General features: G+C 41.5%; 7 protein-coding genes across 8 annotated transcripts; 4 read left to right on the top strand and 3 right to left on the bottom strand.

Moving 5' to 3' along the window:
* The first annotated feature begins 32,938 nt into the window (after window positions 1–32,938).
* On the top strand, window positions 32,939–42,145 carry hspa14 (heat shock protein 14). Its single transcript, XM_010878474.4, has 13 exons — window positions 32,939–33,049; window positions 33,327–33,407; window positions 33,940–34,022; window positions 35,725–35,773; window positions 36,486–36,588; window positions 36,691–36,886; window positions 37,466–37,627; window positions 37,702–37,857; window positions 37,972–38,074; window positions 39,862–40,074; window positions 41,070–41,231; window positions 41,828–41,898; window positions 41,978–42,145. The coding sequence occupies exons 1-13, from the start codon at window positions 32,993–32,995 to the stop codon at window positions 42,054–42,056; spliced, it is 1,515 nt and encodes a 504-aa protein (XP_010876776.2). The 5' UTR covers window positions 32,939–32,992; the 3' UTR covers window positions 42,057–42,145.
* A 2,134-nt stretch (window positions 42,146–44,279) lies between these two features.
* Window positions 44,280–53,107, bottom strand: dclre1c (DNA cross-link repair 1C, PSO2 homolog (S. cerevisiae)). The gene is made up of 14 exons (XM_013137318.4): window positions 52,917–53,107; window positions 52,714–52,765; window positions 52,497–52,581; window positions 52,318–52,377; window positions 51,995–52,050; window positions 51,763–51,864; window positions 50,492–50,564; window positions 48,932–49,072; window positions 48,735–48,836; window positions 48,502–48,638; window positions 47,071–47,125; window positions 46,871–46,959; window positions 46,006–46,097; window positions 44,280–45,894 (listed from the first exon to the last, which is right to left on the bottom strand). Exons 1-14 carry the CDS (start codon window positions 53,023–53,025, stop codon window positions 45,014–45,016), a joined length of 2,034 nt encoding a protein of 677 aa, XP_012992772.2. The 5' UTR covers window positions 53,026–53,107; the 3' UTR covers window positions 44,280–45,013.
* Window positions 53,108–53,130: 23 nt separating this feature from the next.
* Window positions 53,131–54,737, top strand: meig1 (meiosis/spermiogenesis associated 1). Its single transcript, XM_010878469.5, has 3 exons — window positions 53,131–53,446; window positions 53,966–54,151; window positions 54,246–54,737. Exons 2-3 carry the CDS (start codon window positions 53,999–54,001, stop codon window positions 54,372–54,374), a joined length of 282 nt encoding a protein of 93 aa, XP_010876771.1. The 5' UTR covers window positions 53,131–53,446; window positions 53,966–53,998; the 3' UTR covers window positions 54,375–54,737.
* A 2,918-nt stretch (window positions 54,738–57,655) lies between these two features.
* Window positions 57,656–67,038, top strand: tmem243b (transmembrane protein 243, mitochondrial b). Its single transcript, XM_010878470.5, has 5 exons — window positions 57,656–57,755; window positions 59,288–59,468; window positions 59,693–59,743; window positions 60,091–60,195; window positions 64,350–67,038. Exons 2-5 carry the CDS (start codon window positions 59,376–59,378, stop codon window positions 64,476–64,478), a joined length of 378 nt encoding a protein of 125 aa, XP_010876772.1. The 5' UTR covers window positions 57,656–57,755; window positions 59,288–59,375; the 3' UTR covers window positions 64,479–67,038.
* Window positions 67,039–68,725: 1,687 nt separating this feature from the next.
* dmtf1 (cyclin D binding myb-like transcription factor 1) lies at window positions 68,726–88,574 on the bottom strand. The gene is made up of 16 exons (XM_013137325.3): window positions 88,482–88,574; window positions 85,455–85,561; window positions 84,752–84,850; window positions 84,552–84,637; window positions 84,352–84,451; window positions 84,075–84,151; window positions 83,698–83,855; window positions 83,106–83,138; window positions 82,878–82,987; window positions 80,696–80,924; window positions 80,384–80,535; window positions 77,543–77,716; window positions 77,315–77,388; window positions 69,750–69,908; window positions 69,304–69,592; window positions 68,726–69,200 (listed from the first exon to the last, which is right to left on the bottom strand). The coding sequence occupies exons 2-16, from the start codon at window positions 85,558–85,560 to the stop codon at window positions 69,166–69,168; spliced, it is 1,881 nt and encodes a 626-aa protein (XP_012992779.1). The 5' UTR covers window position 85,561; window positions 88,482–88,574; the 3' UTR covers window positions 68,726–69,165.
* A 3,893-nt stretch (window positions 88,575–92,467) lies between these two features.
* cwf19l1 (CWF19 like cell cycle control factor 1) lies at window positions 92,468–118,689 on the top strand. 2 transcript variants are annotated; one of them, XM_013137324.4, is made up of 14 exons: window positions 92,468–92,603; window positions 92,878–92,962; window positions 93,068–93,152; window positions 99,835–99,936; window positions 101,116–101,330; window positions 102,036–102,151; window positions 103,743–103,827; window positions 104,689–104,823; window positions 107,564–107,726; window positions 113,713–113,792; window positions 113,911–114,120; window positions 114,308–114,427; window positions 115,902–115,999; window positions 118,363–118,689. In XM_013137324.4, the coding sequence occupies exons 1-14, from the start codon at window positions 92,581–92,583 to the stop codon at window positions 118,505–118,507; spliced, it is 1,662 nt and encodes a 553-aa protein (XP_012992778.2). In that variant the 5' UTR covers window positions 92,468–92,580; the 3' UTR covers window positions 118,508–118,689. The 2 variants fall into 2 exon arrangements, with proteins under 2 accessions (XP_012992778.2, XP_019908907.2); XM_020053348.3 differs by having other exon boundaries at window positions 92,484–92,603; window positions 107,567–107,726.
* Window positions 118,690–120,020: 1,331 nt separating this feature from the next.
* cd9b (CD9 molecule b) lies at window positions 120,021–143,352 on the bottom strand. The gene is made up of 8 exons (XM_010878466.3): window positions 143,161–143,352; window positions 128,077–128,179; window positions 124,649–124,746; window positions 124,487–124,561; window positions 124,240–124,341; window positions 123,687–123,776; window positions 123,330–123,413; window positions 120,021–120,533 (listed from the first exon to the last, which is right to left on the bottom strand). The coding sequence occupies exons 1-8, from the start codon at window positions 143,227–143,229 to the stop codon at window positions 120,468–120,470; spliced, it is 687 nt and encodes a 228-aa protein (XP_010876768.1). The 5' UTR covers window positions 143,230–143,352; the 3' UTR covers window positions 120,021–120,467.
* Between the last annotated feature and the right edge of the window lie 241 nt (window positions 143,353–143,593).

Genomic DNA, 143,593 nt, shown 5'->3' with positions numbered 1-143,593 from the left:
TTTCCCAAAATCTGTTCTGGCCGTTGGCACAAAATAACATCAATTTTTTACAGATAAATGAACATAAATATAAGGGCAATAAACCCAATAAGGCTTTGTAAACAAAGGAATACCAGTGGCTAAGACTATGGGATGCTAGGGACGACCATCCAACTCCAGCATATGAAGTGCAATGGTGTGTAAGTGCTTGACATTTTAAGATAAATCTCAATGCTCCATGATAAAGGGTGTCAATAGATCTCAAACACTGAACAGAGGCTTTCATATATAAAATATTACCATAGTCCAGTATAGGCATACAGGTTCCTGAAATATGTTTTTTTCTGGCTTTAAAAGAGAAACAAGCCTTGTTCCTAAAATAAAATCCCAACTTCAACTTAAGTTGAAGTATATGCAGTTTGAAGGACAAGTCATCATCAATTAAAATTCCAATATATTTATATGAAGTTACTGTCTCAATCACATTACCCTGGTAGGTAATACATGGAAGATTTCAAGGTTTCTATTTTGTTTTAGAGAAAAACATTGTTTTAGAGAACAACATTCCTATCAATGTGGTTTTGTCCACGTTGAGAACAAGCTTCAATTGATACAAGGTATGTTGAACACAGGGGCGTAGGTTTCATTATATGTGAGTGGGACATGTCCCCCCCCACTTTTTGAAAATGGCATTTTGTCCCCCTCCACTTTTTATTAACACAACTCTTATTATGAGAAAAGCTCAAACCCTTTAAAACATTGCAGTGCCACTATGGGAAGCAATTGCGTAATTTGAATCAGACTGGCTTTAGGACCACAGGCAGGCACTTTCCTTTGAGGTAGTTGCTGGTCTGGTTACGGTAATGTAGAGGCTACCATTGCTACTACCAACTGTGATCTCTGGCGCATGAAAGTTTGGTAACCTAGCTGACATTAGCTAACATTACCTCTAGATAATTACCTACCGTAACATGAATGAAGTAGATATTTAGTTTATCAGACAATTTTTCTTAACAACCATGTATGGTGTAGTTAAGCTAAAGTTATATATAAATGATAGTTGGAAAATATACATTAGTTGCTAGCTACCGTTTTGTTCGCTAGCTAGCAAACATTACACTAGGTTTACCTCACTCACAGCTAGCACCGATGACATCAGCCGAGAAAAGACTGAAGTTAGACAAAGTGAGTGCTTCAGCTAGCTAGCTAGCTAGTTTAATAGTTGATCTCTTGAAAAGTTGGCTAACGTTATATGTAGTTCCCTACACAGGGAGCTGCATTTGACATTTCAACCTAATGTGGGTCTTATAGATCAAACATTGCCTTTAGTTTCTGTAGGGGTGAATGTAGATCAAGCTGTTCATGTCATTCTGTACTGAATTTTAGCTGGATCAGATGGTGACCATGACAAGGTCTCTTTCACAGCAAGATTAGACTGCCAGGGAGAAAAGGTCAGCCGTGGAGCTGAGGTGAAATGTTGTCTTTAAAGGTGAATAACTTAGATACAATTTTATGTTATAATGTGTAGCCCATATCTTGAACGTTCATATTTATTATCAGAACCAGAATGATCTTGAGTCGACCAGTGTAGTCATGGAAGAGAGTTCTGGTGGGGGTGAGGTTGTACAGTAGCTACTGGCAAAATGTACATATACAGCTCTGGAAAAAATTAAGAGACCACTGTGTAATGAACACCAGGACCAGGGGTTTGAGGTTCATTGGCAAAGGCACAAAAGGATGAGGCACGAAGAAAACGATAGAGGCAGGCAGGCAGGGTAATCCGGTGATCAGTCCGAGAAGGTGACGGTACAGGTAAGGACAGGCAGGCAGGATAGTCTACGAAGCAGGCAGGCAGGATAGTCCACGAACCAGGCAGGCAGGATAGTCCACGAAGCAGGCAGGCAGGATAATCCACAAGGCAGGCAGGCAGGATAGTCCACAAGGCAGGCAGGCAGGATAGTCCACGGGGCAGGCAGGATAGTCTATGAGGCAGGCAGGATAGTCTATAAGGCAGGCAGGTAGGTCAAGAGTCAGGCAGGCAGGATAGTCCACGGGGCAGGCAGGATAGTCTATAAGGCAGGCAGGTAGGTCAAGAGTCAGGCAGGCAGGATAATCCACGGGGCAGGCAGGATAGTCTATAAGGCAGGCAGGTAGGTCAAGAGTCAGGCAGGCAGGATAGTCCACGGGGCAGGCAGGATAGTCTATAAGGCAGGCAGGTAGGTCGAGAGTCAGGCAGGCAGGATAGTCCACGGGGCAGGCAGGATAGTCTATAAGTGTTTGTAATATGAGCTGAAACTGAAGGAGCAAGTAGGAGAATAGGAAACCCTGTTTAAGCAGTTGCCGGGGAGAGAAAGATTTAGTATGTCTGTTTTGTGAGAAACAGGACACAGGTTAGAGACACACACACACATAGTCTGACAGGCCAGACAGAAACCAGGAGGAGACAAGAAGATGTTTGCGTTTATCCTTATAAGGAAGAGAATTGGAACTGGACCAATAGCACACTTGTTCTGTGAATTTAACGACTCTATCTTTTGGGCGTAGTAGAAGTATAAAATGATCTGTTGAATGTTGATCCTTAGACATTGTGCGGCGACACGTGTCTCCAGAAGCTTCTGTAATAAATGGACATATAATACGGTAATTGCCCTGACTCCCGGTGTTTTATTCTCCTTTCCAACAAACCAACTCGGGGAAGTGTTAGACTTCAACATCAGGCAGGCAGGATAGTCCACGGGGCAGGCAGGATAGTCTATAAGGCAGGCAGGCAGGTCAAGAGGCAGGCTTCTATACATGGAGACAGACAGGGACAGGACAAGGGGAGGAGAAGACAACAGGCTGGGAATCAACAATTAGCTAGAGAGTGATACGAAGGCTTGGCAGGTCCACTACGAACAATACCTCACACCTGAGTGGTGGTAGAGAACTGGCTAAAACAGAGAGAGACAATGGAGAGCAGGTGTTCAGTATTCTGGTGATTGGGATCTGGATTGTGAGCTGTGTTCAGGTACACTGCAGTGTGAGTGCGTAGTGGTGGCTGGTAGAGAGCGCAAGAGGGAGGAGCTGGAGCAGGAACGATGCGAGGACCTTACGCACCTTTTTCTTTCCTTTCCAAAAAAGTTGAAAAGGAAAGTTTTGAGTGAGGAACAGTTCAAATTAATTGATCTCTTAATTTTTTCCAGAGCTGTATATACATGTGCTGGTCATAAAATCTGAATATCGTCAAAAAGTTGATTTATTTCAGTAATTCCATTCAAAAGGTGAAACTTGTACACATTCATTCCACACAGACTGATATATTTCAAGTGTTTATTTCTTTTCATTTTGATGATTATAACTGACAACTAATGAAAACCCCAAATTCAGTATCTCAGAAAATTTGAATATTATGAAAAGGTTCAATATTGAAGACACCTGGTGCCACACTCTAATCAGTTAATTAACCCAAAACACTTGCAAAGGCCTTTACATGGTCTCTCAGTCTAGTTCTGTAGGCAACACAATCATGGGGAAGACTGCTGACTTGACAGCTGTCCAAAAGACGACCATTGACACCTTGCACAAGGAGGGCAAGACACAAAAGGTCATTGCTAAAGAGGCTGGCTGTTCACAGAGCTCTGTGTCCAAGCACATTAATAGAGGCAAAGGGAAGGAAAAGATGTGGTAGAAAAAAGTATACAAGCAATAGGGATAACCGCACCCTGGAGAGGATTGTGAAACAAAACCCATTCAAAAATGTGGGGGAGATTCACAAAGAGTGGACTGCAGCTGGAGTCAGTGCTTCAAGAACCACCACGCACAGACGTATGCAAGACATGGGTTTCAGCTGTCGCATTCCTTGTGTCAAGCCACTCTTGAACAAGACACAGCGTCAGAAGCGTCTCGCCTGGGCTAAAGACAAAAAGGACTGGACTGCTGCTGAGTGGTCCAAAGTTATGTTCTCTGATGAAAGTACATTTTGCATTTCCTTTGGAAATCAAGGTCCCAGAGTCTGGAGGAAGAGAGGAGAGGCACAGAATCCACGTTGCTTGAAGTCCAGTGTAAGGTTTCCACAGTCAGTGATGGTTTGGGATGCCATGTCATCTGCTGGTGTTGGTCCACTGTGTTTTCTGAGGTCCAAGGTCAATTAGAACACTTCATGCTTCCTGCTGCTGACCAACTTTATGGAGATGCAGATTTCATTTTCCAACAGGACTTGGCACCTGCACACAGTGCCAAAGCTACCAGTACCTGGTTTAAGGACCATGGTATCCCTGTTCTTAATTGCCCAGCAAACTCGCCTGACCTTAACCCTATAGAAAATCTATGGGGTATTATGAAGAGGAAGATGCGATACGCCAGACCCAACAATGCAGAAGAGCTGAAGGCCACTATCAGAGCAACCTAGCAGAGCTCTCATAACACCTTGAGCAGTGCCACAGACTGATCAACTCCATGCCACGCCGCATTGCTGCAGTAATTCAGGCAAAAGGAGCCCCACCTAAGTATTGAGTGCTGTACATGCTCATACTTTTCATGTTCATACTTTTCAGTTGGCCAACATTTCCAAAAAGAATTTTTTTGTATTGGTCTTAAGTAATATTCATATTTTCTGAGATACTGAATTTGGGATTTTCATTAGTTGTCAGTTATAATCATCACAATTAAAAGAAATAATCCTTTGGAACATATCAGTCTGTGTGTAATGAATGAATATAATATACAAGTTTCACTTTTTGAATGGAATTACTGAAATAAATCAACTTTTTGATGATATTCTAATTTTATGACCAGCACCTGTATATCAGCCACACTCATAAAAAACAGTTGTCTGTAATAGTTCTTCACTAAGAGCACATATCATAGACAATATGTTAACTAAGTAATATTAAATGATATTGCTGAAGGCTGCATTTTTTGCAGCATATCATATGGCCAAAAGTATCTGGACACCCGACTATCACACCTATTTGAGCTTGTTGGCCATCCCATTGCAAAACTATGGGCATTTGCAAAAACACATTTGTCCCCACTGGTGTAGCTAACGTGGGTATGGCTACACCAGGGCCTGCAGTGGGTGGGTGGCCTGTGCTTGACCTCTATAAAAAAAAAATTTAAATCTATTTTCTGTTGTGTGTTTCCATGTGGTTAGACACACAATTGTGCTTATATACCCCTTTCATCCTGGCCTGGCGTCACCATGCTATGCCAGTGTTTGTCCCCCTCACATTTGAAATCAAACCTCCAGTTTGTAAATGTTGAAAAGCTTTCTCTAAGGTCAAAGCCCAACAATAAATAACAGTGTCATCTGCATAAAAATTTAGTTCGGAATTTTTTACATTTTTATCTAGATCATTTATATAAATAGTGAACAAGAGAGGACCCAGTACAGAGCCCTGGGGTACACCATTTAGAATAAACAATTAATCAGATGCAAGCCCATTAAATTGCGTGCACTGAGTTCAATTTGGTAAATAGTTGGCGAACCGTGAAACAGCATGCAGAGAAAGACCTATGCTTGATAGACTTAGTGTGATCTACTTTATCAAATGCCTTTGAGAGATCGATAAAAGATGAGACACAATGTTGTTTCTTATCCAGAGTAGTAGTGATGTCATTTAAGACCTTCGTGGCTGCTGTAACTGTGCTATGCTTTTTCTTTACATTCCAGAGTAAGATTGAACAAATGTGTCAATTGTTCTGCTTTAAAATCAGCTGCCAACTTCAAAAAGCAGGGATAAAGATGATCATCAGGACCTGCAAGTGTATTTAAATCTAGGGATTTCAGGGATTTATGGATTTCCTGGACTGAGAATGGCTGAAAACTGAAAATCTGACCAGATGTCACAGGTTCCTCAGTACAAGGTCGATCAGAAACAGTAATGGAATCAAACAATTTACCAGATGATACAAAATGTTCATTAAAACAATTTAGCATTTGGGTTTTGTCATACACAGTAATCGAGTCCTTCATAATGCATGATGGCAGTTCATTAGCATGGCTATTAGCAGAAATCGACTTAATAGTTTTCCAAAACTTCTTAGGGACATTTAGGTTTTCAGTAGTTACTGATAAAAAATACTCTGATTTGGCCTTCCTGAGCAGCGAAGAACGTTTATTTTGCAGCTGCCTAAATAAAAGCCAGTCAGCATCAGAACCTGAGTTCCTTGCCTTGGCCCATACTAGATTGCGCATATGAATAATAGAAGAAAGCTTGGGGAAAAACCATGGATTATCACGCCCTTTAACTCTAAATTGGCAGAATGGTGTATGTTTACTTATAATTGGAGTTAAACCGTTGTGAAAGTACTTCCAAGCAGCATGAATAAGTTAAATCCTTCTCCGGTCAAAATGAAACATTAACCCATGTTAAAATATGACATAAGTAAGAATAAATAGTTTAAAAGCTGCATAAATAAGTTGGAAGGTAAAAGTGATTCATTTAATGTAAGTTAATTCATCAGAGTTAATTAAAATGTTTACAACAAAAATGTTATGTTTAAGATTAAAATAACATTTATGTCGCTGCCCCTTTAAGGGACTAGTGACGCTAGACGCAGCAGTAGAGACCTGAGGGAGAGAGCGGGAGGAAAATCGGAGAGCGAGCGTTGGCTAATAAGCAGGGAAAAGAGTAGATTTTGCAGTTGAAAAACATAACTTACCTGATCGGGAATTGGAATTTATTTTGGTGTTGAAGCTCGGTCGGAACGAGGATTGGTCTGCAGCGTGCACGTGCATGTACATAGACGGGATTCAAGATGGCAGCCAGGCCCAGACCTTCAATTCATCTTCTCCATCGCACCAGTGAGGAAATCTCCTGCGTATGTTGACTCGCTGCCAGAGTGGTAGGACTGTCAGGAATTGTTTTTTAACTGAACTGGGAACGGATTTAATTATTATTTTTGGACTGAAGCGAACTGAAACCTTTCATTGAACTGAATAATTGAACTCACATTTGGACTTGAACTTGAATTTAAGGTGTTATATCATATTTTTGAATGTGATCCGAAATGATTGTGGTCCACTTTGATTTGATTGCGTAATTGAAGGTATTCTTTTACTTTTAAAGGAAAGGAAAAAAGGAGTTAACTCAGGAAGAAAAATAGGAATTCTAAATTAGGTGCAACCTGGGAAAAAGAGACTGGTCTAACTTAGATTAGTTTGACTAAAATAACTTTGAAACAAAAAGAGTGAAATACCCTTTCATTTATTATATTTACCTCAGTATTAAGAACCTGCAGGGTATTTTTGTTTTGTGTGTTTTGTGTTCAGTAAATTGCCGGCCTTTTGAATTTAAAGCAACGGTCTCTGGTGTAATTACTTTATGCTCCCCACAAATTAGAACCTAGAACTGGTCCAGTTCCAGTAAGTGGTGCGATACCGGTGCTACAAAATCACAAAAAAGGCCTGCTCAGTAAAATATTTACAATTTCTTTAAGAAATTAAACACGGTTTTGTTTTCGGGACCTTGGGATTTCTAACAGCTACAATTGCACAATGGTCATTCAAATCATTATAATATAGATTTTTCTGGACATTTAGGATTTGGGCGAGTGTGTGTGTGTTACGCACACCTCCCAGAAGAGAGAGCGCAACACCCCGCTACACGTGAAGCCCCTATGGAATGGTGAGAAGGAGACAGGGGGTTGTGGGTGCGAGTTCGGATGACAAAGGCAGAGCATTTATTTCTCATAATGGTAAAAGAGGGAAAAGGGGTTGGACGGAACCAAAGCAAAGAAAGTAAAAATAAACCCAAACCCCTAACCCTACCTTACCTGCTAAACAAGGAACTAACCTAGCTAGCACCTCTTGCACCAGTGCTCTGACCAAAATACAGGGGGTGGTCTGCCCAGGTCTTACCTAGTGTTTTTAGAAAGAGTAAAGCTACGGGTGGTGTATGCCCCAGGGCCTTTAGTCTAAAGCACAATGGCTTTCCCCTTCCCCCTTCCAACTCACAGACTGCAACACAGACTAAACACCTGCGTGAAGTTGGCCCCCCCACCAACGCAAAACGTCGTCAAACTATGCTTGTTCGTTTGTGCTCCGTTTGTGCTGGTTTGTGCTGTAAAAAGTTTTGTTTGTGCTGCTTCCGTTTTTTAGATATTAACATAATATTTTTAGGTCAATCTGAGGTCAACCAGCCCCCCCACATTCTCCAAATTCACCCAAAATAGTCTTGATCGTTTGTGCTCCGTTTGTGCTGGTTTGTGCTGTAAAAAGTTTCGTTTGTGCTGCTTCGGTATTTTAGATATTACAATAATATTTTTTGGTCAATCTGAGGTCAACCAGCCCCCCCACATTCTTCAAATTCATCCAAAATAGTCTTGATCGTTTGTGCTACGTTTGTGCTGGTTTGTGCCGGTAAAAGTTTTGTTTGTGCTGCTTTGGGTTTTAAAATATTAGACATTGAATTATAGACGATGACGTCACCAGCCCCCCCACATTCTCCAAATTCACCCAAAATAATCTTGTTTGTTTGTGCTTCGTTTGTGCTGGTTTGTGCCGGTAAAAATTTTGTTTGTGCCGCGTTGGGTTTTAAAATATCAGAAATGTAATCAAATTAATATTTAGGCCTATAGGCTACAAACAAGGCTCACTGAATAAAATAGATAAATCAATGGTCACAAGATCAAAAATAGTCAGACAGCTCTGTATTTTGGTTTGTAGTTAGTCAGTAGCCTATTGCCTATGAGCATTTTATTTCGGTTTTGTCTATTCAATCTCTAAAATGTTAGATGCTAATAAAGATGATTTAATAGAACATCATGCAATTTCTTATCAGGTTTTTTGTAGTCCTGTAGTGTTTAATAAAACGTAATGTTTTTCTTTTATTAGGCCTATGTCACTCTTATCTTCTGCTACTCTATGAGCAAAATGGATTTGTGCGCGTGTGCCATCAAGTCGTAGTTTAAATGTAACTTCAGCATTTTTGGGCAAGAAAACAGCTAAACTGTCCTCGAGGTGAGCACACTTTAAAAGTAGAATTGACGAAGACGTTCTGTCATCACATAATTTGGTCAATAAACAATTATCCTCACTTCAGTGTCTTGTGATTGTTTTTTATTTTTATGAGTCTCATCTGCTACACTCCACTCCCACCGCAAGTGACACTTCCATTCAAGAATGCTCTTGTATAAAAATTTGTAGAGTTAGTGGAGAAAAGGTCGATATAAATCAAACTACAAAAGTCGTTACTAATCCAAATTTCTGAACAATGTAAGTATACATTGTTTTAAAACTGTCTGTTACAATACTAGTAGCTGCAAGAATATTGTACAACATTCAAGAGAGCTAACCTTGTTATTGAACAGAAACCTCAATAATAACACTTCTATTACTAATAGGGGTGAACATTACCATATTGGTCCTAATGTAAGATATATTATCCATCTACATTATCCTTACTATATTATATGATCATTATATTCAGACCAATACAGTAATATATTAAAACAAATTTATGCTGTACATGATATTTTTTGGAATCAGAATAATTTAGGGTAATTATGTTTTGCTTATGCAAGATGCCCAAGAAACCAGCAGTCAACAGGGATTCCATTTTCACAGTCCTGTGTTCATCAAAAGAGGCACAAACCAGCACAAACGAAGCACAAACGAACGAGATTATTTTGGGTGAATTTGGAGAATGTGGGGGGGCTGGTGACGTCATCGTCTATAATTCAATGTCGAATATTTTAAAACTCAAAGCAGCACAAACGAAACTTTTACCGGCACAAACCAGCACAAACGAAGCACAAGCGATCAAGACTATTTTGGGTGAATTTGGAGAATGTGGGGGGGCTGGTTGACCTCAGATTGACCTAAAAATATTATTGTAATATCTAAAATACCGAAGCAGCACAAACGAAACTTTTTACAGCACAAACCAGCACAAACGGAGCACAAACGAACGAGCATAGTTTGACGACGTTTTGCGTTGGTGGGAGGGCCAACTTCACGCAGGTAGACTAAACCACAGAAGAGCAGCAGCAAGGGAGAGGGAGATTTCCGAACTCTGTGGCTTATATGCAGGCTGAACCAGCTGCAACCACTGACGAGCAGATGGAAATCAGCTCTCCAATTAGCCCGATATCCAACCAATCAGCTGCAATCAGGAAGCCAATTAGCCTGCAACCACCTCACAGAGAAACAAGGCACAAACACACATACGAACACAGAGCAACAGAAAGCTCTGGGGACGTAACACGCCCACCCTAAAAGATTCAAACCCTAAGTTTGCAACCATAGCAAACATGCACAACTCCTACACACAGTGAAGACGCGCCAACATATCAGCAACCACATTTTTAGAACCTTCCACATAATTAATAAATTGTACCCTTGTACAATCAGAGCCCACCGCATGAGGCTACGGTTCTGGTTGTAAATCTGTTTGAGGAATGTTAACCGGTTATGTGGTCTGTGAAGACCATAACAGGTACGGCACTGGAGCAAACATAGAACTTCAAAAAACTGCAATAACGCTAGCGTCTCCTGTTCAATGGTAGAGTACCTTGACTGGCCTATCAATTCCTTCTTCGTCTTCCTGCAAGAGGACTGCACCCGCCCCTACCATGCTAGCATCCACCTCCAACTTAAAAGGTTAGTCGAAATTAGGTGCAGCAAGCACTGGGGCACTACAATGGAGCACTTTAGCTGACTCGAAGGCCAAGTCACATTCTGAGGACCATGTATACGGCGAGCCGTAGGAGCAGGAAAAGTAGCAAAAGTAACAAAAAGCAGCGTTTGGAGGCCTTCTCCAAACGCTGAAACACCATCTTCAACATAGAGAGATGGTCAGACCAAGTAGGCAAATGGACTACTACGTTACCGAATGGGAGCTGTGTTCCCCACATCCACGTCATGTTCCAGGTCAGGAGTGTGACTGGGAACGTCTTGAAACACAGTAAGAAAGCAGTTTATCAAGGCAACAAGATCAGTCGTTTGATCTTCGTTCAAATGTCCCATTATGGAGGGTAATGTCTTTAACATTTCTGTATTACTGAGGTGTTTACCCTGCTGCAATTTATGGCACCAACCCATCTTCATTCTCCTCCTCTAGGACTGGGCCAGGCTGCAGCAACACCGCAGCCATGCTGGAGACGGCGGGCTGGAACGGCAGGCTGAAGAAGCTATTGTAGGAATCACGCGTATGATATGGCTTCAACATGTAAACATGGCATACACGGGAGGAGCATCTGTGATCTGGTGTTCTTATAACATAATTGGTGTCACTAAGTTTCTGGTCCACAAGAAATGTTCCTGAAATGCGATTCTGGGTTGAAGAGAGACTCCTGAGCTAGCACGCATGCGGTGTGCAGTCTCTCCAGCATCTGACTGATATAGTCTGGCACATTCTTGGAGGCGCTACTGGGAGTAGGAGGCAGCCCATGCTCCTTCAATATTTTCAGTGGACCTCATGGCGTGTCCAAACACAAGGTCAGCAGGGCTAAACCCTAAAGACTCCTGTACTACTTCCCTTATAGCAAATAAGACAAATGGCACTCCTTCATCCCAATTGGTACTGGCCTCCATGCAGTACTTTCTAAGCATTGCTTTGAGTGTTTGGTGCCAGCGTTATAGAGCTCCCTGACTCTCGGGATGGTATGGGCTGGAGCCCTGGTGAGCAATAGATAAAAGAAATGGGCACGGTAGAGAACAATTTGGACATGAAGTTGGTTCCCTGGTCAGTTTGGAGCACTTTAGGAAGTCTGAAAGTGGAGAATAATTTTATCAGAGCCTTTACCACAGTTTTAGCCGTAATGGTACGGAGAGGGAAAGCCTGTGGGTAACGGGTAGTGCTGCAAATGATAGTGAGTAGGTATTGATTACCTGACCTGGTTTTCAGCAGTGGACCCACGCAATCAATGATTACTCGCTCAAACGGTTCTCCTGCCACCGGGATCAGATGAAGTGGCGCACGAAGAACGGGCTGATTCACTTTATCTGTGAGCTGGCACACATGACACGTTTTACAGAACTTCACAATGTCAGATTTTAATCCTGGCCAGAAGAAATTTCGGAGGACCCTGTTTCCATTACCCCTAAATGTCCAGACCATGCAGGATCATGAGCTTGTGACAGAACCTGCTGTTGCAATGGTGTAGGAACAAAGACTTGCCGGACTGCACTCCAGTCTTAACAGCGTTATGCGCTGCCCATTTACGCATCAAAACCCCTGCAACTATGAAGTAGGCGGTCTCCCTAAGCTTGGCCTCCTCGGGACACCGCTGACTCAAACATTTACGTCTTCTTTTTGCCACTTGATCAACTTCCCCAGGGGTGACTGACAGGAAAACATCTGGGGCGCAACTTTTTCTGAGTCTGTACAGGAGTAGACACCATAGACTTCGTAGAAGGAACGTTCTGTTTCGGGTCCTCTACCTTAACTTGCTCAAATATGGAACCAGCCGAATCCACCATGTCACCCAGCTGGCGGGACTGGGCTCGCATTAACACACAAGCAGGAAATAATTTGATCCAATCTTTTCCCCATTTATCATCTATACTTTCGGGTCTTGAGCTGTCTACCACCTCCAACACGAGTCACGGGACCACCAGCGATATCATAACAGTGTGTTTATCAACTCGGTAAAATTCATAGAGTTACAATACATTTTAAAATCATCTGACACCGGCTTTAGCCAACACCAGTTAAGATCACAGACAAAAATAATTTCTCCATAGTGAAGTTTAGACATGAGGTGCATGAGAGAAGTGAATGCATGCCCAGCTGCAGAGGGGGGGGGGGGGTCTATAACAGCCAATGACAGTTAATGAGAAACTATTGGAAATCTCAAAATGCAAGGCCAGAAATTCCAATTATTTACAAATAGTTTGGAACATTCCAACTTTTACCTGGAATTTACGCTACGTTAATATGGACCTACCATGTTAACTTGAGACAAATACGGACCTACCCTGTTAACTTGAGACAAATATGGACCTACCCTGTTAACTTGAGACAAATATGGACCTACCCTGTTAACAGCCCACCAGTTGGAGACTGAGAACTTCTATAGACTTTAGAACTGGAACTTCAGTACGCCATGCTTATCATTCTCGCAAGTACTCACAAGTTATTAAACTTTAGATTATTTTTTAGATAGTCAGCATTCAATCTTGAGATGTTTTTACACATACAATTCTGATGACGCACACCTACAGATTTTCTATCAATCACAATAGCTAGCTAGTCAGTAACATTTTTTGTTTTTAAGGTAATGTGTCAGGTCACTTGTAAACAGGGCCACTGATTCAAGTTTGCTACTGTGGCTATATACAGTAGCTAGCTACCGTAGCTACCTATAGTACTGTAGCTACACGTTTATGACAAAAGTTATGTAGGTAGTGACAGGTTTATGTTAGCTTTGAGCAAAATTATTGCAGTAGTGATTTCACACTTAAAATAGCCAGACAGCATAGATTATCGAAAAAATACTCTATACAATTTGAAATTGAGAAGCAATATATGATGTTTTGATGTTATTATTATTTTATATTACATTGGCAGTTATGTGTCTATATTAATTTCTATGGTGGTTTCATTTAGTATGCTGTGACCTAGGTAAATGAGAAATTAACAGACCATATGGTCCTCTGTTTATCTGTTGAAGAGATCTTAACTTGACCAGAGAATGACCTGGCATTTGTTCTGTGTTCAATGTGTGAGTAATATGAGTAGAGGGCGTGGCCAGTGAAGAAGCTACAAAGACCCCTGTCGTACCTAGATTATTTGATTACTCGGAGTGCGGTCATACTAGGTGATCTGTCATACCTAGATTCTTTGTTTACTCTGAGTGCGGTCATACTAGGTGATCTGTCGTACTTAGATTCTTTGATTACTCGGAGTGCGGTCATACTAGATGATCTGTGGTACCTAGATTATTTAATTACTCGGAGTGCGGTCATACTAGGTGATCTGTGGTACCTAGATTATTTAATTACTCGGAGTGCGGTCATACTAGGTGATCTGTGGTACCTAGATTCTTTGATTACTCAGAGTGCGGTCATACTAGGTGGACATTTATTGATTATCCCATGCGCATGTAAAAACCTTAATAGAACTTTGGACTCGACCGATGACATTTTATTTTACAATACACAATACTATTAATCATGTGATTGTAACTAGTGAACTATTAATGGCATCTTTATTTAGTTGAGGCCTTAGTTATTCTGAAAAAAATCGTGATGTTTGTGAATTTCAACTGTTATTTTAGTGTCATGTGTTTTTAGAATATATTTATTAGAGTCTCCATGGACAACTCAGATGTGTTCATATTCTGTAGACTCTAAATGAGTTACTACAGTTATTAACTAGTTTATTATACACAAACATGATAGATGATAAAAATTGGTATGGCCTTTTAAGAGTTTTGATTTAGGATGGTATAAACATGTGAAACAAAGTTGTTTGGTGTCTAGCTTATACTGAGATAATGTTGGTAAGCTAATACTATTAATGTAAATTTAATATTCCTAGTCAGTAACATTACAGAATGTTTAGTTGGGATAGCCATAACACAGGAAACAATTTGTTTAATTTCTGCCTGAAGTGATTCTATAGATATTGTTAGTGGGTTGAGTATTGTTTTAGCAAATGACAAAACGGAAGTATGAGTTTTAGCCAGCCAAGTTTTAGCCAGCTGGTCTGCGGGGCTGCAGCTTGTTGCTATTGCACACATTTGCAGATCCCTGCCACGGCAGACGTGTAGTAAAAACGTGTAAAAAGACAGTGAATTGAGAGACCCATCTGAGTTGTAACTGGCTCATTTAAAGATGTGTCTATCATATAAGTGCATATATTCTTGGACCCGGTATGTATGTATGTATGTATATTCTTGGACCCATACAGGACCCATATATTCTTGGACTCGTACAGGAATGTATGGACAGAATGTATGGGGTAATGAACACCACATGTCCAACCATTGACCTTTGTGCAGTTTCTAAGGAAGGAAAGAAAATGGCACGTATTTGCAAAGCATTACTCTGTGTTGTCCTCTAACAAAAGTATAGAACTAAAATATACCTATATTATCAGGAAAAGACATGCTTTCTCACAATACACTTGCACTTTTCAATACAGATCTTGAGATGTTTTTACACATACAATTCTGATTACGCACACACAGAATCTGAATACACGTTTGCAGATTCTTGCACACATTCACAAAGCTCGGTACGCATTTAGAGATTATTTTTACAAATTCGCACACACAGATTGAGATACAGTTACTAACCCTAACTCTCAACTCACCTTTTTAAATAGTTTTGCTACAATAATGGCCCCATAATATGTACACCTCCCTGAAGTTCAGCTCTGGCAGGGATGGGGTGCTGTATACGGGTCACAAGTACCTAAGACTTGCAGATTTTTTGCATACGTTTGTTTATCATGTTTTGTGAGCTGATCTAAACACTCATGGGTAGAACATTTGACCGGCTTGTACACTAGCTCCATTGAATTCCCAGTGTTAGCTGCCATGTTTCAACAATGTTTTACCCACCAGCCTATCCAAGCAACCACATGACTGAAAACAAACTGAAAAAAATAAATTGCTTAAGTATCCCAAAAAACATAAAAAATTCAATTGTAATGATAATTCTCCCTAGCAGCCTAATAACCATTTAATAGCAATCAGATTTCTGGGGAAATACATTTACATCTTGAGTTATACAGAGTTTAGAAGTAAATAGCTAATAAGAGATGTGTTGTTTTGAATGAGTAGGCACTTAGACATGTGATCTATACTCCATAGATGTAACTTCACACATTTATTTTATTTTTTTAGATTTTATTACAGAAACAGTTTTATTCTCTTTGACAGCACACCATGGGAATGTTCCTATTGCATGGCTGCGCAGGTGTTCCTAACCCCGGGCCTCCAGCAGTAGGTCAATGTAGGCCCCTGTCACCAGGCTGTCCTCCCTGACACCGAGCTCCTTCATCAGGCTGCGAGCTATCACCTCCCCCTCCTCCAAACTCTGGCCCTCCTTCATAACCACCTGCACATGCATGGAGGGTGTATATACACACACACACACACACACACACACACACCCAGACAAACACACCCAAAAAAAAACAAAAAACAAATGAAAATGCCCCAGTCAAAGCCGAGTTCCTCAAAGCCATACCAACTACCTCTAGTCCCTCTAACCCTAATCAACTACCTCTAGTCCCTCTAACCCTAATCAACTACCTCTAGTCCCTCTAACCCTAATCAACTACCTCTAGTCCCTCTAACCCTAATCAACTACCTCTAGTCCCTCTAACCCTAATCAACTACCTCTAGTCCCTCTAACCCTAATCAACTACCTCTAGTCCCTCTAACCCTAATCAACTACCTCTAGTCCCTCTAACCCTAATCAACTACCTCTAGTCCCTCTAACCCTAATCAACTACCTCTAGTCGCTCTAAACAATACCACCTACCTCTAGTCGCTCTAAACAATACCACCTACCTCTAGTCGCTCTAAACAATACCACCTACCTCTAGTCGCTCTAAACAATACCACCTACCTCTAGTCGCTCTAAACAATACCACCTACCTCTAGTCGCTCTAAACAATACCACCTACCTCTAGTCGCTCTAAACAATACCACCTACCTCTAGTTCCATGAGGTGCCCCAGGCCCTCCACTGTGTCCAGGTGAATTCTCGTCTGACCAACCAGGAACAACCTTCGCTCCTTCTTCACCTCGCCCTTTACACCTAGAGCATCAGCCAGTACTGCCTAACACACACACACACACACACACACACACTAACTAACCAGCCAACAGTCCTCTGCCAGAGCTCCAGACTAAACATTGTCACAGACTAAAACATTTTCTCTCTACCTCCCAGGGACATGGTTGTGTTAAGTAGGAACATATAAGAGCCATGGATAGAAAGGTTAGAAGATTAAGGTGAACCCATTTAATAGGGCACTTACAAAGAATTTCATCGAAATCAGATGTTTTGGTTGTAGTTAAAGTGGAATACATCCATTCTGGACCACATTTTCACAGTTTGTTGCAAATGTCATACTTTTGGGGTTGTAGCAGCCAATAATGTAATAACTACCGTTAATGTAATAACTGCCAGTAACGTAATACATTTTCCATTCTTAATGATTTAAAAGTCAATAATGTAATAACTTACCAATGATGTAATAACATTTCTGAACCAATAACGTAATCACCTTTTGCCCATAATGTATTAAGTTATTATTTTATTGGCTGGCTATTACATTATTGGCTGGGTTTATAAAAAATATAAAAATTGTAATAATGCGAGCCGATCATGTAATATATACTTTTTTCACTGTGTGTTTAAGTTCTATTTATTTAGTGTCAGACTTGGTCAGGTTTTTGAGCTGCTATTTGAAAGAAGCAACAGTAAGGGTAAATGTTATGGAAGTTTGACACATAATATCTTAATCTTAAACACATTGTGATAGAAGTATATTATTACATTATCTGTCACGCCCTGTCGCCTGTCCATTCTCATCAGCCTCACTCCCAGGTGCTCCCGGTTCTCTTGATAACCCACTGTGTATTTAACCCAGGTCCTCGGTTTGTTCTGTGCCAGTTCATCTTGTGTTTCTATGCCAAAGTGTTCCTGTGTCTTCTCCCCTAGTGTTTCCTAGCCTGTCCTACTCACCTTCACATGTCCTGATCTCCTGCCCCGACTACGTTCTAGCCTGCCGTCTGCCAGCCGATCCACCGAGACAACGGTTACCAACCTCCTGCCACTCCCCGACCAAGAGCCTGCTGTTCATCTGCACTACGTTACTCCTGCACTACGTTACTCCTGCACTACGTTACCGAAACTTGCCCGTCTCCGACCTTCTCTAGTCTATCCCTGATTAAACCCGTTGCTCCGAGACAAAATCTTGTCCGTATCTGCTTTTGGGTCCAGCCCCTGGGTTGTTACATTATCGGCTCCAGTTATTACAATTTTTATATTTTTATTAACACAGCCAATAATGTAGGATCTTACTACTTTGGCAAAAAGTGATTGTGTTATTGGTTCAGAAATGTTATTACATTATTGGTAAGTTATTACATTATTTACTTTTATTAGATTAATAATGGAAAATGTATTACGTTACTGGCAGTCATTACATAACTGGCAATTATTACATTATTAGCTGCTACAGGGGGTTTAGTATAAAAATGAGGTACTTGCTGCAAATTTGTTTAATTTACATTGCAATTTTGATGTAGGGGCACCAAAAGGGAATACTGTGTCACTCAGTGGAGGGGACCATAAACAATGAAAATATATAATGTATATTTGATTGTGTCCTCTATTTGTTATGACTTTATTACAATATGTTGTTAAGATAAAGATTTTAAATTCAAGATTTCTTTACAAAAGTATTACCACCAAAAATGACCATCACTGTAGGGTTCACAAACATTCAAGCATAACCTAATGTTGATTGTGTTTTATTATGCATCAATCAATCAGTGTTTTTTTATTAAGCCCTTTTTTACATCATTATACAGGTGCTGGTCATAAAATTAGAATATCATCAAAAAGTTTATTTATTTCAGTAATTCCATTCAAAAAGTGAAACTTGCATATTATATTCATTCATTACACACAGACTGATATATTTCAAATGTTTATTTATTTTAATTGTGATGATTATAACTGACAACTAATGAAAATCCCAAATTCAGTATCTCAGAAAATGTGAATATAACTTTTTTTGTTTTGTTTTGTTGGCCAACTGAAAAGTATGAACATGAAAAGTATGAGCATGTACAGCACTCAATACTTAGGTGGGGCTCCTTTTGCCTGAATTACTGCAGCAATGCGGCGTGGCATGGAGTTGATCAGTCTGTGGCACTGCTCAAGGTGTTATGAGAGCCCAGGTTGCTCTGATAGTGGCCTTCAGTTCTTCTGCATTGTTGGGTCTGGCGTATCGCATCTTCCTCTTCACAATACCCCATAGATTTTCTATAGGGTTAAGGTCAGGCGAGTTTGCTGGCCAATTAAGAACAGGGATACCATGGTCCTTAAACCAGGTACTGGTAGCTTTGGCACTGTGTGCAGGTGCCAAGTCCTGTTGGAAAATGAAATCTGCATCTCCATAAAGTTGGTCAGCAGCAGGAAGCATGAAGTGTTCTAATTGACCTTGGACCTCAGAAAACACAGTGGACCAACACCAGCAGATGACATGGCATCCCAAACCATCACTGACTGTGGAAACTTTACACTGGACTTCAAGCAACGTGGATTCTGTGCCTCTCCTCTCTTCCTCCAGACTCTGGGACCTTGATTTCCAAAGGAAATGCAAAATGTACTTTCATCAGAGAACATAACTTTGGACCACTCAGCAGCAGTCCAGTCCTTTTTGTCTTTAGCCCAGGCGAGACGCTTCTGACGCTGTGTCTTGTTCAAGAGTGGCTTGACACAAGGAATGCGACAGCTGAAACCCATGTCTTGCATACGTCTGTGCGTGGTGGTTCTTGAAGCACTGACTCCAGCTGCAGTCCACTCTTTGTGAATCTCCCCCACATTTTTGAATGGGTTTTGTTTCACAATCCTCTCCAGGGTGCGGTTATCCCTATTGCTTGTATACTTTTTTCTACCACATCTTTTCCTTCCCTTTGCCTCTATTAATGTGCTTGGACACAGAGCTCTGTGAACAGCCAGCCTCTTTAGCAATGACCTTTTGTGTCTTGCCCTCCTTGTGCAAGGTGTCAATGGTCGTCTTTTGGACAGCTGTCAAGTCAGCTGTCTTCCCCATGATTGTGTTGCCTACAGAACTAGACTGAGAGACCATGTAAAGGCCTTTGCAGGTGTTTTGGGTTAATTAACTGATTAGAGTGTGGCACCAGGTGTCTTCAATATTGAACCTTTTCATAATATTCAAATTTTCTGAGATACTGAATTTGGGGTTTTCATTAGTTGTCAGTTATAATCATCAAAATGAAAAGAAATAAACACTTGAAATATATCAGTCTGTGTGGAATGAATGTATACAAGTTTCACCTTTTGAATGGAATTACTGAAATAAATCTACTTTTTAATGATATTCGAATTTTATGACCAGCACCTGTATACAGATACACAGCCAGAAACCACGAAGAGTTAGCAACAACATAGTTGATGCAAAGTGGCTAGAACAAATGTAATATTAATATAATATTGGATCCAAAGAAGATTTAAGGATTAGTATTTTAATCAGTGCTGTGTAGATATATAGAGTAGTGTTGTAATAACCACTCTTTATGTTAAGATATAGAGAAGTGTTTTAGTAACTACTTACTCTGAGTCCCTCTGGGTCTTGTGTATTGGAGATGGAGTACTTGGACAACTTGGGTCCACCACAGTCTGGCCTTTCGTAGAAAATCAGCTGACCATTTCCATCCTACAGGACCAATTACACTTTAGTCTAACACATTGTGTGTGTGTGTATAAACTGATGAGCCATAACATTATGACCACCTACCTAATATGCTGTTGGTGCTTCAAGACCCCTGAAGGTGCCCTGTGGTATCTGGCACCAAGACCCCTGAAGGTGCCCTGTGGTATCTGGCACCAAGACCCCTGAAGGTGCCCTGTGGTATCTGGCACCAAGACCCCTGAAGGTGCCCTGTGGTATCTGGCACCAAGACGTTAGAAGCAGATCCTTTAGGTCCTGTAAGTTGTGAGGTGGAGCTGCTGTGAATCGGACTTGTTGGTCCAGCACATCCCACAGATCAATCAAATTGAGATCTGGGGAATTTGGGGGACGGGAACACCTTGAACCATTCATCACAAATCATTCCCAAACAATGTGTGCAGTGTGGCAGGGCATATTTTCCTACTGAAAGAGGCCACTGCAGTCAGGGAATACCATTGCACCTGGTCTGCAACTATGTTAAGGTAGGTGGTACGTGTCCAATTGACATCCACATGAATGCCCGGACCAGGGTTTGCCAGCAGAACATTGTCTAGAGCATCACACTCCCTCCACCGGCTTGTCATTTCCCACAGTGCTTTCTGGTGCCATCACCTCCCCAGGTACACAGCCGTCCACGTGATGCAAAAGAAAGTGGGACTCATCAGACCAGGAGACTTTCTTTCACTGCTCCAAGTTTCAGTTCCACACAGTTGTCTGGCCATAACAGTTTGGCCCTTGTCTTTACTCCAGCCCACTTTTCATCCCACAAGTTCATTTGAAGAGCTGATTGTTTGCTTACCATCTACCCAGACCCTGACATGCCCTTGTTAGGAGATCAAAGTTATTCGCTTCACATTTGAGTGGTCATAATGTTTTGGCTCATCTGTGTGTGTGTGTGTGTGTGTGTGTTTGAACACACACACACACACACACACACACACACAGTAGATGTATGATATGTATTCTGTGCATAAAATATATACATACAGTACCAGTCAAAGGTTTTGACACACCTACTGATTCAAGAGTATTTCTTTATTTGTAATGTAGTGAGGATTCCAAACAATGAAATAACACATTTGGAAATAAAAAGTAAACCAAACAGTTTTAGAAAGATCAGAATACATTTTATATTGTAGATTTTGCAAAGTAGCCACCCATTGCCTTGATGACAGCTTTGCACATTCTTTGCATTCTTTTTGCTACTTTGAAGAATCTAAAAAGTAAATGTATTTTGATTTGGTAAAAGCTGTTTTGGTTATTACATTATTCAATGTGTAATTTCTTAGTTTTTAAATCTTCATTATTATTCTACAATGTGGAAAATAGTAAAAATAATGAAAAAGGTATTACGCAGTTATAAAAATTGATTAAACTTGGCAGTTAATGTTTTGCGCATAAAAACACTATTTAACATTAGAATACAAATGACCATTAGTACATTAAAACGTTTTTAAAAAATGAATTTTGTTATCCTAAAGGTAATTGATGTATTGTGAAATGGCTAAAAGGAATGTCAAGAAATGTGAAACAGAACAGCACAATCATAAAACAAAAAAAAAGTTACTGACCCCCTGTTCAAAAGTCTGCATCCCCTTAGTTCTTAATACTGTGTATTGCCCCCTTTAGCATCAATGACAGCATGCAGTCTTTTATCATAGTTGTCTATTAGGCCCCGAATTCTTGCAGGTGGTATAGCTGCCAATTCGACTTGGCAAAATGCCTCAAGGTCATGCAAAGTCTTTGGTCGTCTTGCATGAACCGCATGTTAGAGATCTCCCCAGAGTGGCTCGATGATATAAGGTCAGGAGTCTGTGATGGCCACTCCAGAACCTTCACCTTTTTCTGCTGTAACCACTGGGGGGTCAACTTGACCTTGTGCTTAGGGTCATTGTCGTGCTGAAAAGTCCAAGAGCGTCCCATGCGCAGCTTTCATGCAGAAGAATTCAAATTGTCTGCCAATATTTTCTGATAACATGCTGCATTCATCTTGCCATGAATTTTCACAAGATTCCCCTTGCCTTTAGAGCTCACACACCCCCAAAACATCAGTGAGTCACCAACATGCTTCACAGTGGGGATGGTATTTTGTTAACTATAGGCCTTTTTGACACCTCTCCAAACATAGTGCTTATGATTGTGACCATAAAACTCTATTTTGGTCTCGTCACTCCAAATTAGTGTGCCAGAAAATGTGAGGTAGGTCAAGGTGTTGTCGGTCATATTGTAACCAGGCTTTTTTGTGGCATTGGCACAGTAAAGGCTTCTTTCTGGCAACTTGACCAAGCAGCTCATTTCTGTTCAAGTATTGTCGTATTGTGCTCCTTGAAACAACCACACTGTCTTTTTCCAGAGCAGCCTGTATTTCTCCTGAGGTTACCTGAGGGTTTTCCTTTGTATCCCGAACAATTCTTCTGGCAGTTTTGGCTGAAATATTTCTTGGTCTACCTGACCTTGGCTTGGGATCAAGAGATCCCTGAGTTTTCCACTTCTTAATAAGTGATTGAACAGTACTGACTGGCATTTGCAAGGCTTTGGATATCTTTTTATATACTTTTCCATATTTACAAAGTTCCATTACCTTGTTAGGCAAGTCTTTTGGCTGTTCTTTTCTGCTCCCCATGGCTCAATATCTAGCCTGCTCAGAGCATCCACATGAGAGCTAATAAACTCATTGACTATAATTGCAATTTAAAAAGCCACAGGTGTGGGAAATTAACCTTTAATTGCAATATTCACCTGTGTGTGTCACCTTGTGTTTCTGTAATAAGGCCAAACAGGGTTAGCTATCCCTAAGGGTATGTAAACTTTTGCTAAGGGCCAGTTGGGTGATTTCTGTTTTCATTATGATTTAAAAAGACCAAACAACTATGTGATAATACATGGTTTCATATGATCACTATCCTTAAATAAAAGACAGTTTTTTGCATGAGCAGTTATATTTTCAAAATCAATGCCATAATTTCACAATTTCTGCCAGGGTATGCAAACTCACAAGCACAACTGTATCTCAAAAGAAATAAAGCCGTTATTGCAGTTTTCAAGGTGGTTCTACCAAATATTCGTGTGGAAGTTAAATACTTATGCAAGTAACATTTTCTTTCTTACAAATATTTTCCAACATGAAAGCAATGTCACCTTACTATAATTGATAAGTGTCAAGAGTTTTAAAATAAATTATGAAACAAAAGGAAATGGAATATTAACAAAAAAGGCTATGAAGAAATGTTATTGTTGTTTATCAGCTTGATCTTAATTTTTTTTTTAAATCTAACCTTTAATTGGGTTAAAATGTTTTAGAGAAAAATACATTTGTAATAATAATAATAATAATAATAAATGACTTGTGTGGCACAATCATTGAAAAATCTTATAAACACAATCAAATTGAAACATTTTTTAAATGAATCTGTCTTGGGGAACTCTTGAGTGGTCATCCATGACATCCCCAGGGTATAAATACAAGGGTTATTATCTAGTTTAACTCAACGGTTAGATTCATATTATTCTAGAGAGAAAGAAGTAGGAAGCAACTGGACCATTGTTTCACAGCCTTTTCTGTTAATATTACCCGACGGTGCCAATAGTTCTGAAGGGCACCGTATGTCTCTGTGTGTACCATCAGATTGCGTAGTTTAAGCCGTCCAACGCTGCAGTTGAAAAAGGTATCCTGCTGGTGGATCACTGTACCCTCTGATTGACTTAGTTGGCTGACTCTGTCTGCCAGCTGTGATGCGTTGCTCACCTTTGCCTTGATCTCCACATTAAATGGCATGTCTGCATATAGGATAGATTTTATAAAGCTTATGTAAGGGATAGCTGTGACATAGATTTCTATATTACAGAACACTGTTAGAGTTACTTACTCCAAAATTACTGTTGCCCTAGATAAAGATAAGCGACAAAATATATCGAGTATACCCATTTCCTATCAACAGCATTTTGTAAATTGACCGTACAACTGGCCCCTTACGGAATACCGTATTCTGCATGAAACTGGCCCATTACTGAATTCAGTGTCCTTTATACAACTGGCCCCTTACTGAATAATGTGTCCGATATACAACTGGCCACTTACAGATAATCGCAATTATTTGTGCAACAATCGTCAACTAAAATATCATAATTCTTACAGCCCTAGGTATAGTGGTGCATTAGTGGACATGGGTGACTTGCACATCTGTGAAGGCACCATTAATGCTAAACAATATATACAGGTTTTGGAACAACATGTGCTGCCATCCAGACAATGTATTTTTCAAGGAAGGCCTTGCTTATTTCAGCAAGACAATGTCAAACCACATTCTGCATGTATTTCCACAGCACGACTCAGTAGTAAAAGACCTGTCACCCATTGAAAACAATAAGGTGCATTATGAAACAAAAAATACAACAAAGGAGACCTGGAACTGTTGAGCAGCTGCAGTCATATATCAATCAAGAATGGAAAAACATTTAACTTTCAAAACTACAGCAATTGGTCTGCTCATGTCCTTATGATATGGCTGAAGCTCTAACCTCTGACAAATTCTATTGTAATGACCTCAAAGCCAACACAACAACGAAATATTTAAATATATAAAACTGGACACAATATAAACATAAAACAATCCATTAATTTATCTTAACACTATAATGTTAGAAGCATGATAGCTGTACTTTGTCGGCCCTTAACCATTTGTTTTCTGTTGAGCAGTAGTCAGTGTGAACGTGACAATCACTAATTTGGACAAGGTGCTAATTTGTCTTGTGTCTGGGCATAATCCAAGCACTTACATGTGCCCAAGCCTTTATTTATTATAAAGACAGTGAATTGTAGCCAACTTAAAAGAATATGATGGTTTTAAAGGGGCACTGTAGAATCTTGCCTCTAAAAAAAAATAACGACTTATCTCTTACTCATCTTCCCTTAGCGAACTGTACTCGAGATGTATTATCTAATCCAGAGTGATTTATGTTGCAAAGGATAGTGCTGCATTGTGCAGTGAGTATAACAAGATTACAAGTCACTGCAAACTGATAGACGGACCGGCAAGAAAGTTTAAATGGAGAATATCTCTGGCACTCAGATAAAAATGCCTATGGTTACAATTATGGAATTCCACAGTGTAATTCTTTGACATGCGGGCTTTTATTTTGAAAAAGTTCCCTCATTACCATACGAAGGTGACGTCGTCGTTAGTGCCCCAGGCAGTTTTTGTTAGGTTTGCGTTGTACTTAGCATAAATGTCATCAGGCACATACATCTTTAGAGTTACAAAAGTATAGAGAAAGCAAGATCTATGTCTGCACCATAGTTATAGCATTCGGCATGTTACACAATTGGTCATGTCATGTGGGCACTACAGTACACCATCAACATTGTCCATTTTAAAGCATAACTGTAAAACGGTTTCGTGTCTACTGACTTTTATCAACGCAGCCACGTTCACCATGTGCTGAGCTTGCTAGCACTGTCCGCAGGCGAAGCATTACCGGCTATCTCAAACATACGTTGTAAAACATAATCATAATGATTCATATACTTAATCCTGCTCCTTGCCGAGTTTCAAAAATGACAATATCCACTTAGACATTGGCATACATAGGGATGAGAAATTATAATATGCCATAACTCTTTGTGCTACTATTTAATAAGGTGCGTTCGGTATTCCAAGGAGTGAATGATAGTAGCACTAAATCATCGCTATCTCAGTGAAATATAAACACTATGGTAATACATTTCAACGAACTACTGCACGAAAACCTACCTTAACTGGTTTACTTGATTCTATTAAAATGGACGTGTAAAACAAATAATCGACAGTTAGTTATAACTCGATATCCCAACCATTGGTCACGTTTTCTAGTAACGCGTTTCTTTCATTGTCGAGCTTCGTTTTGACTCTTAACCTGTCCTGAACTTGTACTGTTGAAAGAAGGAAAGACCACTTCAAATAAGAAACAACAACACTTCATCAGCGTCTTGTGAGCAACATTAAAGAAACACTTCCGGGTCACGAAAATCTGGAATTTTCCAAAATAAAAGAGACCAACGAATTACTTAAAAACTGAGACAAATTGAGTTTATTAATTGTTTGAGAACATGTACCTCTCAAAACATTGACAGTTCAAATATGATAATATTTAAGACTAATTTCGATAAAAAGTGGGTGTTAAACACGTTCCAAGGGTAACATTCAGACAATGCCAATGACAGAATAGGGAATACATATTGCCTCATAGCTCATAAACTATTCAATATTCCACAGAGAAAGCAATGTAGGAAATGTCCAGGAGAATGTGTAGAGTAAGACAAACCTGTCTAATCATGTGGAACAGTGTGCTACATCAAGCAACACAATATTTCCACACCCTCTTTTTCCACAATGTAACTTAATGGATATTAAATACATATTGCCCTGTACAGAAAAAACTATTCTATACGCCGCAGTGAATGTATTGTAGGAAATGTTCAGGAAAGTGGATAGAGTAATTATATGCAAAAAAATCAAGGGGCACTGAGTATTTGCAATTGTTGCTGGTGTTTTACTCCACCCATTTGTAAATGTGAAAATATATTTTGTAAATGAAAACATTATCTGCAAAAATAAGTTTTACAAATATAAATACAATTTGTGAAAATTTAAAAACATATTTTGCAAATAAAACACTGTTGCTTAACATTTACAAATCTACTGAATTTAATTTACTGAATTTAATTTACGGATCAAAATTGTATATTTACAAATTTTTGAGACATTTTCCTTCAGTCCACAAAGGTGGTTTCAGAGGGCTCGCTTGGTGGGATTTATTGAAAATCAGGACTGGATCCTGGTAGATTGAAGTCTATAGGTAGCTATGACACGTTTTTCTTGAAATGTGAGTATAACGCATATTTTGTATAACAATATTTTCAGGATGATGCTGTCGTGTTGGCCCCTTCAAACCAGGACCTTCAGCATGCACTGGGACGGTTTGCAGCCGAGTGTGAAGCAGTGGGGATGAGAATCAGTACCTCCTAATCCGAGGCCATGGTCCTCAATCGGAAAAGGGTGGCTTGCCCACTTCAGGTTGGTGGAGAGTGCCTGCCTCAAGTGGAGGAGTTTAAGTATCTAGGGGTCTTGTTCACGAGTGAGGGAAGGATGGAACGGGAGATTGACAGACGGATCGGTGCAGCTTCTGCAGTAATGCGGTCGATGTATTGGTCTGTCGTGGTGAAGAAAGAGCTGAGCCGCAAGGCAAAGCTCTCAATTTACCGGTCAATCTAAGTTCCTACTCTCACCTATGGTCATGAGCTTTGGGTCATGACCGAAAGGACAAGATCCCGGATACAGGCGGCCGAAATAAGCTTTCTCCACAGGGTGGCTGGGCGATCTCTTAGAGATAGGGTGAAAAGCTTGGTCACCCGGGAGGAGCTCAGAGTAGAGCCGCTGCTCCTCCACATCGAGAGGGGTCAGCTGAGGTGGCTTGGGCATCTGTTTCGGACGCCTCCTGAACGCCTTCCTGGGAAGGTGTTCAGGGCCTGTCCCACCGGGAGGAGATCCCGGGGAAGACCTAGGACACGCTGGAGGGACTATGTCTTCCGGCTGGCCTGGGAATGCCTCGGTGTCCCCCCGGAAGAGCTGGAGGAAGTGTCTAGGGAGAGGGAAGTCTAGGCATCTCTGCTTAGACTGCTGCCCCCGTGACCCGGCCCCGGATAAGCGGAAGAAGATGGGTATGGGTATATTTTCAGCAAATGACTGCATCACCAATGGGTAATACAACGCTGAGAGTGTTTTCGACTTAAGGCAACTAACTTAAGCACAGTTAGTTATGTCAGCCTACATCTGTTTGGCTAGCTAGCCAGCTAGTAGGCTACTGTTGCTTAACTGAAGTAATGAAGCCAGGTATCTAACCCCACCACGCGACAGACTAGATAACGGTATGTTGTTGACTTGCACAGGTGCATTCTTTTCATTTAGTATGAGTCTTTAACTTTATTTTGTTATATAAGGAAAACTGTATGCATGTGTTAGTCCTCAGAATGTAAGTACAGAGTGATAGTACACCAACATGATGGTTCACCTACATCTTTAGTTTGTTAGAAGTGTATGTACTTTTTATTCGGCAAGTATTGGTCGCCACTTGTCAACCTTTCATTACACATCCAATCAGAGATATAATTATTTATACTGCACAACACTCAGTGCACTTCTGGCTTTCACAGGTTATTTGAGAAGGGTTCCCAAGATGCTTTAACTTTAAAACAAACTGGAATATTTGATTTTTTTATCAGGAGTAACCTCTATAATATAATGTGTTTGTATTTGTCTTTGTTTCCCTCCTATTGTAGCTTGTGTCATTGTACCCTCACAATGTCCTTCAATTTCTATCACAGCACTAAATCAAAAAAAAATAGGTGAACACTCTTCAGTTCCTTTGCAGTATTTTTAGAATGACATTCCCCAATATTCAAAGTGTTAAATTTACTAAATGCATGAACTATACTGTACTGATCTTTGCTGACAGTACCTGAATCTCAGTGTTCTTACCATTGATTCTATACTGTTACTTAATTGCACAAAAAAGATTCATCAATCACATTACCCTGCTTCTCTGTCCTTCTTTTTTCAACAACGTGTTTTAACGACCATCCTCTTTGCCACCACTACCAAATTATGGACCGTCTTTAAACTCCTAAAATAATCTCCAAGTCATCAGGAACTAAAGATTCTTTCTCAAAGAGGAGACCATAACATAAAATACACTGTATAGTTATTAATATTGCTTTTATTATTGTAATTATATTTCTTTGTTATGAATCATGTCTTTGTTTGACATCACTTTGTCAGTATGAGTGTACAAAATACTCTATTTAATCCCCATGAATTCAAATTAGTAATTACATATTGGAGTATCCTTGTATTAAAAAATATAAACTTTGCTTTGAGAATGCCTGATGTCATCTTCCATTCTTGCATGAACTGCACGTTTGAGATCTCCCCTGAGTGGCTAGATGATATTAAGGTCAGGAGACTGTGATGGCCACTCCAGAACCTTCACCTTTTTCGACACTAATTACAATTTAAAAAGCCACAGGTGTGGGAAATGACCCTTTAATTGCCATTTTAACCTGTGTGTCACATTTTCTGTCTGTAACAAGGTCAAACATAAAAGGGTTTTTGTTTTGATCAGGGCCATTTGGATGATTTCTGTTCATCATTATGATTTAAAAAGCATCCAAACAACTATGTGATAATAAATGGCTTCACATTATCACTATCCTTAAATAAAAGAACATTTTATTTGCATGATCAATCATATTTTCAAAATCAATGCCAAAATTGCACAATTCAACCAGGGTATACAAACTTATGAGCACAATTGTATAACCACTAACACTAGCTAGATGTGCAAGACTCATACTGAATGAACCAAATGCAGCTGTGCAAGTCAACAACATATCATGCTGTGGGGTAAGATTAGAGTTGCCACCTTCCATGTGGAAAAATAAGGGACACCTTGTGTGGGACACCTTGTGTGGGACACCTTGTGTGGGACACCTTGCCAGTGGCCCCAAATCCGGGGGACACAAATGAAGCAGGTTCTGGGGGTCCTCCCCAATGTGAGAGTGTCAGATGCTTCAATTCCGGCATTCTGGTGAATTTCTATGCACCAAATTGTATGCATTTCTATTCATCATTTATATGAGTAAATAAGAGTAAAGAACAGTTGCATCAATTATATTAAGGATTAAAACATCAGATCATAGACATGGGCAAGATGTTTGGTCTTTCAAAATAAACTATTTGGAAGATTTGGAAGAAGCAAGAACCCACCCTCCAGGAAGGATGATGTAGCCTAGTTTTGTCCGTAGCTGCTCCCATGCTCTGGAATAGTCTCCCATCCCACATTAAGTCCCATTCCACCTTTGCAATTTTAAATCAAATTTAAATACACACATTTTTTCTCTTGCTTTTAGTTCAGTCTGATGTTGTCCCTTGGTTTTTGTCAAGTCCACTCTACTTATTTTTAACATCCTCTTACTGTGTTTTAATCTGTTGTTGGTTTTATTCGGTTTCTTTTGACTTCTTATTAATTTGATTTCACATCATTTTAGTTGTCTTAAGTGTTTTCCATTTTAGTCTTGCCCTATATGTATTATATGTACTGTTGTATTCTATTATGTATAGTTGCCTTTTATGTATTATTCCCTTAATCATGTATACAGACCCGGTGGCACAGGGGCATTGCCTCCCAGCAAGAATTCTTTGCCCCCCAAAAATAGTTTGGGTAATGCTTCCCAATACGGTACTTCACTAATAACTGTTGGGAATGTAGGCTAGCTGTCTTGCCTTCATCTGCAAATGCGGTCGGATCGAAGGTCTGCTTTAAGCTACAAATAATGTGTAACTACTGCAGTTACTAAAGCTTTCAAATGTGATTGACAGCTCTTTATTTTGCTATTATATAGCCTCAGCAAGCAATGCATGCAAAGACTATTTGCTTTCCGTCCTTCGTGCTTTAGCTACTATTCTATGTTGATAAGTAGGACAAATGTGCCCGTCCATGGCAATCAAAAGCCCGTCCAGAACGTTTGTTCTAGCGCCTGCACGTACCTACTCGACTGTAAAGCACTTTGGGTCAACTCCTGTTGTTTTTTAATGTGCTATATAAATAAAAGTGACTTGACTTAAATTTCTCTCACACAAACACACACAGCTCGTGCGTGCGGAGGGTCGTATCTTCTTCTTACAGAATTGTCAACTTGTGTATCAGGGAGAACCGCACTGCTGTTACCGTGCGTGTGAGTCTCCGTAACCAGGGCAACAATGACGCTCATTCTGATTAAATACTGTTGTACTTTTTCATGAAACTCTTTTGGTTTTATAAGTTTTCGTGGCAATCTAAGCTTAACGTAGGGTGTGCATGAAAAGAATCGCCCCCCGTATTGATTCTGTAAGGGACAGTGCATTTTATTTTTCAATACGGGACGATCCTGTATTATACGGGACGGGTGGCAACCCTAGGTTAGATAACTTCATTACTTTAGTAGCCTACTAGCTGGCTAGTTAGCCAACCAGATATAGGCTGACATAACTGTGCTTAAGTTAGTTTCCTTGAATTTTTAAAACACGCTCGGCGTTGTATTACCCATTGGTGATGCAGTCAAATATTGTTACACAAATGACTGCATTTGTGTAACGTGTCCTAGCTACTTATAGACTCCAATATACCAGGCTCCAGTCCGGATATTCCATACGTCCCCACCAAGCGTGCCCTCTGACTGAAACGAAGCAAACGAGAACTTGTCGACCTAAGGAAAATGTGTCTAAAAAATTTGTAAATATAAAATTCTGATCCGTAAATAAAATTAAGATTTGTAAATGTTAAGCAACAGTTGTAAATATTTTACAGATTTGTGTTTTATTTGCGAAATATGTTTTTACATAATCACAAATTGTATTTATATTTGTGAAACATGTTTACATATTAGCAGACAATGTTTTTATTTACAAAATATTATTTTCACATTTACAAATCCTATTTTAATTTGTGAGTTGTGATGAATATGCGCACGGATTTTTTAATATATATTTACGAATATTGAGGCACATCTAACTACATATGCACGCACAGAGAGCTCCGATTGCAATGCTGCTAGTCCTAGACGTTGAATCAATTCAACCGGAATTTCGAATAATGGGCGTCCAGATTGTAATATCTTTGGCAGTTTGAGTTTCATCTGCAGTAGAAAGCATTTTCCTCACCAAGACATCCAGTGCAGACATGTTGATGCCTATGCGCCAATGAAGTCGATTCACCAATCACAAAACAGTATTCCAATTTCGATGGATGAAAGTGACCGGTATATTTCATGGTGTATATAATTATTTAACTCCCTAAAATTCATCAATTTATAGAAACAGTGCATGGCTGGGATAAGATTATGAGAAGGGTCTCATGACAATATGAATGCTGACATTCATATCTGTATGAGAGAAATAGGCAAATCGTTAAATGACCATTATTTCTCAGCAGGGTTTTGGGTGCAGTACAGCATATATCTTAGCAGGTGGCTTGATGAGATGGTGCCCGCCTGCCAGGTGGAACCATTTTGTACAAGAAAATATTCGAAATATTAACTTAAAATATGAACTGCACATGTTTTCTGGACATTTATGTTTGTGTACAGACATAAATCTAACATATGGTCCCTTTAAGTGCAGATCTGCCTTCACTATGTTTGAAATGTTAAAAAATCTCAACTACCATGGCAGCTGGTTGGGGTCAACGTTATTTTATTTTCTCTCACCTTTTAGCTGCACATAAAGTATTTTTATATGAATGCATGTACTTGCATGCATCCTTATGCAATTGCTACGCCTATATTGCTACGTTATATCAGGCTTGAGCAGCTCTCGTCAGGGAGTGGGTGGCAGAGACATTATTAACCGGTACAACCAACAAAAGAACTGCACTACCCAACAGTACCAACTACTATCTAACAAAAAGGAAGGGTATTTTGTTTGGTTGTAGACATCGTCTCAGATTGGCTAGATGTCAAGTCAGTATCTTCAGGAGCTGCTTGGGTTGGTTGAAATGAAAATGAACTTTAACCTTTCTGTTTCCACAGCTGTTCAGCACGGTTCAGCATCCGCTTTAAAATTTCCAAGAAGCATGGCTGCGATTGGTGTGCATTTCGGATACACATGTGCTTGTGTCGCTATTTTCAAGGTATTGCGTTGTATGGACTTTCTTTAGTACTTGTTATTTAGTTACCGAATGTCAGAGATCCAGCGGCCAAACATGCTTGCCATTGTTATTTGCCTAGCTACGTTTAACCTAGTAAGCTAGCTGTCTAACCTTATCATACGATTCATTTGTCTGCCATCTTTCTAACTTTAAAAGTTAGCTTAAAAGTAGGAATTTGTATGACTTGAAGTATTTTTTTAACCTGTTAGGATTTCCAATTTGGAAGTTTTTTGACTGCAGTATATATAATGTGGTATAGGATGGCCGAGCGGAGGTGGTCGCCAATGACGCCGGAGACCGAGTGACTCCTGCCGTGGTGGCGTATAGGGATACTGAGCAGGTATGCTACAGCTAGTATTATTACATCTTCAACAAGTATCCCAAGAAGCATGAACTATTGGTTAACTAAACTTTTAGAAGTGGTGGTTCCCTAAGTGTTACACTTGGGAATTCTTTATATTTAAAGGGCCAAATGTACGATTTTTACTGTACTACTAGCAGAAATTAAAGCCGCACAGTAGATGATATAGTTAACGTTCCCTAATTAAACTATCTTGCCCGTCAGTCAATTAGTTTGCATTGACATGTACTCTACTCATTCTCGCTGTTAACACTCGCAGTATTATTCCTCTCAACCTAAACCACCCTGGATTAGCTAATACTACCCCCCATCCAAAACCACCCTGGACTAGCTAATACTACCCCCCCCCCCACCACCCACCCAAAACCACCCTGGACTAGCTAATACTACCCCCCCACCCACCCAAAACCACCTTGGACTAGCTAATACTACAGGATTCCACAGTGACCCTTTAGGTGGATCTCAGTTTTCTCTCTCTCCTCATCCCCTTTGTTCCCTTTTGGTTCTGCAGATTGTGGGCATTGCAGCCAAGCATGGGCGTGTTCGTAATGCTGCCAACACTGTGGTTAAAGTGAAACAGGTACTGGGGAGGAGGTGAGTCAGTCCTGCCTCTGTGTGTCGAGCCATTTTACATGAGAAATATAACTTTAACATAACGTACAAGATATTTGAAGTTACATTAGCATGTGTGGCAGAAAAGTCAAGAGAAAGTTGTGGTGTGGGATTGAGGGACGTGTGTGTAGCATCATGGAAACAAGCTCTTTTACTTGTTTTACATACAAATGAGTGTCAGTGTCATTTTGAGGGCAGATATATCATCAAGTTTGCAGATGATTCCATCGTTGTGTCCCTGCTCAGAAATTATGAAACTGACTACGGTCCGGTGGTTGATGGTGGAAACACCCCTTCTTGGGCAAGTCTAAAACAAATTTATAATTGATTTTAGGAAGAATTCATCCCGCTGGTATTTATGGCCAGGATGTTGATGTTGAAGTATCTGGGAACAATAATTGATAAGTTAAACTTTGAACCAAATATGGATGTTGTGCAAAGGCCAATCAGAGTGTGTATTTTTATCGGAAGCTTAGATGTTTTAATGTCAACACCACTTTTCAGAATGTTTTATTGAGTCAATTTTAACATTCTCTTACTTTCTGGTTTGGGTTTTGTCCATGAAAAATAGAAATTGGTTGGAGGGAATTGTTAGCTTACCTCTCCCAACTGTATAAAGTCAGAGTTACAAAGAAAGCCCAGTCAATCTTACTGACCTTAGTCACACCTTGTTCAGAGAGTTCAGGTTGCTTCCATCTGGTCACAAATAAAACCTACTAAGATGCAGGACCAACAGATTTAAGAATTATTTTATCCCTGCAGCTATTGGGCTTCTGAATTACACAAAGTAATTGTTTTATCACTGCTGCTATTGGGCTTCTGAATTACACAAAGTAATTGTTTTTTGTGTGTGTATTGTTGCGTGGTGTTGGGGGAGTTAATTGTGTTGATAGTTGAATGTGCAACAAATTGCCCCTCAGGGATAATAAAGACTGCTAACTAACTAGGGAGCCTATATTAGTTGTTTTTGGATAGTTGATGCCTAATATCAATAGGCTAATTGCCTACACACCAATTACCCTGGTAATAATTATATTACATGTCTGATGTGGACAAGGAACTAATGTAAATAGGGCTACAACTAACAACTATTCTGTATGAAACTAATGTAAATCGGTACATCCGTGTAGGAAACTAATGTAAATAGGGCTACAACGAACAACTATTCTGGTACTTGATGAATATGTTGATTACTACACGGATTAACAAGAGAGAAAATATGTCAATCCCAGAAAAAAATCAAGTGTTATTTAAAATAAAGTTTTCAGTGTTTTTCATATCATTTTACAATGCCTTAACTAAATCAAATGTAGGCAGTAGTTATAAAACAAATAAAAACAGGTTACCATTGTGTAATTTTCAAGACTCTTGGAAAAGCATTCCAGGGTATAATGAAGCTGGTTGAGAGACTTTTTTGACTGATACTGTAAATGTTAATGGAAATTGTAATGCATTTAAATGCCTCAACGTTTCTTGTGGAGAAATATAGGACTCTAAATGTGACACTAATGGGTTAATTAATCAGTTCTCATTGGTCCCATACTTTTTAACGTTTTTGTTCGTAAACAACTTCCCTCCCTTTTTTGCTGTGTCTTGTGTAGACCCAACTAATCGATAAAGATGTTCCAGTCCTAAATGTAAAATGTTTTACATCCCTTTAACACCTTTCTCTTGTGGTTGGCAGCTTCAAGGATCCTGAGGTGCAGAAACATAAAGCTGAGAGTAAATGTCCTGTAAGTATATTGACTTTGGAGTTCCACCTATTCCAGTAACTACAATGACCAGAGTACCCCCATTACAGTGACTAATAGGAACCAGAATGCCCCCTATTACAGGCAAGGTAAGTTTATTTATTCCAGAATTCCGGCCATATAGAGCAGCTGCCGGACATATGTCTTAAATAGCCATATAATAGCCTACATTAAAACAGCAATAAAAAACACAAACTCTATGATACAAACAAATGTTTTTTATTTAAATTAGTCATGAGAATGAACTCTTCACAATCTTTGCGAACTGAGCATATAGGTTACACCTAGGGCTGCCAGATTGCAGTTAATTTTATAGACAATTTATTTTGCAAAATATTTAGATTGCAAAATTGTCGGCCTATTTGATCCATCCTTTCACCAGTATACTGACCCAGTTGATTCCATCTATCGGCCTATTTGATCCGTCCCTTCACCAGTACACTGACCCAGTTGACCAAGCATTTCATTGCCATAACTTATTGCAAATGACAAAAACCTTTTGAACTTGAAGTAAACAATGATTGCTAGCAACTGCTTTTCTCTGCCTAACGAGTCATGTGATAAATGTGACATATGCAGTTAACAGATGAAATATTCAGTGACCAGAGAGTGTGATCCTCTGTGTTGTTAATCTGTGTGTTCCTCTGTGTTGTTAATCTGTTTGTCATTTGTGTGTGTCGTTTCTGTGTGTCAGCTAATAAACAAAGGGGAGCAGCCTTTCTACGAGATGACTGGAGAGACCAGCAGACATGTGGCTCCTCAGGACATTGCCAGACTCATTTTACACAAGATGAAAGGTTAGCGCACACACACACACACACAGCCCTGTTATGGATGGATGAAAAGTTACAGGCACACACCTTTTGTTGAGGTGTCTTTATTTGCTGTTGTTTCCATAGAGACTGCTCAGTCAGCCCTAGGTGCTGTTGTCACCGAGGCCGTCATCACGGTCCCCTTTGAGTTTGCACATGCTCAAAAGGTGGCTCTTCGAGAGGCTGCAGAGGCGGCCGGTTTCCGGGTTTTGAGGTTGATCCACGAGCCGGCTGCTGCTCTTCTGGCGTATGGCATTGGACAGGACTGTCCCTCTGGAAAGAGGTAAAGAGTGGGTGGACTGAGGGCGGCCGGGTTGATGGGTATGCGGGCGACCCTCAGTCGCCTGTTAGGGGGCTCCTGAGGGCTGACAAACTTCACTCCACAGCAGTGTCTCAAAGTGTCAATCGCAGTGACCAACCACCTCCCCCTTAAACAACCAATAGACGATTTGCAATTACATCTCAGTAGGAAACCTCTCTAAAGGTGCTCCATGAAGAGAGGGGAAACTAAAAACATATATATTGTATCCATCGTGCCAATGGCGAGTGAGCGCTAGCGAGACAGAGAAGCAAATTTGAAGAGGCATCGCTGTCTTCTAAATCTGCTATGTGGGAACATTTTAGATTCAGAGTTCAATATGAAGAAGACTGTACTTTGTTTACAGTCTTTCCATTGTTGTCTACTCGAGTAGAAACACTTCTAACATGATGTTATTCATACAAATGACTGTTGCACGTACCAAACCGTGGGCACGATGTTCTGCTGCATCCCTAGTCTTTATGCAGCATTTCCAACTCGTGTGTGTGTGTGTGTGTGTGTGTGTGTGTGTGTGTGTGTGTGTTTGCTCGCTTCGGTGTATAGCCATGTTCTGGTTTACAAGCTAGGTGGTACATCCCTGAGTGTGACGGTGCTCCAGGTGAATGGTGGAATGTTCCGGGTTCTAAATACACACACAGACCACAGCATCGGAGGAGAGAGCTTCACAGCCGCTCTGGCTCAACACCTGGCGGCAGAGTTTAAACGGTAAAACCACAGTGGCACTGGGGGTTGGGGTTAGATGAAAAATCACTTGTAACATATTGCTATTGTTTGTGTAGGTCGTTTAAGCAGGATGTGAGTGGTAATGCGAGGGCGATGCTGAAGCTGATGAACGGTGCAGATATGGCCAAACATTCTCTCTCCACGCTCGGCTCAGCTAACTGCTTTGTTGACTCGCTACATGACGGCATGGACTTTGACTGCAATGTCTCCAGGTAAATCAACTACCCATAATTGCCTGTACCCTCCACTATTTATAATCACCTGTTCACTCACTTCCACTACTCATAATCCCCTGTTCACAGTAAAATTATTTGTTCTATCCTCAGGGCTCGTTTTGAACTGCTTTGCTCTTCTTTATTCAACAAGAGCGTTCAACCAATCAAAATCCTGCTGGAGATGACTGGCCTCACTACCAGTGACATCAACCAGGTATTGCTGACCAATGATCCTGCTAAATATGGGTGAATTGGCACTCCAACCAATGCAATCTTTGGCAAAATAAGCTTAATCGTTTGTGCTGCTATAATTTTTTATTCACTCAGCCCCTGAACATGCTCCAAATTCACTTAAAACCTGCTCAATAATGGGGAATTTTCCCCTTTTAAAAAGTTACATTTTTGTGTTAATGGATGTTCGATAATACACTAATTCAATTTCAGAAGTTAAAGTATTTTTGGTTAATTCATGTAGTCATCAGTTTCCACATATACGGATAGATATACACACACACAGCTACAGATTAAATGTTGGGTCGTCTAGAGACACATTACTGTGCATGAACACTTAAGAGGCACCATGTTAATGAGCATAAAATTAATACATACATATAACAATATACAGCACATAATATACAAATATAGTTAAATTGATACACAAAAGTAGCCAACACTAATGTGCAATTAAATACAGAGATATACACTTGAAACTGTTGGTCAAAAAATGGAAACCCATTGATAAAACATTCTTACAATTTAGGTAATAAGATTATTAAAAATGTATGACAAAATCAATACATTGAAAAACATAGCATGTGTATTTATGACATAACATGGATCTTATGGCTGTTTTTCTGCAGGAAAATATTCACAACAGCATAAGTTAAAACATTTACCTTGGAGATTGTTACATTCCACAAATCCTGTGAGCCTCGCTGTGTCCGTTGATACTTGGAAAGGCACAATGGCTATGTAGCAATAAAGTGAATGCAACAATTTTATTAAGATGAAATATAAAATATTATATTGGGGGGGCTGAGTAACCTCAGAATGACCTATAAAATATTTTTTTATATCCCCAAAATGTCAGCAGTACAGAATTTTAACAGCACAAACAAGTGAGCTTATTTTGCTGATGTGTTGGGTGGGGGGCCAAGTTCACGCAGGTCACTGCTAAATATGGCTGGACGGTATACTAGGTCCTGTCCCAATGTCTGCACTTGCGCCCTTGTGCCCCTCAATTGCGCGTTCTTACTAAGCGATGCAAGACAGTAGGGTGTCCCAATTCTGTAGTGTTGTTCTCCAGGGGTGATCATCAGCGCCTCCTTGCGCACTGAATGCACCCCTTCCGCAAGTGTGCATCAGACCTGACTTTGCTATAGGCTATTACCCAGAATCCCTGTGGTGTCATGACGTTTCAAACCGCTAACCAATGGGGAAGCAAAACGGTTGTTTTGGTGCAGGTAGGACCACCAGGAGGAGTGGCGACTGTGGCAATGAGCAATGGAGAAGAAATCTGTACCAAATATTATAGCTAATAATATACTGGTGGTGAGTTCTGATAGGTTCTAGAAAGAGTACAGCGAACACCTACAGCCAGCGCCATGTTTTGGTCTCCTGAGCCCAACCGAAGTGACGTGTACAGAACTGTCCCAATTCTACTCTTAACAGTTTCGGTCCCTTGCGCACTTACGCCTCTAAGTACAATTTTACCAAGTGTGAACTTCGCGGAAGACCTTAGGACTTAGTGCGGATATTGGGACAGGACCCTAGTAACATCAACCAGGTATTGCTAACCTATGACCCTGCTAAAGATGGCTGGTCTACTAGTGACATCATCCAGGTTTTGCTGACCTATGACCCGGCTAAAAATGGCTGGATGGTCTACTAGTGACATTAGCCGGGCACAACAGAATGCCATGCTTAGCCAGTCCCCAACTTAATGTGTTAGGAGGCTCTTCTAAGGTTTTGTCTGCAGGGTTCTAACTGTGTGTGTTCTAGGTTGTTCTATGTGGGGGTTCTGCAAGGATTCCTCGATTACAGCAGATGATCAAAGATCTGTTTGCTGATGTAGAGCTGCTCAGCTCTGCTCCTCCAGATGAGGTCATTGCTGTTGGCGCAGCAATGGAGGCGGGGCTTCTAGTCGGCCGTGAGATTAACCCCTCCCCTGAGTCTGTTACTGTGGAAGCTTGTGCTTCGGACATTTTACTCAGGGTAAGAAACTACACCTGCCTCAGCCTAAACGTCCACGTCATGATAAAGAAAATAAAACTTGACCTCTCAATTAAAATCTTTAATCTTCCAGTCATTCATAGAACCCATTGCCCTTTATAATTGTGACGTCTGGAGTCCACATACCAACCAAAACTTAATTACATGGGATAAACTCCATATTGAGAATATGAAGGCAGAATTCTGCAAAAAGTATTCTCAAAATTCTAAGCAAAAAATAATTGAGACTATACTCACTAATCCTCAAAATCCAAAAGAGCTTTTAGAGGAACATAGTCGAGCCCAACCAAATTATGAAAAGACAAACTGGTAACAATTTGACACATTAGAAGGAATCAAACATAAAACAAAGCTAATTGGACCGCTACCTTGTCAGACAAGGTATCAGACCCAAATTGAGAGAACCTTCACTATGTCCAGACTCAGTGAACATGGCCTTGATAATGAAGGTCACCATAGGCAGACCTGGTTATCCAGAAGCCAATGTGCAAAAACAAAATGAGGTGGAAACCGAGCTGCACTTCCTGACCTCGTGCCTAATGTATGAACACATTAGAGACATAATGCCTTCAGGTCATAGACTCGCAAGGAATCACATCAAATACTGAAACTCTGTTGAAATACCTGAATGTCCAATCACAGCTGAAAGATTTATGACCTGCTGCCCTGAGACAATCGGTGGAGCACAAACAAGACTGTGAACCTAATCCATATCTCTTTATTTTCCTTTCTCACATTTAAATATTTGCAAATACTTACACCATTGTAAAAGTGCCTTTGTCTTTTTAAAACTTGTTTAATGTTTACTTAGAATTTGCTTGTTCTTTTTCTGTATCTTTTTCTTTCCCCCACTAGGTTTGGCAAATGTTTCCCATGCCAATATAGCCCTTAAAATTGAGAACACGCAAGCAGACACGTGCAGAGAGACAGCTGAGTAATACGGCATCTTCTAATTAGCTTATCTGTGTGAATGATAGGAGGTGGATGAATCCGGGGCTGTGGTGTTCTCTGTGCTCCTCCCCTCGGGTACACCCCTTCCTGCTCGGCGACATCACATCCTGTCTGGTCCTGGTCACCTGCCCTCACTCTGTTTGGAGCTTTACCACAAGTCCACCCAACAGCCGGAGAGACTGGCTAAGGTACAACTGTTACATCTGATTACTCATTACAAAGAAAGCTAGACATTAATTTTGAATGTCTTGGTTTGTTTACAACCTGGATATGTACCAGTGAAAAAGTGTAATTCAAGTACACTGCTTTTATTTATTTTTCTTGGGAATGCAGGGTAATCTTATGCTAAACTGCCTTTTTAGATTAGCCTATATTAAGTACACTACCAGCTACTTTGTTTTTGTCTTACTCAATTGGAGACACTAAGCAATGGAGCCGTCTGACTTCATCCTGTCCACCAGGGGCAGCACATCATTCAGTTAGCAGTTCTGTATTCTGTATTCCCGGGCAGCTGCCTGTGCAGCATGTGGATAGTATTTGCTAGATACAATGTTATAAGCCCACTTATTGGTTAGATATTACCCCACAACAGGGAGTTAGATTCTTACAAGAACACCAAACCTTGCTAACCCTTCACATATTTCAATACGAATCAGGTGATGGTTAGCTTACCCTAGGCCTACATTTAATGTTTTTAGGCTATTCAAACTCTGGCTTGCGCTTGGCTGGCTAGCTCTTGGCTGTTTCCAATTTTGTGTTTGTTAAAACCCTGACTTATCTGCAGATTGTTCTGAAAGACTTGGAGACTAAAGAGGATGGCAACCATGACATTGACGCCGTGGTAACGATGAAAAGGTAAAACACCCAACAAACGGGCCACTGCGCTGGTTTCAGCCATCTGTATCTTCATTTAAACTGTGATTTTTTTTTTCAGGGATGGGTCTCTGCACATTAACTGTGTGGAACAGAGCAGTGGGAGGAATGAAGCTGTCAGCATTCCAGCAGCCTCCTGATCTCACAGCCCAAATACACCATCTGTTCCACCAGTACATTTTCACCTCTAATTTTTTTGTTGAATTATAAATAAAAACACTGAGCTTAATCTTGTTTCCTTGTGTATTATCTACAGTAAAAGGTGTCATTTTGTCAAACAAAAAAAATGTTTAAACAAGGGAGGACCTACATCTGGTCCAAGTGTACAGTGCTATGGAACATGTCCAGGTTGGCCAGCGCTGCATAGATAAATCCATATTCCAAAAGAGGGGGTTTTCTACGTTAATGTATGCCAAATCGTACTGAACCAAAATATTAACATAACATGCAACAATTAGACTGAGTAAACAGCCAGCACCATTGAAACTGGGATTTATGAAGAGACTTTTAGTGTGCCAATTGCTATCAAAGGTGAGCGTTTTCCCACTCTTGAATGAGGCTGAACTATTTACTGATCTAGACCCTGATGTGCACAGCATTCGGATGAGCTTCCCTATATGATTTGTGCCCTTATGCACTTTCGTTTCAGTCCCTATATGGTTTGTGCCCTTATGCACTTTCGTTTCAGTCCCTATATGATTTGTGCCCTTATGCACTTTCGTTTCAGTCCCTATATGATCTGTGCCCTTATGCACTTTCGTTTCAGTCCCTATATGGTTTGTGCCCTTATGCACTTTCGTTTCAGTCCCTATATGGTTTGTGCCCTTATGCACTTTCGTTTCAGTCCCTATATGGTTTGTGCCCTTATGCACTTTCGTTTCAGTCCCTATATGGTTTGTGCCCTTATGCACTTTCGTTTCAGCGGTAGTCTAAGTGGTTGGTCTCAAATGGTCCTGCAGGTGAAAGGTCCTAAACTGGCATGACGTGTGGTTGGGAGGCTGGTTGGCATGACGTGTGGTCTGTGGTTGGGAGGCTGGTTGGCATGACGTGTGGTCTGTGGTTGGGAGGCTGGTTGGCATGACGTGTGGTCTGTGGTTGGGAGCAGTGTAGGAATTTCACGATGGCCACACAATTGTTTTTCATCCATCTTTTTAAAAAGCGCAAAATCAGTTTATTTTAATTGCACGGAAAGCATTTCACAACCACCTACACAATCCCGGGATTGATCAGTCCCCATCAATAGGTGTGTGTGATTTACATTAAGTTGGAAAATCTGACATTTTTCTTCACCTCTCACGGAAGCCACGTGTTGCCCAACTAGCCACTCGCTCACCATGCTTCCCTTCATTGAAATGAATTGAGCCATCGCCCCCATCGTGAATAGCGTGAATGTACCGTTAATGTCAAATGTTACCAACAAACTGGTGATCTACTTGAGCACGTTGGGGTTGTGCAACCTGGTCTCATGCGAATATGTAAACAATTTTACATATATCCATGGCACATGATTTCATATGTTAGGTTACTTTAGGTTATATTACAACGCGGTATTTTAATGTAAAATACATTACGAATTAGCAAAAACATAACATTACAAATGCTATTCCAACATATCATGTTAGGAACGCTACTAAATCATATCATACATTAAGAATTTGCACAATACTTCCAAGCCGTGTTTCAACCCGGCGACATTCAGGTCTGCAGGTGGGGGTCCTGCCCACTGCTCCAAACAGGGATTATGGATTCAGAGGGACGAGTAATGGCCTAACCAAGGTCACTACAAAATGTTATGGTTAGGTTAACATTAGGTATCCCAGCACTGGGTTTAGTGTAAATGTGGTTCAGGATTAAAAAGAAAATCACCTGCAACATACTGACCTTGCTACTTGCTGCCTGTATCAGCAAGTTACTTTTTGAAGCAGTGAATAATGCACCCATCTGCAGAGCTGATGAAACATGGTCTGACACCTGCAATCGTTTTTTTTCTGGATTATTACTCCATTATTTCACGTAACGTAATATCTTATGAATTCGTCTGTCAAATAGTTACGTAAAATAGTCTACGCATTACCGAGACCAGGTTGCATTCACAAAATTACTGATGAATTAACCTATTAGTGTCCAATTTGGTCAGTTCTACATTTCTTCACAAGATGTTGATGCATTTAAATGCATTAGAATTTCAATTGACATTATCAGTCAAAAGTCTCTCAACCAGCTTCATGATACTCTGGAATGCTTCTCCAACAGTCTTTAATATTATGATCTTGTTTTAATTAAGGCATTGTCAAAGGATAAGAAAAATACTTCTGGAATTTATGTATTTTGCGATTGATTAATCAAAGTAACCGACAGATTAATCAATTACCAAAATATTTTTTTATTGCAGCCCTGCACTTATCCATATCCAGTAACAGTAGTGAGCCCACATTTTCCTGACTCGTCGGAATCAAATCCACAACCACACTCAGAAGCACCTGAATACATTTACGCAAAGCCAGAAAACATTTAGGCACTGCCAGAACTGAAATTGGTCTGAAAGTATTAGTAGTAGTAAACTGGTGTAAAAGAGCTATATTGATGTTTTGGATGTATGGACAGAATACTCAACCCCTGGGGTTAGTCCTGCTGTAGGGTTGAGGATGGTGATGTCAACCCCTGGGGTTAGTCCTGCTGTAAGGTTGAGGATGGAGATGTCAACCCCTGGGGTTAGTCCTGCTGTAGGGTTGAGGATGGTGATGTCAACCCCTGGGGTTAGTCCTGCTGTAAGGTTGAGGATGGAGATGTCAACCCCTGGGGTTAGTCCTGCTGTAGGGTTGAGGATGGAGATGTCAACCCCTGGGGTTAGTCCTGCTGTAGGGTTGAGGATGGAGATGTCAACCCCTGGGGTTAGTCCTGCTGTAGGGTTGAGGATGGTGATGTCAACCCCTGGGGTTAGTCCTGCTGTAGGGTTGAGGATGGAGATGTCAACCCCTGGGGTTAGTCCTGCTGTAGGGTTGAGGATGGTGATGTCAACCCCTGGGGTTAGTCCTGCAGGATTGTTTCTCTAGATTATTGTCCAGCAAGGGTGGTCCTGTAGATTTGATCCATAGAGTTAGTCCTTTATGATTGATCCTATAGGGTTATTCCTGACTAGCACTTGCTCTCCAGCCGCCAGACTCCTGTACAGAACCAACAGGTCGTCTGGTCCGGGTGGGTGTGAGTCTGGTGTAGACGGAACCTCAAAATCTGAAGACATTTGTGACTCAGACAGATTAACTGGTTCTGTTTGAGGAGTGTGACTAGCACTCTCCTTCCATCCGGTCTCTATAGTTGCATCTCCCTGACAGATGTCTTCTGATTGGATTAGCATGGTGTCAGCTTGGTTCAGGCCCAGTCCAGCTGAGATGGGAATGGAGGGAACTGGAAACTGAGTGGATTCTTTTTCATTTTCATCCTCATGAGCAAATAGTTCAGGGGTCTGAGAGCCAGTGAGTGCAATGTGGGAGGGGCTTGTGTGAGAGCAGGTGGGTGGTTGGCTATTCTGGCTGTCTGTCAGAGAACAGCGCTGTTCTTGGCTATTCTGGCTGTCTGTCAGAGAACAGCGCTGTTCTTGGCTATTCTGGCTGTCTGTCAGAGAACAGCGCTGTTCTTGGCTATTCTGGCTGTCTGTCAGAATTTCTGTAGTGAAAAACTCCTCCCAACAAGGGGAGGAGACTGAATCTGACCCCTCCATTCCTTCTCTCTTCTTTTCCACTCTTTCCCCTTCCTCCTCTTCCTTTCCCAAGTCACTGTCCTCCTCATCTTCTTCATCTTCCTCATCATTAGACTCTGTACAGTCTAAATAGTCTGCCGTGCTGATCGGTGTGAGGGGTAGATGTACCAAATCCACAGGGGGGTGAGGGAGATTTGTGAGGGGGATCTCTTGTATCATCAGCCTCTTCCTGACAGGAGCCAGGTCTGCCTGCTCAAACAGACCATCTGAACTGTCCATATCTAAAAGACAAACACAAATAACAATTAATATAGGGATGAGGACGTTCAAATTGTTACACTGGATGGCATAGAACAGAGAAATGTGTTTGGGTGTGTGTGTAAGAATCTCACCTTGGGGGGGTTGGTCCTGACTGATGCGTTTCAGAGTTCCCAGAGGTCTATAGATCACAGCCGAAGAAATCCTTCTACACATGGGCTTCAACCTGGACACACACAAACGGCTAACGACAACACCGTCCATACAGCGACGGCTAACGACAACACCGTCCATACAGCGACTACACACAGTTGTATAAACTATTCACGGTATATCAACAGAGCACGTTGTCAGCTTCATTTAAATGTAGTAAGCATACTCATCCTTATTTTTAATTGATCTTTTGGCTCTGTTTTAAAATATATTGTTTCCATTTTTAATCCACAAAGGTATAAGACCATTGCGCTTATTTTGAATATTTGGTCATTTTCGTGGTGTCAAATCTGTCTTGTACAAATGAAGATTTTATTTAGAAAGTGACACATTGAAGATTTGTCATCATAGTCAATTATTTTTTTAATAAGATTAATTGATAGATTGATCTTATACGATGCCGATGATTAAGGAAGAGCTTGAAAATTTGCAATCCTATTCTATACAGTGACAACCAACCCCAACATTGTCCTTACAGTAACAACTAATTAGAACACTGTATATACATTAAAACTCAGATTCACTGCAGTGTATATACAGTAAAAACCTATTAATTATAATCACTGTATATTACGTAAAACCCATTCATTAAAATTACTGTAAATAGGCATGCACCAAGATCCCTTTTTCATTGTCAATTCTGAGTACTGAACTTCAAGTTGCTAATGAGTCAATACTGAAATTTTCACTTAAATATTTAACTTCTGCATGTGAATTACACCAGCACCCTGGACAAGAGGGTCTGCTAAATGACTGAAATGGAAACATTTAGTGTTGTTGTCTCACAGCTCTGTGACATCAGCATGGGTTCGACCAATAGGGATGACACTAGGGTAGATGTTGATTGGCTGCAGATACGATAAGAAGTCTCTGATCTGGAAATGGGAAGAAGAGCATAGTATCATGCTTACACACACATTTTCATGTGTATTACATTACACACATTACACCTCAGAGTAGGGAGAGTGGAGGGAATAGTGTCTGACCTCTGAGTAGGAAGAGTGGAAGGAAAAGCAGGCTCTGTAGGAACTGGCACCTGTCCTGTAAATAACAGTTTGTGAGTATGTGAGTGTAAGTGGATGTATGTGATGTATGTGGTGGTGATGTACCTTCAGGACACGCTCAAACCCTACATCCCTCCCTTCAGGACACGCTCACACTCTACATCCCTCCCTTCAGGACACGCTCAAACCCTACATCCCTCCCTTCAGGACACGCTAACACCCTACATCCCTCCCTTCAGGACACGCTAACACCCTACATCCCTCCCTTCAGGACACGCTAACACCCTACATCCCTCCCTTCAGGACACGCTCAAACCCTACATCCCTCCCTTCAGGACACGCTCAAACCCTACATCCCTCCCTTCAGGACACGCTAACACCCTACATCCCTCCCTTCAGGACACGCTAACACCCTACATCCCTCCCTTCAGGACACGCTAACACCCTACATCCCTCCCTTCAGGACACGCTCAAACCCTACATCCCTCCCTTCAGGACACGCTCAAACCCTACATCCCTCCCTTCAGGACACGTTCACACCCTACATCCCTTCCTTCAGGACACGCTCATACCCTACATCCCTTCCTTCAGGACACGCTCACACCCTACATCCCTCCCTTCAGGACACGCTCAAACCCTACATCCCTTCCTTCAGGACACGCTTACACCCTACATCCCTCCCACCTCTGGGCTCTTGGCCGTCCTGCTGACCCAAACCCTTTGGTGCAGTTTACGATCCACACAGTCAAAACTCGTTTGCCGATATCTTGAATGCATGCGGTGAGGTTGCTCACGCCTGTCTGACAGTCTGTCTGGCTGTGTCTGGGTGTGTCTGGGTACACGTGTCTAGAAAACTGAAGAAACTTACTGTATATCACTGTTAGTCAATGCAGAATATTAACTACTATAGTAACGTACTGTATGTCAGCATGAGAAGGCTACATGCATGTCATGTGAAAAATGCGGGGAAGGAACATTTTGCCCAAATGTAATTATTTCGCTCAAAATGAACAATTTCTCTAACATGTATTTCAGTCAGAATCCAGTAAGAAACTAGTTCATAACGGTCATTGCAACTTCAACACCTCACCTGCTCCAGTCATTGCAGCTGAGAGCAGGAGACAGAATGCCAGTCAAACCAACACACGCCTTGAAGAGCAGGAAGGGCCCATCTAGCAAACATGATGTTCTGCTCAAAGTGACCAATTTCAGCAACACAATCAAGTGAGATACTAGTTGATCACTGATAGAAACATCAACATTATACCTGCTCTGATGGATGCACAATAGTCACAGATGGCACACAGGCAAACACTGATGTTTGTGTCTGTGTGTGTGGTGCAATGATGTGATATGGCGTTATGTAATGCAAAGGTATATCTGATGATTTGATGATGTTCTGCGTGTTTGTACCTGACAATGACATTAGTCTTCTGTGTCCTCTCCCCAAACCAGATGGTGGAGGGCTTGATGCTGATGATCTTCAGAGGGGTTCCATCTGACGCCCACATACCACAGGGCAAACGGGTGCCACGCATGAACTCCTCATCCTACAAACACGCAACACACACATTAACTGTATAAAGGCTTTGGTCTGTAATGGGTGGCTTATGGCTTCGGTAAGTGTTTGTGTACAGACGCGTTACCTTTGGGTGACGGCAGGCGTGGATCTGAGTGGCTCGCTCTGTAGTTACATGACTAAGAATCTCTGGCATCTTCTTGAACATGTCTAGACTATTGACATGTATCTAAAACACAGACACACCATGTGACAACGAATCTCCGGCATCTGGAATTTTTTTACATAAATCTAGAACAGACACGAGTCATTGTGTGTTGTTACCTGCGTGTGAAACTCCTCCCCAAGGTTAGTGAAGAGGTATTCATAGCCATAAGCTGCTTTACAGTTGAGCCAAACAACATGATAGGCACTTTTACTGAGCCAGTCCTGGACCAGACCCCTGATACCAGACAAACACGCCTCCTACAAACACACACACACACACACACACACACACACACACACACACACACACACACACACACACACACACCTTTACTTAAGATGACACAAAATGTTGTCCCTATTCAAATTCTTATCTTCCATTGCCCTTATCCACAAAAATATATTGTAACTATAAATCTAACATCTAAGCAGGATATAGCTTTCTTTGTCAGAGGGGACCTGCAAAGGGTAGCCTTGTGTTTGCAGCATGTGATGATCAACCAAAAGGTTGCTAAATGAAATCCCTGAACCGGCAAGGGGTCTCTCTGAGCTAGTAGGAAAATCACCTGTGTTGTGTCCCAGAGCAAGACAGTTATTCCTAATGCCCCAAGCTCATTGCTGAAAATGAGAATGTATTCTTATGAAGAAATATTATGGATTAATCCCATTGAGATTCCGCAGGTAATCTCAGGAAGATACATCTTTTCATTATACAAGTGTGTCTGAACAGGCAACGTTTTTTGTTGCACTCCAGGTTTTGTAGTCCGGTGGTGGTTTTGGCTCGTGCTCTGGGGGTCTTCGGATGCTGAGGGATGTGGATGGTGCTAAGTTGTTCTATTGTTACACATGATAAAACTGCTGTGTGCTACAGACTGCTCGAGAAGTACTCTTGTAACATATATTACATCCTCCAATCTTCCTCAATATGTGGCTTGAAGTGTGGCCATTGAGGAGGGCTGGTTAACCAATGACGGGTAAGATCCTGTGGTATCAGGACAACCTAAGTCACAATCCACAACATACATATCTGAGGTACATGTGTACGTGACCCAGAAACAGGATCTGTGCTGAACAAAGAGCACAATAACTAGACCACGAACATGTGGTGCTTTCCAGGTCCAGGGTGGTTGTCAAGTGTCACTCTGACAAATGCACTGGATTCCCAACTGCACACATTGTTACAGTCTCACTGGAGCCTGGTGCACCAATCCACGTGCCGATTGTTTTTGTGGTTTTCTTGGAGCGTGGACCCTCACATCTACCAGATAGAAAAGCAAGGGACGACACACCACCTACATAGTATTGTGTTTGTCTCTCTGTATTTTGTGTCTTTCTAGTGTGACTTTGTGTGATTGTGTGAAATGATGCATTCAAAAAGAAAAAGAAAAAGGGGGGGGGGTTGAGCCCCCTCCTGTACTCCCTCTACACCCACGACTGCATTCCTGGACACAGTTCCAACAACTGCCAAGTTTACAGACGACACCATGGTGATAGGCCTGCTTAGTGACAACGAAGAGTCAGCCTACAGGGAAGAGGTCATGCACCTGGTGCCATGGTGCGCTGACAACAACCAGGCCCTCAACGCGAAGAAAACCAAGGAGCTCAGTGATGAATTACAGGAAGTGGATGTGTTTATAATGTGTAAATACGTTGTGTCTCAGAAACAGACATACTCACTCTGCTGGGTATCTGGTAGTAGCGAGGGTCGTAGAAGGTGGAGTCCAGATAAACACTCCGTATGTCTTTTACTCTGATCACAACACATATTTAATTAAACACAAACATGGGTATTAAAGTGTAAGTTTCCAAAAAAGGAATGCCAGTGTGTTTCAGTGATGTTTTTTTTTGCAAAATACAAAATAAAATGTTCAAACTTCACCTCCCTGATAAGGTCATAGAGGTTTGTTGATCTGCAGTGAGAGGAAACTTGATCCACAATTAAACCAGCACATAGTGTATTTAGTTTTAGATTTTAACTTTAAATGGCATATTAAATGCTTGTTGAAATTGGTGAGCCAACAGATAAACCCAGAACATGCAACACACAGAACGCTCTGGAACTGCCTCTGCAACCTCATGCTGCATGGTAACGCTGCGCTCCACTATATATGAATGAACATCTGTTGTTATTGGCAATGAGCCAATTGGTGCATTTGCATTTGCATTGTACGTGTGACCACCTAAAGAAGGGCTGGAACAGAGATCCTCTGAACACAGGTTCACTATCACAGACCAATGTCATTAACATTGCCCCACTTTAGTCCTAAATAAAAAAAAAAGAACTGCTTCAACATCTCAGAGCTAGTGATGTAACCGATTGTGACAGAACAACTTACTGACTCTGCATTTCAAACCAGTTACATACTTATGCAATGATTATATACAGGAAAAAAATACCAATGCTATTTGCCTTACTCCATCACTAACATTTTCATCTTGTCATTTGTCTTATTCATTACTAATGGAATTAATACTCGCTGATAACAATTAAATTGTTCTCTTTTTGCTTATCTTTTTCAAGGTTTAGAATACACATAGCTGTGTCTACCTGCTCCCAGAGTGGAGGAGGTCTAAGCATCTGTGTCTACCTGCTCCCAGAGTGGAGGAGGTCTAAGCATCTGTGTCTACCTGCTCCCAGAGTGGAGGAGGTCTAAGCATCTGTGTCTACCTGCTCCCAGAGTGGAGGAGGTCTAAGCATCTGTGTCTACCTGCTCCCAGAGTGGAGGAGGTCTACGCATCTGTGTCTACCTGCTCCCAGAGTGGAGGAGGTCTAAGCATCTGTGTCTACCTGCTCCCAGAGTGGAGGAGGTCTAAGCATCTGTGTCTACCTGCTCCCAGAGTGGAGGAGGTCTAAGCATCTGTGTCTACCTGCTCCCAGAGTGGAGGAGGTCTAAGCATCTGTGTCTACCTGCTCCCAGAGTGGAGGAGGTCTAAGCATCTGTGTCTACCTGCTCCCAGAGTGGAGGAGGTCTATGCGAGAGGCGTCTCCCTCTGCCAGTCTGAAGTCTCCTGTGTACAACACTGTCCCCTGGGCTCCCTCTACCAAGAACCTGCATACAACACACACAGGTCAAATGCCCCCAAAAATAACAAATGTCCTTATTTTACTAGCCTAGGGGAGATTGTTGGTCCTCCCATGTATACTACTAAAACAGTGACATACAAACACATAATACTCACATGACCGAGCCTGGACAGTGACCTGCAGGAAGTAGACTCACCACAACCTCTTCCTTCTGGGGATAATCACACACAAAGGGTTATCAAAAAGGTGGTAATTTAGCAAATTGAGTAAGCAAACCTTATGGCCCTGAAATGGTGCCCGTGATTAACTTGAAGCCTCATCTTTTAAAATTAGAAATACCACTCCTGAAGCATCTATTAATGAGATGTGCCTCTACTGAAACATAAGCCTCCTAAGTTAACGAGACGTGCCTCTCCTGAAGCCTCCTAAGTTAACGAGACGTGTCTCTCCTGAAGCCTCCTAAGTTAATGAGATTTACCTCTCCAGAAGCCTCATCAATTAATGAGATTTGAGTGGGACTCTCCAGTTCCAAAGCAACCTAGACAAACAAGGATATCAAATCATACTTGAGTAAAACAAACTTGTAGCTTACCTATCTGTCCAAAATGAACATTCTGTATTCATAGACAGCCAAAAAAAAAATAGCTAGCTACTTACTATATGATCTTCCCAGAAGCCATATTTCGGATTGCTCAGCAACAGTTCCTTTGTTACAAATGAACAGTAAAGTTTGACTGTCAAACTGGAACAAGTGAACATAAACACTAACGTTAGACCCTAAGCACCAGTAAGCCAAGCTTGTAGATGTACAAGATTCAGCTTTAAAAGTTTAATATGCCTCTGACACAATCCAAATAAAATGTTGTAATATCACCTAAATTTCAATTTTCTTTTCAACAGAGGCCCCTTCAGTCCCTTCATGTGATCTGTAGATAATAACAAATCATAGATAAGTAAAGATACTAGGAAAACTAGACAGCAACAGTAATGTAAACAGTCCACTGTGTAACTGTTAATTCAATAGCAAGCTATCAAACTGTCGGTTTAGCAATCTACTTTTTGACTCTCAATTTCTACCTTTATGGCAGTGAGATAAAAAATATGCCCTTGCATGCAGATTCTCTCTGTCAAAACGGTCCAACGATATGTTGGGATACTCCTTCATACGACCTGCGAACGAACTCATTTTGATTCAAGATAGCAAGCTAGGAAGATTGGTAGCTAGCTAAGGGAACAATATTTTCATACCTCCCACCCATTTCACGTCGACGTCGAGACAGGACCTTGCTATCATTTCGTTTGCCCGGTAGATTTGAATAGCTGTGCCACCTAGTGGATAGGAGTCAAAACAGACTCTGCACTGAAGAAGTCTATCTGATTTAATCTGCTCAAAGATATTTCATAACTAAAAGTTATTTGAGAAAACAACATCTTGTTAGCTAGCTTGCTTTCCGCCAAGTTACAATGTACGAACATGTACATTAACCGTAACACAACAAAAGAAACGAAAAACGAAAAGCGTTGGGTTGCTAGGCAACTAAACTCAAGATGCGACTGTACCTCGACAACAACACTTGGGTCCGGACTTTTGGTCTTGTCCGACTCCTGTAAGTACTGTGCAAAATGTGGTATTAACTACTAAGGAAAATATTCATAGTTAGATAGCAAAAGTTACATTCAGACTATTCATTACTGTGTCCTTCATATTATACAGGTACCCAAGCTACGTTCTAGAACACTTTCGTTAATGCTAACATTGCTCTTTTCTACTTTGGCAAGTTAGTTAGCTATAATAATTTAACGTTGAAACTGAAATTCGTTTAAGAAACGGGTTGGAATAAGTACAGTAGATTCTGTTTAATATAATTGTTATTAGCCTCGGATAACAAGCAGGACATCCTATGCAGCATCTACCCTCTTTATCTCCAAGGCCAGGATGACAGAGATATAGAAAAGCATTTATACCCATAGCAATCCATATCTACTTAATTTATCTTTGAGGCTCCTCATCTGTATAAAACCTACTACACACTTGAAATAGTAATTTTTAATTAGTGTCTATGACTGAAATGTGGGAATTGATAAACATGTACTTGTCTAACTGAGCCCACTATTTACTCCTGTAGTAGGTCAGCTGTGGGCATCCTCTCAGCAGCACAATGTCTTGTGCAGCATACTTAGATGGAAATGCAAGACCAAAGTCCATTAGCAGAGCCAAACAATGGACTGACGAGGTGGAGAACTTGTACAGATTCCAACAGGCTGGCTACAGAGATGAACTGGAATACAAACAAGTAAAGCAAGTTGACTTGGTAAACAAGTAAATTAATCCTTATCATTAAAGCATTTCCATTGACAGTTGGTTAATTACAAGATAATGTGTCACTTGATTTCCCTTTGTCTTAGATTGACAGGTGGCCTGAAACTGGGTTTGTGAAGAAGCTTCAGCGTCGAGACAACACATTCTATTATTACAATAGAAAAAGAGAATGTGAAGACAAAGAACTACATAAAGTGAAGGTCTATGTATACTAAGTTGTTTCCTGTCTTCACATTTCCATTTTAAATATTTTTTTTCAAAGAATATGTCAGTAGGATGGAAGGAAGGAAGGCAGTACCTTCACAGAAGTGGCATTTGTATGGACCAATTGACTGAATAAAGGCTGTGAGGCTGAAGCTGTCTGGTGTGTGTAAACCTGTGAAGGCAGGTGTGTGAGACTGTGAAGGCAGGTTTGTGAGATTGTGAAGGCAGGTGTGTGAGAATGTTTGTATTATGAGCCCATGTTTAATGTTTCATTGTGGTTCTAGATTAAGTATTTCACTGTGCAGGAGGAGATTAAAAAGGGCTATTAAACCCTAATCATGTGATGTTAGCAAGAGGACTGGGATTACCTTAACTCTGACCCCCGGACTGGCTTATTCACATAGCAAAACATCAATTTACACTGAGCTGCTGAGCAGATTCTGCTGAATAAAATTTTAACATTTTTATGGCAGGTAGTGGATACAAAAAAACAAAGTGTGTTATATCTCCATTTGAGCTGTCAAGTATTCGTTCTGATGAATACACTTACAAGTCTAAAATGTTCATGATATACTAAGATAAGTGTCAATCTAAAAACGTTTTGGATTAATTTACAAGTTCTTCTCAACAACTACATTTAAACAAAAACACGGTCACGTGAGAGACCTCAAAGGTCATTTTAAAATGTCATGCCCATAGAAGTACCTTTTGCTCAGCAGTTGTTTACACTTCACATTTTCCCAATACATCTTCTATTCTGTACAACTGTTTCTACAGTCCCAGCCAGTCACTATTTTTTTTTTCTTCAAATAACGCGCTACTCAATTTCCCTCAATGCAACCAAACATTTGCGTAGAATTTATTTGCAAGTGGCAACAAAAGGATGCAAAGACGGCAGCACCAGCACCTCCTGCTAAAGTTAATGATACATCTAGCAAAACCACGCAACCAGCTCCCATTCAAATCAATATGTATCGCCGACTAGCGATTTGTGTCGCCGAATGCTGAGCTGCGCGATTCATTATTATCCTCGCCAATCAATCAACGGGGTTGTTATGCTTTGCTGGAATCTTTTGCCTATTGGACAACCAAAGTTCAATCCCAAATCATCCTCTGTTGGACAACCAAGTTGTTCGCAAATGAACATCTAAATACATGTTCTGTTTCTTAACGCGATTATTCTGAAACATTTCAAAACAAATTTAGTAATAATTTGAATATAGAATCAAAGGTCTTATCTTAAAGTAACTAAGTAATTTAACGCCTAACTCTAACTAACACTCACTAGTGTTGTGGAACTAACTGAACCTTGTGCATTACAGACATGGACATATACTGTATGTTCTGTTAAACCCAAATAATCCTACAAAAGATCCTCTAGCTTGAACACTGGTGTTAATTACAGCTGCAGCTGTGGGATATTTGTGATTATGTTGTTGTCTCGAGCCCTTTGATGAAAGACATGATCAGCGAGGTAATTGTTTTTGCAATCACATTTTACAGTAATTTAAAACACTGGCCATTGTGTGAAAGCCTACTCTTCAACTCAATTCTAATGTCATTGTAGATTGAACACGTTATAATTCATTTGGAAATAGCATTGGTACTGGTATTTGTCAGTAAAAGTCTTACTCTGACAATCCACTGTCAGATTTTATATCACAGTATTAATTTAATGGCAAATATTTATTTGCTGGCGTTTAAGTCGGCGTACAAACAAACGTAACCTTTAATCGTTTGTGGCGTTCCCTTTTCTTTGTGGTTGACCGGATCAGAGCCAATGCAATGGATCAGATTCATCATTAGCGTCATGCTGGCAACATTAGAGATTCCGTAGCAACAATAAGACTTCCGGTTTTCGGATTTTGCCTTCAAAATAGAAGTCCGCGGTAAAACGTGATTTTAATAATATTAAATGTATCTATTTTGACACTTTGCTTAGTGTATATTGTAAAAATGTACTCTAGGAAATGTTCAGGAGACTCTATAGAATAATTATATGCAAAGAAATCAAGGGGCACTATGTATTTGCAATTGTTGCTGGCATTTTACTCCACCCATCCTAGATCCTATTGGCCACAATGCAACTCAATGGATATGAAATACATATTGGCCTATAAAAAAAAAACTATTCTACACGCCGCGGTGAATGTATTGTAGGAAATGTTCAGGAGACTCTATAGAATAATTATATGCAAAGAAATCAAGGGGCACTATGTATTTGCAATTGTTGCTGGCATTTTACTCCACCCATCCTAGATCCTATTGGCCACAATGCAACTCAATGGATATGAAATACATATTGGCCTATAAAAAAAAAACTATTCTACACGCCGCGGTGAATGTATTGTAGGAAATGTTCAGGAGACTCTATAGAATGATTATCTGCAAAGAAATCAAGGGTCACTCTGTATTTGCAATTGTTGCTGGCATTTTACTCCAGCAACATAGTTTTTTTTTTATAGGCCAATATGTATTTCATATCCATTGAGTTGCATTGTGGCCAATGGAATGGGTGGAGTAAAACACCAGCAACAATTGCAAATACAGAGTGCCCCTTGATTTCTTTGCATATAATCATTCTATAGAGTCTCCTGAACATTTCCTACAACACATTCACCGCGGTGTGTAGAATAGTTTTTTTTTATAGGCCAATATGTATTTCATATCCATTGAGTTGCATTGTGGCCAATGGAATGGGTGGAGTAAAACACCAGCAACAATTGCAAATACAGAGTGCCCCTTGATTTCTTTGCATATAATCATTCTATAGAGTCTCCTGAACATTTCCTACAATACATTCACCACGGCGTGTAGAATAGTTTTTTTTTTATAGGCCAATATGTATTTCATATCCATTGAGTTGCATTGTGGAAAAAGAGGGTGTGGAAATATTGTGTTGCTAGATGTAGGACACTTTTCCCCATGATTAGACAGGTTTGTCTTACTCTACACATTCTCCTGGACATTTCCTACACTGCTTTCTCTGTGGAATATTCAATAGTTTATTAGTTATGAGGCAATATGTATTCCATATTCTGTCATTGGCATTGTCTGAATTTTACCCTTGGAACGTGTTTTAACACCCACTAACACCCACTTTTTATCGAAATTACTCTTAAATATGATCATATTTGAATTGTTGTCAATGTTTTGAGAGGTACATGTTCTCAAACAATTAATAAACTCAATTTATCTCCGTTTTTAAGTAATTCGTTGGTCTCTTTTATTTTGAAAAATTCCAGATTTTCGTGACCCTGAAGTGTTTCTTTAATGTTGCTCACAAGACGCAGATAGATTCATCTTGCTACTGAAAGTTTAGCGACCACTGCCTAAGAGAGAAGTAGTTAGATACTCTATGTTGATCTGAATAGATCCTTATGCTTTGACGCGTGAGTACAATGAAACCAAATACAAGCTAGCTTCAAGCTTTCATTTTTTTTAAAGTATGTGGATTATTGCTTCTGTTTTAGCTCTATTTTAACCTACAGTAGCTACCTAGCCTCTTCGTTAGCGGACATGCTAACAAGTTAATGTTAGATAACAGAATGTTTGCTAGCTAGCAATAGCCTAATCGTCTTGCGTAAAGCTCTTACTGTTTGCTGTGTGTGATGAGTGTACAAAATTATTTAAGCTAATATCTGCCCTGTTTGCGGCCCAGACAGTCAATTGTAGTTAGCACGTTTAAAGACTACTGGCTACGCTAGTTGTAAGTATACTCGCTAGGAAGTGTAAAGACGACCGAGCCATTTAGTTAGCCAGTTTGGGTCTCCTAACGTACGGTAGTGTACTGTAGCCATTATAATTGCAACTTAATGTGTACTTTTTATTTCTTCGCAAAGTATTTATTTTGTTGATTAGATTTTGATTATTTTCGGCTAATATGTAATAGCTAGCTGGTATAAGACAAGTCTGCAACAGTTCTGGATCTAGGTTATTCCATAACTAGCTGACGTTAATGTCCAACATTATTCATGCAATTCCAGTTCAGATAACTAGAAAGGTCATTTTGAGTCCGGCTGTTTGATAATAGAGTTATTGCTCTTGTTTTTAGTGGTACTGTGTTCACATGATCTCATGCATCAGATGTTATGTTTACATGTTTTCAAGGACCACCATTGGATCACAAGGCCAGGCTGGAATGTAGCCCCAGGCCAGAATGTGTTTGCAAGTCTCATGTTATAATTGAGCTCTTGTTCCTTTGGGGTTTGAGCTGAAAGCTGGTTCAGGACTTTGACTCAGAAGCTGTGTTGCAACAGGAAACACTCCGCTTGTCACCCAGAATGTTATTTTGCTCTGTGCAGTAGCATACACCCAAATCAGAAAGGGTTTAGTAATGGCAAGTAAACAGCTAATGGTTTAATTTGGGCAATGACACAGCTATGGGTTTAGTTAGGGCAGTGACATACAGCAGTAGTTTAGTTAGGGCACTGACAAACAGCCAGTGGCTGGGCAGGGCACTGACAAACAGCCAGTGGCTGGGCAGGGCACTGGCAAACAGCCAGTGGCAGGGCAGGGCACTGGCAAACAGCCAGTGGCTGGGCAGGGCACTGGCAAACAGCCAGTGGCTGGGCAGGGCACTGGCAAACAGCCAGTGGCTGGGCAGGGCACTGGCAAACAGCCAGTGGCTGGGCAGGGCACTGGCAAACAGCCAGTGGCTGGGCAGGGCACTGGCAAACAGCCAGTGGCTGGGCAGGGCACTGGCAAACAGCCAGTGGCTGGGCAGGGCACTGGCAAACAGCCAGTGGCTGGGCAGGGCACTGGCAAACAGCCAGTGGCTGGGCAGGGCACTGGCAAACAGCCAGTGGCTGGGCAGGGCACTGACTCCCAGCTAGGGTTGAGTTAGGAACAGGCTGGTTGTTGAGGAACAGGATGGTTGTTTTTGGAGGCTTACTAACAGGCTGTTCACTAACCTATCCTTCAGGCCAAGGATCTGGTTGGCTGGTCTTGCTTCCTTTGGAGGCGCTAGCATGCAGTTCTGCCGTCTGTCCATGAGGTGGAGCAGCTGAGCCATGGATGACTTCACTGCTAATGACTTCACCACCAGAACATATGGCACCAGTGGCCTTGACAACAGACCTCTCTTTGGAGAAACCTCTGCACGGGTACGCCTGTGTGTGTGTGCATGTCTCATGTAATCTCCTTTCTTCCTGACAGGAAAGATGTGTATGTCTCATGTATTCTCCTTTCTTCCTGGCAGGACAGTTGTGCATGTCTCACGTAATTGGCTTTCTTCCTGACAGGACAGATGTGTATGTCTCATGTAATCTCCTTTCTTCCTGACAGGACAGATGTGTATGTCTCATGTAATCTCCTTTCTTCCTGACAGGACAGAGCCATTAACCTTCTGGTTGGAGGACTGACATCCCTGCTAGTTGTGGTAAGTACAGTAGTCATGACAACTATACAGGGGTGTTACTCAACTAGCTGTGAAAGTAAACTTGTATGGTCCAGTAAAAATAATATAAAAACATAATATCACTTCCTCGTTTGACCATCAGATGGGAACCTTTTGAACAGTGAAGTCTGGACTCTGTTGGTCTCAAATGTGTTATGACTTTTTTCATGTCCAAATGGTGGACATTAAAACAGAAACCTGCACAGCTAAGTAATCTGTAGAAAAAAAGAGGTGTCTTTATTCATTAGGAGGGTAGGTTGCCCTGTATCATTAAATTAAATCTACCTTTAACGTGGTTGGCTAACCCCTGTTTGGGTTGTGTTGTCTAGGTAACAGTGATCAGTTCATTCCTGTTTCCATCGTTGCCTCCCTGGCCACTGAACATATTCTTTGCTTTCTGTATCCTGATGACTTGCGGTTCAGTCATGGTGCTGGTAAGGAGTGTTTGCAAACACACACACACACACACATATGTACAACCTCGTTTCCAAAATGTTGGGACACCTGTGTAAAACGTAAAGAAATACAGAATGCAATGATGTGCAAATAATTCAAACCCTGTATTCAATAGAAAATAGTACAAAGACAACATATCAAATGTTGAAACTGAAATATTAATGTTTTTTGAAAAATATATGCCCACTTTGAGTTTGATGCCAGCAACACATTTAAAAAAAAGCTGTGACCGAGGCAAAAAAAAAACTGGAAAAGTTGTGTAAAGCTAAAAAACAACCTGGTGGAACATCTCACAACTAATTTAGTTAATTGGCAAGAGGTCAGTAACATGAATGATCAGTGTTTCCCCTACATTTTTCCCCAGCAGTGGGAGTGGGGTAACGGGCCTACACGTCAGCATTAATGACACAAAAGGCTCGATGCGTGAAATGCTAAAACTTCCTCCCTGTACACCAGTCTCGCTTGCTGGTCAACTTTATCTTCTTAACTTTATTTAACAATACTTATAACAACCTACGTACTCCCCCTCAATTAATTGTTCTCTAAAACTGTTCATGTATCGCCTCCCATACTACTAATGAAAGCCATTAGCTACTAACAAGGCAATATGAATTCCATGTACTGTATAGTATGTTGCATTGGGGGTAAAAGAGGGAGTAGAAAATATAGTTTTGCTGGATGTAGCACACAGTGACCTGTGATTTTGCATTATATTTGTCACTTTACCTACTTAGTATTTGGTATAATACATTCACTGTGGCACTGAATAGTTTTCCGCAAAATGTATCCCTTGCACATTACCAGCTAATGAGCACAAGCAAATTAACAACAATAATAACATCAAAATAGGCTTTATTTATATTAGATACAGTTAGGTCTGGAAATATTTAGACACTGACACAATTTTCATAATTTTAGCTCTCTATGCCACCACGATGGATTTGAAATGAAACATCTGAGATGCAAATGAAATGCAGACTTTCAGCTTTAATTCAAGGGGTTGATCAAAAATATTGTATGAAACATTTAGGAATTGCAACCATTTTCATAAATAGTCCCCTTATTCCAGGGGCGTATATGTATGGAGTAAAATTGAGCTCAAATGTATTGACTGTAAGAAAATAAACTTTACTGAAATATTTTTTGAAAATATAAATACAAGGGAGGTTAACAAAAATATTTTATGGTATGATAAAACTAAATTCAGTTGTATGAAAAAAAAGATTCAAATGTGGTAATAGTTTATGCTTATGTTGATACTTGGAACATGTGAAGAAAGTCATATTTCATAAAAATGTTTTTCTATGGCAGCGCATCACAGTTTAGCAGCGGCAGGCTTTATTACAATAAGAGGGAAACACTGAATGGGTATCGAGCAAAGTCTTTTATTTGTCAAGTGCACCAAATAACGTGTCATTCTGAACAATGAAATTGTGACATGGCTCAAGACATCTACGTAGTAATTAAGAAATATGTAAAGCAAAAATGACAAAATTATACATAACAGTAGTGACAAGAAGCAATTTCAAATAATGTAGAAATGGGAATATGGTCAGTATGAATAGAAATCTTAAATATTACAAGTGCTGTAGCGCCTATAAATGGATCCATTAAAATGTTCATGAATGTACATAGAAAGTGACCAGAGCATCTTCATGTGATCAGTAGGTCAGTGTTGCTGGTTGAGGAGCCTTATGGTCTTGGGGTAAAAACTGTTTGTGAGTCTGGAAGCGTGTGTCCTGATGCTCCGGTAACATCTACGGCAGCAGTGTGAAATGACCATAGCCTGGGTGGCTGAGATCTTTTCTGATGTTCCGTGCTTCCCTAATGTTTGAAAATCACAAATCATAACTGTAATTGCAACATTTCTCAAAGAAATCGTGATTCAATATTTTATCCTAGTACCTAATATAATTGAAAGATTCAGAGAATCTGGAGAAATATCTGTATGCAAGGGGCAAGGCCGAAAACCAATATTGGATGGCCGTGATCTTCAGACCCTCTGGCGGCACTGCATTGAAAACAGACAATTCTGTAGTGGACATCCCTGCATGGGCTCAGGAACACTTCTGAAAACCATTGTCTGTGAACACAGTACATCCCTGCATCCACAAATGCAAGTTAAACTCTACCATGCAAAGAAGAAACCAATAAAAAAAGAGACCACTACACCTTTCCAAAAAAAAGTTGAAAAGGAAGGTTTTGAGTGAGGAACATAAGCGTTCAATTTAACTTTTTTGGAAAGGAAAGAAAAAGGTGCAGGGGTCTCTTAATTTTTTCCGGAGCTGTATATGCTAGATCCAAAACCGCCACCACCTTTTCTGGGCCCAAGCTCATTTAAGACGGACTGAGGCGAAGTGGAAAACTGTCCTGTGGTCTGACAAATAAAAATGTGAATTTATGTTTGGGAATCATTGACGCCGTATCCCCCAGGTTAATGTGGAGAGGGACAATCCAGCTTGTTATAAGCACACAGTGTAAAAGCTAGCATCTGTGATGGTATGGGGGTGCATTAGGGCCCATGGCATGGGTGACTTGCACATCTGTAAAGGCACCATTAATGCTGAACAATATATACAGGTTTTGGAGCAACATATGCTGCAATCCGGACTTCTTTTTCAGGGAATTTATTTCAACAAGACAATGCCAAACCACATTCTGCATGTATTACAACAGCATGGCACCGTAGTAAAATAATCTTCAGTCCATACCTGTCATCCATTGAAACATTTGGCGCATTATGAAACTAAAATTACGACAAAGGAGACCCTGTACTGTTGAGCAGCTGAAATATTATATCCAGCAAGAATGGGAAAACATTTCACTATTAAAACTACAGCAGTTGGTCTCCTCAATTCCCAAATTCTTACAGAGTATTGTTTAAAGAACAGGTGATGCAACACAGTGGTAAAGATTAGATTAGACTTCGTCATTGAGCAGTACTAGTACAGTACAACGAAATGCAGTAAGCATCTAACCAGAAGTACAATTAGAGTTCAGAAAATGTACAAGTATTTACGAGTATGTGTTTATTACAAGTGGAATGTGTAGATGTGCAATGACAGCGAATGCAGTACAAATGGCAATACTAAATGTGCAATTACGGCAAATAGAGGAGGCCAGAAAATTTACTAGTACAGTGTATGTTACAGGTGGAAAATAGTTGTGTGGGTACAAATGGCATTCTAGATGTGCAAATGAAGGAGTACTGTAGTAGGGTAGCATGAGCAACCATGATGCAGAGATAGCAGCACTAACGTCTTTGAGGTAGACGTGTGTGTAACAATTGTAAAAATGCAAGTACAATGGCAATTCTAAATGTGCAAAGAGGCAAATTTAAGTTGTATGTGCAGCTGAAATGCAGGGATGGCAGCAGTGAGGTTCCTGAGGTAGACATGTACCTGTTACCACTGAAAACTTCCATTATCAGGCACAGCAAGGCAGTGTCAGAGTAGTACAAAGGAGTAGTGCAACAAGGTCCCAGAGAGGCAGGGTGGGTAGGGTAAGTGATGGGTCACAGAGTTCAGCAGGGTTACTGTAGATGGGAAGAAACTGTTCCTGAGCCTACTTGTGTGGAAACAAAGAGACCTGTTTCGCCTGCTTTATGATGGCAAACCGTTTTTGGACTGGATGTGAAGGGTCTCTGATGATCCCGCGTACCCTGTGCAGACACCGTTTGCGCTGGAGGTCTGTGATGGCAGGGAGCTGGGCACCAGTGATGTTTTCACCACCTTTTGCAGGGCCATCCGGTTGGCTATGGAGCAGCTGCTAAACCAGACTGTGCAGTTTGTCAGAATGCTCTTGATTGTGCAGCGGTAAAAGTTCACAAGGATCTTCGATGACATGGGGCCTTTCTTCAGCCTCCACAAAAAGTACAGTGCACCATGCGGCACGTGCACCAACGTTTTTGAAACATGTTGCTGGCTTCAAATTCAAAATGGGCATGTATTTTTCCAAAACCAACACCATTTTCTCTGTTGCAAAATTTCTTTGTACTATTTCCAATTAAATATAGGGATTAAGGATTTGCACATCATTGCATTCTATTTTTAATTACATTTTATGCAGCGTCCCAACTTTATTGGAAAGGGGCTTGTATATTTGCACCTGTAAAGTCTCATCGTCCCCACAGATCGCCTGGTACCGGCAGGGGGACTTGGACCCAAAGTTCAGGAAGTTGATCTACTACATGCTGGCTTCCATCATACTGCTGTGTCTATGTGCCAACCTTTACTTCCACCGTGTGGACAGTGGGACGTGACACTAGGCATGTCTGACCCACTCTTACCCTGGCCAAAGCTAGACTGGAGGAACCAGGTGGAGTAGTGGGACCAGACAGCAGTAGCCTGGTAGTCGAGGATCTTAACCTGCTGAATGGAACCTCAAGGAGATCTGTAGACCGTCCTCTGCCTGGTACAGACACATGCACTGTCCTGCAGGGAGATCTGTAGACCATCCTCTGCCTGGTACAGACACATGCACTGTCCTGCAGGGAGATCTGTAGACCGTCCTCTGCCTGGTACAGACACATGCACTCTCCTGCAGGGAAATCTGTAGACCGTCCTCTGCCTGGTACAGACACATGCACTATCCTGGAGGGAAATCTGTAGACCGTCCTCTGCCTGGTACAGACACATGCACTATCCTGGAGGGAGATCTGTAGACTGTCCTCTGCCTGGTACAGACACATGCACTATCCTGGAGGGAGATCTGTAGACTGTCCTCTGCCTGGTACAGACACATGCACTTACTTGCAGGGAGAGTGGTGGTTATGATGCAAATATATGGAAATATATGCCTCAACAGTGACATGACAAAAAAACATTTTGAGGGAATTAAGTACTCTAAAGTTAATAGAAGGCATCCAACTAATGTCGAAGTGGCGTTGTGCTGTCGTGAGCATGTGTCTAGTTATGTACTGAGATTATGGAGTGTTCAGAGTTCTGTTTTCTTTTTCCCTGCAACATGTAGACTTTAAGGTTGTTTCTTCAGTGAAAAATCATGTCAACTGATTTAGTGGCCACCCTGAAACTGACTACAGTACTTCCCCCACGTGCAATGTGGACGGCTGTATTGTTCCAGTAAGCAGAAAGGAAGGACACTTCAATCCTGAGGAGACTATCACTGACCCCCATGTTGTTACCACCAATATCATTAAATACTGTCAATGTCATTTGTCCTGCTGGATGCTATCCTACTTGAAGTATTAATGCAGGTGTTGTCGGTCAAAATCTAGTTCCATAACATGGTAATACAGCTGCATTACTAACAGCCATGTGCACCTCCAGTAGACAGGCTAACAGCCATGTGCACCTCCTGTAGACAGGCTAACAGCCATGTGCACCTCCAGTAGACAGGCTAACAACCAAGTACACCTCCAGTAGACAGGCTAACAGCCATGTGCACCTCCAGTAGACAGGCTAACAGCCATGTGCACCTCCAGTAGACAGGCTAACAACCAAGTACACCTCCAGTAGACATGCTAACAGCCATGTGCACCTCCAGTAGACATGCTAACAGCCATGTGCACCTCCAGTAGACATGCTAACAGCCATGTGCACCTCCAGTAGACATGCTAACAGCCATGTGCACCTCCAGTAGACATGCTAACAGCCATGTGCACCTCCAGTAGACATGCTAACAGCCATGTGCACCTCCAGTAGACATGCTAACAGCCATGTGCACCTCCTATAGACAGGTTAACAACCAAGTGCACCTCCTATAGACAGGTTAACAACCAAGTGCACAGATTTACAGACAACTGCAGCCCCAATAAACATATACTAACAGCGTTTCCCACTTGGTCCTAATGGAGTTGAGCTCAATTAGAGAAAAACAAATTACTAATTCATTTTGTAAATTGAATTGGCCTCATATCACAAACTATATCATTTGAATTTAAGTGGAAGTGGAATTTATTTGCTGCAATTCAAATAAATTCCTCTCTGTCACAGATAATGAACATTTCATTGAATGACAGGTGACACTTCCAGATACATAAATATCGCTTTAACAAGGAAACTGTTAACTTACTAATTTAATCATAGGGCTTAGAGATTTTACTATATTACCAAGATACAGTTGTAATTTATTAGCCTTTTTTTAAGGCTCTCATTTTGAGGGTTAAAGCTATGCATTCTGGGAAATGTAGTATTTGCCCCCCAAATTAAACACCAACTTTTATAACATTTACAACTTTGTTTTATTTGCTCATTCATTTTGAGTTGATCCTGGAAAACAATTGTTAACAGTGTTTGTATATAACAAAATATTTAATGGACAATATGTTAATGTGTATACTACACAGGTGGAGAGTGTCATTGACTTTAACTGAATGGATTCTATTTCCTCATTCAAATTCTAATTGCAGTACTAAATCCTGTTTACGATTGGATTTTCAATTGAAGAAATCTGTGAATTAATAAGGCATTCTCAATTAAAGAAGTGATCCCAGTCCTGTGTCATGGTCCCATCAGCACTACACTGTTAATTAAGAAAAAATCCCAAAGGTTTGGGAGTTAACGATTATCCCAGACACTGAGTTAACAATTTGTTATAGAATGCAGTGACATTGGAATGCATGTGGACTCTTATGTAGTTTTATGCAAAACACAGGCTAGCCACAAGAGACCAAACATCTGGAACATTCCACAAAAAATACAACCTTTTCCAGATTAGTGACTCTCCCCACCAAAAATAATTACTGTTTCTATTTCATCAATCAACGGCTCTGCACAAATATGACCTGACGATTGTTCAGACCATGTGTTGCTTTTTTAATATTTTATGTAATAAACAACTATATCCTGTCTTTTGTCATACACTTTTGTCCTAAGCTTGTTTTATACTTGCTGCCAAAGTTTTACATTTGTCATTTAGAAATACTGAATAACTTAGAATCAATGTATTAATCTAAGATAGATGGGACAACCATGCAACACAGTGGTAAATAAACCTGCCAATGTGGATATAAGCAAAGTTAGTCCTAGTTCGGCTGTGCTGTGAGTAGAAGTGATGGGGGGATTTTAAGAGCAGCTATTTATGAGACACTGCCAGCTTTGTTGAGAGAATTGGCCAGTACTCTGTTCCTGCATATTAAACGTACATTAACCGCTTACACGATCCGGCAAAAATTACAAGCCGTAGTTAAAGACAACATGTTTGGTTTTCACATTCTTTAGAAAGGTTTCAAAACTTTTGAAAATTGGCACGTACTCAGTCTAAGTTTCGGGGGGTCCAGGTTCTACAATTGGGCTGGACAGAAGAGATTTACTGTGCTGATCACCCAGAAGAGGGGGGCCTTCTTTTCACCAGACATAGTGCTTGGCATTCAGTCCTAACAGTTTGGTTATGGTGTCCTCAAGAGTTTTTTCCTTTGGTAGTCCAGAAGTCTAGGCCTGTGCGCCTCTGGTGCACATATACTATTGCAGAGTGGGTTTGATATCCACCTCTTGGTCTTTAAGCAAAAACTCTTCCCTCTATCTAAAATATTATAAAAGGGCCTTTTCCAGTTATAACGGTGAAATGATCTGCTGAGGGCAGTCTGAGTACCAACCATTACTGACAGGAATCAATGTACAAGCAGCTAGATACGCAAACGGTAAGAAAAACAAAGGAATACCAAACACTTATTTGTTTGTGTTCAATCCCTAGTCCAGGAATTAGCAATATCATTACAGTGGGCTTTGCTAGTGCTGGCTTTTCAAACTGTCTGGGGCCACAATAAAAATGATATGTTTGCCAAAGGCAGAGGACCAGGTCACTGGAGACCAGATGCCCTAGTTATGAAGCGCCCAGCTTATCTCCCTTTCAGAATCAGCTCCGGCCTCCAGCCTCCAAGGCTCCAGTTTGAAGCCGGCCAAAACAAACTATATACTCCAATGTGAGCTCAATGTCAGCAAACCAAGGGAGACTTTCACAGAGCAGTCATTTTGTTTAATAACACTCCGTGAATTAAGATCCATTTCATACAAAGCCATTTGTGTCATTGTGTCTACAATATGTATGTCTTTTTAGGAGATTTCATGATATCTGACGCCAACTTCACAATTTTACAGTTAAATAGTGTACAGTGGGGAGAACAAGTATTTGATACACTGCCGTAATTTTTATCATAGGTAAACTTCAACTGTGAGAGACGGAATCAAAAAAAAGAATCCAGAAAATCACATTCTATGATTTTTAAATAATTATTTTGCATTTTATTGAATGACATAAGTATTTGATCACCTACCAACCAGTAAGAATTCTGTCTCTCACAGACATGTTAGTATTAACTGCACCTGTTTGAACTAGTTACCTTCCGTCCAGCCACTCTACCATAAAGGCCTAATTGATGATTATGGAAGATTTATACATTTTCTGCATCCAGACATTATTTATCCATTTACTTTTTTTGGTTAATATTTGTAACTAATCTCTGGAACAGTTAAGTAATTCCAACCATATCAGAGCACAACAAGTTATTGTCCACAACTGTCTAAAAGTTAGGAAGAGAGAGACGGCAGAAACTTTCTCACTTTTTATTTCACAATAAATAAACTAAATGTCAGTAGCCAGCTACAACAGAAACTATACAGCTGCATTTACAGTACTGGGCTTGTGACCAATAAACACATGTTCATGTCAGATCTTTTTCAGAGGTGATCTGATTGGACAACAGACTGACTGATGCAAATAGGTCAGACTTGGTCTGTTTGTCTATACACAGCTTTTCTTAGGCCAGGTAGCACAGCCAGAACTACAGATATGTCTTCAGAAATGACTTCTGTCACACAGACACAGACATCCGTCACGGTCGGACCACACTCCACAGGGGGTTAAGATGATATCTCAGTCACCTTGGACCAAAGAGCTTTTAAAGTAGAGGGGCGCATTAGCTAGTTGAGCCAATCATAAATAATGACCACTCCTCTGTTTGATTGGCTTAATCTGTGATGCCATCAATCTCAATCCGAGCCTTCCTGGTTCTCTAGAATCGGATCTACAGGACATAAGAGAGGATGATAGAGAACATAAAAGAGAGAGTGAGATAAAGATATGTAGTGAGAGTTAGAGAAATACAGTGTATGAATGTGTGTGTGTACCTGTCAGTGTGCTACTGATGTTTGTAGATGAAACAATAAGCACTGCCCCCTCCACTGTTCCAGAATCCACCTGTTCTTTGTGGCAGGGAGAGCCCAGCACTTTGGTAGTGATTCTGTCTGTCATTTGTTCCTGAGTCTTGATGGCTCCACCTTCTGAACTAATCAGAAAATGTTCTGGCTCTTCCCCCTGCGTCTCCACAACCAGCTGGGATTGGCCAAGAGGCTCTGAAGAGGCGTGATCAGAGGTGACTGTCTGAATGATGACGTCACTCGAACAGAGATCCTCCGTCTGACATACAAACACAAAAAATGCAATTCGTACTTCCTTTTTTCAAGTCAATTTGCTCATTTTGCAGTAACTTAAATGGTCTTCTTGCCATTTAATAATTGTTTTTTATGCAATTTTATTTCCAGATAGAATGACTAAATGACTAACAGACACTTACTGAGAGGCTGTGGAGGATGATGTGTTCTGGAGAAGAGGGGGAGGAGCTAGCGGTCAGTGTAACAGTGGGATTGGTTGTGAGGCCAAGCGGCAAGTTCTGATTAGCTGCTGTCTGCAAAAAGTACGTCCCTGGAGTCCCAGTAGGCTGCAGATGGAAAGACTACACACACAGGTTATTGTATTGGCAACAGTCGTGAAAAATACATACAATTTGCTGAGCGATAAAAACATACTTATTAGCATTATCCATTATTTATTAATGATGTAGCCATCATTTCTACAGGTTAGTATATGGGTTGACAGGAAGCCTAACAATTAGGAGCATCTGACCATTAACTAAAGGTTGCTAGGGTTACAGTTACAGAAGAAATGTGTAAAATAGGAAAAATAATTGATTGCATCAGTATTGACCCCGTTTGCTATGACACCTTAATGAGCTGTGGCACAACAAACTTTCTTTAGAAATCACAAAATTAATTGAATAATTACAGTCCAATCTGTGTAAAACGAAGGTATTTCACATAACTTTAGATTAAATACAGCTGTTCCTGAGGGTCCCACAGTTGGTTAGTAACATTTCTAAAAACTACATTATGAGGACGAAGGAACATTCTAAGCAAATATGAAATAAGGTTCTTCAAAGGCACCAATCAGGAGTATGATATAAGAACATGTCCAGGGCATTGAATATTACCCAGAGCACATTCAAGCCCATTGTTAAGATATGGAGAGAATATGGGACCACTGTGAATCAATCTAGAACATGCAATCATCAAAGTTTTCCAGAAGGCATCTAGGAGACTGGGGCCAAGTGGAAGACAATTATTTGATCTGAGGAGCCTGTGGTCCTTAACACCTAACTAGGGTTGGTTATCATTCATCAATTACGATTCTGCTGATCAAATCCTGGTTCTGATTCCAGTATTTTTGGATGAGAATAAATGTAACATATTTCAAGAAGTAAAATTTGTCAAACTTTTATTCTTTGCACATTTAGGCTATAATCAGTCAACTGTCAATGGTGACAGGATTCTTTTTCCCTTCATTTATAAAAAATAAATAAAATATGATCAATATATGAAAAACAAAAACAATTTCAAAGCAAAACCTCTGTCAGCTCATCTGAGAATGTAGAGAGAACGGAGAGAATGAAGCCGAGGGATACATGACATTGTCTAGCTCAGTTACTGTGTTACTGTGATAGTAACATTAACTAGTTTTAAAGAAAGAAATTACAAGAAAACTGTCTAGATTACATTTATTTTCCCACTGACCAGTTGGTGAGTTATATATATAATACAATAATAATTATGATATATATGATAGTAAACTGCTGGAGCTGCTGTCCCCGCGGCCCGATACCGGATAAGCGGATGAAGATGAGAGAGAGATGATAGCTTGTTGTCCATGTACGTTAGTATTGTAAAGTGTGCTGGCCACCAATCAGTACCCTTCACGTTGGCTAACTCGCTGTGGTTGCTATTGATGTCTGAGTGACAATAAGTTGATGAGCTAAATTTGAGGATTATTATTCGAATATAACTAATATTAACCCTAAAAATAATAAGGAATGCAATTCGAATGGGATTATATAGGAAGATTGACAACCCTACTGTGTTTGGTGTACCTGAGCTTGAGCTACTGTTAGCTGTATCTGGGACGTTATTGGCTGTAACTGGGAGACACATCGAACACCATGCATTCCTTCAAATTCACGCCGTGTTGAAGTAAATGCTTCATCACATTGCAAGTGCTTCCTCCCTTACAGTCTTACATTTTGATGTGTCATAAAAAAAATATGAGAAGCTAAGCCAAACTTGCGAGCGTTTACTGTGGTCAGCTATGGTAAAGGATATAAACAGAAGTGTCTTCTCAGTTCCCACATGCTTGATTTGTTGACGTACTTCCAGAAATTACGTGACATTAGGTCCGCCGTCCGCGTAGCAGGTGATGGCAAATAAGTGGAACTTTTATGGATTGTAAAATGCGCAACTGAAATGCAAGTAGAATCGAAATGAACGTGTCTTTTCTAATCCATGGTTCCAAAACTTGGAACCGGTTCTTCACACCCAACCCTACACCTAACAAGGACAAATATGGTGCTCCGGTGGACGTCATGGAAACACTTAAAGGTCCCATGACATGCTACTTTTTGTAGGCTTTAATATAGGCCATAGTGGTCCCTAGTACTGTATCTGAAATCTTTTTTCAAAAATTCAGCCTTGCTGCAGAATTATAGCCACTACAATACAGTCACAGAATGAGCTTCCTTCAAACGGCCCGTATTGGTGTCTGTGACTTTAAATTTTAATGAGGATGAAAAAGGCGGGGCAAGGTGGTGGGTGGGCGTGGCCTTTACTATCTTGCGGCAAAGGTAACGTGCATGTTTACCGGTATGTCTGGATCATATTGCAATGGCACGAAGACACATTGAAGCATTTCAGTTTGACCCAGAATCCGATCCAGATGGAGAAGCAACGGATGAAGAAGGATGTTTCCGAATGGTTAGTTAAAAATATTATGTCTATATGATACTTTGTTAGGATGTCTGATTATCATGTAAGTTAAAGCTAAAGCTAATCTGCTTTTGCCTTTTCATGTTTCTCTGATATGTGATGATTTTAAAGCTGTGTTAGCATCTATATCAGTAAATATTCTAGTTTAGAGAAGAGGGTTTTTTTTAAATGTAAAAATTCTCCCTTCATATCATGAAGTCACGTTACACAAGATATATAAAGCCTATATATTTATGTGCGCGCAGGAGTAAATCATTTTGTTGTGTAACATTATGTACATAGTCGTCGGTGAAATGTTTGCCACAGACATGCAAAACTTTGGGAAGCTGTGTCTGCGCTTTTCCGGAGAAAATGAAATCATTCCACTGGTTCTTCTGTGGCATGTACGAAGGAAGTAAAAAAAGGCTTCGTTGCTCATCTCTACATCCTATTACTGAGCAATTATTGTGTTTCCTTCGCTCAAAAGCCATGATGCCCCTCCTCGTCGCGTAGACAAATTGAAGTCGCGCTCACACACATGTGTGCCTCACACCTGGCTCTATTTAAATTCTTTCTCTGGGCGGGCAAAGCAGAAAAAGGGAAGTTACCATGGGAGTTAACAATTTCTCCTTGCGACGTCACAAAGAGACGGGTCCAGATCAGCCTGTTTGATTCTCTGTTTTCTCCAAGTCAGAGAAAGATAGAAAATGCTCAATTTACACCGAATGGAATTTTTTGAAAATTTGGGACCATATATAGGCTAGGTGAACTCATATTAATGTTAAAAAACTTCACAAAATGAAAATTTCATGTCAGGGGACCTTTAAAACAACAGGCAGCAGCGTTGCAGCTTACTGATGATCAAAGGATACAGGAGGCATCTGAGCTCCATGTGGAGTATCATGGTCAATCACCTGAATACTAATGTACAGGAGATGTTGAAGTAAAAAAAAATTTGTTTTTTTATTTCTCATGGGGAATTGTGTACATTGACGGCATAAAACACATATTTAATCAATCACACATTATGTCTACAACACAACAAATTGTGGAAAAAATAAAGATGACTTAATACTTTTAGAAGCCACTGCATACAATCTAAGCACTAAACTTAGAGGTAATAATTATGCAGTGCATTTGGATGTGTGAAAGTGCAGCAATAACAGGTGTTCCAAGCTTGTAGCATGATACCTTGTAGTAATGAATACATGAACTACTTTGATGAAAAGATCATCACCATTAGAAAACAAATAACTGACTCCTCCTTAAATAGTTATGGTCCTCAAAATCTCAGTTGTCCTAAAAATGTCCTGAACCTCCCTGACCAGGTGTCAATGAGGACACTTGAATTTTGTGATACCATATCGCTCAACACATTTACTAAATTTGTAATGAGTTCTAAACCCACAAACTGTCAGCTAGACCCGATTCCAACAAAATTAGGAGCTTTTTCCTGTGCTAGGTCAGCCAATTTTGAACATAATAAATTGCTCCCTTTCCTCCAGATGTGTACCAAACTCACAAAAAATAGCGGAAATTAAGCTTCTTCTAAAAAAATCTAATCTGGATCCCAACATATTAAACAATTATAGGCCAATATCGACCCTCCCATTCCTCTCAAAAATCTTTGAAAAATGTGTTTCCCAACAACTGAATGCCTTCCTAAAGACAAAAAACATTTATGAAATACTCCAGTCCGGTTTCAGATCCCATCATAGTACTGAGACTGCACTCGTGAAGGTAACAAATGACCTTCTAATGGCCTCAGACAAAGGTTCCGCATCCGTCCTGTTGCTTCTTGACCTTAGTGCTGCTTTTGACACTATTGATCACTCCCTTCTCTTAGAGAGACTGGAAACCCATATTGGGCTATGTGGACATGTTCTAGCCTGGTTTAAATCTTATTTATCTGAAAGATATCAGTTTGTTAGTGTGGATGGCATATCCTCTGACAAGTCAAAGGTATGCTTTGGTGTTCCTCAAGGCTCGGTTCCGGGCCCATTATTGTTCTCACTATATATGCTCCCTCTGGGCGATGTAATCCGAAATCACAATGTTAACTTTCACTGTTATGCTGATGACACACAGTTATATTTCAATGAAGCATGGAGAAGCCCCTAAATTAGCTACTTTGGAAGCATGCGTTTCAGATATTAGGAAGTGGATGACAGAGAATTTCTTGCTCTTAAACTCAAGGAAAACAGAAATGCTCATTTTAGGACCCAAAAAACAAAGAGCGTTGTTAGCAGATCTCACTGTGAACCTCGACGGCTGTATGGTCGTATCCCAAAAAACTGTAAAAAACCTTGGCGTTACCCTTGACCCTGACCTCTCCTTTGAAAAACATAAAATATGTCTCAAGAGTTGCTTATTTTCATCTTCGAAACATTGCAAAAATTTGAAACTTTCTATCCAAAACTGATGCAGAAAAATGTATCCATGCTTTCGTTACTTCTAGACTAGATTACTGCAATGCTCTTCTCTCTGGTTATCCAGACAAATTAATAAATAAACTTAAATTAGTGCTGCACACGGCTGCTAGAATCCGAACTAGAACAAATTTTTTTTAACACATTACTCCTGTCCTAGCGTCCTTATACTGGCTGCCTGTTAGGTTTAGGGCTGATTTTAAGGTTTTACTTTTAACCTATAAATCAATACATGGACTTGCTCCTATTTACCTTGATGAAATGATCCAGCCATACATACCTACACGTAACCTACAATCGCAAGATGCAGGCCTTTTAATTGTACCTAGAATTTCTAAACAAACAGCTGGCGGCAGGGCCTTTTCTCATAGAGCTCCACTACTGTGGAATGATCTGCCAAATAAGGTTAGAAATGCAAACTCAGTGCAAACTTTCAAGTGTCTACTCATCTCATCTCTACAGCACGGTTTGTAATTAGGTGTAGCCTGGCCCGGGGGCGTGAAGGGGCCTCCCCCGGGTAGGGCCACAGTGTTGCCGGACCCCCTGTCTCAGTTCCAAGGTGTTACGCTGCTGTATTATTGTGCTGGGGGATATGAGGAATGCACTTTCTAACTTTTCTCAGTCTCCTCCAGTTTTAAATTTTAGGAGATGAGGTCCTGGTCTACACCTGCGGAGTACCTGGTTTGGGGGGCCCGTTGCTGTCCCTGTCCTTGTCCACCTGGTCATACTTTTGACCTAGTCTATAATCAAATAGACTCTGGATTTAGCCCAGAGAAATGTATTTATTATTCTAATTGGACTCTACATATCTCACCCAGCACAGCCAGAAGAGGACTGGTCACCCCTCTGAGCCTGGGTCCTCTCTAGGTTTCTTCCTAAAATTCGGCCTTCTTAGGGAGTTTTTCCTAGCCACTGAAATCCAACACTACTGTTGTTTGCTCCTTGGGGTTTAAGGCCGGGCGTCTCTGTAAAGCACTTTGTGACAACTGCTGTTGTAAAAATGGCTTTATAAATACATTTGATTGATTGATACCCAATAAGAATCAAGGCTATAATTGTTTCCAAAGATGCTTCAACAAAGTACATTTTTTTAATACATTTGCAAACATTTATAAAGACCTGTTATTGTTTGGTTATTATGAGATATTGTGTGTTGACTGATGAGGAAAAAACGATTTAATTTCAGAATAAGGCTGTAACATAACGCAATGTAGAAAACGTTAGTCTGAATATTTTTTACAGTCATGACCAAAGGTTTTGAGACTGACACAAATATACATTTTCACAAAGTCTGCTGCATCAGTGTCAAAGGCTTTTATTGACAATTACATGAAGTTTATGCAAAAAGTCAATATTTGCAGTGTTGACCCTTCTTTTTCAAGACTTCTGCCATCCGCCCTGGCATGCTGTCAATTAACTTCTGGGCCACATCCTGACTGATGGCAGCCCATTTTTGCATAATCAATGCTTGGAGTTTGTCAGAATTTGTGGGTCTTTGTTTGTCAACCCGCCTCTTGAAGATTGACCACAAGTTCTTAATGGGATTAAGGTCTGGGGAGTTTCCTGGCGATGTTCTGTTTCCCTTAGTTATCACTTTTGCCTTATGGCTGTTTCAAAACTTTTGGCCACGACTGTATGTAATACTGTCTATGATTATTTGTAAACTCAGAAGAAAACTTTTGTTATAATGTATTTGATATTAGTAGTAAACTTAAGATTATATTATAAAAACAAATACAAAATAATATGCAATCTGAATTTTCCCTGGGTAGACAAAAACTTGCAAGGCCTTCAAGATTTGGACAGGAAGCACCTGCCAACCAACTAGATTAGAGCAGTATTTTGGAATGATAGTAGAATCGACAAATTACAATTTCACTGACAATTTGACTTGCAATAATGGAACTGTTTCGGAGGAAGCAAATGACACATTATGCCCTCTAGAGGGCCGGGAAATGTGTCACTATCTGAGAGCGAATGGTTGGAATTTGCCTTATTTGAGTAAGCTTTTTGAGTCAGTGACTTTTGAAGCTGCTCCAGCAGGTTTTCGCAAAAATTATGTTGGTAAATATTTTTAACACCTGATTAAATTTCAAGATGTTTCAAATCATTATCATCTGGTAACTGTCATTTTTTTTTCTTGCAGCTTGCTTGCTTTTAGCTGTCTATGTAAATAATAGTATGTGACCATGCAAAACTGACAATGTTGCATTCAAACTAGTTTTTTGGACTTAAAATGGGTTAATCATCAATAGTAGTACACTTCCTAAACCCGTCCTCCAATTTGGATGTGAATATCTTTAAAGTTGAGAGACTGCACTTTAACCCCATATTCATTATTTAACTGTAACTTGAAGATATTTTGGTAAAGAGAAAAAATAAAACTTGTGTCAGTGTCCAATTATTTCCAGACCTAACTGTATATATTACACTGTATTACTAGTAAACTCACTGGTAATATTAAAATGACCCGTTGTACTGAGTTATTAATAAACTCACAGGTAATATTAAAATTATATGTTAAACTGTATTCTTAGTAAACCTACAGGTATGATCTGGAAGGTGTGCAGTGCATTCTTAGTAAACTGACAGGTATGATCTGGAATGTGTGCAGTGCTGCAGTGTATAATTAGCAAACTCACAGGTATGATCTGGAAGGTGTGCAGTGCTGCAGTGTTCAGGGTGATGGTGTCTGTGTCGGTGGTACCACCGCTATCTGAGGCAGACAGAGAGGGGAATCAGTACCCACACATACACCCAGACAAATAGACACACACACACAGAGAAACAAATATACATGCATAGACAGCCAACCATAAAGAGAGACACAGGCAGGCAGGCAGAGACACGATCAAAGACCTGTGACTGACCCAGTTGTGTGAGTTGCAAGGGGATCTGCAGTGCTGTGACAGGGTTGGGGGCAGAGCTACATTCCTCCAATCGCGTGACTCGGATTTGGAGGGAGGGGGAGGAGCTACCTGTCCCGGTGCCCACCCCTAATGGAATCTGAGTCTCCATGAGCTCCTGGAGACCCTTCAGTAACACTACACACACACACACACACACACACAAGATTATTAGCAACAACACAATTACTTTGTTTAATGACTTTACACAAGTATTATAGCTAATGTAAAGTGTCGAAGGTGAAGGGTTAATGTACGAGTACTGGTTGAATGAGATTAGTTACAACCCCATTTCCAAAACAGTTGGAACACTTTCATCCCTGTATTTAATTGAACATATAACAAAGATAACATAAATGTTGAAACTGAGAAATGTTATTGATTTTGGAAAAATACATGCCCATTTTGAATTTGATGCCAGCAACACATTTCAAAATTTGGTACAGGGGCATGTTTACCAGTGTGTTGCATTACCTCTTTTTTTACCAATACTCTGTTTTTTAATATGTTTTTCCATTCTTGCTTGATATAGGATTTCAGCTGATCAACAGTTAAAGGTAATTTCATAATGCGCCAAATGTTTTCAATGGGTGATAGGTCTGGACTGCGGACCCTTTTACTACAGAGCCATACTGTTGTAATACATGCAGAATGTTGTTTGGCATTGTCTTGCTGAAATAAGCAATGCCTTCCCTGAAAAAGATAGTGCCTTCACAGTTGTGCAAGTCACCCATGCCATGTGCACTAATGCACCACCATACCATCACAAATGCTGGCTTTTGAACTGTGCGCTGATAAGAAGCTGGATGGTACCTCTCCTCTTTAGACTGGAGGACGTGGTACTCATGATTCCCAAAAATATTTTTAGATTTTGATTCATCAGACCACAGGACAGTTCTCCACTCCGACTCAGTCCATCTTTAATGAGCTCAGGCCCAGAGAAAGCAGCAGCATTTCTGGATCCTGTTTATACATGGTATCTTCTTTGCATAGTAGAGTTTTAACTTGCATTTTGGATGCAGCGACAAACTGTGTTCACAGACAATGGTTTTCAGAAGTGTTCCTGAGCCCATGCAGTGATTTCCACTACAGAATCGTGTCTGTTTTTAATACAGTGCTGTCTGAGGGCCCCGAATGTCACAGTCATCCAATATTGGTTTTCAGCCTTGTCCCTTGCCTACAGATTTCTACGGTTTCAGTGAATCTTCTAAAGATGATGTACAATAGATGATAAGATCCCCAAACTCTTTGCAATTTTACATTAAGAAAAAATATTCTTAAATTGTTACACTATTTGCCCATGTAGTCTTTCACAGAGTAGTGAACCCCTCCCCATCTTTACTTCTGACAGTCTCATCCTCTCTGGGATGCTCTTTTTATACCCAATCATGTTACTGACCTGTTGCCAATTAACCTAATTTGTTGCAGGATGGTTTTTTTTGTATTACACAAATTTTCCAGTCTTTTGTTGATCCAGTCCCAGTTTTTTAAAATGTGTTACGGTCATCAAATTCATAGTGGGCAAATATTTTTAAAGAAACAACATTTCTCTGTTTCAATATTTGATATGTTGTCTTTGTACTATTTTCTATAGAGTTTGAATGATTTGCACATTATTACATTCAGTTTTTTTTGCGTTTTACATAGCGTGCTAACGTTTGTATTATACTGTAGATAATGTAAAGTGTTAAAAGTGTGGGGTTAATGTACTATTAGAGCTGTCACGATTATGACATTTTAGTTGACGATTAATTGTCACACAAATAATTGCAATTAATGATTTTGTCTATATTGTTCATTTTATGCCACTAGCATAGTGTATTATAGTGTAGGTTTAACAGTACACATGGTGGTCCAGAGATGGTTCTTCAGATTTGTAGTGTTCCCGCTTTTTACCGCCACCTTTCTAACCCTAACCCTAAACCTAACCCAATATCAATACAATTTTCCTGTGCATCGTAACTTCTCACCTCTCACTCTGCTACACATTATTATAGGCTAGTTATTTGAAATAGCTCAATCTAAAACTATTATGTAGGCCTTTCTAATGTAGCAAGACATGTTTCAATGCTAAGTTGTTTAATTCAGTTTAACATGTACAAAACGATTCAATGTATTTTCAAATGTAGGCCTAAATATGCAATGGGACAACAGATATTTCTATTAATGCATTTTAATGCGCATTATCTAATTAGAAACTTACATATTTTACAAATGCTAGTGTTTAAATTTTAATTACATGCACCTATAACTTACCGCAGAGCTGTCAAACGCTCTACTGATACCCTGGGCTAGACATCCTAACTGAAATGGACATAACGGTATTTGTTGAGACATTTCTAACATTGGCATAAAACTTCATTATTTAGAAACATATGATTCTGGCATCTAAATATTGTGCAAAAATATTGTTGTCATAAAAATAATTGCGATCTGGCTTAAATAATCATAAGGGCAGCCCTATGTACTAGTACTGGTTAGCTCTTATACTGTAGATAATGTAAAGTGTTAAAGGTTTAGGGTAAATGTACAAATACTGGTTCTGTATTAAACTGTAGATAATGTAAAGTGTTAAAGGTATGGGGTTAATGTACGAGTACTAGTTAGTTGTTATACTGTAGATAATGTCAAGTGGTAAAGGTTTGGGGTTACTGTATGAGTACTGGTTAGGTATTATTTTGCAGCTAATGTCAACTGTTAAGGGTGTGGGGTTCCTGTAAGGGTACTGATTAGGTATTACAGATGACAAGTTTAGAGGTGGGGGTTAAAATGTACAAGGCATGACTTGTGGGTTAGAGGTCATACCTTGGAATGGCAGCTCCTTGTGATTGGCAACTTGTCTCTTGATGGCCCACCACTTAGATCGGAGCCACTGAGGAGAGCGGACGCTGCTCCACCCCCCTGCCAGCTCCTCCCACTTCAACTCATTCTCATCCTCCACATCCAGCTCCACTATCCTGATCCCAAACAACATAGATGTGTTATATTTCAATAATATAATGGCACAGACACACACAAACGACATAGATAATGTATTACATTGCAATAAAGTTGTGACACACACCCAAACAACATAGGTAATGTCTTATATTCCCCCACCCCGCCCCCGCTCCATACCTGTTTACTAAGTTGAGGTCATCGTCCTTAGTCCATTCTGTTCCTCCACTTTGCTTCCAGTTCAGGTAATTGAGCCATTTAGAGCGACACTGTTTCTCAGACCGCGTTCCCACCAGGTCAGCCACCGCCGCCCAGGACACACCCCCTGTCACTGCACGACCAGGACACACCCCCGCCAGTGCATACACACTGTCTGACAGGCGCTTCTCCTCCTCCTCACTCCACTTCCCTACATATACACACATACACACTGTCTGACAGGCGCTTCTCCTCCTCCTCACTCCACTTCCCTACATATACACACATACACACTGTCTGACAGGCGCTTCTCCTCCTCCTCACTCCACTTCCCTACATATACACACATACACACTGTCTGACAGGCGCTTCTCCTCCTCCTCACTCCACTTCCCTACATATACACACATACACACTGTCTGACAGGCGCTTCTCCTCCTCCTCACTCCACTTCCCTACATATACACACATACACACTGTCTGACAGGCGCTTCTCCTCCTCCTCACTCCACTTCCCTACATATACACACATACACACTGTCTGACAGGCGCTTCTCCTCCTCCTCACTCCACTTCCCTACATATACACACATACACACTGTCTGACAGGCGCTTCTCCTCCTCCTCACTCCACTTCCCTACATATACACACATACACACTGTCTGACAGGCGCTTCTCCTCCTCCTCACTCCACTTCCCTACATATACACATATACACACTGTCTGACAGAACACACTCCTCCTCCACTTCCCTACATATACACACACACATACATACATACATACATACATACAGTCTGACAGAGCACACTCCTCCTCCGCTTCCCTACATACACTCACTTAAAGGATTATTAGGAACATCATACTAATACTGTGTTTGACCCCCTTTCGCCTTCAGAACTGCCTTAATTCTACGTGGCATTGATTCAACAAGGTGCTGAAAGCATTCTTTAGAAATGTTGGCCCATATTGATAGGATAGCATCTTGCAGTTGATGGAGATTTGTGGGATGCACATCCAGGGCACGAAGCTCCCGTTCCACCACATCCCAAAGATGCTCTATTGGGTTGAGATCTGGTGACTGTGGGGGCCATTTCAGTACAGTGAACTCATTGTCATGTTCAAGAAACCAATTTGAAATGATTCGAGCTTTGTGACATGGGGCATTATCCTGCTGGAAGTAGCCATCAGAGGATGGTACATGGTAGTCATAAAGAGATGGACATGGTCAGAAACAATGCTCAGGTAGGCCGTGGCATTTAAACGATGTTCAATTGGCACTAAGGGGCCTAAAGTGTGCCAAGAAAACATCCCCCACACCATTACACCACCACCAGCAGCCTGCACAGTGGTAACAAGGCATGATGGATCCATGTTCTCATTCTGTTTACACCAAATTCTGACTCTACCATCTGAATGTCTCAACAGAAATCAAGACTCATCAGACCAGGTAACATTCTTCCAGTCTTCAACTGTCCAATTTTGGTGAGCAAATTGTAGCCTCTTTTTCCTATTTGTAGTGGAGATGAGTGGTACCCGGTGGGGTCTTCTGCTGTTGTAGCCCATCCACCTCAAGATTGTGCGTGTTGTGGCTTCACAAATGCTTTGCTGCATACCTCGGTTGTAACAAATGGTTATTTCAGTCAAAGTTGCTCTTCTATCAGCTTGAATCAGTTGGCCCATTCTCCTCTGACTTCTAGCATCAACAAGGCATTTTCGCCCACAGGACTGCCGCATATTGGATGTTTTTCCCTATTCACACCATTCTTTGTAAACCCTAGAAATGGTTGTGCGTGAAAATCCCAGTAACTGAGCAGATTGTGAAATACTCAGACCGGCCCGTCTGGCACCAACAACCCCGCCACACTCAAAATTGCTTAAATCACCTTTCTTTCCCATTTTGACATTCAGTTTGGAGTTCAGGAGATTGTCTTGACCAGGACCACACCCCTAAATGCATTGAAGCAACTGCCATGTGATTGGTTGATTAGATAATTGCATTAATGAGAAATTGAACAGGTGTTCCTAATAATCCTTTAGGTGAGTGTATACACACATACATACTGTCTGACAGAACACACTTCTCCTCCATTTCCCTACATATAAACACATAACTCACCCTAACCCTAAACTCGCTGATAAGGGGGTATATGAGTATCTGACCTGTGTTGCAAGTGTCCTTCATGAGTCGGCATCGGTCTTTAACAGATGAAGCACTGCGGCCCAGAGCCGCTCCTATAGTAGCCCAGTCATTACCATGCTTTTGCCTCAGCCTACACACACACACACACACACACACACACACACACACACACACACAGCAGCATATATTGAGTGTAAACAAACATTTTAGGAGGAGAAAGTGAAACCAGGAAGTGAAGTCATACTCACTCTTTCAGTTTGTCGATTTCCACAGGAGTGTACCTGCAAAATAACAGCAGATCCACACAACACTAAACACCACCGAAGACGAACACACCTTACACTAAATACACACTAAACACACACACATCAGCACAAATCTCTTATCTATTCCATCACACATTGGGTTGTTATTAGTATTTATGTATAACTAGTGTTGTCTTGTATTCATGTCATTGCCAAAGTCATTATTGTAAATGAGAATTGGTTCTCAAATCAACTAACCTGGTTAAATAAATGTATAATAAAAAAAACACTACACATCAGCACAACATACACTTAGAATGAACAACAAACACACAGACAGACAGACAAACAGACAGACACAGACAGAGAGACACACAGACCAACACAGACAGAGAGACACACAGACCGACACAGACACACACACAGACAGAGAGACACACAGACCGACACAGACAGACATACAAACAGACAGACAGACATACAAACAGACAGACAGACACACACACACAGACAGACAGACAGAGAGACACACAGACAGAGACACACACACAGACAGACAGACAGACTCCATGTGTGTGTGTGACCGTGTACTGACTTTCCCACATGGTTGCGGTTGTCATACATGCGAAGGACTCGTCGGTAGACAGCGAAGAGCGGCCTGTTGAGACCCCAGGCCACACTGCGATAGAAGTCCTTACGCTCCTCCTTCGACATCTCAAAGATAATCTCAGCAGGGTCCTCCATCCCCCGACCCTGCGCACAGACACACACGGACAGACACACACGCACACACACATTTTAAGTTAATTTTAGGTTCACTCACTTGAGGTTAAGGTCCGGTTTATGATTCAAGTTAAGATTAGCCTTTTGGGTTGGTATATAGGGGAAACTGTGACTCATGCTTCTGGTCCCCACAAAGAATGAAAAACACATGCATGTGACTGTGTGTGTTTGAGTGTATGTGTGCTGTACCTTTACATACTGTTGGATGTTGCTCATCAGGAGGTCGATCTCCTCTTTTGACCACATGCCCTGTTTCCACTTATGGCCTGTACACACACCACCAATCACACCCGTTAGCATTATGACCAATCACACCCGTTAGCATTATGACCAATCACACCCGTTAGCATTATGACCAATCACACCCGTTAGCATTATGACCAATCACAGCCTTCATTAGCTTTGTCTAGTGTCGGGTTCACAGTGCAAACCAAACACCTGAACAGTTGGTTATGAATGTGTTAACCTTTGTTAACCAGCGTGTCTTTGTCCTCCTTGGTGGTGAACCAGGCCTGGCTGACAGGAGACATCTCTTCACTGTTCTGAGTGTCCTCCCTCTGCAGCAGCTACAGTAACATACGTCACATGAACACATCAGAGAAATATGGGAAGGGGACAGGTTTGGCCACACCCATAGAAGAGTAGTGGGAGGGGTTAGCAGGGTACCTGTATCTGGGCCACACCCCCTTCCGTGATGTCACTGTCAGATGTGGCAGTCATGGTCACCTCAAAGCTTTCATCTCTCTCGGACACTACATGACATCACACTTCGTCAGGCAACCCACAACACTCAGGGTAGAGTTTGTTCAACTAACTGGGGACGGTTGTGTTTTCAACTAGATGTGGACAATGTGTGTGTAACTCACTGGGAAGGGTGATCACTGAGAACTGAGGAGTAGAGTCTGTCCCTGTCTGTACCTCACTGGTCAGGCACAGTCTCTTCTGGATTGGCTCAGAGTCTTCATCTACGCAAACACACAGTGATCTGAACACGTTATACATACCCAACATCAAATGTCCTGTGTGTATTTGGATTATACTTTAACAGTGTGTTACCACATTGAGGACAGTATGTGTTACCACGTTGAGGACAGTGTGTGTTGTGAAGTTGAGGACAGTGTGCGTTACTGCGTCAAGGACAGTGTGCGTTACCGCGTCGAGGACAGTGTGCGTTACCGCGTCGAAGGACAGTGTGTTAGCGCGTCGAGGACAGTGTGCGTTAGCGCGTCGAGGACAGTGTGCGTTAGCGCGTCGAGGACAGTGTGCGTTAGCGCGTCGAGGAAAGTGTGCGTTAGCGCGTCGATGGACTGTGTGTTAGCGCGTCGATGGACTGTGTTAGCGCGTCGATGGACTGTGTTAGCGCGTCGATGGACTGTGTTAGCGCGTCGAGGGACTGTGTTAGCGCGTCGAGGGACTGTGTTAGCGCGTCGAGGACTGTGTTACCATGCTGAGGACAGTGTGTTAGCACGTCGAGGACTGTGTTGCCACGCTGAGGACAGTGTGTTAGCACGCCGAGGACTGTGTTACCATGCTGAGGACAGTGTGTTAGCACGTCGAGGACTGTGTTACCATGCTGAGGACAGTGTAGTATGATGCTGCCATCGCTGTCCTGGGAGAGTGTTACAGAGCTAACAGACTCCAGAGTCACCGTCTCCTCGTCCTCCCTCGTGCTCATACTGAAAAACAAGCACAAAATACAGCTTCACTGACAGCATGTATTTATTTTAAATGCATCAATATCAAACATAGATGGCATTACACCAAACATGTAGGACACAAGCATATAGGAAACAGGACAAAAGGTTATAAGACACAAAGGACAGGAATGCCAGGAATACCAAACAGGACAAGAGGCTGAGTGGTCAAGACCATTGGGCCAGTATACAAAAGGTTGATGGTCCTAATCCCCAAGACAACAATGTCAAAACCCTGAACAAAGCAATTAAATGGTATTGTTTCCAGGTCAGGGCCAACCCTCCCATTAGGCAAGATAATGCAGCTGCCTATGGCAGCACTTGAATTTGAAGCAGCAAAATACGTATCACGGTACGTATTGCAGTTGGAGGGTCACGGTACGTATTGCAGTTGGAGGGTCACGGTACGTATTGCAGTTGGAGGGTCACGGTACGTATTGCAGTTGGAGGGTCACGGTACGTATTGCAGTTGGAGGGTCACGGTGCATATTGCAATTGGAGGGTCACGATAGGTATCGCAGTTGGAGGGTCACGGTACTGTATGTATTGCATGGTTCAGTACGTATTGCAGTTGGAGCGTCACAGTTCGGTACGTATTGCAGTTGGGGGTTTACGGTACATATTGCAGTTGGAGGGTCACGGTATGTATCGCGGTTGGAGGGTCACGTACATATTGCAGTTGGAGGGACACGATATGTATCGCAGTTGGAGGTTCACGGTACGTATTGCAGTTGGAGGGTCACGGTACTGTATGTATTGCATGGTTCAGTACGTATTGCAGTTGGAGCGTCACAGTTTGGTACATATTGCAGTTGGGGGGGTCACGATACATATTGCAGTTGGGGGGGGTCACGATACATATTGCAGTTGGGGGGGTCACGATACATATTGCAGTTGGGGGGGTCACGATACATATTGCAGTTGGGGGGGTCACGATACATATCACAGTTAGAGGGTCACGGTTCGGTACACATTGCAGTTCGAGGGTTAAGCTACGTATTGCAGTTAAAGGGTCGCTGTTCAGTATATATTGCAGTTTGGGGTCACAGTATATATTGCAGTTTGGAGGGTCATGGTACAGTACGTATTGAAATTGGAGGGTCACGGAACATATTGCAGTTGGAGGGTTACGGTACATATCGCAAAAAGAGCGTCATGGTTCAGTATGTATTGCTGTTGGAGGGTCACGGTACAGTACGTATTGCAGTTGGAGGGTCACGGTACGTATTGCAGTTGGAGGGTCACGGTACGTATTGCAGTTGGAGGGTCACGGTACATATTGCAATTGGGGGGGTCACGATACATATTGCAATTGGGGGGGTCACGATACATATTGCAGTTGCAGGCTCACGGTATATATTGCAGTTGGAGGGTCACAGTACTGTATGTATTGCATGGTTCAGTACGTATTGCAGTTGGAGGGTCACGGTACAGAATGTATTGCAGTTGGAGGGTCAGGGTACAGTATGTATTGCAGTTGGAGGGTCACGGTACAGTAGGTTTTGCAGTTGGAGGGTCATGGTACAGTAGGTATTGCAGTTGCAGGGTCATGATATGTATTACAGTTGGAGTGTCAAGGTCCGTATTGCAGATCTCAAAATCAATAGAGAAGGTTGTGTCAACCAAACTGCACAATTGATGGTGGATTTATTCAATTCAAATTTATTTTGAAATCATGTTATTGCAGAACCCCCTTGAAGGATTGCAATTTACATGACAAACATAAGAGCAAGTATTTTTCAGTATATTTTTCAAGTATAGGCTGTTGGTGAATGTTGGTGTTGTTTGTAACAAATTCTGCTAACTTTGATCATTCGATTATAAGATAAAACGAGGTGTTGAGGAACTCGGTAGAGAATAGATAGAGATTTAAGCTAACTAGTTGGTTTTGTTTTGAGTAAGTCTAAGCCTAGAGGAACTTCACAAATGTTTAAACGACTACCATTTTATGCAACACCTGAAGATGTAGCATGCGTTTCCCAAAACAAAGAAAATGTTTGCTAAGTACAGTAATTAGAAAATATGTCGATACTAACAGAATACAAATAACTGATCAGTGATTTCAAATCATATCTTAAAGTTAGTTAGCTATTCCACAAAATAACTGGCGTCCAGCCCCAAAAACTGTATACCATTTAAATTGAATTAGAACACATTGTCATTTACAGAAATTATCTTCGACCATCAAGGTTAACGGTCTTCAGGAACAGATAAAAAGATGGTTCGCCATGCCAGCTCAGAGATTTATTAAGCTTTTTTTCGAAGTGTGAATTAAATAACGCTTTTTCAAGGGATCTGCGTCAATCAGTGAGTGAAAGGCATTTTCAAACGTCATTTCAGTGTTGGGAAACAGCCTATAGAAATATGATTTTCGGAAACCAGGTTCTGTCATACTTAACATTTCACTCAATGCCACTACAACAAACCAAGAAGGCCCCCAACTATAGCAGTAGCAGGAGATTGCTACACCTTTTCTTTGGTGCTAGTCTGCTAGCTAATGCACTCTGGCTTAACACTATATAACTAGTTATTTAGGTTTATTTCAATCCAGGTACTCAGACTATGTCAAAGTCAATACAGAAGCTTTGCAACTACTAAACAATTATTGCGTGCTATGCTACTATGAGGTCGGAAACGCGGTGTTAAAATACGTTCGTTAACTTCTCCCATATCTTGTCAAGCTAACTAGCACGCCAGCTTACTGCTAATCGAAAGAAGACGAAAAGTCTTCGACGCCATATTAGTTCTGAAAAATGCAGCTTGTGTGTATACGCAGTATGGTACATATTTCAGTGCTGCATTCTGTGTTGTGCTTGTTCTGTAGTCTGCAATGAGCTCTGTCATTTTATCACATCGAGCCCCAAACAGAAACTGAATTTTAGGGTTTGATTTTGTTACTTACTTCCTGTTTTTGGTCCGGGCACTTCGGAGAGACCAGGATGGAGGCAAATGCCAGGATGGAGAACAACAGTAGCAGGGGTATATTCATTCCAAACTAAACGTTTTTGTTGGGAAATGTTTGAGTTGCTAATGGTTTTATTTAACAGTTTTTATTGGACAAACTGTGGTAGGTCCCGCCCCCTTTTGTCTTGTTTGACTAAACGGAGCGCAACCTACCTACATCTGTCCAATAGAAACGTATTTTGATAAAACGATTTGCAACTTCAACATATTGTTTAGGGGAAATGAATACACCCCATTACCCCTTTTGGGGAGAAGAATTATTGTAGACAGGTTTAGTTTTTATGATCTCTGTAGACCTTCTCTTCGCAGTCCCTAATGTGGTTTTAGCTGTTTTAATTCTTTTCAAATCTATATCATGTTATTATTAATGGGAGTACTGAGATGGTCTGTGTGGTCAGATCTATTGTAGCTCTGTGCCTCCCTGCTATTCTGGACTTCGGGACTGTGAAGACCTCTACAGAGTACACAAGAAAACTAGATCTGTCACATAGCGAGCTTGGTCAAACCAGAACTTAAGATAACGTTGTTTTTTCAGCTACAGATATTATTGTGTTTGGCAACAAAAATAACATATTAGTAAAGAGCTGGATTCTCGGGCCCTAAAAACCAGGGACCAAGTGCATAATCTTGGTGTTCCGATAGATCTCACGTTCAACAGTCACATCAAAGCGGTCACCAAAACAGCATTCTTTCATCTTAAAATATAGTCAGAATCAAGGGCTTTGTGTCCCAAAAAGACCAAGAGAAGCACATCAACGCTTTTGTCTCTAGTAGGGTTGATTTCTGTAATGGCCTCTTAACTGGACTCCCTAAAAAGACTGTAAAACAGCTGCAGCTTATTCAGAATGCTGCTGCTAGAACCAGGACCAAGAGAACAGTGCACATCACTCTGGTTCTTAAATCTTTGCGCTGGCTTCCAGTCAGTTACAAAACAGATTTTAAAGTGGTGCTTTTAGTCCAAAAATCACTGAATGGTTTAGGCCCCAAATACATTTCTGATATGTTTGAAGAGTATAAACCGAACAGGGCTCTTAGATCCATGAACACAGGCCAGCTAGTAGAGCCCAGAGTCCAAACTAAACATGGAGAAGCTGCGTTTAGCACTTATGCTGTACAAAACTGGAATAAACTACCTGAAGATCTTAGACGTGCCCCAAACATATCAATTTTTAAGTCCAGGTTAAAAACACTTATCTTTTCACGCGCCTATGACTGAGCGCTTAAACATAACCACACTGTTAGCCTTGCAGCTTTACAGCTTCCTCATGGAATCTACAATGGAATCTACCAGTTGTTCTTATTTTATTTTAATTCTATTTCTATTTTCTTATTCAATGTTATATTATTATGATGTTTTATTGTTTTTATTTATATTTAGATTTTTCTATGTTTTACCAATCGTTAAAAGATTTTTCTACCATGCAAGTTCTGGTGCTATCAGAGGAATAACTTCTGTGTAAATGTAACAATTTGCTGATTTTGGATAATGAAAGTTATTGTGTAGCATTGTGTAGCACACTGAATTGCTTCAATGTATGAATTGTGTTAAATAAATAAACTTGCTTGCTTGTTTGCAGGAAGTATAGCTTTGTTCAGAAACTATAGAAACCAATGCTTTGGACCAAACCTGCTACCTGCTAGGTTAAGTGGATCTTATCCTGTCCAAATGAATAAACACAGATTTCATCCACTAGTCAGATTCTATCCTGTCACCATGGCCTTCCCTTTGTAAAAAAGCCAGTTAAAGACTGAGTCTGCATTGTGCGCCGAGCATTGCAACGGGAACAAATTATTGGACCACAAATAGATCCTTTAGGGCATTCAGAATTATTTATTTTTTAACATAATTTTTCTTTAAACTAGTTATTAATTTCATACATGATTAATGGAGGGTTAAACTCATACAGGTCCAATGTAAGCCAGTGTGAATTTGTTATGGAGTAAAGTGATTCAATACTCCTCTGCTGCTGCCAACGCCGTATTGGATGCCTGGCAGAAAATAACTGAGTGTAAATGAATGTCTTGTAGAATGTATGTGATTTACTGATGAGTTATTGTAGGCCTGCACACATATGGGAGATTATTAATACAAATATTTGTCAAGCCTACAACCTAAATTTTAGTAGCCTACAGTATCAAATTTCAAATAAAATTATATTTATTTTTATAAAGCCCTTTTAACATCAGCAGTTGTTACAAACTGCTTTTACAGACACCCAGCATAAAACCCCAAAGAGCAAGCAACAACAGTTAATACTGCATTAACAACACTTAACAGTACGACACAATTATAACTGCACAGTGGCCCGTTGCATAGCCAATACAGGAGGGGTGTTTTATTCAGTTCATAATGTGATAACAAGCATATTCTACAGATGAAACCCAATTTTAGCAAAAAGATCCTGGCAGAAGATGAAAACTAAATATAAGATCATACAAATTATTTTGTATGTATTATTATTATTGTATTCTTTTATTGTTGTAGACTGTAACTGTGATTCTTTGCTCCAAACTACAAAATATTGTGGCCTATCTTTTAACTTCTTGTGCTGGACATGATGCACATCCCATTCTTGAACTGTTTTGCTGACTTACAGTGGATATAAAGTCTACACACCCCTAACCCAGGTTCTTGTGATGTAAAAGAATGAGACAAAAATAAATCATGTCAGAACTTTGGAACTGTTCATAATTCCCTCCACCCTGACTAAGGCCCCGGTTCCAGCTGAAGAAAAACAGCCCCAAAGCATGATGCTGCCACCACCATGCTTCACTGTGGGTATGGTGTTCTTTGGGTGATGTGCATGGTTTCATCAGACCATAACACATTTGCTTTTGGGGAATTTGATGTTTGTTTTTGCACACTTCAGCTGGGCTTGGATGTTTTTCTTTGTAAGATAAGACTTCCGTCTTGCCACCCTACCCAATAGCCCATTCATATGAAGAATACGGGAGATTGTTGTCACATGTAGCACACAGCCAGTACTTGCTAGAAATTCCTGCAGTTCCTTTAATGTTGCTGTAGGCCTCTTGGAAGCCTCCCTGACCAGTCTTCTTGTCATCTTTTCATCCATTTCTTTTTATAAACGAAGGGCATATCTAATCCATATACCATTTCCAGTGTTTATGGGGAAACCAAACTGGGGGGACACATATTTTTTTACTATTTTAATGATGTGTTTCTAATCATTATGCTTTTCCTTTCAGAAAAACATATTACTTGCATTCGATTACAATTCAAAATGTTGTAATACCAATTTAAGCACATTGCAATACAGTTTAATTATGGCTTTTATTTTGAAAGATAAATCTCAGTTAATGCTGCCAGTTTAATATCCTGCTGCTAGGAGAACGGTAATCAGGCAGGCTACCATATAAACAGAAAAACATCCAAGGAAAGAGTACGGATGCAGACAGTTTAAATGAATGGAGAAGGGTCCACCAGTAGTCGATTAGCCTACTTCACAAGCCCATTATCAGAAATTGAGGCAATTACAGTGATGAAAATGGTTGTGTCGCACTAACTTGCAACTAGGACACGTTCAAGCATCTCACTCGTGCGATAGTAAACAAACGGCGGATTATTATAAATATATTTGTCAAACGATGTAATTGTTAAAGTATTGTTTACTACTTTAACAATTATAGTAATAATATAATAATCACCTGCACATTTCTTTTAGATTTTGTAGTGGAACAACAAACCAAAAGTATAATAACCTAAAAGATAATCTATTCTAGGTCCATCGCAATAATCATCCGACTAGAACAATTTCCGATATCTAATACATTTGTTTAACTTTCTCCAACATATGAGAGATTGAGTATGTATACCAGTCACGTATATTGTTAATTAAATGGAAAATACGAATGTTCGTTTATGTACTAATCTCTTGAATTGTTTATGATTCTTTTTAATTATAACTGATCGTCGACGAAGGGGGAGAATATTGTCGATGCACACGTCTCCAGTTAACTAGCCACCCAAGACTGAGCTAACTAGGTAGCAAACAAACTTGTTTTGAACATCAGACGTAATGGGGGAACAACCGTTAAGGATGTAAGTTACTCTCATTATAAATTCAAGTTCATTCTAGTAATTTATCTTACCCTGGTTTTCAGTAAACGATACCCTAATAAGAAAGTTAGCCATCCAGAGAGTTCGTTTTCTCGTAAAAGAGACTAAGCATTACGGTATAGTACTGTTTGCGCGAGGCTAACTAGTAGAGATGCATGGTCAGTTTAGCGGTCCATGTTCTTGCCTACATTTTCTTTTTCAATACATTCTGAACATAACAAGCTATATTTCCCAAACTCTGTGTAATATATTTTAGCCTCGCATGTGGTGACGTAGAAGGAAGAATAAACGCCGTGTTTAATCGCGTGCGCACTATCCAAAAGAAGAGCGGGCAGTTTGATGTGAGTTGTTGTCCTTACCACGTGTGTGTACATACATACACCTACATAAACATATACATATATCTACAGAGTAGGTACATATTATTATTTTATTTTTTTATGCAGTTGCTGCTTTGTGTTGGAGATTTCTTTGGCTCGTCTCCAGAGGCTCAAGTTGAATGGCAAGAGTACAAGTCTGGCGCAAAGAAAGGTATACTTACAACAACACATTCTTAACCAATTTAAACACCTCCCTCAAATGGTTAGTTAAGCACCTTAGATTAAACTTTATTGTCATTGAACAAGTACAGTACAACAAAACGCAGTTAGCATCTAACCAGAAGTGCAAACTTCAGAGAGAAGCGGTATATACGCATGTGAAGCCGATCCTGACTTGACTGTGGTAACCGGACCAGGTCTAATTCATATTCCATCGGCTGTGTATAGGGTAACCCTAACCCTACACCATTGGTTAAACGCTTATCTAACCTAGTTAAACACCTTCCTATTTTAATATATTGGCTCGTGTCACTTCAATGCAACCACTGTACTGCTTGGGAAACAGTTGAGTATGATTAACAAGAAAGAAAATGAGTTCAAGTTAAAAAGGTTTATTTGTCATTTGCAATAAAAAGTTATGACATTGAAATGCTTGGTTTTCCTACTTCCGACAGTGTAGTTAAAAGTTAAAAAGTAACAGTAATTATAATTTAGAAAAATAACTATATACAAAAACACATCAATAATAATAACTATACAACCATAGTGCAATGTAAAAGTGACGGGTGTGCATGGTGTAAGTGGAAGATGTGCATGATATAAAGTGACAGGTGTGCATGGTGTAAGTGGAAGATGTTCCTGATATAAAGTGACAGGTGTGCATGGTGTAAGTGGAAGATGTGCCTGATATAAAGTGACAGGTGTGCATGGTGTAAGTGGAAGATGTGCATGATATAAAGTGACAGGTGTGCATGGTGTAAGTGGAAGATGTGCATGATATAAAGTGACAGGTGTGCATGGTGTAAGTGGAAGATGTGCATGATATAAAGTGACAGGTGTGCATGGTGTAAGTGGAAGATGTGCATGATATAAAGTGACAGGTGTGCATGGTGTAAGTGGAAGATGTGCATGATATAAAGTGATAGGTGTGCATGGGACTATGGAAGGGAAGAGGTGTTCCCGAGTTGAGCAGCCTCACAGCCTGTGGAAAGAAGCTGTCCTGTAGCCTGTTTGTTTTGGACGGTATACTCCTGTACCTTCTGCCTGACGGCAGCTTGGTAAACAGTCCCTGGCATGGGTGGCTGGAATCTGTAATGATCCGTTTGCTCCTCCTCCTACACCTCTCTGTCTAGAGATCTTGCAGGGATGGCAGGTCAGACCTTGTGATGATCTCTGCTGTTTTAATCACCCTCTGAAGTGATTTGCGGTTGAGGGCGGTGCAGCTGCCATACCAGGCGGTGACACAGCTGGTCAGGTTACTCTCGATAGTGCATCTGTTGAAGTTGGTGAGTATCCTGGAATCCATGCCAAATCTCCTTAATCGGCGTAGGAAGAAGAGCAGTTTTCTGGCCTACTTCACCAAGATGTTAGAGTGATGAGACCAGGTCAAGTCATCGCTGATGTTGACCCTGAGGAACCTGATGTTGTGAACTCTCTCTACTGCAGACCCATTGATGTGTATGGGGGCATGGTCTCCCTGCCGCTGCTTCCTGTGATCAACAATCATCTCCTTCGTTTTGCTGATATTGAGCTGGAGGTTGTTATCCTGACACCACAAAGTCATTAACCTTACTTTGTCTCAATGGGCTGACTCCTCGTTGTCAGAGATCAGACCTATGATGGTGGTGTCGTCAGCAAACTTAACGATGTGTTGGAGACGTGAGTTGCCAGGCAGTCGTGGGTGAAGAGAGAGTACAGGAGCCGGCTCAACACACAGCCCTGGGGGGGGAACCAGTATGAGGCAAGCCTAGTGGGACTGGGCCGGGTGTAGAAGTGATTGTGGTGAATAACAGGGATTTTCCTGCATATAAATCTCAAAGGCGGCTTCCTTCCCAAAATCTTGCACAGCCTCTGTGTGTCGGCATGGTAAAACATAGGTTTGCCCTCATATGCTAAATAGCCTACCAGTGATACACTGCAGCGAATGTGACCATAGGAGGATACATTTTTCATATTGGAAGTGTTGCCAGATGGGTAGGCTTCCCCCGCAATTGGGCTATTTTTAATGGGCTTGGGTGAGTCAATTTAGGTTGTAAAATAGAGCATTTGCGTGGATTTCCTGGTTTACTGTCAGTGATCTGGCAATCTTGCATAGCGGTCCTGACGTCATGGAGATGGGTAACGTCAAGTGGAACCTAGTTTTCTTTTACACCCAAGCATGTCAAAATATTTAAATAAAACTTAAGAACGCCTTAACTACATCCAATCCGAATAACATTTGGTAAAATGTTCTGATGACGACTAGTAGAATCACATATTCTTTTCAAGAATTCACCAGACAGACAAAGATGACTGGTGGGACGATTAGATTAAGGTATGTAGGCTACTGTCCCCAACAACATTTTCTATGCAATATACATGTGCAAAATACATAGGTAAAAAAATATACAAATAACATATTTGAGTCACTAACATTATAAATATATGAATGTGAAGAGGCTGGATGAGTGCAAGCGGCATAGCCAAGTAGCATACAGCTGAAGGAATTCAAGAAAGGGGGAAAATTATGTGGCGTCAAGGCAAGGATGGAGGAAAAAACGCAACAAGGATGTAATATATGGGCCTACAGCTCTGATGCATTTTAAATGCAAGTCAAATTAACAAGAACATAGCATAACAACAAAAATAGACACCAATAATATTGACTGTGATTAATTATAAAGCTTGATTGATAATTTTCTATGTGATTCCTAGATCCTCTTATAAACAGTTTCGATGCTCAATGGCAAAATGTTTTGGGGTGGCTCAGACATAATGATGAGGGAATGATATGCTCTGTGTTTGAGGGCTTAGGAAAATAGCCAAGCAGAAACTATAGTCCTGGATAAGCAGAGGAGAACAAAAAAAAACACGGATAAAATCCTACAAATGTAAAAAAAGATCAAATATGTAACTATGTTAATATATAACTTATTTCTTTGTTGCTATTGTGTTAGGGGAGACATTAGAGTGTGCATTAGCTGCTCAGGTGGACATTGACAACAGGGCAGATTTAACACTTTTTAATAGTTTTCTTTTTAAAAGTGGCCAAATATTATATAAAGTATATCACAGAGGGGTATCCGGTAGAGCACGGTCTAGCTGGGTTGGGGTACCACCTTTTACACATTTTCAGCCAGGAAAAACCCTGAATAAGGGATGTAGTTTGAAGAGCAGCTATTTCTGGGCCAGTGCCAGCTTTGTTGTGGGAAGTAGCCATTACTCTTACTGTGCTAATCAGAAACCATAATAGTGTATGGAATTTCATTTGCATATCAAAAATACACATTTAACATGGTAAATTAAAAACCGATTATATGCTTTCATTATATTTCATTGCATTCACTGTAATCTGCTCTTCCTGAGTGAGACAGAAGTGTTTCAAAACACACAGTATTTCAAGCGATTCATGATGTTAGACATGACGGTTGCAGTTCATCCATCACAAAAAGAACATAAACTGCACTCGGCCCAGCAAAAAGAGAGCCGCAATAGCATAGACTCAGCTGGCAGTGAACTCAGTGTGTGTAGTTCAGGAAGACACTGGTCAACATGACCAGCTTTCAGGACACTTCTCTGTGCGGCTATTAGATTTTGCATGGCACATTTTCCAAACGGCATGGCTCTTATCAAACTGTTTAGTGCCTTTTGTATGCCGTGGGACTTGGTCTAATTATTGGTGGTAAAGTGTTACTAGTCAGCTAGCTAGGTTTTCTAATGCTCGTGGTGCTCTGTACACTTTTTTCCTGTGTCAATTTACGTTTTTACTTTGGAGTGGAAGAGTCAATCAATCAATCAAATTTATTTATAATGCCCTTTTTACAACAGCAGTTTTCACAAAGCGCTTTACAGAGACACCCGACCTTAAACCCCAAGGAGCAAACAACAGTATTGTTGGATTTCAGTGGCTAGGAAAAACTTCCTAAGAAGGCTGAATTTTAGGAAGAAACTTGGACCCAGGCTCAGAGGGGTGACCAGTCCTCTTCTGGCTGTGCCGGGTGAGATATGTAGAGTCCAATTAGAATAATAAATACATTTCTCTGGGCTAAATCCAGAGTCTATTTGATTCTAGACTAGTCCCCCTGGTCATACTTTTGACCAAGGACAGGGACAGCAATGGGCCCCCCAAACCAGGTACTCTGCAGGTGTGGACCAGGACCTCATCTCCTCCTAAAATGTAAAACTGGAGGAGACTGAGAAAAGTTAGAAGTGCATTCCTCATATCCCCCAGCACAATAATATAGCAGCGTAACACCTTGGAACTGAGATGGGGGGGTCCGGCGACACTGTGGCCCTACCCGGGGGAGGCCCCGGACAGGGCCCAACAGGCAGGAAATCAAGGCATCAACCAAAGGGACACCCACCAACCGCAACCCCCCTGAATGAGGGCCGAGTATTGCTAGCGGCGTACAGCCCAATTGCACAAGTGCGCAACAGAGAGAAAACAACAAGCCAGTGACTCTTCCCTCGAAAGGCATTAGAGGGAGGGCATCCCAGTGGCGACAAGAGCCCACCTGGCAAGACCGCAAGGGTGGACAGTATCAAGCCTACTGGTCACCTTCACACCCCCGGGCCAGGCTGCACCTAATTATAAACCGTGCTGGAGAGATGAGTTTTTAGTAGACACTTGAAAGTTTGGACTGAGTTTGCATTTCTAACCTTTATTGGCAGATCATTCCACAGTAGTGGAGCTCCATGTATTGATTTATAGGTTAAAAGTAAAACCTTAAGATCAGCCCTAACCCTAACAGGCAGCCAGTGTAAGGACGCTAGTACTTAGCAATTTGTGTTCAAATTTTTTTGTTCTAGTTCGGATTCTAGCAGCCGTGTGCAGCACTAATTTAGGTTTATTTATTAATTTGTCTGGATAACCAGAGAGAAGAGCATTGCAGTAATCTAGTCTAGAAGTAACGAAAGCATGGATACATTTTTCTGCATCAGTTTTTGATAGAAAGTTTCTAATTTTTGCAATGTTTCGAAGATGAAAATAAGCAACTCTTGAGACATATTTTATATGTTCTTCAAAGGAGAGGTCAGGGTCAAGGGTAACGCCAAGGTTTTTTACAGATTTTTGGGACACGACCATGCAGCCGTCGAGGTTCACAGTGAGATCTGCTAACAACGCTCTTTGTTTCTTGGGTCCTAAAACGAGCATTTCTGTTTTCCTTGAGTTTAAGATCAAAAAGAGTCAAACGGCTGAAGACACAACACTCCTATCTAGCGGTCAGGGGTTAAACAGAATTAAGAAAATCAACAATTAATAAAAGATCGATACAGAGTTTGGTGCTATCCCTGCATTGCAGTTGCCCATGCAGCTTGCACATAGAATTTGCCTTCATTGCACATTTAGAATCGCCACTGTACTTGCATTTTTAGTTGTTTCATACACGTCTACCTCAGGAACCAAATTCTTGCTATCTCTGCATCCTGGTTGCACATGCTACCCTACTCCTTCAATTTGCCTTGATTGCACATCTAGAATGCCATTTAGAATTGCCATTTGTACCCGCACAACTATTTTCCACTTGTAACATACACTATATTTGTACATTTTCTGGCCTCCTTTATTTGCCTTAATTGCACATTTAGTATTACCATTTGTACTGCATTTGCCTTCATTGCATATCAATACATTCCACTTGTTACATAGATATATTTAATACTAGTAAATTAACTGTATTTCCTTGTACTGTACACTCACCTAAAGGATTATTAGGAACACCTGTTCAATTTCTCATTAATGCAATTAACTAATCAACCCCTTAGTGCCAATTGGGCATGGTTTAAATGCCACGGCCTACCTGAGCATTGTTTCTGACCATGTCCATCCCTTTATGACCACCATGTACCCATCCTCTGATGGCTACTTCCAGCAGGATAATGCACCATGTCACAAAGCTCGAATCATTTCAAATGGGTTTCTTGAACATGACAATGAGTTCACTGCACTGAAATGGCCCCCACAGTCACCAGATCTCAACCCAATAGAGCATCTTTGGGATGTGATGGAACGGGAGCTTCGTGCCCTGGATGTGCATCCCACAAATCTCTATCAACTGCAAGATGCTATCCTATCAATATGGGCCAACATTTCTAAAGAATGCTTTCAGCACCTTGTTGAATCAATGCCACGTAGAATTAAGGCAGTTCTGAAGGCGAAAGGGGGTCAAACACAGTATTAGTATGGTGTTCCTAATAATCCTTTAGGTGAATGTATTTGTACTGTTCAATGACAATAAAGTTGAATCTAATCTAAATTGAAGTGTTTTGTCCCTGGCCGATACCTGGTCTCCTGTGTTGGTAAACTGCATCTCTAACCAGTACGCTATTTAACAATGTTAGTCGGTCACTCACGTTTGCTGTTCTTGGGCGACCCCGCTTACAACTTAACAGTTCTTTTTTTTTTCATGGAAACTTGGAAAAATCAAGATAATAAAAATACATGACTCACATAATTTTTATACCATCAAGAAAATATTGCGTTAAAGACTACCTTACCTGTAGTGAGCAGTTAGGGCCATATGTCGTCACAGAAGAAACTAATGGAGCATAGGGGGTTTATCTCATTCATAATGCTAAATCAAAGACAAAAATAAATTATTGGCTTTTTCTTTAACTACTACTTTTACCTAGAAGAGAATCTACCTAATTTCATAGTGGTGTTTAATGTGAGGAATTCCTGTGTGTTGTGGCAGCTCCCATCCACACCTACATCCTGGGGGCTGCCAGCCAAGAGACTCTCCGTTTTTTCCCCAGTGCTGATGGCTGTGAGCTGGCTGACAACATCACCTACCTGGGTAAGACTGACCAATTAAAAACAGAATGTACTGTGCAAAATCTAATTCTAATATTTATTTGAAAATAGTACAATACATGCTCATTTTGAATTTGATGCCAGCAACCCGTTTCAAAAGAGTTGGGAGAGGGGCGTGTTTACCACCGAGTTGCATCACCGCCTCTTAACAATACGTTTGGGAACTGCAGCCCTGGTGGGGTGTTTCCCGGTCTGCAGGGGTCAGTACCTATCAAACGTGGTCCAAGGAAGGAAAAGCAGTGAACCGGTGACAGGGTCATGGATGGCCAAGGCTCATTGATGCACGTGGGGAGTGAAGGCTGACCCGTGTGGTCCGATCCAACAGACGAGCTACTGTAACTCCGATTGAGATAGAGTTAATGCTGGTACTGAAAGAAAGGTGTCAGAACACACAGTGCATCGCAGTTTGTTGCATATGGGGCTGTGTAGCCACAGACCCGTCAGGGGGCCCATGCTGACCCCTGTTCTGCCGAAAGCACCTATAATGGGCACGTTGGCATCAGAACTGGACCATGGACCAATGGAAGAAGGTGGCCTGGTCTGATGAATCACGTTTCCTTTTACATCATGTGGATGGCTGGGTGCGTGTGCATCACTTACCTGGAGAACACATGGCACCAGGATGCACTATGGGAAGGAGGCAAGCCGGTGGAGGCATTGTGATACTTTGGGCAATGTTCTGCTGGGAAACCTTGGGTCCTGCTATTCATGTGGATGTTACTTTGACACATACCACCTACCTAAGCATTGTTGCAGACCATGTGCACCCTTTCATGGCAACGGTATTCCCTGATGGCATTGGCCTCTTTCAGCAGGATAATGCGCCCTGCCACAGAGCAAAAATGGTTCAGGAATGGTTTGAGGAACATGAGTTTTGTGTTAATTTGGCCTACAAATTCCCCAAACGTTTGGGAACTGAGGAGAGCGGTTGCTGTTGTTTAGAAAGTGAGATGTTGTCCTGTTATTGCTGGATACGGGATCTCAGCTGCTCAACAGTTCAGGGTGTCCTTTGACATGTTTTTCGTTTCATAATGTGCCAAATGTTTTCAACGGATGAGCATCCCAACTTTTTTGGAAACAGGGTTGTATGTTTTTGTCTCATGGTGCCTCCTACCTGTCTTAATCAAAATATTCTAGCCCATAACAACTGTGTGTGTGTCAGGTCGTCGTGGTGTGTTTACAGGGGCATCAGGCTTGCAGATCGCATATGTCAGTGGCCGTGAGGGACACCAGGACCCCGCGCCAGCACACTGTTTCTCCCCTAAAGACCTGACACAGCTGGTGGAGCCGCTGCATAGCAACAACAAGTTCAGAGGAGTCGACATCCTGCTGACATCAGAGTGGCCCCGCGGAGTCTGGCAGTACGCCAACAGCCCTGTAGGAACCTTTGAATACCCTTTATGTAACCAAACTACCCTCACCCCACTACCATCTAACTACTGTCACCAGACCCTCCCCAACCTACCCTGACCAGACACCCCCAACTACCTTCACCACACCCCACTACCATAGAACTACCCTCACCAGACCCCCCCAAACTACCCTGACCAGACACCCCAAACTACCCTGACCAGACACCCCCAAATACCTTCACCACACCCCACTACCATAGAACTACCCTCACCAGACCCCCCCAAACTACCCTGACCAGACACCCCAAACTACCCTGACCAGACACCCCCAACTACCCTCACCACACCCCACTACCATAGAACTACTGTCACCAAACCCCCCCCCAAACTACCCTCACCAGACACCCCAAACTACCCTCACCAGACACCCCAAACTACCCTCACCAGACACCCCAAACTACCCTCACCACACCCCACTACCACAGAACTACCGTCAGCACACCCCCACAAACTACCCTCACCAGGCACCCCAAACTACCATGACCAAACACCCCCAACTACCCTCACCACACCCCCCTACCATCTAACTACCGTCACCAGACCCCACTACCATCTAACTACCGTCACCAGACCTCCCCAAACTACCCTGACCAGACTTTGACTACTTTGACCAGTCAAACATGTTGTGTTGACCTCACTGAACAATCTGGTTTGTTTTTAACTTTCTCAGGAAGTCAACACTAAGTTCTGTGGTACAAACTCCATCGCCCACCTGGCTAACAAGCTGAAACCGCGTTACCACTTTGCTGCTATAGAGGGTGTGTACTATGAGAGGCTGCCCTACAGGTATCCAACACATTCTTTTTCTCTGGGTCTCTAACTCACTATCCTTGTGGGAAGTATTCCCTTTCAATATTTTTGTCTTTCATTTACATTAAGTAGTTCTTTCTTAAACCTAAAATATATATATATTCCTCATGGGGACTGGCAATCTGTTAAGTTGTCTTTGTTTTACTTAGGTTTTTAGAGAGAATTTTCAACTACAACTTTGCACAGCAGGCCTACTCTAGTTTAACTACAACATGTCTACTCTACTTTAACTACAACATGTCTACTCTAGTTTAACTGTGGACAACAGGTCCTATTGTAGTTAAACTAGGGACACCAGGCTAACCCTTACCTTAATACCTGACCCTAAACCAAACCCTAAACTAACCAGAATTCTTAACCTCTAAGCCAGATATTGACTTTTTCCTAGTGAGTGCTGGAATTTAAACACACACCCCACCACACCAACCAGTGTATGTGTAGATATTCCCACTCCATTTTTTCATTGTACCCCTAATCAGGGACTTGGCCTTCTGTTCTGCGACATCATTTGTTGCTCCACCAGGTGTCCCCGGTCTGAATAAGTTCCTGATTAAGGTGTTGCGATGAAAACAAGGAGTGGAACTGGCTTGGAGGGACAGATTTGAAAACCACGGCTGTAGACCAGTGCTTCTTAATCCTGATCCTCAGTACCCAAAGGGGTGCATGATTTTGTTTTTGCCTTAGCACTCACACACCTGATAAAAATGAAAGACTTGGTGACAGGTTGATTACGTCAATCAGGTGTGTGAGTGGTAGGGCAACATCTGAATCAGGTGTGTGAGTGGTAGGGCAACATTTGAATCAGGTGTGTGAGTGGTAGGGCAACATTTGAATCAGGTGTGTGAGTGGTAGGGCAACATTTGAATCAGGTGTGTGAGTGGTAGGGCAACATTTGAATCAGGTGTGTGAGTGGTAGGGCAACATCTGAATCAGGTCTGTGAGTGGTAGGGCAACATTTGAATCAGGTCTGTGAGTGGTAGGGCAACATTTGAATCAGGTCTGTGAATGGTAGGGCAACATTTGAATCAGGTCTGTGAGTGGTAGGGCAACATCTGAATCAGGTCTGTGAGTGGTAGGGTAACATCTGAATCAGGTCTGTGAGTGGTAGGGTAACATTTGAATCAGGTCTGTGAGTGGTAGGGCAACATTTGAATCAGGTCTGTGAGTGGTAGGGCAACATTTGAATCAGGTCTGTGAATGGTAGGGCAACATTTGAATCAGGTCTGTGAGTGGTAGGGCAACATCTGAATCAGGTCTGTGAGTGGTAGGGTAACATCTGAATCAGGTCTGTGAGTGGTAGGGTAACATTTGAATCAGGTCTGTGAGTGGTAGGGCAACATTTGAATCCGGTCTGTGAGTGGTAGGGCAACATTTGAATCAGGTGTGTGAGTGGTAGGGCAACATTTGAATCAGGTGTGTGAGTGGTAGGATAACATTTGAATCAGGTGTGTGAGTGGTAGGATAACATTTGAATCAGGTGTGTGAGTGGTAGGATAACATTTGAATCAGGTCTGTGAGTGGTAGGGTGGCAGTCATGGTAGACTAACCATTGTTCAACTGTGTGTAGGAACCATGTGGTTCTTCAGGAGAACACACAGCATGTCAGTAGATTCATCGCCCTGGCAACCGTCAACAACTCAGAGAAAAGAAAGGTGAGATGGACTACTCTGGTCACATGATCACTGTGTACCAACGCCTACACTGGTCACATGATCACTGTGCGCCAACCCCTACACTGGTCACATGATCACCGTGTGCCAACGCCTACACTGGTCACATGATCACTTTGTGTACCAACACCTAGTGATGGCCATACGAGACTTCATTACGGTTCTTCTAGCAGCAGGATATTATGCTAGTAGCACTGGCTCAGATTTTCTTTTTCAAAGTAGAAGCCACGATTGAAATGTATTAGGGAATATAGTTGGCAATCTAGTCTGTATATTTTATTTTTAATGTCCATTCCAATATTGTTTTTTTCCAATATTGTAAATATTTTTTACAGACTATATTATTAACTATATTTCTGTATACCTTTCAGTGATGGCTTTTATTGTGATAAAGAAAATCTGAGTGCTGCCAGCATAATATCCTGCTTCTAAAATAACGCTACTGAAGCCTTGTATGGCCATCACTATCTACACTGGTCACATGATCACTGTGTGTACCTACACCTCCTCTGGTCACATGATCACTGTGTGTACCTACACCTCCTCTGGTCACATGATCACTGTGTGTACCTACACCTCCTCTGGTCACATGATCACTGTGTGTACCTACACCTCCTCTGGTCACATGATCACTGTGTGTACCTACACCTCCTCTGGTCGCAATTGCCTCATTCAAATGTCTGAGCTCTTCTAAAAACACACTCTTAAAAAATTATTAACTGTTTTAGAAGTGACCTCACACTGTCTCAGACATATCTGCAACAACAATTCAACCCTGTCCCAGTGGATAGGGGTTAAAGGTCACAGGAGTGTTCAATATTGTAACTATGTGTTTATCTGTAGTACCTGTATGCCTTTAACATCGTCCCGATGAAGAGTATGGAAATATCAGAGTTGATCAAACAGCCTCAGGATGTCACTGAAAACCCATACCGGAGGATGGCCCGGGAAAAGCCTGGGCCTGGCCCACCTGACCCGGTATGTACGCACGCACGCATGCACGCACACAATATTAATTTGAGAGACAATCTCAAATTAATATTAGGGACAACCAGCCATCCTAGTCATAGTCAGTACATGTAATAATTAGTGGGACAGCTAAGAGACAGAGGTGGTAGCTCCTCTTGCTGCTTTGTAGCATCATCATGGTGTTTTAGTGAATGAGAGCTTTAGCTTGAAGCCAGCAGAATTCTGGAGGGTAAACAATCCTTACATTACAGACACATGGGGGACCTGAGGACAAGGGGGACATGGGTGACTTGAGGACTCTGGTGACATGGGAGACCTGAGGACTCTGGTGACATGGGAGAACTGAGGACTCGGGTGACATGAGGACACGGGGGACACAGGGGAGACCTGAGGACACGGGGGGCGGGGGAGACCTGAGGACACGGGAGAACTTGGAAAGTGAACACCAGAAAGCCACAGCCTAAGTTGCAGGTGTCTTTATAAACCTGCTAAAAAAAAAGGAAAGGTTCACCACTTTTCCTTCCTTGGACCACTTTTGATAGGTACTGACCTCTGCAGATTGGGAACACCACACAAGTGCTGCTGTTTTGGGGATGCTCTGACCCAGTCATCTAGCCATCACAATTTGGCCCTGGTCAAAGTCACTCAGATCCTTATGCCTGTCCATTTTTCCTGCTTCTAACACATCAGCTTTGAGGACCTAATGTTCACTTACTGCTTAATATATCTCACCCACTGACAGGTGCCATGATAACAAGATTATCACTGTTATTCACTTCACCTGTCAGTGGTCATAATGGTATGGCTCGGAGTATATACCACTGTAAAATTATCCTTTGGCAGGAGGTCAGGAAGTGCAGCTCCGTTTCCACCTCATTTTGTGCTGCACATAGACTGGCTTCTGGGCAACCAGGTCTGCCTAGGGTGACCTTTCCAGGACAGTCCTTGATTGGTTCAGATCTTATCTAGATGGGCGGAGTTACTTTGTCACCATTGGTAATCATGAATCTGATAGGGTGGCTATGACATGTGGAGTTCCACAGGGATCAGTTCTCGGACCGCTTCTGTTCAATCTCTATATGCTACCTCTGGGCCAAATTCTACAGAACAACAACATTAACTACCACAGCTATGCCGATGATACTCAAATATATATGGCTCTTGAACCATGTGACAACAGCTCAATAGACTCACTGTGTCACTGTATAGAGCACATAAATACCTGGATGAACAAAAATTGTCTATAATTAAACCAAGATAAAACTGAGATTATTGTGTTTGGCAACAAAAATAAAAGAACAAGTATTAGTAAAGAGCTGGATTCTCTGGCCCTTAAAACCAGGGATCAAGTGCATAATCTTGGTGTTTTGATTGACTCATACCTCACATTTAACAGTCATATCAAAGCGGTCACCAAAACAGCATTCTATCATCTAAAAAGTATAGCCAGAATCAAAGGCTTGTCCCAAAAAGACCAAGCGAAGCTCATCCATGCTTTTATCTCTAGTAGAGTTGACTGCTGTAATGGCCTCTTAACTGGACTCCCCAAAAAGACTGTAAAACAGCTGCAACTCATTCAGAATGCTGCTGCTAGAATGTTAACCAGGACCAAGAGAACAGAGCACATCACTCTGGTTCTTAAATCTTTGCATTGGCTTCCAGTCAGTAACAGAATAGATTTTAAAGTGGTGCTTTTAGTTTATAAATTTCTGAATGGTTTAGGACCCGAATACATTTCTGATATGTTTGCAGAATATAAACCGAGCAGGACTATTAGATCCATGAACACAGGTCAGCTAGTAGAGCCCAGAGTCCAAACTAATCATGGAGAAGCTGCGTTTAGCACTTATGCTGTACAAAACTGGAATAAACTACCTGAAGATCTTAGACGTGCCCCAAACATATCCATTTTTAAGTCCAGGTTAAAAACACAGGCTGTAAAGCCTTGCAGCTTTACAGCTTCCTCATGGAATCTACTACGGAATCTACCAGTTATGTTTTTAAACTTAACCTCACTGTTTAGCCTTATAGATTCCCACTTTTAATCTTTATATGTTTTCTTATTGTATTTTTTAAATTATGATATTCATTTGCTTTCATGTTTTCATTTGAGTATTTGTTTTTGTTATTGTTTTCATATTTTTTTCTTTGTAAAGCGCATTGAATTGCTTCAATGTATGAATTGTGCTATATAAATAAACTTGCCTGCTTGCTTTCTATATCAAGGCCATGTTCACTGAGTCTGGACATAGTGAAGGTTTTCTAAATTTGGGTCTGATACACTTGTCAGACATTCACTTTGTACTCCGTTTAGGGCAAGGTAGCGGTCCAATTAGCTTTTTTGCAAAAAAAACTTCTTTCTTCAGTGTATCAAATAGTTATTGGATTTCTCATTTGGTTGGGTCTGACTGTGCTGCTCTTCTGGGGCTCTGTGGGGTCAGTTTGTGTTTGTCAACAGAACCTGATAACCTGCTGAAATAACTTTCTGTAGGTTCACCTCTCTGTAGATAGAGTTCATAACAAAACATTTATCTTGTTCTTTCTCTTAGTGGTTTGTTCTTTCTCTTAGTGGTTTGTTCTTTCTCTTAGTGGTTTGTTCTTTCTCTTAGTGGTTTGTTCTTTCTCTTAGTGGTTTGTTCTTTCTCTTAGTGGTTTGTTCTTTCTCTTAGTGGTTTGTTCTTTCTCTTAGTGGTTTGTTCTTTCTCTTAGTGGTTTGTTCTTTCTCTTAGTGGTTTGTTCTTTCTTTAAGGAGACGGCATCGCAGTTCTTCTTTGACCTCGGCAGTAAGCAGCATGGAGGGGGGTGTGGCCAAGGAGGGCGTGGCAGGAAGAGGCCCTCAGATGGAGAATTTGACAGGCAGCGTCAAGGACAACCTTGGGATTCAGAAAAGCCCAAACAACCCCGCAGGCCCGGTAAATATTTCTCTGTGTCCCTCTGTCTCTATGTCTCTCTCTCCCTTCTGTCTCTCTCTCCCTTCTGTCTCTCTCTCCCTTCTGTCTCTCTCTCCCTTCTGTCTCTCTCTCCCTTCTGTCTCTCTCTCCCTTCTGTCTCTCTCTCCCTTCTGTCTCTCTCTCCCTTCTGTCTCTCTCTCCCTTCTGTCTCTGTGTCTGTCTCTCCCCCTCTGTCTGTCTCTCTCCCTCTGTCTGTCGCGCATGCTGGGAGGTTGGGGTTTGAGTTTTGGAGGTGGCTGTGTGGTGAGAGGGCCTAGTTTCTTTTTTAAGGTTGTTTTTGTATGATTTTTTTCCAATTTGTAAGGTGCCTTAAAATGTTGCTTCATACCAGATTAGCAGGTAGCTCTTGGAGGGGAAGGGGGAAGTTTGATTGGGTTTTGACGGTATGGCAGCCGCAATGGTTTGAGGCGATGTCGCTTAGGCACGGTTTCAGGTGTGTACCGGTGGATGGAGTTAGAGTTGAGGAGGTGTTGCTGGCCGTTGGCAAACAGGGAGGTGCTGAACATATTCACTCTGCGTCCAGAATGAACAAAGCAGTTGTTGTGTTTATGAAGAAAGCAGCCTTGGTAGGTACGCTGATTGCTAGTGGGCTTTTTGTTAGAAATGAATTGTTGTTTGTTTTGCCTCTTTCTACACCTTCGACTAGGGTTGTTGTGGCGAATTTGCCGTCGTTCATTACGGATGAGCAGATCCGAAAGGAGCTGGTTCGGTTTGGTAAAGTGGCTAGCGGTTTTCACGTCCTGTCGGCGGGGTTTCGGGCAGAATCAGTGAAGCATGTTGTCTCGTTTCGTAGGCAGGTGTTTGTTTCTTAACAATGCGGATCAGCGGCTCAATGTCTCTTTTAAGATCCGTCACGGGGATGGCGTGTACGCAGGCTTTGCTAGTACAGACAGTCTGCGTTGTTTTGAATGTGGTGATCTGGGGCATAAGAAGTTTGCGTGTCCACACAGGACTCAAGGACTGGGAGAGCAGCCGCCCGTGGCAGAGTGTCCAACCGGTAGGTAGGGAGGGGGTTCTCCCTGTTGTGGCTGGTTGTAGCTCCGCGGTAGGTAGGGAGGGGGATCTCCCTGTTGTGGCTGGTTGTAGCTCCGCGGTAGGTAGGGAGGGGGTTCTGCCTGTTGTGGCTGGTTGTAGCTCCGGTTTGGGACAGCAGGCCGGGAGGGGTCGTGGTGCCCAGGAGAGTGTGGCTGGGTTGAGTGATGGTGTGCAGCCCACGGTGTTAGTTGGTGTTGTTGATGATACAGAGGTTGTGGTATCGGTGGATAGTGCGGTTGCAGTGGAGAAGGTTGTGGTGGGAGATTCTCCTGTGAGGACTGTTGGGAATGAAGGGAGTGGTGTGGTGGTGGACGCTGTGTTAGTGGAGGGTGTGAGTGAGGGGGGCCTTCACAAGCCAGTTGGTGGTGTTGTGGAGCGGATCGCTCCAAGGAGGAAAAAGGTTGTGAAGAAAGGTGTGGTGGAGTAGGTGTTGGCGTCCCTGGGTATTTCACCTGACATTGGGGAGCAGGGCCTGGGTAAGAAAAGGGTGCAGGTCAGTACAGTGTTGGGTCAGGGAGAAGAGGAGGTAGGGGAATCTGGTGAAGGGGAGTGTGAGGAGATGTCCTTCTCTGACTGCTCTCTGAGTTCAGTGCTACCAGCCAGTCAGGTTGCAGCCCTACTTAAACGGTAAGGGAGCTGTCTGAGTTTATGACTGATACTAAGGGTAAGAAGAAGGTAGTTCTGGAGTCCCATTTTCCTGACTCTGTGAGATTTGTGAGGTCAGTGCAAAAGGCTATGAGGACTGAGGGCCTGGGTGTCCTCTCACCTAAGAAACGTTTCCGGTTGAAGAAATGGATCACTGCGATGCGTAAGGGCTTGCCTTCTGATACAGCTTAAATGGCTTGGTTTCTTCCAACATGTTGGTGTTTTGGTTCTCACTACTGGGGTTTGTATTTGCTCCTTTTCCTCTCTTTTTTCATGGAGGCTCTGCGGGTTGGCTCTCTTAATATAAATGGCGCCAGAGACCAGGGAACGAGGGGTCTGTTGTGGGAGTATGTCAACCATAAACATATAGATGTCCTGTTTTTACAGGAGACCCACTCTGATGTTGTAAATGAGGTGGATTGGGGGCTCTGGTGGAAGGGGGCACAGGTGCTGAGCCATGGTACCAACAGTAGTGCAGGGGGGCTGAGCCATGGTACCAACAGTAGTGCAGGGGGGCTGAGCCATGGTACCAACAGTAGTGCAGGGGGGCTGAGCCATGGTACCAACAGTAGTGCAGGGGGGCTGAGCCATGGTACCAACAGTAGTGCAGGGGTGGCAGTATTGTTCTCCTTTGGTCTGGGCGTCAATATTACATCGTCAAAGGAATTGTGTGGCGGCAGGTTGTTGGTTGTTAAGGCAGAGATTGAGAATGTGTTGTTTGTTTTTATAAATGTGTATGCACCCAGTACAGGGCGGGAGCGGGGAGTCTTTTTTGGGTGCTTACGCAAAGAGCTGGCACTGATAGAACAGGCTGAGGTGCTGGTTTTAGGGGGGGATTGGAACAGCACTATTGATTTTACCAGGGAACAGAATGATGAGGAGACACATCCAGTCTCTGCAGGGGTGCTGAATGATGTATTGATTCAGTATGACTTGGTGGATGTTTGGAGAACTCTCCATCCAACCATCAGACAGTATACCTGGGTGAAGGTAATTGTTGGGAGGGTTAAGTGCCTCTCGCCTGGATCGTATTTATATGTTCAGGCACCAGAGCAATAGGCTGGTGTCGGCCTCCATTCTCCCAGTTGGGTTTTTTGCTCTAGTTTTCTTACATTTTGGGGGAGTTGGGTGCAGCGGAAGGATGATTCTCTTAGTCTGTGGTGGGATGTTGGGAAGGCACAGATTCAGCTTTTTTGTCAACAATTTACAGCTTTTTCCTCAGCTGAATCTAGGAGAGTGTTGGGGAAGCTTGAACAGAACCTAAGTGAGGCGGAGGCTGAGTTGCTTGGGCAAAACGGTGGGGGGCTGGTTCCAAACCTGCCTGAATTGCGTAGGGATCTGGGTGCTTTTTTTTCAGCTGAAAGCAAAGGGGGCACTTGTAAGAGCCAAGTTTTCTATGTTGAATGAGATGGATGCTCCCAGCTCCTTTTTTGGCTTGGAAAAACAGAGTGGAGAAAGGAAGCGTATGAACTGTTTACTTATGGCTGATGGTCAGGTGTCTTCTGTTGTGGGGGAGATGCAGGAGCGAGCTGTGGAGTTTTATTCTGATTTATTTAGGGCTGAAATGTGTGATCCTGCATGTTCCCAAGAATTGCTTCCGGACCTTCCCACACTGTCACAGTCACAGAGGAGTGACATGGATGTTCCTCTGACATTGGGTGAACTGGAATGACATGGATGTTCCTCTGACATTGGGTGAACTGGAGGCCGCTGTCACCCAGATGAACTCCGACCGTGCTCCAGGACTGGATGGATTGCCACTTGAATTTTATAAGACATTCTGGGGCCTCATTGGTGGAGATTTATGTTGTGTTTTACATGAGTGTGTCAGGGTTGGGGAGTTGCCATTGAGCTGCCGTTGGGCAGTTTTGACTCTCCTCCCAAAGGAAGGGGACTTGAGCCTTGCTTTGTGGGGACTATAAGATCCTTGCTAAGGTCCTCACCAATCGGCTTAAATCCCTACTGGACTCTATTGTACATGTGGACCAAACTTACTTTGTGCCAGGTCGCACTATCACAGACAATCTGTTTTTGATCAGGGATGTGTTGGATTTGTCAGGTCTTCGAAGGTGGCCTTTGGACTGGTTTGACAGGGTGGATCACATATATTTTATTTAGGGGGTTGTCTGCTTTTGGGTGTGGGGAGCGTTTTTTGTCCTGGGTTAAAATGTTGTATGCTGGGGCTTCTTGTCTGGTGAAGGTGGGAGGGGGGCTCAGTAGGCCAGTCCAGGTGGGGAGGGGCATACGTCAGGGTTGTCCTCTATCTGGGCAGTTATACACTCTTGCTATTGTGGCCTTTTTGGGTCTGTTATGCAGGAGACTGCAGGGAGTGGCCTTGCCAGGTATGGGGTTGAGGGCAGGTTTGGTGATGTCTGCCTGCGCTGATGATGTCTCAGTCCTGTTGAAGGATGACCAGGATGTCCTGGCATTGGACTAATGTTTAAGGGTGTATGAGGGGGCATCATCTGCCAGGTTGAACTGGGGTAAGAGTGGAGCATTGCTGTGTGGGGCATGGGGGGACAGGGTACCTCCTGGGATTCCTGGGGGGTTGAACTGGGGTAAGAGTGGAGCATTGCTGTGTGGGGCATGGGGGGACAGGGTACCTCCTGGGCTTCCTGGGGGGTTGAACTGGGGTAAGAGTGGAGCTTTGCTGTGTGGGGCATGGGGGGACAGGGTACCTCCTGGGCTTCCTGGGGGGTTGGAATGAGGTAAGGAAGGGCTTAGATTTTTGGGGTGTATTTGGGATCAGAGTGTTGGGTCACAAAGAACTGGCAGGGGGGGTCTCAGGCGGTGGTGTCTAGGCTGACGAGGTGGAGGTGGCTCCTCTCCCAGGTGTCATACCGAGGACGGGTGCTGATCATCAACCTGGTGGCGTCCTCCCTGTTCTTAACCCCCCTGCCGGGCAGCTGCGGACTTACAGCGTCGCTGGTGGACTTCTTCTGGTCTGGACATCATTGGCTGTTTTGTTTTTACCAGTCCGGGAGGGCGGTCAGGGCCTGGTGGACCTTGAGAGCAGGGTGGCACCCTTTCGACTTAAAGCAGCACAGAGACTGTTGTATCAAACAGGTGTCAGTTGGAGGGGACCGGCTTGTGCTCTGTTGAGGAGGGCCTGGATCAGCTCTTCCTCATGAGACTGCAGGGGCTGAAGCTGTCTGGGGTCTCAGACTTGTATTATACAGTTCTGAAGGCCTGGGGATTGCTGAAGTTCGTGCGTGAGGACGGAGTGATACCTGGACCTTGGGTGTGGAAGGAACCCACTACCACTACAGGTGATGGCAGAGAAAGGGGACTGGCAGGGGGGTCAGGGGGACATATTGTCTTTTAGTTCTCCTGAACTGGGTGATTTTGCAGAGGTGGGGAGCAAGGGTTTGTACTCCCTCTGTGTGAAGGTCAGGCACATTAGGGAGTTGGAGGGTGTTAGGGGCCACCAATGGCAGGGGGTTCTGGGCTCTGATGGCCTGGCTGGGTATAGGTGGAGGGTGCTCTACAAACTCCCAGCTCCCAAACGGTCTGGTGACCTCCAGTGGAGGGTTTTACATGGGGCCCTGGCCACCAATAGCTGGTTGACTCCAGTTGACCCTGGGCTTGGGGAAGGCTGTCCTTTTTGTATGATGGCTGAGACTGTCCAACATGTCTTCTCTGTATGTGCTAAATTGATGCAGTTGATGTCATTGTTGGAATCTGTTTATGAGGTTGGGGGAGTTGTTTTGTTTAGAGATGTTTGTGATGGGACCTCGGTATTCAAGGGAGGAGAAGAGGAAATGTGTTTTGTTGAATTTTTGGTTTGCCCAAGCTAAATTGTCTGTTTGGTTGACAAGGAGGAACCGGGTCATGGGGTTAGGGGTTACTGACCCGGTGTTATTTAGGGGGATGGTCTCTGCACGCCTTAGGGTCGAGTTAGAATTTTACAAACTTGTAGACAGTGTTGAACTATTTGAGGAGGTTTGGGGACTTGGGGGGGCTGTTTGTGTGGTTGGACAAGGGGGCTTTGAGGTCCAATTGTGATTGGGGTTTGATGTATGTATTTGTGTGTGGTGTAAGATGAATTTGTGGGAGGTGTAGCAGCACACCAAGTGTTTTTATGGGGGTTGGGTTGTGTGTGTGCTGGGAGTGGGTGGGCATTTCTTAATGTAATGTAATGTAGTCTTATTAAAGAAGGATCAAAAATCTCTGCGTCTCCCTCTTTCTCTCTGTGTGTCTGTCTGTCTGTCTGTGTGTGTGTCTGTCACACTCTCACCCTGTCTCTCCTTCTCTCTGATTGGTCCAGCTCAGCCCAGCGGTCCGTGTTGGTTCTGTCTGGCCAGTCCTCAGGTTGAGAAACACCTGGTCATCAGCATTGGCACACATGTGAGTTTAGACACGTTGTTTAAAGACAGCCTTTTACTGGGGGGCTATTCTACATTTAATAGTATGAAGGCATCCATGTTTATATTGGGGTTTACAGACCTCTGATGTCTTTCCTCAGTGCTACATGGCCTTAGCCAAGGGCAGTCTGACCCCCCAGCATGTCCTGGTTCTACCTATTGGTCACTACCAGTCTGTGGTTGAGCTCAGTTCTGATGTGGTTGAAGAACTGGACAGATACAAGAAGGCTGTCAGAACCTTCTATAAGAGTAAAGGACAGCGCTGTGTTCTGTTTGAGAGGAATTACCGCAGCCAACATCTACAGCTACAGGTAGTCACACACACACAGATGTACATGCAAACACGCAGATACACACATGTAGTCTCCAGAAGGTAAGTAAAAGAAGGCTGTGGTAACGTACACAGATACACACAAACATACACCAGTGTTCCTGTTTAAAAATGTGGCGTTTCCACAGTGCTCTGAATGTCCAATCACCTCAATGTGTTCTTCTCAGGTGGTCCCGGTACCAGAGAACAAGTGTACATCTGAAGACATTAAAGAAGCCTTCATGGTTCATGCCCAGGAACAGAACATGGAGCTGATGGAGATCCCACAACACACCGACCTGAAACAGGTAGGCGCACACTCACACACTCTCACACGCACTGCTAGTTGAGCAAAATGCTAACCCTACCCTACATCATAGTAACATAACCAATGCTGTTAACTCCCTGGGCCGTTCTTGATGATGCTACATCAACACACAGAGACATGACTAATACTTTATCGCTTTGTTTAGTGAAAGACGTGTTTTTATCACAGTGTCACCTGCCAAAAGGCAGCTTTGAGGCCTGATGCTCTGGATAGGCAGGTATTCCTATTCCCATCAAGAAACTTGTGAAGTGCTCTTCTGCAGTAGTCACAAGGTGTAGTGTACTGAGAAATGTTCATAATTTTTGTATAGTTTTTCCGGACTGCATACTTGGAGCCAACCAAGAAGAGCGAGTGTCTCTTATTGAGTGACTGACGGACTGACTACCCCTTGTTAAATAGCGTAGTGGTTAGAGACACGGACTGCCATGCAGGGGACCGGTATTCAAGCCTCTCCGCAGTCAAAGCAAATTATGCATTAAGATTTGTTCAGGATAGTCAAAAACTATGCTGACTGCAACCTTCAGTAGCTACGTTATAGTAAGCCTTAAATAAAACTGTTTATGGTAATATTGCCACAATTGCATCCATGCATGCTTTTTGGGGTAATAGGCTATAGATAACAACCCCTTGGGCAGTTAAAGAGGGGGTTTTCCACAATGATCTTTTCAATTGATGAAAAAGTCAGTTATGTTCACATATTGATAGTTATTGTATCAATGTCATTCATGAATGAAAGATCTTCAGTCTCGCTAGAACTTGCTCAATTCTTATGACTATTCCAAGTAGTAAGTTAGTAGATATTAGTGAGCCTAATACTGGCTGGTAAAACGGCCAGTTGCAAAAGCCATATTTCATCAATGCTATTTGTGGTTGAAATAAACTTAATAAGAAGCATGGTGTCTAGCGCAATATTCCACATTGGTGTGATGTTAATGCATGACAAAATGATCTAATGTCGAGACGCTATACCGACTCTTGGCACACACAGGTTAGTGTCGTAGTGGTTAAAGACACAACATCTCACATTGGAGACCCCGGTTTGAATCCAGCGAGGGCAACAACTTTCATCCCTTCTTATGGCGGGTTGACCGAACTAGGTTTTCCTGCATCCTCTTCTCCCTCAACCTAGCGCTGCTTCTTATCTCTCCCTAGAAGAGACTTGATTAAGTGCTTCCTGTTTGGTTTAAATGGAAATATGTTCTCATTGGGGTGTTGACCCCATGCTAGGAAATGAGGATAAAGTTAGGCAATGATGAGGATAATGATAGATGTGATGCTACATGCTAACTGTGTTAGGCAGCGATGAGGATAATGCTAGATGTGTTGATGCTACATGCTAACTGTGTTAGGCAGCAATGAGGATAATGCTAGATTTGATTATGCTAAGCTAGCTCTGTTGCTGGATGTTGATGATAATGATGTTGATGGGTTAAGTGAATGTATGTGTCTATCAGATTGCTCCTCCAGGCACACCGTACTTCTATGTAGAGCTGGACTCTGGAGAAAAACTCTTCTACCGTATTCAGAAAAACTTCCCTCTGCAGTTTGGCAGGTACATACTTAAAAAATACACGCATGTTTGTTTTTCTATCCTTGTGTGTACCTGAAGCATAACCCTGTAATCCATGTTCCCTATTCCTTAAATCTTACCCTAAAATTAACCTTGAGAACGTAACCTTATGCCTACAATTTACCTTGCTCTAATGCCTAACCCTAAACTGAACCTGGCTCTAATGCCTAACCCTAACTACTAACAAGTAATGCCTGAGCTGCAAATCAAATATTCCAGGTCCCCCCCAACCCACTATCAAAAGGTGCACGATATCCATGCCTCATTTACTCTGCCTTGACCAACTGCTCACTCACACACCAAACTTGGCCACTCATAAACTGCCTTTCCCGCTCTTACCAGATGAAATCCTGCAGCTATTGATGGCTGGCCGCCCAGCATTACACCCTCTAGACCCTCTTGTCCCCTCCTTTGTTCTCCAGACCATCTCTGGAGACCTTCTCCCATTCCTCACCTCCTTTATCAACACTTCCCTGAACATTGGCTCTGTCCCAGTGGACCCCTCTGAAAACTACCGCCCTGTATTCTTCCTGTCTTTTCTTTTCAAGATATTTGTCTCCATCAAACTCTCTTCCTCTCAGAACAATCTCCTCGACCCTAACCAGTCTTCAGGATTCAGAATAGACCACTCTACCGAGGCTGCTTTTCTGTATGTAGCTCTTCACACTGCATAACTGTCCTTCCCTCCTACCCTTTACCCTGCCTCTTACTACCGGTGTTTCCGAAGCCTCTGTATTTGTCCCTCTTGTCTTCTTACACCAAGTTTCTTGACTGAGCTGCTCTTCTTTTGCGGTAATGCCTGTCCGCTCCAGGACACATCCATCATGGTGGACAACCACACAATGTACTCCTCCCAAAGTCCAAAGAACCTTGTAGTGATCCTTTTCTACTCCCAAAATCCAAAGAACCTTCTTGGGGCTCCCGGCTTGTGCTACCAAACCCTGGAACAGAAGGCAGCGGCCTGTTTGGTGTTCAACCCAAGTTCTCCCATGTCACCTTGCTTTCTCCCACTCTACACTGGCTTCCAGTTGATGTTTTAATCCGCTTCAAGGCTGTTGTTCTTGCCTACAAAGCTACAAGAGGATCTTCTCCTCACTACCGTCAGGACACGCTCACACCCTACATTCCTCCCCTCAGGACACGCTCACACCCTACATCCCTCCCCTCAGGACACGCTCAAACCCTACATCCCTCCCTTCAGGACACGCTCACACCCTACATCCCTCCCTTCAGGACACGCTCACACCCTACATCCCTCCCTTCAGGACACGCTCACACCCTACATCCCTCCCTTCAGGACACGCTCACACCCTACATCCCTCCCTTCAGGACACGCTCAAACCCTACCTCCCTCCCTTCAGGACACGCTCACACTCTACATCCCTCCCTTCAGGACACGCTCAAACCCTACATCCCTCCCTTCAGGACACGCTCACACTCTACATCCCTCCCTTCAGGACACGCTAAAACCCTACATCCCTCCCTTCAGGACACGCTCACACCCTACATCCCTCCCTTCAGGACACGCTCAAACCCTACATCCCTCCCTTCAGGACACGCTCAAACCCTACATCCCTCCCTTCAGGACACGCTCAAACCCTACATCACTACCTTGCCCTACATCCCAACCTCCCTACCCTGGCTCTTTGTTCAGCTGGCATCTCAATGTTGAAACCAGCTTTCCCTGGAGGCCAGTATAGCTGAGACTCTACCTTCAGAAACATTAAAAAAAATTTTTTTTCATAGAGTCCTTGAAATACTTCCAATCCAATCACCTCTGCCTGTTGTCTTTTGTATATTTAAATATTGATATGGTGTTCTTTCCAGCATTTGCCGATAACAAATTCATTGATTAGACTGCCCTTACCACTAAACTCTGGGGTTATTTCAGCTTGTTCTTTTACAATGCACTTACTATAAGTCGCTCTGGATTATCGAGTCTACTGAATTATGAACATTTTAATATAGTTATGAGACCTGGATCACAAACATAGAAAATGTGGTATAAACTAGAGCCACTTACTAACCTGTCTTTCTGTGTGCCCGTCTGTCTGTCTGTGTGCCCGTCTGTCTGTCTGTGTGCCCGTCTGTCTGTCTGTGTGCCCGTCTGTCTGTCTGTGTGCCCGTCTGTCTGTCTGTGTGCCCGTCTGTCTGTCTGTGTGCCCGTCTGTCTGTCTGTGTGCCCGTCTGTCTGTCTGTGTGCCCGTCTGTCTGTCTGTGTGCCCGTCTGTCTGTCTGTGTGCCTGTTTGCGCGTGTGTGTGCGCGTGTGTGTGTGCGCGTGTGTGTGCGCGTGCGTGTGCGCGTGCGTGTGCGCGTGCGTGTGTGCGTGCGTGCGTGTGTGTAGGGAGGTGTTGGCCAGTGAGGCGTTGCTGAACATTCCTGAGAGGGCCGACTGGAGGGAGTGTAAACAGAGCCGCGAGGAGGAGGACAGTCTGAGTAAACAACTAAGAGACGACTTCCAACCATACGACTTTGCCTTGGAAGACTAAACACACCCACTAAACACACAACCACCCAGGTGATGCTGCCAGCTATGGGGGCTATGAGACTCCTGTTTTAACTTCAAAACAGTAATCTGACATTCAATACAGATTATAAAATGTTAAGGCGTTTCGATGTTGTTTTCTTTTTTTACCAAGTCCCTGATTAAAATCCTTTTATTGTGTTTGTAGTTTTGTTTTGAATGTTGATTTCTTTCCTCCTGAATGCTTTACCAACCTGTGTTATTAGTTATAACCCATCTATGTTACACCCCAGCTACATCACAGGTTGTAAAGGAAATTGTTGGTCTTGAGTCTGAAGTTCTACTGAAGTCTTTTTAATTTTTAAATACACATGGGACAATTGAGTAATCAAATGATTTGTGTTCAACAGGCTAGTTTTGTGGGTTCTCTGGGCAACACCCCTAAAACCATCAAACCTATAAATGGCCTTCTTAGAGCCCACTGCCCTGCTCGTTACAGACATTACTGCCAACTTAATGTAAAGGAGGGATGACATCAGAAGATTCTTTGGTTCTTAATTTCAGTTGTTTTGTTACGGCCCAGCTACATCACAGCCATTGGTTGGTGGTATGTTACAGCCCAGCTACATCACAGCCATTGGTTGGTGCTATGTTACGGCCCAGCTACATCACAGCCATTGGTTGGTGCTATGTTACGGCCCAGCTACATCACAGCCATTGGTTGGTGCTATGTTACGGCCAAGCTACATCACAGCCATTGTTTGTTGCTATGTTACGGCCCAGCTACATCACAGCCATTGTTTGTTGCTATGTTACGGCCCAGCTACATCACAGCCATTGTTTGTTGCTATGTTACAGCCCAGCTAAATCACAGCCATTGTTTGTTGCTATGTTACAGCCCAGCTACATCACAGCCATTGTTTGTTGCTATGTTATGGCCCAGCTACATCACAGCCATTGTTTGTTGCTATGTTACAGCTCAGCTACATCACAGCCATTTGTTGTTGCTATGTTACGGCCCAGCTACATCACATCCATTGGTTGGTGCCACTGGAGTTGTTACTCTGTAGAGCTGCTGGGAGTCCTCAATCTGATTGATACTGACCAGCAGAGGCCTGCATGGTTATGTTATTCTGTAGAAGTAAACTACCATTTCTACTGGGCAGTTCTCGCAAAGAGGAAATCAGCCAAAACCAAGTGTTGAATTTGGCCATTAAGGAAAGCCTGTTGAATACATCCTAACCAAATTCTGCTTGAACAAGGGGTATAATGCCAACACTTAACATGAACACAGTTAAGACTTTAGTCACAATATTCCAGTATATTCATTCTAACAAGCAAAATGTTTTATCTTCCATATTTTAAGGTACACTGAATGAAACTGAGGGACCTATTTTAATTGCTTAAATAGAAACAGACAAAAAGTTTACCACAATAACAAGGTTGGTAGGTGAATACACTCCTGTTCATCCAATCACTCACAGGCCTATTTCCTGTAGACTTCCCCCATTCGGTGAATCTGATGTTCAGCTTGAGTCTTCAAATATATTAGTTTTTTATTTTGCAATTCAGAAGATATGCATGTCTTCGTTCATCAAAATAGTTGCATAAAATATATAATTTCTCTTTAGCTGTTATAAAATTATAAAAGTTACATTTAGCATAGTGAACAGGTACTGTAAAAATCATACTGTCAAATGTTGTAAAAAAAACATGAATTCCGGCAGCTTTTCATTTTACAGTGTTTTAACATTACATTAATGTTACACAGCCTGAAACCTCATCACAGGTCCACACTTTCACAGGAAACATCCAGTTAGGAACAGGTCTGAATAGATGACAGGCTGCTGAATAGGCACTTTAACTAACCCTTGCACTGCTAATTAACACTAATGGTAGGAAAAGCAAACCTAGTAAGCTTTAAACTATCTAGATGGATAAGCAGTACATGGATATGTAAAGGGCTGGAGGATTGGTGTGGGCATCTACATGATGTCCCGGGACCTCTTGATGGCGCAGCACAGCAGAATGCTGAAGATCATGCCAAAGATCTGCACAGGAAACAGTCGATTAGAGTGGTAACAGTTTCTGGTGCAACGTTCTGGAAACATGATGTACTTGCAGAATTTCTATGCAAGCTACTCATAAAATGTGTCTTGCCTGGCAGTAGGCTACAAATTAATCAAAGACTGGTATATTCTTATTTTGCTACAAACTGGTTTAAAGGGTCAGATGTGCCATTCAGTTTTTTTTCTTCCAGACCTTGAATAATGTTTTTTTTCTGGTAAGGTTTCATGACATGGACTCAGGACATCCCAAAAGTGTTTTCTCTATATAAAAATGACATATAAAGGACTGCTCCTAGTAATAATGCCCAATATGGCCACAGCTCAGAGATGTTCTGAAGTAGAATGCATGGAGCTGAGCCTGGAGAGCATGTAACTGTTGTAAATTGGCATTGGAACACCCCCAGAGATGCCTGATTGCTCTTATAACAAGGGGAATTGCAACAGTAATTGTTCTGGTGATGTCTTGCCCATTGTATATGGTCTCATACACATCTTGTCCATTGTATATGGTCTCATACACATCTTGTCCATTGTATATGGTCTCATATATACGCATCTTGCCTGTTGTATATGGTCTCATATATACACATCTTGCCATTGTATATGGTCTCATATATACATATCTTGCCCATTGTATATGGTCTCATAAACACATCTTGCCCATTGTATATGGTCTTGGCGGGGCAGATGGTGGTCAGGCATGTGAATGACATGCCCTATCTAGCGAAGATGAAGCTTGACCAGCAGTGCTTTCATACAGATGGAGTAAGGGAAATCATTTCTATATGGGGTGTTCAATCCTAACGGGACAGTCTGAGTCATTTTTGTTGGCAGCCATATGGAAGGCCTCCAAGATGAAGTGCCGTTTGTATGGGGTCCATGCCTCTGCCCCATAGAGCAGAGTGGGGAGACACTGTATTATAGATGTCAACTTTGGTTCTGATCTTTAGGTTTTTATTTTCGAAGAACCTCGACGGAGGCGCCCAAAGGTTTTGGAGGCTTTGCCTATGCGGCTGTTTACTTCCCTGTCAAGGAAGCAGTCCAAGCACAATGTGGAACCCAGATAGGACTTCCTTCCAGGCAGTAAAAAGACTTCCATCCAGGCAGTAAAAAGACTTCCATCCAGGCAGTAAAAAAACTTCCTTCCAGGCAGTAAAAAGACTTCCATCCAGGCAGTACTGCAGGTGAACTCCATCTATGGGTTCCAGGTGGTGGAAGAGGTGGATGATGGCAGGTAAACTCCATCCATGAGTTAGGGTGGAAGAGGTGGGTGACAGCTGAGAGCAGGAGATTGAATAAGACAGCATCTAAAACGCAGCCTTGCATTTCATCATGCAGTTGCTGCAGCACAGAAAGAATCTTAGGTGTTTGGCAAGTTGTTCCCAGAGCATCTCACGGTTGATGGTATCTGATGCTTTGCTGAGGTCATTGAAGGTGAATCCTCTCACCGAGACCATATAGTCTAGTCTCGATGGGTCCTGTGATGTCAATGTCATATTTATTGAGCTCAAGGACAGTTTCTGGACCACATTTTGAATGTCCTTCCCTGCCATAGGTGTGCAGTGTGGGGCTGCTCAGTCACAGTGGATGCTGCCGAAGAGACATTCTGCTCCTTGCTCCATCACAACAACCATTACTCCATTACTCGCCTGCGTGCATGGTTTGGCTAGGTGCTCCCAACCACATCCTCAGCCTGTACCTACTGTAGGAACTACCGCCATTCCTCATCGCCACAGGGCTTTGGGGGAGGGGGTTTAGAGCAAGGGGCTTGCACAATGAAGGGGTAAAGGTGAGGGTGCACTGTCCTCACTCCCACCATCTTCGCTCCCCCGGGCAGACTTCCAGTGGCATGAGAAGACCCTCTTCTGGCAGGAGCTGCAGGAGACTGCTGGTGAGCCAGTCCACTGGGTCCTTATGTCTGTCTCAGGGTTTACTCCCCTGGCCAACACACCTTCAAAGGTTAACCAATGCAGCAGTGGGACAGTGGTTGGTGAATCACTTCTAGGGAGCTCTGAGATCCCCTACCGGTTAAGCCTGGGGACGCAAAGCCCCGGTCACAATGGGTTGCCATGAGGAGGCGTAGCAAGAGTCTTGGTGAGGGAGAGGCTGTGTACTGACCACAGAAGCCTTACACACTGCTTTCTGAACCCTGGCTGGAGTGGCCAGCAGCCAGAGCTCTATGAGGGAAATTGCAGGCATCCCTACATGCAATGGCTCACTTAAACTACACTAGCAACATGACAATACGACCAGCCAAATAACCTGCTGACAAAACGGCCAGCCAAACACCCTGCTGACAAAACGGCCAGCCAAACACCCTGCTGACAATACGACCAGCCAAACACCCTGCTGACAATACGACCAGCCAAACACCCTGCTGACAATACGACCAGCCAAACACCCTGCTGACAATACGACCAGCCAAACACCCTGCTGACAATACGACCAGCCAAACACCCTGCTGACAATACGACCAGCCAAACACCCTGCTGACAATACGACCAGCCAAACACCCTGCTGACAATACGACCAGCCAAACACCCTGCTGACAATACGACCAGCCAAACACCCTGCTGAAAACAGTGACATACTTTTAGTTGTACGATAAGGACCTGGGGAAAACTTAGTGAAGAATTGGCCTGACTGATAGCAACACAAAAGAAAGAAAAGAGAGTAGCTTGAAACGTTTGTAACTTCTATGTCTGAAATGTTAGAGATGCCTGATTTAGAGAGTCAGGTACATAGAAAAGTAGAAGACAGTTGATTGGCTTTTCTCACCATAATCAGTCCAATCCCAATGCCCACTCCTCCAATGATATGCAGTTTGGTGTTGAACACATCGTCAATGGCTGCAGGACAACTCTGAAAAAACAAGATTATACCCGCACACAGTTCTTTCAGAATATCTGTTTCTGAAAACTATTTTAGCAATGTTGTCGTATTTTTATGCCCATAGAGTCTAAATGGTCAATTGGTCTTGCTAAAGTTATTAGCCTCTGTTCAGCTTCTCGTTTATGTCGTCTGCAGAACCGTAGTGACCCATGACAACAACAGAATGTAAATTTGGTGACACTAAAAGTTGATTTATTAGCTGTGCATATTACCATGGTGACTATAGTGGTAGTTGTGTGTTACCGTGGTAATCAAGGCCTCAAGTCCATCCTTTTTAGGGCAGGTGTCCCTGGCCATGTCAACAATTGTTCCTGTTAGACCGCAGCAGTTCAGCTGTCCGCATGAAAACAAGTTCAACATAACTTTAGTTCCACTATATCAGCAGTTATCACAAATTGCACAAGACACCCAGACAAGCACAAAGGGGCTCTGATCGCCAAGCTGTAGTATATCTGTGTGTGTGTGTGTGTGTGATGCAGGTCTATGAATACAGCGTATGTGTGTGTGTGATTAACGCAAAACCTCAAAGACAGGTTTGAGTAAGTAAAACTCCCAATTCTTTTTGGTTAAGGGAATAGGCACCATGGAGATCTGGGCCAAGGTTAGGTCTCAAGTGTGTGTGTGTGTGTAGGAGTGTGCGTACTCACTCAGAAGTGTATGTATGGGAGTATGTCTTTTCAGGGCTGGCTACTTGATGTGGGTGTGTGTATTCACTCCGAAGTGTATGAGTCGCAGCGTGTCTTTCAGGGCCGGCTGCTTTGTGTGTGTGTGTGTGGGTGTGTGTGTGTGTACTCACTCCAAAGTGTATGAGTCGCAGCGTGTCTTTCAGGGCCGGCTGCTTGGTGTTGAGATAGTTCTGGTAAGTCTGCTTGTAGAACTCTGTGATTTCATTCACCACCTGATGGGGGTTTGGTGAGGAGGTTTGGTTTAGATGACGACTGACATCTGATTCAAGTTCAGAGTTCAGTGTGTTTTCAAATTTCAAGGCGTTACCTTTTATTATGCTAACACAATGTATACAGCCTAACATCTGTGTGACTAACCATCTCTTTGTTGGACAAACCCCAGATCCCGGCTGCCACCTCCACAGCAAAGATCAACAACAGGAAGAAGAAGAACTGGACAGAGAGATGAAGAGAGTTATAATGAAATTCAACAAACAGGTGATTTTTGTATGAACATCAGCAGCAGCAACATTGTCTTACCAGTCCCAGCATGCAGGGAGATTCTTTAATGGCTCCACAGCAACCCAGGAACCCCACCACCATCATCAATGCCCCTGCAGTGATCAAAATATACACCCCTACACGCACACAAAAACACCCCTCCATCAATTATTAGGGGTTGGGTTTAGGGGTTATGGGGTAGGTATTAGGGGTTGGGGTTATGGTTTATGGGGTGGGTATTAGGGGTTGGGTGGGGGTAATGGGGTAAGTATTAGGGATTGGGGTAATGGGGTAGGTATTAGGGGTTGGGGTTATGGTTTATGGGGTAGGTATTAGGGGTTGGGGTTATGGGGTAGGTGTTGGGGTTATGGGGTAGGTATTAGGGGTTGGGGTTATGGGGTAGGTATTAGGGGTTGGGGTTATGGGGTGGGTATTAGGGGTTGGGTTGGGGTTATGGGGTAGGTATTAGGGGGTTATGGGGTAGGTATTAGGGGTTGGGGTTATGGGGTGGGTATTAGGGGTTGGGTTGGGGTTATTGGGTAGGTATTAGGGGGTTATGGGGTAGGTATTAGGGGTTGGGGTTATGGGGTAGGTATTAGGGGTTGGGGTTATGGGGTGGGTATTAGGGGTTGGGTTGGGGTTATGGGGTAGGTATTAGGGTGTTATGGGGTAGGTATTAGGGGTTGGGGTTATGGGGTAGGTATTAGGGGTTGGGGTTATGGGGTGGGTATTAGGGGTTGGGTTGGGGTTATGGGGTAGGTATTAGGGGGTTATGGGGTTAGTATTAAGGGTTTACATCTGTTTTCTGTTCAAACTCACATCCATATTACGTCATCTAAATGCATTTTTATAAGTTTTATGAAATTTATAATGGTGACAGGAGAAGTCAATTTCATCCAACCGTTTTCTACTTTGAGAAAATTACAAGATCCCCTCAATGTTGGAATCACATGTATTTCACCCATAACCAACATTTATTTTTAGGAGAATTTGATGAAAATGTATCTTGATTACACAAAACTTAAGTTATAAAAAGAGACCCCTATGTGTATTGGGATGCATAAAACGTATTTCCCTATTTTGGGACCCATACATATTACGTTATATGTATGTTCAAATCTGTAAAATCCTGTGGTCCTCATAGAGTAGTTAAGAACATTAAATTACAAACGTTTTAGATAATCTGCTCTATTTTAGGGTTTTTATATACATATTTCATATACGTATTTCGCATGTGGAAAACTGTATGTTACATCCAGATTACGTAATGTGTATGTAATCGGAAATAGAATAACACTTTACATATGCATTGTGTGTAATTCTTTGTATTTTCAGGCAAGGTGGAAGGCTCATGTATTTTTATTTTTTTACTTTTAACTGTATTTCAACAGGGAATACTGACTGAGACCTGGATCTCTTTTAGCCAACAAAAATAAAAAATGCATACAGTTGAACAATCTCAGACACCATCATGCAGATTATGTATTTCGTATCCTATAATATGTTATTAGGGGTTTCATTTTTGCGTGATCAAGATTCATTTTGTGTAAATGTGAGAAAATACATCTTGATTACGTAAATTGTATGTTAGAAAAGGAAACCCCCGATTACATATTGTAGCATAAAGACGAAATACGTCTTTAAGGGCAATTGTGTAAAATGAATGGCGCAGTTGTAATCAAGATGAGAGATGAGATGAGTTGTAATCAACCTTTGCCGACCAAGAAAAAGGAATTTTTGTATTTTTATTAATAGACCCCTGCAAATTGAACGCTTCTGTTCCTCACTTTCCTTTTCAACTTTTTTGGAAAGGAAAGAAACAGGTGCAGTGGTCTCTTAATTTTTTCCAGAGCTGTATGTATCACATCCTTTTTTTTGTAATGCTAATGTGGCTAAGCTAACAAAAGAAGTTGTGGTCTAGAGCGCCTCTAGTGGTCAGTCCTTAGGAACAGCAGGTGTTAGGGGAATTATGTAAAACGCTTGTATAAATTGCAACATGTTTAAAAAAAGTACGGACAGGGGCGTGTTTACCACTTTGTTGCATCACCTCTACTTTTAACAACAAAGCATTTGGGAACTGAAGAGACCAACTGCTGTATTTTTGAAAGTGAAATGTTTTCACATTCTTGCTTGATATAGGATTGCAGCTGCTCAACAGTTCAGGGTTTCCTTTCTCATATTTGTAGTTTCATAATGTACCAAATGTTTGCAATGGGTGACAGATCTGAACGTCAGGCAGGCCAATTTAGCACACAGACTCTCTTACTATGGAGCCTGCTGTTGTAATATGTGCAGAATGTGGTTTGACATTGTCATGCTGAAATATGCATGGCCTTCCCTGAAAAAGACATCTAGATGGCAGCATATGTTGCTCCAAAACCTGTATATAATGTTTAGCATTAATGGTGCCTTCACCGATGTGCAAGTCACCCATGCCATGTGCACCAATGCACCCCCATGCCATGTGCACCAATGCACCCCCATGCCATGTGCACCAATGCACCCCCATGCCAACACGGATGCTGGCTTTTGAACTGTGCGCTAGCAAGAAGCCACATGGTCCCTCTCCTCTTTAGTCCGGAGGACGCTGCGTCCATGATTCCCAAAAATAATTTCACGTTTTGATTCTTCAGACAGTTTTCCACTTTGTCTCAGTCCCTCTAACACAAGCTCAGGCCCATATAATTTTGTGGCAATTCTGGATCGTGTTTATATATACATAGTGTCTGTGACGTACTGTGGTCACAGACACTGGTTTTCAGAAGTGTTCCTGAGCCCATGCAGTGATTTCCACTACAGAATCATGTTATTAATGCAGTGCCGCCTGAGGGACCAAAGATCACGAGCATCCAATATAGATTTTCGGCCTTGTCCCTTGCATACAGATATTTCTCTGGATTCTCTCAATCTTTGAAAAATATTATGTATGTACTGTAGATGATGAAATCCACAAACTCTTTTTAATTTAAGTTCAGTAACGTTATTCTTAAATTGTAGCAATATTTGCCTGCACAGTCTTTCACAGAGTGGTGAACCCCTCCCCATCCTCACTTCTGACAGACCCATCCTCTCTGGAATGATCTTTCAATATCCAATCATGTTACTGATCAGTTGCAAACTGACCTAATTAGTTGTGTGATATATCCCACCAGGTTTAGTTTTTTAGCATTATACAACTTTTCCAATCTTTTGTTGCCTCTGTCCCAAAGTTTTTGAAACGTGTTGCTGGCTTCAAATTCAAAGTGGGCATATTTTTCAAGAAACAATTAAATGTCTCAGTTTCAATATTTGATATGTTGTCTTTGTGCTATTTTCTATTGAATATAGGGTTTAAATGATTTGCACATCATTGCATTCTGATTTTATTTACATTTTACCCGGCATCCCAACTGTTATTTGTAAGCTACATTTGTAAGCTGCTAGTAGGAGGCATTAGTGTTTGGGCAGGACGGATCAGGTGTTCTTACCCCTGAAGAAGACAGTAGGGGAGTCCTCTCCGCTGAAGAGACCCTCTGTTCGAGAGTCAAAACGAAGCCACAAACCCACAGCCAAGACTCCTGTTCCTGCCAACTGGTACAGTCACACACATGTAAGAGATATTGGAAAGAATAGCTACACTACCATTCAGAAGTTTGGGGTCACTTAGAAATGTCCTTGTTTTCCATGAGAATGTAAATGAAATAGGTTTGAATATGAAATATAGCTAAATGAATAGAAAATATAGTCATTGACAAGGTTAGAGTGAATAATAACTGTGTCCTTCAAACTTTTGTCAAAGAATCTTTCAATTGCGGCCATTGCAGCATTGCAGCCCTCAGTGCGGCGCATCAAGTTGTCAGTTTGTGGAGGTCATCTGTAGAGATTTCACCCCATGCTTCCTGAAACACCTCCCACGAGTTGGATTAGCTTGATGGGCGCTTCTTACATACCATACAGTTAAGCTGCTCCCACAACGGCTCAATAGGGTTGAGATCTGGTGACTGTGCTGATCACTCCATTATAGACAGAATACCAGCTGACTTCTTCCCCAAAACGTCTATGCATAATTTGGAGCTGTGCTTTGGGTCATTGTCCTCTTGTAGGAGGAAATTGGCTCCAGTCAAGCTCCATCTACAGGGTATGGCATGGTGTTGCAAATTCGAGTGATAGCCTTCCTTCTTCAAGATCCTTTTTACCCTGTACAAATCTCCCACTTTACCCCCACCAGTGCACCTCCAGACCCTATAATGCTTGACAGATGGCGTCAAGCCCTCCTGCAGGATCTTTTAATTTGGTCTGTGTCTCACAAATGTTCTTTATGATCCAAACATCTCAAACTTAGATTGGTCTCTCCATAACACTTTTTTCAAATCTTCTTCTTTCCAGTATCTGTGTTCTTTTTCCCATCATAATCTTCTCTTTTTATTCTGAAATATGGCTGTTTGTTTGCAACTCTGCCTAGAAGGCCAGTATCTTCACTGTTGACGTTGAGACTGATGTTTTGCAGGTACTATTTAATGAAGCTCCAAGTTGAGGACCTGTGCGATGTCTTTCTCAAACTAGACACTCTAATGTATTTGTCCTCTTGCCCAGTTGAGCACCGGGGCCTCCCACTCCTTTTCTATTCTTGTTAGAGCAAATTTGCGCTGTTCTGGTATGGGAGTAGTACACAGCGTTGTATGAGATCTTCCATTTCTTGGCAGTTTCTCACGTGGAGTAGCCTTCGTTTCTCAGAACAAGAATAGACTGACAAGTATCAGAAGAAAGTTTTTTTCTTTCTGACCATTAACCAATTGCTGATGCTCCAGATACTCAACTAATCTAAAGAAAGACAGTTTTATTTCTTCTTTAATCAGCACAGTTTTCAGCTATGCTAATATACTTGTAAAAGGGATTTCTAATGATCAATTAACCTTTTAAAATGATAAACTTAGCTAACACAACGTGCCATTGGAACACAAGATTGGTGGTTGCTGATAATGGGCCTCTGTACACCTATGTAGATATTGCATTAAAAATAATCTCTTTCCAGGTACAATAGTAATTTACAACATAAAGAATGTCTACACTGTATTTCTGGTAAGTTTGATATGTTGAAAGCCAAAGAAATTTGCTATTCTTTCGCGAACAAGGACATCTGTGACCCCATCTTTTGAATGGTAGTGTATATAACCCCTTGATCTGTCAGTATGATGTCACAACTTTTAACATCTTCCACAACTTATCTGTCAGTATGATGTGAGGAACAGAAGTGTTAAATTTGGAGTGGTCTCTTAATTTTCACCCTTCTGTTCCTCACTCAAAACCTTCCTTTTTGACTTTTTTGGAAAGGAATGAAAAAGGTGCAGTGGTCTCTTCATTTTTTTCTGGAGCAGTGTATATATATATGCCATGTACAGTATATAATAGGGTCTTGCCATAGGGGCTGAAGCAGGTATGGAAAATACTGTGTTGCTGGATGTAGCACACAGTGCCCATCCACAGCTCATTTAATTTGGTTAGTAGACACTCTCCTGAACATTTCCTACATTACATTCACTGCGCCATATAGAGTAGTTTTTTTCTGGATGAGGCTATATGTATCCCCTCTACAGTATATTGTAGTGTATTGTAATGGGGGCAAAGGCGGACATGGAAAATATAGTGTTGCTAGATTTAGCACACAGAGCCCATATAAAACTAAAGAGCACTAATTGTTTTAATTTTTTATAAAAAAAAAAAGAAATGTTTTCAACAATACTCCTTCTTTTTTCAATATCTTTCATCCTACATTATTCATATTATAAGTATTATTTAAACAGTATATTTGTGTTTATATTTTTTCATATGTAGATATTCCTTTTATCATCTATCTCTTTACAATATCCACTAAGCAAAGCGGCAATATAAATTCAATATAATTTATATCGTGTTTTACTGCCGACTTTTATTTTGAAGGCAAATTCCGGAAACCGGAAGTCTTATGTTTCTTACATTTTTTTATTTCATCACAATATTTAATACCATTCCCATCAGTAGACTAAGCACAATGAAGACAAACATTTTTACAAATAAAATAAAACAATAGTACAAACAAAGTAGGGGAGTAGGTAGTTATTCAAATTATAAAACCAAAATCTTCCAATAAGGAGTACAAAAACACTGCTTTCAGACTTTTCATCCTTTTCACTGTCTCTAAATATACTTTTAATTCCTCCTTCAAAAAGTCAATAACCATGGAGGGATTTTGAAAAATCTACATTTGTGTATAACAAATTTCAACAGAAGCAACATGTTTTTAATTACAAAGGATACCTTTTTATCCTCAATTAATAGGCCAAACTTAACAAATTCCCACGACAGTATCAGCCTTACAGGTATTTTTTGTTGCAACCAGCTCAATGCATCATTCCTGAATTTGGTTACCAAATTGCACTGAAAAAATTTGTTCAACCGTTTCTATCTCTGCCTTGCATATTTGACATAAATTTGAATGTCCAACATTAAATCTTGCTCTTAAAAATTATTTTGATGGATATATATGATTTAGAATTTTAAAGTGCACCTCTTTACATTTAGGATTAATGGGAAATGAAAGAAACTCAGTCCTAATTTTACACACACCTTTCTTCTCATAATGTCGAAAAATATAATTTCTCAATACCGGTCCTGGGAAACATTGCTGTACTAAACTGTCTCTTAAACATTCGTTAGAACATTTTCTGTCAACAAAGCTTACATTTTCTATAATAAGTTTTTGTAGTTTAGGTATTATCATTGAATATTTTAAATGTTCACTTACTAATTTAATCATCGGTAATGGAATGGTCTTGATAGTTTTTTCATACATTTTAGAGGAGCATCTTAGATTGTATTTAACACAAAAAGCATTATCCATTACATGTGTTAGAGACCATATGCCTTTCTGCCACCACTCATCAATAAACAAAGATTTCCTGTTCACAGTTATACATCAGTTGTCTCAGATTGACATATTATGAGGGCTGAAATTATGCTTGAAAATCTATTTCCAGTATAATAATACTTGTTGATTGAAAGCAGAAAGTTTTACAGGGAGTTTGGAGAGTTCGAAGTCACATTGCAGCAGAAAACGTATGCCACCACATTTATTGAATACGATAGTAGGTATCTCAAACCAGAAAGAGGACTTGCAACCATCTAAGTTTAATGACCCCATTCATAATATCAAAGTCAATCGTTTTAAGACCACCTTCTACATAATCATTAATCATATCACTTTTACGTATATAATGACTCTTCATTTTCCATATGAAATCAAAGTTTAATTTATTAACTGCCTTTATCTTTTTTGCAGAAACTGCTAAAGAGAAACATGGATAGATGAATCTAGAAAGACTCTCTACTTTCGTCAATAATATTTTTCCAAAAATCGTTATGTCTCTTTGCAGCCAAATATTCATTATTAAATGACAATTGTCCAAACTTTTATCAAAATTTAAATGTTCTAAATTATCAATCCCCTTAGATAAGCGAATACCTAAATATTTGACTTCATTTTTAACTGGGATATTGTATAATGTTAAATTAGGATGATCATGAATGGCCAATAGCTCACATTTTGACATATTTAGCATTAAACCTGAAGCAAAAAAAAAAACTTTATTAACTGCAGTGCTATGGGAATTTGCTGTTCATTTCTTAAAAAAAGAGAAATGTCGTCAGCAAATTGACTGACAATTAAATTATTACCTTCAAAATCAATGCCAGATATAGTTCCCATTTTGAGTAAAATAGACATTTCTGCTACCATTATAAATAATAAAAGTGAACATCCACATCCTTGCCTGATGTACTCAAATCTAGGACATGTGCCTTGGGTAAGAGCTACAGAACTGTTTATGTCTTTATAAAGCATTCCAAATATACTAATGAATTTAGGACCAAAACCAAAGTGTTTAAGAGTTTGAAAAGTAAAAGAATGCTCCACCATGTCAAAGGCCTTATAGAAATCAAAAAATGAAAAGAAACCATCTTCTTCAATTAGATGACCATATTCAATCAAATCAAAAACGAATCTGATATTATTATGAATTGACCTATCCTTTAAGAATCCTGATTGGGTAAAACTAATAATTTGTGATACTCCTGTTTTTAATCTGGAAGCCAGTGCTTTAGTAAACAGTTTGTAATCTGTATTAAGTAGTGTTATAGGGCGTAAATTATCTAATATTTTCTTATCTTTTCCTGGTTTTGGTATCAAAATTATAAGCCCTTGTTTCATAGTTGGCAATAATTCAATGTTATTTATACACTCTTGTAAGGCTTCAAATAAAATATATTTTAGGTCATCCCCAAAACAATTATAAAAATCTATGGTTAACCCATCAGGACCCGGTGATTTACCAGGCTTACTCTGTTTAATCGCCGCATCAAGCTCTTGTATGGTTATGTCTGATTCGCATAGTTCTTTAAATACACTATCAATAGACGGTATATCATTTTTTATCATCTGAAAAAAAGAATTAGAATTAGCAGAGGAAAAAGAAGAGGAATACTATTTAGAGTAAAATTTAAACACGTCTTTTACTATTAAGTTATGATTTGATTGTTCTACTTGGTCCACAATTAAACTATTAATTGAATTTCTCTCTTGTCGTCTTTTCTCCAAATTAATGAAATATGAGCTATTTTTTCCCCCCTCTTCCAGCCACTTAGCTCTGGATCTCACGTATGCCCCTTTTGCCTTTTTAATATAGAATTAATCTAGAATGGAATGAAGCTTAATACGTTTTTCTTTATCTTCATCCGACATATTAGGTTGACAACAGCAATTATTAATCTCTTGAATTAACTGGATTTCTTTTTCACGTTTCTTTTTCATCAGATTTTTGCAAAAGGTCATTGAATATTCTCTTAATTTATGTTTCAAATATTCCCATTTAATACCACTTGGCATCATTTTTACTCTAAATTCAGCTATTATTTATTTAATACATGTACAAAAGTCAATATGATTCAGCAAGTCTGCATTGAATTTCCAATAGCCTTTAGTATTACAAAATGTACTTCTTTGTTCTATGATTAAGTTGATCACACAATGATCTGTTAAGGGGGCACCTGAAATAGTACATTTAGTCACATTACTTAAAAGAGTATCAGATCCGAGCCAATAATCTATTCTCGTCCTTGAAGTGGTATTCGGTTTGAACCACAAAGTGTCTGGCAGTGGGGTTCAATTTTCTCCAAATATCAATTAATACATTGGATAAGCAGACATTTTTGAATAATATTGTTAACATGACAAATATAAAATTTAGAAGGTTGCCTATTTATATATTCATCTGGTGTCATGTTGAAATCACCACCGATTAAAATATAATCTGTTGGGTAACTAGTTTTTAGGTCATTTATGACATTTGTTATTGTCTCTAACAGGCCTTTATTCTGGGTTTGGACATTATACCCATATACATTAACTAAAATGAAAAATATTTCGTCTAAGTGTCGAACCACTGCAAGCCAGTGGCCATTAAAATCACCCTTATGAGTAATAATCTTGCCTGGACATTTATTCATGCATATAGCGACACCTGCAGACCGTTTGAACCATGACTAAATAACATATCATCCCCCCCACTGCTTTTTCCAAAAGGTAACATCTGCCAACTCTGAATGTGTTTCTTGCAAAAAAAAAAAAAAAAGTGATTTTTGACTATTGCAAAATTAAAAAAAATACCTTTCTCTTAACTTTTAAACCCCTACAATATAAAAAAGAGAATGAGATATCAGATTTTAACGCGAACATGAACAATTACACAGATAAAACTTCAAATTGAATACAAAAAATAAAATAAAAATTTGAATCAAAATATAGATGTAGAGTGTAGACCATAAACGTGAAGAGTTTTAGGGATAGAAAAAACAAATTCCCATTTCTTTATCACTCCATCTCACCTCATATCGAAAAGAAGCAGTCAATATCCTTTTTTCGAGATACGTTTACCCTCGATATATCCAAAAGGACCTCTGAAGCCAGCTGCCTTGCCTTCCTTTCTAGCTTGTTCAATTCTTGGCCATAAGTCACATCTCTAGTCTGTCTTCTTTCATCAGGTCTTCGGCAAAACGGATGCCAGCTTCTTTGCACACCACTGTTGCAAAATATATGGATGTTGACAATTCTTGTTCATTTTGTGGGAATGGGGATGAAACACTGATTCATTTATTTTTCCAATGTGAAAAAACTAAAAACTTCTGGAATAGGTTATATCTTCATATTGGCAAGCACCTTGATTCTTCCAATTAAAGGATATGATCTATTACTATAAAGAAGATAAAGCTAGCACTTCAATTAACTACATTGTTAATTTTTTTATTTTGTTTGGGAAGTTTTTTATTCACAAGCAAAAATTCTCTAAATCGCAGCCTACTTTTCCTCATTTCTTAATTGAAATTGATGCATATCTGAAGTCTCTAAGGTTAATTAAAAACAAGGAAAGTGACAGATTCCTGAAATATTATAACGATAATTTTGGTAATACCACTGATGCATAGTTTCCTCTGTGTATGTGTTTTATTTTATTTTATTATTTGTTTTATATATGTGAAGCTTTACATATACTTGAAATAATTTAATTCCTGTAGATGTAATATTTGTTCTTTACATATCCTTGTTATCTAATGCATATTCAATAAAAACTAAAAATGCTTCTTTGCACACCGATGACGACTTGGTTCTCTTCCATACTTCATCCCGCACCAATCTGCGAGTAAAGAGAATGACCACCTCTCTCGAATGACCACCTCTCTCGAATGACCACCTCTCTCGAATGACCAGTCTCCTTCCTTCCCACCCGATGCACGACATCCACAGCCTCCCCCATGGTAGAAGCAAACTCCGGCGTTATCTTGCCCAAAAGTTGAATCGCATTCTCTCTTATGCGCTCGTTTGAGTTCTCCTTGAGACCTTTTATGCGAAGACACCACCTTCTCTTGTATCTTTCCTCTTCCAACACACACATTTTCAAATCATTGTTGACTTCAGAAAGATTTTCAATTTGTTTCTCCATCATTTTAATTTTATCTTTGCATTCTCGTAACTCCTGGGCATTTATTTGGACGGACTTAGCAACACTTGCAATCATCGCACTGTGCTGCTTCATTTGCGTGCTTAATTCTTCATGCTGTAAATCTACCTTAGTTCCAAGGGCTTTAATCGCATCCAGTATAGCCGAATTTGGCACCTCATTTTCCTCACTCTCTGTTGGTTTTTTAGACTTTTTCCCTTTTTGAGGTTTACTCGGTGTGGGTGGATCAGACTCAGCTCCTCTCTCCCTTTTGCTCGAACATACACCTATTTCCATTCCGTAGCAATGGTCTTCCATATCGACACCACAACTTGGGGTATGTATACTAACAGGTGGAGGTGGAAGAAAACTTGTCAAACTTACTTGGGACATTTTTGAGAGCACGAAACAGCTTGACTACTCAGTCCGCCATCTTGCCACTTTGCCCGGAAGTCTTATGTTCTGTTATCTATTGTTGCTACCGAATATCTAATGTTGCCCGGCGTGACCATAGATACATAAAGCATAGATGGTACATATAGTTCTATCTAACGTCTGAGTAGCTCCGCCATCTTACCTGGGACCAATTCCGAAAAGTCAAGCCAGTTAACACTAGTCATGGTGGTTTGTTTGTGCAGGAGTAATTTGGTCCAGAAAAAAGGATAAACAATATAAAGGAGGTGGGAAACATTATTCACGCATTAGTAATTAGTGTACAAATATGTGATAACAAACTTAACTTCATATACCATGTTTTTAATCAATGAACAAGAAAGCTAATCCAGCCTAACAGTAGCTGTTGAGCTACGTAACTTTACATTATCAAAATTCTGTTATTTTTTTAATTAATGGTCTCCGCTACAGTATAGTATAGTATGAACTAACATTGCACACAACGAATGTGAAATAACGCGTTTTCATACAATACATCAATACATAATTACTGTATATAATCAGCAGATGGCAATATTGGGTAGCCTTTGTCCACAAAAAAGTAGCCTTGTGTCTCCTATTTCTGTCCTCCGACTACTGTGCTACTGTTAGCCTACCAAATTCAGTGAGCTAGCTTGCTCCATTTAGCATACTATTACTAAAATAGAGATTTTATAAAAAGTTAATTATCTTTGGAAAAAAGATAATGTACATTTGCAGTATATTTTAAGTACTATCCTGTATCTTCCTATATTAGACAGTCATTTTGTACTCTTAAATTAATACATTATTTAAAACTGTTTCAAATGAATTTGTTTGTTAATATTCTGAAAAGTACAGTAATTTTATGCATTATGCTATGCATGACATGATGCTATGCATGACAGTCTCTATATATATAATATTAAGGAAGTGTAACTGTTATAAGAACTGAAATGCCATTTCTACCATATGTGATTGCATTTTAGATTGTTAAGAACAGGTCCCAGGTAAGATGGCTGTCAACTTGCTCCATTTTGATTTATAGGGGCTCTATGACATCAGCCCGTCTCCTGTTCTATTAACTATGGGCGTGACGCTAATCCGGTTAGCAGTGTTGTTATTGTGGGCGGACTGGTCCACAATAATAATAAATTCAGAGACCACAATTTTTCTTAAATCAGCATCTCTACATGTATGGCAGCCTTTCCATTCCAGTGGCTGTTAAATTCCAACACAGGCACACCTCATTTTACTTAATGAGGTACTGATTAGGTGATTACCTGAACAAAATCTAATTTAGCGAGGAAAAGTCTAAAAAACACTGCTGTGGTCATCACTATCCTCTTGCAATAGGACCAGCTGGATGGAAAAAACTGCAAGTAGTACCTCAAAGGTAATTTGAATAAAAAAATAACTATTCAGCATGACACGAGTTGAAAAGAAAAGCTTTGAGTGAGTAAAAGAAGGGTTCAGTTCTGGCTTTACTGGCAGAGGGATAGAGTGAGCATCAGGTTACTTCCATCCTGAAAATTTCAACAGGTCAACAGACAATTTGGGACAACAAAGCTGCAGGCTGTCAGAGTGTGAAAATGACTGTCCACTGATCAAGATGACAGCCAACTCATTCGAATATCACTCAACAACCGTAAGATGACTTTAAGTGACCTACGAAAAGAATGGCAAACAGCAGCTGGGCTGAAGTGCATGGCGAGGACGGTTCGAAACAGGTTTCTAGGGGCAGGGCTGAAGTCGTGCAAAGTCACATTTTCAGCTTTGTCGGAGACCTGGAGAGGCCTACAAGCCACATTGTCTCGCACCCACAGTGAAATTTGGTGGGGGATCGGTGAGGATCTGGGGATGCGTCTGCAAGAGTGGAATCAGGTAGATTTGTCTTTGTGAAGGACGCATGAATCAAGCCAAGTACAAGGTTACCCTGGAAGAACACCTGCTTCTTTCTGCTCTGACAATGTTCCCCAACTCTGAGAATTGGTTTATCCAGCAGGACAATGCTCCATGCCACACAGCCAGGTCAATCAAGGTGTGGTTGGAGGACCACCAGATCAAATCCCTGTCATGGCCATCCCAATGTATAGACCTGAACCCCCTTGAAAACCTCTGGAATTTGATCAAGAGGTGGATGGTCACAAGCCATCAAACAAAGCCGAGCTACTTGAATTTGTGTGCCAGGAGTGGCATAAAGTCACCCAGCAACAATGTGACAGGAGAGCATGCCAAGACGCATGAAAGCTGTGATAAAAAATCAGGGTTATTACACCAAATATTGATTTCTGAACTCTTCCGATGTTAAAAAATTAGTATTTTGTTTTGTTGAAAATTAATATGAATTTGTTTTCTTTGCATTATTTGAGATCTGAAAACAATGCATCTTATTTTGGTTATTTTGACCAGTTGTTATTTTCTACAAATAAATACTCTAAATGACAATATTGTTATTTGGAATTTGGGACTAATGTGGTCAGTAGTTTATAGAATAAAACAAAACTGTTAATTCTACTCAAACACATACTTATGAATAGTAAAACCAGAGAAAATTCTTAATTTCTTCCAGAGCTGTAGTGTTAAAGCTGGCACTGTTATTTTATAAACGGTTATTATTTTTATGTAAGCAATCACAATCAGGGTACCCTTTGTCTAGACCATATGAACAGTAACCAAAAGGTTTCTAGTTTAAATCCCCGAGCTGGCATGGGGAAATATGTCATTCTGTCTGAGCACAATAATTAACCCTAATTGGTTCAATGCTGTTGCTGTAAATCAGAATATATTCTTAGTCAATTTATCTGGTATTAAACACCCACAATCCCTCAATCTGTACATAAATATATCTACATCTAGATGCATCTGCTGTACATCTATACAGTACATTTGGAAAGTATTCAGACTCCTTCACTTTTTCCACTTTTTACGGTGTCATGGAAATTACCACTAAGTTCTAGCCATGTTAAATAGTTAGAGTGGAATCTTCTTCCCAGGGGACCATTGTCAGTTCCTGGCTGGGATCTCTGCGCTTCTGGTTTTTGTTTTCCATAATCAGTGGCAGCTGTACCTTGTTCTCTCTGATTGGGGACCCTATTTGAGTTGCTCTTGTTTGGCTTTAGTTTGTGGTTCATTATTTGTGCTGTTTGCCTCAGTTCTCGGTTGTGCCGCGCCTTTTGTTGTTTTCTGTTTGTTTTGAGAGAGAAGCGCATTAAAAGGATGTTGATCTTTGACTCTGCGCCTGTGTCCTGCCTGTATGACAGTGGCAGAATGAACCACCAAATCAGGACGAAGCAGCAAATCACGGTTGAGGAGATCCGCTTCATGTTTGAAGGAGTTTGGGGTTGGGGAAGGAGTTTGGGGTTGGGGAAGGAGTTTGGGGTTGGGGAAGGAGTTTGGGGTTGGGGAAGGAGTTTGGGGTTGGGGTCCCTGGCCAGAGGATCCAGAGCCCAAAGCCGGAGGTGATGCCGGCAGACACCACGTCAGCATTCCCAGAGGCAGACCCTGGATGAGTCACCACATCAGCATTCCCAGAGGCAGACCCTGGATGAGTCACCACGTCAGCATTCCCAGAGGCAGACCCTGGATGAGTCACTATATCAGCGTTCCCAGAGGCAGACCCTGGATGAGTAACTACATCAGCGTTCCCAGAGGCAGACCCTGGATGAGTCACTACGTCAGCGTTCCCAGAGGCAGACCCTGGATGAGTCACTACATCAGCGTTCCCAGAGGCAGACCCTGGATGAGTCACTACATCAGCGTTCCCAGAGGCAGACCCTGGATGAGTCACTACATCAGCGTTCCCAGAGGCAGACCCTGGATGAGTCACTACATCAGCGTTCCCAGAGGCAGACCCTGGATGAGTCACTACATCAGCGTTCCCAGAGGCAGACCCTGGATGAGTCACTACATCAGCGTTCCCAGAGGCAGACCCTGGATGAGTCACCATGTCAGCGTTCCCAGAGGCAGACCCTGGATGAGTCACTACATCAGCGTTCCCAGAGGCAGACCAGTCACCATGTCAGCGTTCCCAGAGGCAGACCCTGGATGAGTCACCATGTCAGCGTTCCCAGAGGCAGACCCTGGATGAGTCACTACATCAGCGTTCCCAGAGGCAGACCAGTCACCATGTCAGCGTTCCCAGAGGCAGACCCTGGATGAGTCACCATGTCAGCGTTCCCAGAGGCAGACCCTGGATGAGTCACCATGTCAGCGTTCCCAGAGGCAGACCCTGGATGAGTCACTACATCAGCGTTCCCAGAGGCAGACTCAGCAACCAGCCCATAAGACCCCCATACAATTTTTGCGGGGAGACTGTGGGTGCCTTTGGGGGGTGGGCTGTAGAGCCCCCACTGCCATACTCGTGGGGGCAGTAGGGGACACGTCTGCCTCCTATGCTCGGGGACCAGTCACTACCACCAGTACCGGCATCACATTAGATATCGCACTCTGACCTAGACCTCTGACCTGTTAATTACTTAGTTGCCCCAGGACACAGCCTGATCCCTTTCATAGCTTCTGACCCATAAACATAATCCTTGGACAACAATTACAGCCTCAACTCTTCTTGGGTACCCCCACACTGGAAGTCCGGAGCACTGTAAGAGTGACTATGTCGCTGACCGAAAGCCTTCTCCACTACTGTTGTTTGCTCCTTGGGGTTTAAGGCCGGGTGTCTCTGTAAAGCACTTTGTGACAACTGTTGTTGTAAAAAGGGCTTTATAAATACATTTTATTGATTGATTGATTGGTCTGGGCGGTCAACTCTTGGAAGAGCGTTGGTGGTTGCAAACTTCTTCCATTTTAGAATGATGGAAAACACTGTTCTTCAGGGCTGAACACATTTTTTGTTACCCTTCCCCTATGTACAATTCCTTTAACCTCATGACTTGGCTTTTGTTCTGACATACACTGTTAACTGTGGGATCTTATATAGACAGATGGTGCCTTTCCAAATCAATTGCATTTAATACAGGTGGATTCCAATCAAGTTGCAGAAACATCTCAAGGACAATCAATGGAAACAGGATGCACTTGGGCTCAATATGAAGGACATTTTTTAAATTAATTTCAGAATAAGAATTTAAAGTAACAAAATGTGGAAAAGATGAAGGGGTCTAAATACTTTCTGAATGCATTGAATATCTATGTCAAAATGTGTCTGTACAGCTAATCCAAATTATGTAAAATGTTTTCTGTTTGGTTGCCACGGCTGCATCACTACGGATTACACAACCATTAGCGGTGTGTGCGTGTGAGTACTTGCATTGTGTAGTTTATTAGTGGCAAAGCCCACTGAGTTTGTCTCAACGAGTGTGTGTCTATTTGTTAATTAGTGACCAAGCCCACTGAGCGTGTGTGTGTGTGCGCATGTTTCTGTGTGGTTCTTTCTTCAAAACAACAATGTCTTTGTCTCACAGTCACTAGCCTCCTTCTCTGGTAAAGTTGCTGCCAAGATCCCTTAATTCCAGTGCAAAAACCCTGTCAAAGATTATATATATTTTTTTGAATTAGACATTTGAATTATTTTGTTTTGTTAATGTAAATAGGCCCTAATTTGAACTCTCTATCTCTCTTTTTGTTCTGAAACCACAGAAAGAATACAAGTTAACTCACTGTGACTGTCATAAATACATGTCTGTAATGTAATTATCCTTGGGCACATTCCCTATTGCTGAGACTGGCCTGTAAAATTCATATCAGATGGGCAAAGTCCAGATTGCCAACTTTTTATAACTCCTTGTAACTCCAAACAGTTTGCCCACAATAGCCCTAGACTGACCTGTAGAGGGCGATTTCTTACCCCCCAGACTGACCAGTAGAGGACACTCTCTCACCCCCCAGACCCCCAAACTGACCAGTAGAGGGCAGTCTCTCACCACCCTGACCCCCAAACTGACCAGTAGAGGGCAGTCTCTCACCACCCTGACTCCCAGACCGACCAGGGCTGCTCTCAAACCACCAAGGTTTCGGCCCCCAAGTCCTTGTCCAAGCTAGCCAATCCCATGGGGAATCCCATAATTTTGTTTCAGACTCAAAACTAATTGGTCAGTATCCTTGTGGTATGGATAACTAGTTAACAAACTTAGATCATCACTCTCCCTAGTTTGGGTAAGTGCACTCAGATGCAATGGTGGAAATGTAATTTTAGGGCTAGTTTTGGAGCGTACACAAGACTATAAGTTAACTGGTACAATTCATATAAAGGGGCACTTCAGGGGCAATCCAGAGAAACCTGGGAAGAACAGTTACTACCTAGGTTAAGGAAATACCTTACCTTGAATGAACCTGGAACTGTCTTGTGTTTAATGTTCCTAAATGCACAGTAACACATATAAGTGGCCTGCAAACCGAACTGATGCTTGGTATGTAGCCTGGGAAGGTTCTATAGTCTGATTAAATCAACCATCCATATTGTTTGTTAGTGTGGTTGACTATTCCTGCACCAAATTACTATTTAGCATAGACTAATTCTTTGTCTCTAAATGTCATGTAACATCAAGCTGTTATTCTGTGGCCATTGTAAAATTAAATTAAGCTTTTGTGCTGGGCCACTTAAACTCCCAAATCCAGATGATGCTGAGATTTTGCCCTGCCCTCTGTGGGACCCCTTTGCTCTGTGATCATGATTCTGTGATCATGATTCTGTGATCATGATTCAAACCCTGATATATCAATGACACAGCTAACTGCAAGACAATGAGCATTTTGGGTGCCCCATAAACAATTGATTTCAACAAATGTCTGTTTACAAACAAATACGTTCATGGATGGTAACTCTACAAGCCTACAGGGGGTGTAGTTTTTTTTTGGACACCCGTGAGCAATCGCTTAACCCAAGTTTGAAGAAATCACTGTTACAATATTGGATATCATAAAATTATATGGGCACATATTGAATTTACAGGCAATTTTAAAACTAGTAAGTACTAGTACCTCTGCAAATAATAATAATAATGATGAAGTTCTTTGGTACTTTTTATAAAGACTTAAAGGGCTTTGACACAAATATTTAAGGCATTCCATGACAGACTGACAAGCTGAATGATAAAGACTGACTGTAGAATACAACTATAATACAGTTTTGATGAGTTACAGTGAGAATACAGTTATAATGCATTATAATGAATGCCTCACCCAGAACACGAAGTTGAAGATGAATAAGACATATTTGATGCAACTCTCTCCTCCCGTCAGCAGTGCCATGATCTGTGTCCTTCTGTCTGCCAGATGAAGCGATGAGAAAGTTTATAATGGTGTAGTCAAAGCTGCAGGGTTGTTCTATCCAGTCTGCTGGGTGGTGCTGAATCTCTGTCTGGGTGATCTGTGTGTTGGTGGCTATAAAGAAGAGCTCACCACACTCACTCCCTCCCACCCCAGACACCAGTAGCCACTGACGTGCTGCCTGCCTTCTCTTTTTTCTACAGTTATTTGTGTGAGGAATGTGAACTTCAATCTGTCAGAATCGATTCCGATTTAGTCAGGGAGTTAGTGTTTACTTTTAGTCAGGGAGTTAGTGTTTACTTTTAGTCAGGGAGTTAGTGTTTACTTTTAGTCAGGGAGTTAGTGT

The sequence above is a fragment of the Esox lucius genome, chromosome 14 (assembly GCF_011004845.1).
Source record: "Esox lucius isolate fEsoLuc1 chromosome 14, fEsoLuc1.pri, whole genome shotgun sequence".
NCBI classification, from domain to species: domain Eukaryota; kingdom Metazoa; phylum Chordata; class Actinopteri; order Esociformes; family Esocidae; genus Esox; species Esox lucius.
Note: the sequence above shows the minus strand (reverse complement) of the source record. Positions and strands in the feature narration are given on the sequence as shown.

Bases quoted from the DNA above. Each gene is read 5' to 3' on its own strand.
- cd9b (XM_010878466.3), bottom strand. From the start codon at position 143,229: ATGGCACTGCTGACGGGAGGAGAGAGTTGCATCAAATATGTCTTATTC. The intron at 124,342-124,486 runs GTTAGTCACACA...AACCCCCATCAG, and splicing joins GTTTGTCCAACAAAGAGATG to GTGGTGAATGAAATCACAGA. The intron at 123,414-123,686 runs GTAACACACAAC...TTGTTTTTTCAG, and splicing joins TTGAGGCCTTGATTACCACG to AGTTGTCCTGCAGCCATTGA.
- meig1 (XM_010878469.5), top strand. From the start codon at position 53,999: ATGTCTTGTGCAGCATACTTAGATGGAAATGCAAGACCAAAGTCCATT. The intron at 54,152-54,245 runs GTAAACAAGTAA...CCTTTGTCTTAG, and splicing joins AAGTAAAGCAAGTTGACTTG to ATTGACAGGTGGCCTGAAAC.
- hspa14 (XM_010878474.4), top strand. From the start codon at position 32,993: ATGGCTGCGATTGGTGTGCATTTCGGATACACATGTGCTTGTGTCGCT. The intron at 34,023-35,724 runs GTGAGTCAGTCC...TGTGGTTGGCAG, and splicing joins AAACAGGTACTGGGGAGGAG to CTTCAAGGATCCTGAGGTGC. The intron at 37,628-37,701 runs GTAAAACCACAG...TTGTTTGTGTAG, and splicing joins CTGGCGGCAGAGTTTAAACG to GTCGTTTAAGCAGGATGTGA.
- dmtf1 (XM_013137325.3), bottom strand. From the start codon at position 85,560: ATGAGCACGAGGGAGGACGAGGAGACGGTGACTCTGGAGTCTGTTAGC. The intron at 80,536-80,695 runs GTATGGAGCGGG...GTTTGGGATCAG, and splicing joins GACCTCAACTTAGTAAACAG to GATAGTGGAGCTGGATGTGG. The intron at 77,717-80,383 runs GTATGACCTCTA...GTGTGTGTGTAG, and splicing joins CAAGGAGCTGCCATTCCAAG to TGTTACTGAAGGGTCTCCAG.
- dclre1c (XM_013137318.4), bottom strand. From the start codon at position 53,025: ATGAGTTCGTTCGCAGGTCGTATGAAGGAGTATCCCAACATATCGTTG. The intron at 46,098-46,870 runs GTGAGACAACAA...GTGTGTGTCCAG, and splicing joins CATGCTGATGTCACAGAGCT to GTTGAAGCCCATGTGTAGAA. The intron at 45,895-46,005 runs GTGAGATTCTTA...TTTGTCTTTTAG, and splicing joins TCAGGACCAACCCCCCCAAG to ATATGGACAGTTCAGATGGT.
- cwf19l1 (XM_013137324.4), top strand. From the start codon at position 92,581: ATGGGGGAACAACCGTTAAGGAT. The intron at 113,793-113,910 runs GTGAGTTTAGAC...GTCTTTCCTCAG, and splicing joins TCATCAGCATTGGCACACAT to TGCTACATGGCCTTAGCCAA. The intron at 114,428-115,901 runs GTAGGCGCACAC...TGTGTCTATCAG, and splicing joins AACACACCGACCTGAAACAG to ATTGCTCCTCCAGGCACACC.
- tmem243b (XM_010878470.5), top strand. From the start codon at position 59,376: ATGGATGACTTCACTGCTAATGACTTCACCACCAGAACATATGGCACC. The intron at 59,469-59,692 runs GTACGCCTGTGT...TCTTCCTGACAG, and splicing joins TTGGAGAAACCTCTGCACGG to GACAGAGCCATTAACCTTCT. The intron at 59,744-60,090 runs GTAAGTACAGTA...TGTGTTGTCTAG, and splicing joins TGACATCCCTGCTAGTTGTG to GTAACAGTGATCAGTTCATT.